The 144,179-nt window shown below is 48.6% G+C and overlaps 2 protein-coding genes and 1 long non-coding RNA gene across 3 annotated transcripts; 2 read left to right on the plus strand and 1 right to left on the minus strand.

The window, feature by feature from the left end:
- The first annotated feature begins 12,087 nt into the window (after positions 1-12,087).
- On the plus strand, positions 12,088-53,284 carry MICOS10 (mitochondrial contact site and cristae organizing system subunit 10). Its single transcript, XM_073656203.1, has 4 exons — positions 12,088-12,282; positions 49,815-49,862; positions 52,497-52,606; positions 53,119-53,284. The coding sequence occupies exons 1-4, from the start codon at positions 12,219-12,221 to the stop codon at positions 53,125-53,127; spliced, it is 231 nt and encodes a 76-aa protein (XP_073512304.1). The 5' UTR covers positions 12,088-12,218; the 3' UTR covers positions 53,128-53,284.
- LOC141172222 (uncharacterized) lies at positions 35,369-55,315 on the minus strand. The gene is made up of 2 exons (XR_012252440.1): positions 55,229-55,315; positions 35,369-35,575 (listed from the first exon to the last, which is right to left on the minus strand). It is a non-coding gene; the product is annotated as an uncharacterized lncRNA (long non-coding RNA).
- Positions 55,173-119,336, plus strand: NBL1 (NBL1, DAN family BMP antagonist). Its single transcript, XM_073656202.1, has 4 exons — positions 55,173-55,521; positions 116,222-116,403; positions 116,558-116,669; positions 118,272-119,336. Exons 2-4 carry the CDS (start codon positions 116,234-116,236, stop codon positions 118,512-118,514), a joined length of 525 nt encoding a protein of 174 aa, XP_073512303.1. The 5' UTR covers positions 55,173-55,521; positions 116,222-116,233; the 3' UTR covers positions 118,515-119,336.
- Positions 119,337-144,179: the final 24,843 nt, after the last annotated feature.

The following is a 144,179-nucleotide window of genomic DNA, read 5'->3' on the forward strand; positions in this document are numbered from 1 at the left end:
AAGCGCTCCCTCATATAACGAGACCCCTCATGTAAAGCGCTCCCTCATGTAACGAGTCCCCACATGTAAAGTGTTCCCTCATGTAACGAGTCCCATAATGTAAAGCGCTCCCTCATGTAACGAGTCCTCTCATGTAAAGCGCTCCCTCATGTAACGAGTCCCCACATGTAAAGTGTTCCCTCATGTAACGAGTCCCCTCATGTAAAGCGCTCCCTCATGTAACGAGTCCCCTCATGTAAAGCGCTCCCTCATGTAACGAGTCCCCACATGTAAAGTGTTCCCTCATGTAACGAGTCCCCTCATGTAAAGCGCTCCCTCATGTAACGAGTCCCCTCATGTAAAGCGCTCCCTCATGTAACGAGTCCCCACATGTAAAGTGTTCCCTCATGTAGCGAGTCCCCTCATGTAAAGCGCTCCCTCATGTAACGAGTCCTCACATGTAAAGCATTCCCTCATGTAACGAGACCCCTCATGTAAAGCGCTCCCTCATGTAACGAGACCCCTCATGTAAAGCGCTCCCTCATGTAAAGAGTCCCCACATGTAAAGCGTTCCCTCATGTAACGAGACCCCTCATGTAAAGCGCTCCCTCATGTAACGAGTCCTCACATGTAAAGCGCTCCCTCATGTAACGAGTCCCCTCATGGAAAGCGCTCCCTCATGTAACGAGACCCCTCATGTAAAGCGTTCCCTCATGTAACGAGACCCCTCATGTAAAGCGCTCCCTCATGTAACGAGTCCTCACATGTAAAGCGCTCCCTCATGTAACGAGTCCCCTCATGTAAAGCGCTCCCTCATGTAACGAGACCCCTCATGTAAAGCGCTCCCTCATGTAACGAGTCCCCACAAGTAAAGCGCTCCCTCATGTAACGAGTCCCCTCATGTAAAGCGCTCCCTCATGTAACGAGTCCCCTCATGTAAAGCGCTCCCTCATGTAACGAGTCCCCTCATGTAAAGCGCTCCCTCATGTAACGAGACCCCTCATGTAAAGCGCTCCCTCATGTAACGAGACCCCTCATGTAAAGCGCTCCCTCATGTAATGAGTCCCCACATGTAAAGCGCTCCCTCATGTAACGAGTCCTCACATGTAAAGCGCTCCCTCATGTAACGAGTCCCCACATGTAAAGCGCTCCCTCATGTAACGAGTCCTCACATGTAAAGCGCTCCCTCATGTAACGAGACCCCTCATGTAAAGCGCTCCCTCATATAACGAGACCCCTCATGTAAAGCGCTCCCTCATGTAACGAGTCCCCTCATGTAAAGCGCTCCCTCATGTAACGAGTCCCCACATGTAAAGTGTTCCCTCATGTAACGAGTCCCCTCATGTAAAGCGCTCCCTCATGTAACGAGACCCCTCATGTAAAGCGCTTCCTCATGTAACGAGTCCTCACATGTAAAGCGCTCCCTCATGTAACGAGTCCCCACATGTAAAGCGCTCCCTCATATAACGAGACCCCTCATGTAAAGCGCTCCCTCATGTAACGAGTCCTCACATGTAAAGCGCTCCCTCATATAACGAGTCCTCACATGTAAAGCGCTCCCTCATGTAACGAGACCCCTCATGTAAAGCGCTTCCTCATGTAACGAGTCCTCACATGTAAAGCGCTCCCTCATGTAACGAGTCCTCACATGTAAAGCGCTCCCTCATGTAACGAGTCCCCACATGTAAAGTGTTCCCTCATGTAACGAGTCCTCACATGTAAAGCGTTCCCTCATGTAACGAGACCCCTCATGTAAAGCGCTCCCTCATGTAACGAGACCCCTCATGTAAAGCGCTCCCTCATGTAAAGAGTCCCCACATGTAAAGCGTTCCCTCATGTAACGAGACCCCTCATGTAAAGCGCTCCCTCATGTAACGAGACCCCTCATGTAAAGCGCTCCCTCATGTAAAGAGTCCCCACATGTAAAGCATTCCCTCATGTAACGAGACCCCTCATGTAAAGCACTCCCTCATGTAACGAGTCCCCACATGTAAAGCGCTCCCTCATGTAACGAGTCCTCACATGTAAAGCGCTCCCTCATGTAACGAGTCCCCTCATGTAAAGCGCTCCCTCATGTAACGAGACCCCTCATGTAAAGCGTTCCCTCATGAAACGAGACCCCTCATGTAAAGCGCTCCCTCATGTAATGAGTCCTCACATGTAAAGCGCTCCCTCATGTAACGAGTCCCCTCATGTAAAGCGCTCCCTCATGTAACGAGACCCCTCATGTAAAGCGCTCCCTCATGTAACGAGTCCCCACAAGTAAAGCGCTCCCTCATGTAACGAGTCCCCTCATGTAAAGCGCTCCCTCATGTAACGAGTCCCCTCATGTAAAGCGCTCACTCATGTAACGAGTCCCCTCATGTAAAGCGCTCCCTCATGTAACGAGACCCCTCATGTAAAGCACTCCCTCATGTAACGAGACCCCTCATGTAAAGCGCTCCCTCATGTAACGAGTCCCCACATGTAAAGCGCTCCCTCATGTAACGAGTCCTCACATGTAAAGCGCTCCCTCATGTAACGAGACCCCTCACGTAAAGCGCTCCCTCATATAACGAGACCCCTCATGTAAAGCGCTCCCTCATGTAACGAGACCCCTCATGTAAAGCGCTCCCTCATATAACGAGACCCCTCATGTAAAGCGCTCTCTCATGTAACGAGTCCCCACACGTAAAGCGCTCCCTCATGTAACAAGACCCCTCATGTAAAGCGCTCCCTCATGTAACGAGACCCCTCATGTAAAGCGCTCCCTCATATAACGAGACCCCTCATGTAAAGCGCTCCCTCATGTAACGAGACCCCTCATGTAAAGCGCCCCCTCATATAACGAGACCCCTCATGTAAAGCGCTCCCTCATATAACGAGACCCCTCATGTAAAGCGCTCCCTCAAGTAACGAGTCCCCACATGTAAAGCGCTCCCTCATGTAACGAGACCCCTCATGTAAAGCGCTCCCTCATGTAACGAGTCCTCTCATGTAAAGCGCTCCCTCATGTAACGAGTCCCCACATGTAAAGCGCTCCCTCATATAACGAGACCCCTCATGTAAAGCGCTCCCTCATATAACGAGACCCCTCATATAAAGCGCTCCCTCATGTAACGAGTCCCCACATGTAAAGCGCTCCCTCATGTAACGAGACCCCTCATGAAAAGCGCTCCGTCATGTAACGAGTCGCCACATGTAAAGCGCTCCCTCATGTAACGAGACCCCTCATGTAAAGCTCTCCCTCGTGTAACGAGACCCCTCATGTAAAGCGCTCCCTCATGTAACGAGACCCCTGATATAAAGCGCTCCCTCATGTAACGAGACCCCTCATGTAAAGCGCTGCCTCATGTAACGAGTCCCCACATGTAAAGCGCTCCCTCATGTAACGAGTCCTCTCATGTAAAGAGACCCCTCATATAACGAGACCCCTCATGTAAAGCGCCCCCTCATATAACGAGACCCCTCATGTAAAGCGCTCCCTCATATAACGAGACCCCTCATGTAAAGCGCTCCCTCATGTAACGAGTCCCCACATGTAAAGCGCTCCCTCATATAACGAGACCCCTCATATAACGAGACCCCTCATGTAAAGCGCTCCCTCATATAACGAGACCCCTCATGTAAAGCGCTCCCTCATGTAACGAGTCCCCACATGTAAAGCGCTCCCTCATGTAACGAGTCCTCACATGTAAAGCGCTCCCTCATGTAACGAGTCCCCTCATATAAAGCGCTCCCTCATGTAACGAGACCCCTCATGTAAAGCGCTCCCTCATGTAACGAGACCCCTCATATAAAGCGCTCCCTCATGTAACGAGACCCCTCATGTAAAGCGCTGCCTCATGTAACGAGTCCCCACATGTAAAGCGCTCCCTCATGTAACGAGTCCCCACATGTAAAGCGCTCCCTCATATAACGAGACCCCTCATGTAAAGCGCCCCCTCATATAACGAGACCCCTCATGTAAAGCGCTCCCTCATATAACGAGACCCCTCATGTAAAGCGCTCCCTCATGTAACGAGTCCCCACATGTAAAGCGCTCCCTCATATAACGAGACCCCTCATGTAAAGCGCCCCCTCATATAACGAGACCCCTCATGTAAAGCGCTCCCTCATATAACGAGACCCCTCATGTAAAGCGCTCCCTCATGTAACGAGTCCCCACATGTAAAGCGCTCCCTCATGTAACGAGTCCTCACATGTAAAGCGCTCCCTCGTGTAACGAGTCCCCACATGTAAAGCGCTCCCTCATGTAACGAGACCCCTCATGTAAAGCGCTCCCTCATGTAACGAGTCCCCACATGTAAAGCGCTCCCTCATGTAACGAGTGCCCACATGTAAAGCGCTCCCTCATGTAACGAGTCCTCACATGTAAAGCGCTCCCTCATGTAACGAGACCCCTCATGTAAAGCGCTCCCTCATGTAACGAGTCCCCACATGTAAAGCGCTCCCTCATGTAACGAGACCCCTCATGTAAAGCGCTCCCTCATGTAACGAGTCCTCACATGTAAAGCGCTCCCTCATGTAACGAGACCCCTCATGTAAAGCGCTCCCTCATGTAACGAGTCCTCACATGTAAAGCGCTCCCTCATGTAACGAGTCCTCACATGTAAAGCGCTCCCTCATGTAACGAGTCCTCTCATGTAAAGCGCTCCCTCATGTAACGAGTCCTCTCATGTAAAGCGCTCCCTCATGTAACGAGTCCCCACATGTAAAGCGCTCCCTCATATAACGAGACCCCTCATGTAAAGCGCTCCCTCATGTAACGAGTCCCCACATGTAAAGCGCTCCCTCATGTAACGAGTCCCCACATGTAAAGCGCTCCCTCATGTAACGAGTCCTCACATGTAAAGCGCTCCCTCATGTAACGAGACCCCTCATGTAAAGCGCTCCCTCATGTAACGAGTCCCCACATGTAAAGCGCTCCCTCATGTAACGAGTCCTCACATGTAAAGCGCTCCCTCATGTAACGAGACCCCTCATGTAAAGAGTCCTCACATGTAAAGCGCTCCCTCATGTAACGAGACCCCTCATGTAAAGCGCTCCCTCATGTAACGAGACCCCTCATGTAAAGCGCTCCCTCATGTAACGAGACCCCTCATGTAAAGCCCTCCCTCATGTAACGAGTCCACTCATGTAAAGCGCTCCCTCATGTAACGAGTCCCCTCATGTAAAGCGCTCCCTCATGTAACGAGTCCTCACATGTAAAGCGCTCCCTCATGTAACAAGACCCCTCATGTAAAGCGCTCCCTCATGTAACGAGACCCCTCATGTAAAGCGCTCCCTCATGTAACGAGACCCCTCATGTAAAGCTCTCCCTCATGTAACGAGTCCCCTCATGTAAAGCGCTCCCTCATGTAACGAGACCCCTCATGTAAAGCGCTCCCTCATGTAACGAGACCCCTCATTTAAAGCTCTCCCTCATGTAACGAGTCCCCTCATGTAAAGCGCTCCCTCATGTAACGAGTCCTCTCATGTAAAGCGCTCCCTCATGTAACGAGTCCCCACATGTAAAGCGCTCCCTCATGTAACGAGACCCCTCATGTAAAGCGCTCCCTCATGTAACGAGTCCCCACATGTAAAGCGCTCCCTCATGTAACGAGTCCTCACATGTAAAGCGCTCCCTCATGTAACGAGTCCTCACATGTAAAGCGCTCCCTCATGTAACGAGTCCTCTCATGTAAAGCGCTCCCTCATGTAACGAGTCCTCTCATGTAAAGCGCTCCCTCATGTAACGAGTCCCCACATGTAAAGCGCTCCCTCATATAACGAGACCCCTCATGTAAAGCGCTCCCTCATGTAACGAGTCCCCACATGTAAAGCGCTCCCTCATGTAACGAGTCCTCACATGTAAAGCGCTCCCTCGTGTAACGAGTCCCCACATGTAAAGCGCTCCCTCATGTAACGAGACCCCTCATGTAAAGCGCTCCCTCATGTAACGAGTCCCCACATGTAAAGCACTCCCTCATGTAACGAGTCCCCACAAGTAAAGCGCTCCCTCATGTAACGAGTCCCCACATGTAAAGCACTCCCTCATGTAACGAGTCCCCACATGTAAAGCGCTCCCTCGTGTAACGAGTCCCCACATGTAAAGCGCTCCCTCATGTAACGAGACCCCTCATGTAAAGCGCTCCCTCATGTAACGAGACCCCTCATGTAAAGCGCTCCCTCATGTAACGAGTCCCCACATGTAAAGCGCTCCCTCATGTAACGAGTCCTCACATGTAAAGCGCTCCCTCATGTAACGAGACCCCTCATGTAAAGCGCTCCCTCATGTAACGAGTCCCCACATGTAAAGCGCTCCCTCATGTAACGAGTCCTCACATGTAAAGCGCTCCCTCATGTAACGAGTCCTCACATGTAAAGCGCTCCCTCATGTAACGAGTCCTCTCATGTAAAGCGCTCCCTCATGTAACGAGTCCTCACATGTAAAGCGCTCCCTCATGTAACGAGACCCCTCATGTAAAGCGCTCCCTCATGTAACGAGACCCCTCATGTAAAGCGCTCCCTCATGTAACGAGACCCCTCATTTAAAGCGCTCCCTCATGTAACAAGACCCCTCATGTAAAGCGCTCCCTCATATAACAAGACCCCTCATGTAAAGCGCTCCCTCATGTAACGAGTCCCCACATGTAAAGCGCTCCCTCATATAACGAGACCCCTCATGTAAAGCGCCCCCTCATATAACGAGACCCCTCATGTAAAGCGCTCCCTCATATAACGAGACCCCTCATGTAAAGCGCTCCCTCATGTAACGAGTCCCCACATGTAAAGCGCTCCCTCATGTAACGAGTCCTCACATGTAAAGCGCTCCCTCGTGTAACGAGTCCCCACATGTAAAGCGCTCCCTCATGTAACGAGACCCCTCATGTAAAGCGCTCCCTCATGTAACGAGTCCCCACATGTAAAGCGCTCCCTCATGTAACGAGTGCCCACATGTAAAGCGCTCCCTCATGTAACGAGTCCTCACATGTAAAGCGCTCCCTCATGTAACGAGACCCCTCATGTAAAGCGCTCCCTCATGTAACGAGTCCCCACATGTAAAGCGCTCCCTCATGTAACGAGTGCCCACATGTAAAGCGCTCCCTCATGTAACGAGTCCTCACATGTAAAGCGCTCCCTCATGTAACGAGACCCCTCATGTAAAGCGCTCCCTCATGTAACGAGTCCCCACATGTAAAGCGCTCCCTCATGTAACGAGTCCTCACATGTAAAGCGCTCCCTCATGTAACGAGTCCTCACATGTAAAGCGCTCCCTCATGTAACGAGTCCTCTCATGTAAAGCGCTCCCTCATGTAACGAGTCCTCTCATGTAAAGCGCTCCCTCATGTAACGAGTCCCCACATGTAAAGCGCTCCCTCATGTAACGAGTCCTCACATGTAAAGCGCTCCCTCATGTAACGAGTCCTCTCATGTAAAGCGCTCCCTCATGTAACGAGTCCTCACATGTAAAGCGCTCCCTCATGTAACGAGACCCCTCATGTAAAGCGCTCCCTCATGTAACGAGTCCCCACATGTAAAGCGCTCCCTCATGTAACGAGTCCCCACATGTAAAGCGCTCCCTCATGTAACGAGTCCCCACATGTAAAGCGCTCCCTCATGTAACGAGTCCTCTCATGTAAAGCGCTCCCTCATGTAACGAGTCCTCACATGTAAAGCGCTCCCTCATGTAACGAGACCCCTCATGTAAAGCGCTCCCTCATGTAACGAGACCCCTCATGTAAAGCGCTCCCTCATGTAACGAGACCCCTCATGTAAAGCGCTCCCTCATATAACGAGACCCCTCATGTAAAGCGCTCCCTCATGTAACGAGTCCCCACATGTAAAGCGCTCCCTCATATAACGAGACCCCTCATGTAAAGCGCCCCCTCATATAACGAGACCCCTCATGTAAAGCGCTCCCTCATATAACGAGACCCCTCATGTAAAGCGCTCCCTCATGTAACGAGTCCCCACATGTAAAGCGCTCCCTCATGTAACGAGTCCTCACATGTAAAGCGCTCCCTCGTGTAACGAGTCCCCTCATGTAAAGCGCTCCCTCATGTAACGAGACCCCTCATGTAAAGCGCTCCCTCATGTAACGAGTCCCCACATGTAAAGCGCTCCCTCATGTAACGAGTGCCCACATGTAAAGCGCTCCCTCATGTAACGAGTCCTCACATGTAAAGCGCTCCCTCATGTAACGAGACCCCTCATGTAAAGCGCTCCCTCATGTAACGAGTCCCCACATGTAAAGCGCTCCCTCATGTAACGAGTGCCCACATGTAAAGCGCTCCCTCATGTAACGAGTCCTCACATGTAAAGCGCTCCCTCATGTAACGAGACCCCTCATGTAAAGCGCTCCCTCATGTAACGAGTCCCCACATGTAAAGCGCTCCCTCATGTAACGAGTCCTCACATGTAAAGCGCTCCCTCATGTAACGAGTCCTCACATGTAAAGCGCTCCCTCATGTAACGAGTCCTCTCATGTAAAGCGCTCCCTCATGTAACGAGTCCTCTCATGTAAAGCGCTCCCTCATGTAACGAGTCCCCACATGTAAAGCGCTCCCTCATATAACGAGACCCCTCATGTAAAGCGCTCCCTTATGTAACGAGTCCCCACATGTAAAGCGCTCCCTCATGTAACGAGTCCTCACATGTAAAGCGCTCCCTCGTGTAACGAGTCCCCACATGTAAAGCGCTCCCTCATGTAACGAGACCCCTCATGTAAAGCGCTCCCTCATGTAACGAGTCCCCACATGTAAAGCGCTCCCTCATGTAACGAGTCCCCACATGTAAAGCGCTCCCTCATGTAACGAGTCCCCATATGTAAAGCGCTCCCTCATGTAACGAGTCCTCACATGTAAAGCGCTCCCTCATGTAACGAGACCCCTCATGTAAAGCGCTCCCTCATGTAACGAGTCCCCACATGTAAAGCGCTCCCTCATGTAACGAGTCCTCACATGTAAAGCGCTCCCTCATGTAACGAGACCCCTCATGTAAAGCGCTCCCTCATGTAACGAGTCCTCACATGTAAAGCGCTCCCTCATGTAACGAGACCCCTCATGTAAAGCGCTCCCTCATGTAACGAGACCCCTCATGTAAAGCGCTCCCTCATGTAACGAGACCCCTCATGTAAAGCCCTCCCTCATGTAACGAGTCCACTCATGTAAAGCGCTCCCTCATGTAACGAGTCCCCTCATGTAAAGCGCTCCCTCATGTAACGAGTCCTCACATGTAAAGCGCTCCCTCATGTAACAAGACCCCTCATGTAAAGCGCTCCCTCATGTAACGAGACCCCTCATGTAAAGCGCTCCCTCATGTAACGAGACCCCTCATGTAAAGCTCTCCCTCATGTAACGAGTCCCCATATGTAAAGCGCTCCCTCATGTAACGAGACCCCTCATGTAAAGCGCTCCCTCATGTAACGAGACCCCTCATTTAAAGCTCTCCCTCATGTAACGAGTCCCCTCATGTAAAGCGCTCCCTCATGTAACGAGTCCTCTCATGTAAAGCGCTCCCTCATGTAACGAGTCCTCTCATGTAAAGCGCTCCCTCATGTAACGAGTCCCCACATGTAAAGCGCTCCCTCATGTAACGAGTCCTCACATGTAAAGCGCTCCCTCATGTAACGAGACCCCTCATGTAAAGCGCTCCCTCATGTAACGAGTCCCCACATGTAAAGCGCTCCCTCATGTAACGAGTCCTCACATGTAAAGCGCTCCCTCATGTAACGAGTCCTCACATGTAAAGCGCTCCCTCATGTAACGAGACCCCTCATGTAAAGCGCTCCCTCATGTAACGAGACCCCTCATGTAAAGCCGTCCCTCATGTAACGAGTCCACTCATGTAAAGCGCTCCCTCATGTAACGAGTCCCCTCATGTAAAGCGCTCCCTCATGTAACGAGTCCTCACATGTAAAGCGCTCCCTCATGTAACAAGACCCCTCATGTAAAGCGCTCCCTCATGTAACGAGACCCCTCATGTAAAGCGCTCCCTCATGTAACGAGACCCCTCATGTAAAGCTCTCCCTCATGTAACGAGTCCCCTCATGTAAAGCGCTCCCTCATGTAACGAGACCCCTCATGTAAAGCGTTCCCTCATGTAACGAGACCCCTCATGTAAAGCTCTCCCTCATGTAACGAGTCCCCTCATGTAAAGCGCTCCCTCATGTAACGAGTCCTCTCATGTAAAGCGCTCCCTCATGTAACGAGTCCTCTCATGTAAAGCGCTCCCTCATGTAACGAGACCCCTCATGTAAAGCGCTCCCTCATGTAACGAGTCCCCACATGTAAAGCGCTCCCTCATGTAACGAGTCCCCTCATGTAAAGCGCTCCCTCATGTAACGAGTCCCCTCATGTAAAGCGCTCCCTCATGTAACGAGTCCTCACATGTAAAGCGCTCCCTCGTGAAACGAGTCCCCACATGTAAAGCGCTCCCTCATGTAACGAGTCCCCTCATGTAAAGCGCTCCCTCATGTAACGAGTCCCCACATGTAAAGCGCTCCCTCATGTAACGAGACCCCTCATGTAAAGCGCTCCCTCATGTAACGAGTCCCCACATGTAAAGCGCTCCCTCATATAACGAGACCCCTCATGTAAAGCGCTCCCTCATATAACGAGACCCCTCATGTAAAGCGCTCCCTCATGTAACGAGTCCTCACATGTAAAGCGCTCCCTCGTGTAACGAGTCCCCACATGTAAAGCGCTCCCTCATGTAACGAGTCCCCACATGTAAAGCGCTCCCTCATGTAACGAGTCCTCACATGTAAAGCGCTCCCTCATGTAACGAGACCCCTCATGTAAAGCGCTCCCTCATGTAACGAGTCCTCTCATGTAAAGCGCTCCCTCATGTAACGAGTCCTCACATGTAAAGCGCTCCCTCATGTAACGAGTCCTCTCATGTAAAGCGCTCCCTCATGTAACGAGACCCCTCATGTAAAGCGCTCCCTCATGTAACGAGACCCCTCATGTAAAGCGCTCCCTCATGTAACAAGAACCCTCATGTAAAGCGCTCCCTCATGTAACGAGTCCCCTCATGTAAAGCGCTCCCTCATGTAACAAGACCCCTCATGTAAAGCGCTCCCTCATGTAACGAGTCCCCTCATGTAAAGCGCTCCCTCATGTAACGAGTCCCCTCATGTAAAGCTCTCCCTCATGTAACGAGACCCCTCATGTAAAGCGCCCCCTCATGTAACGAGTCCACATGTAAAGCGCTCCCTCATGTAACGAGTCCCCACATGTAAAGCGCTCCCTCATGTAACGAGTCCCCTCATGTAAAGCGCTCCCTCATATAACGAGACCCCTCATGTAAAGCGCTCCCTCATGTAACGAGACCCCTCATGTAAAGCGCTCCCTCATGTAACGAGACCCCTCATGTAAAGCGCTCCCTCATGTAACGAGTCCCCACATGTAAAGCGCTCCCTCATGTAACGAGACCCCTCATGTAAAGCGTTCCCTCATGTAACGAGTCCCCACATGTAAAGCGCTCCCTCATGTAACGAGACCCCTCATGTAAAGTGCTCCCTCATGTAACGAGACCCCTCATGTAAAGCGCTCCCTCATGTAACGAGACCCCTCATGTAAAGTGCTCCCTCATGTAACGAGACCCCTCATGTAAAGCGCTCCCTCATGTAACGAGACCCCTCATGTAAAGCGCTCCCTCATGTAACGAGTCCCCACATGTAAAGCGCTCCCTCATGTAACGAGACCCCTCATGTAAAGCGCTCCCTCATGTAACGAGTCCTCTCATGTAAAGCGCTCCCTCATGTAACGAGTCCCCTCATGTAAAGCGCTCCCTCATGTAACGAGACCCCTTATGTAAAGCGCTCCCTCATGTAACGAGACCCCTCATGTAAAGCGCGCCCCCAGTTTCAGTTTTTCCCATTTCGCAGCACTTTGTGTGGTAAGATGATGTTCTATCCACATCAAAAAAACAGAAAAAAAACAAGGAAGCAGGAAAATACGGAGTAAGTTAAAACTGTACGTATGATAGAGGAATACGGGTCGTTAGGGGAGAGCGCAGAGCACCGAACAGGAGCAGCACGTGACAACAGGGCGCAGTGTCATTCTGTGTAACTCGCAATAAAGTTATTCAAACGTCCAAGGTCAGGAGCACGTGGTGAGTCAGATAGCGGGTAACCTTGACTACGGGGAGAAGCGACCGGCCGGGGCCTGTTCTCGCGAGAATCCCTGTCGTTTACTAGACCGGCAGGTCGGAGTTAACGCGAGACTTGTCTCCTCTCTGCTGTCTGGCTGCGCTCTCCGCTGTAGGTCAAGATGTCGGAGTCAGAGCTCGGGAGGAAGTGGGACCGGTGTCTGGCGGACGCGGCTGTCAAATTCGGTAACGTGAAGCTGGGGAGAGGTGCAGCCGGGCGGACATGACGGCCAGAGGCCCAGACCTGTGTACGAGCACTGCCCGGCCTGTCATATCTGCTCCGGTATATATATACACAGCGACTGCACCAGCAGAATAGTGAGTGCAGCTCTGGAGTATAATACAGGAGGTAACTCAGGATCAGTAATGTAATGTATGTGCACAGTGACTGCACCAGCAGAATAGTGAGTGCAGCTCTGGAGTATAATACAGGATGTAACTCAGGAGCAGTAATGTAATGCATGTACACAGTGACTGCACCAGCAGAATAGTGAGTGCAGCTCTGGATTATAATACAGGAGGTAACTCAGGATCAGTAATGTAATGTATGTACACAGTGACTGCACCAGCAGAATAGTGAGTGCAGCTCTGGAGTATAATACAGGATGTAACTCAGGATTAGTAATGTAATGTATGTACACAGTGACTGCACCAGCAGAATAGTGAGTGCAGCTCTGGAGTATAATACAGGATGTAACTCAGGATTAGTAATGTAATGTATGTACACAGTGACTGCACCAGCAGAATAGTGAGTGCAGCTCTGGAGTATAATACAGGATGTAACTCAGGATCAGTAATGTAATGTATGTACACAGTGACTCCACCAGCAGAATAGTGAGTGCAGCTCTGGAGTATAATACAGGATGTAACTCAGGATCAGTAATGTATGTACACAGTGACTGCACCAGCAGAATAGTGAGTGCAGCTCTGGAGTATAATACAGGATGTAACTCAGGATCAGTAATGTAATGTATGTACACAGTGACTGCACCAGCAGAATAGTGAGTGCAGCTCTGGAGTATAATACAGGATGTAACTCAGGATCAGTAATGTAATGTATGTACACAGTGACTGCACCAGCAGAATAGTGAGTGCAGCTCTGGAGTATAATACAGGTTGTAACTCAGGATTAGTAATGTAATGTATGTACACAGTGACTGCACCAGCAGAATAGTGAGTGCAGCTCTGGAGTATAATACAGGATGTAACTCAGGATCAGTAATGTAATGTATGTACACAGTGACTCCACCAGCAGAATAGTGAGTGCAGCTCTGGAGTATAATACAGGATGTAACTCAGGATCAGTAATGTATGTACACAGTGACTGCACCAGCAGAATAGTGAGTGCAGCTCTGGAGTATAATACAGGATGTAACTCAGGATCAGTAATGTAATGTATGTACACAGTGACTCTACCAGCAGAATAGTGAGTGCAGCTCTGGAGTATAATACAGGAGGTAACTCAGGATCAGCAATGTAATGTATGTACACAGTGACTGCACCAGCAGAATAGTGAGTGCAGCTCTGGAGTATAATACAGGATGTAACTCAGGATTAGTAATGTAATGTATGTACACAGTGACTGCACCAGCAGAATAGTGAGTGCAGCTCTGGAGTATAATACAGGATGTAACTCAGGATCAATAATGTAATGTATGTACACAGTGACTGCACCAGCAGAATAGTGAGTGCAGCTCTGGAGTATAATACAGGATGTAACTCAGGATCAGTAATGTATGTACACAGTGACTGCACCAGCAGAATAGTGAGTGCAGATCTGGAGTATAATACAGGAGGTAACTCAGGATCAGTAATGTAATGTATGTACACAGTGACTCCACCAGTAGAATAGTGAGTGCAGCTCTGGAGTATAATACAGGAGGTAACTCAGGATCAGTAATGAAATGTATGTACACAGTGACTGCACCAGCAGAATAGTGAGCGCAGCTCTGGAGTATAATACAGGATGTAACTCAGGATCAGTAATGTATGTTCACAGTGACTGCACCAGCAGAATAGTGAGTGCAGCTCTGGAGTATAATACAGGAGGTAACTCAGGATCAGTAATGTATGTTCACAGTGACTGCACCAGCAGAATAGTGAGTGCAGCTCTGGAGTATAATACAGGAGGTAACTCAGGATCAGTAATGTAATGTACACAGTGACTGCACCAGCAGAATAGTGAGTGCAGCTCTGGGGTATAATACAGGATGTAACTCAGGATCAATAATGTAATGTATGTACACAGTGACTGCACCAGCAGAATAGTGAGTGCAGCTCTGGAGTATAATACAGGATGTAACTCAGGATCAGTAATGTATGTACACAGTGACTGCACCAGCAGAATAGTGAGTGCAGCTCTGCAGTATAATACAGGAGGTAACTCAGGATCAGTAATGTAATGTATGTACACAGTGACTGCACCAGCAGAATACTGAGCGCTGCTCTGGAGTATAATACAGGATGTAACTCAGGATCAGTAATGTAATGTATGTACACAGTGACTGCACCAGCAGAATAGTGAGTGCAGCTCTGAAGTATAATACAGGAGGTAACTCAGGATCAGTAATGTATGTTCACAGTGACTGCACCAGCAGAATAGTGAGTGCAGTTCTGGAGTATAATACAGGAGGTAACTCAGGATCAGTAATGTAATGTACACAGTGACTGCACCAGCAGAATAGTGAGTGCAGCTCTGAAGTATAATACAGGAGGTAACTCAGGATCAGTAATGTATGTACACAGTGACTCCACCAGCAGAATATTGAGTGCAGCTCTGGAGTATAATTCAGGAGGTAACTCAGGATCAATAATGTAATGTATGTACACAGTGACTGCACCAGCAGAATAGTGAGTGCAGCTCTGGAGTATAATACAGGATGTAACTCAGGATCAGTAATGTATGTACACAGTGACTGCACCAGCAGAATAGTGAGTGCAGCTCTGCAGTATAATACAGGAGGTAACTCGGGATCAGTAATGTAATGTATGTGCACAGTGACTGCACCAGCAGAATACTGAGCGCTGCTCTGGAGTATAATACAGGATGTAACTCAGGATCAGTAATGTAATGTATGTACACAGTGACTGCACCAGCAGAATAGTGAGTGCAGCTCTGGAGGATAATGCAGGATGTAACTCAGGATCAGTAATGTATGTACACAGTGACTGCACCAGCAGAATAGTGAGTGCAGCTCTGAAGTATAATACAGGAGGTAACTCAGAATCAGTAATGTTATGTATGTACACAGTGACTGCACCAGCAGAATAGTGAGTGCAGCTCTGGAGTATAATACAGGATGTAACTCAGGATCAGTAATGTAATATATGTACACAGTGACTGCACCAGCAGAATAGTGAGTGCAGCTCTGGAGTATAATACAGGAGGTAACTCAGGATCAGTAATGTAATGTATGTACACAGTGACTGCACCAGCAGAATAGTGAGTGCAGCTCTGGAATATAATACAGGATGTAACTCAGGATCAGTAGTGTAATGTATGTACACAGTGACTGCACCAGCAGAATAGTGAGTGCAGCTCTGGAGTGTAATACAGGATGTAACTCCGGATCAGTAATGTAATGTATGTACACAGTGACTCCACCAGCAGAATAGTGAGTGCAGCTCTGGAGTATAATACAGGATGTAACTCGGGATCAGTAATGTAATGTATGTACAGAGTGACTGCACCAGCAGAATAGTGAGTGCAGCTCTGGAGTATAATACAGGATGTAACTCAGGATCAGTAATGTAATGTATGTACACAGTGACTGCACCAGCAGAATAGTGAGTGCAGCTCTGGGGTATATTACAGGAGGTAACTCAGGATCAGTAATGTATGTTTACAGTGACTGCACCAGCAGAATAGTGAGTGCAGCTCTGGAGTATAATACAAGAGGTAACTCAGGATCAGTAATGTAATGTATGTACACAGTGACTGCACCAGCAGAATAGTGAGTGCAGCTCTGGGGTATAATACAGGAGGTAACTCAGGATCAGTAATGTATGTTCACAGTGACTGCACCAGCAGAATAGTGAGAGCAGCTCTGGAGTATAATACAGGATGTAACTCAGGATCAGTAATGTAATGTATGTACACAGTGACTGCACAAGCAGAATAGTGAGTGCAGCTCTGGAGTATAATACAGGAGGTAACTCAGGATCAGTAATGTAATGTACACAGTGACTCCACCATCAGAATAGTGAGTGCAGCTCTGGAGAATAATACAGGATGTAACTCAGGATCAGTAATGTAATGTATGTACACAGTGACTGACCAGCAGAATAGTGAGTGCAGCTCTGGAGTATAATACAGGATGTAACTCAGGATCAGTAATGTAATATATGTACACAGTGACTGCACCAGCAGAATAGTGAGTGCAGCTCTGGAGTATAATACAGGATATAACTCAGGATCAGTAATGTAATGTATGTACACAGTGACTGCACCAGCAGAATAGTGAGTGCAGCTCTGGAGTATAATACAGGATGTAACTCAGGATCAGTAATGTAATGTATGTACACAGTGACTGCACCAGCAGAATAGTGAGTGCAGCTCTGGGGTATAATACAGGAGGTAACTCAGGATCAGTAATGTATGTTCACAGTGACTGCACAAGCAGAATAGTGAGTGCAGCTCTGGAGTATAATACAGGAGGTAACTCAGGATCAGTAATGTAATGTACACAGTGACTCCACCATCAGAATAGTGAGTGCAGCTCTGGAGAATAATACAGGAGGTAACTCAGGATCAGTAATGTAATGTATGTACACAGTGAGTGCACCAGCAGAATAGTGAGTGCAGCTCTGGAATATAATACAGGATGTAACTCCGGATCAGTAGTGTAATGTATGTACACAGTGACTGCACCAGCAGAATAGTGAGTGCAGCTCTGGAGTATAATACAGGAGGTAACTCAGGATCAGTAATGTAATGTATGTACACAGTGACTGCACCAGCAGAATAGTGAGTGCAGCTCTGGGGTATAATACAGGATGTAACTCCGGATCAGTAATGTAATGTATGTACACAGTGACTCCACCAGCAGAATAGTGAGTGCAGCTCTGGAGTATAATACAGGATGTAACTCAGGATCAGTAATGTAATGTATGTACACAGTGACTGCACCAGCAGAATAGTGAGTGCAGCTCTGGAGTATAATACAGGATTTAACTCGGGATCAGTAATGTAATGTATGTACAGAGTGACTGCACCAGCAGAAAAGTGAGTGCAGCTCTGGAGTTTAATAAAGGATGTAACTCAGGATCAGTAATGTAATGTATGTACACAGTGACTGCACCAGCAGAATAGTGAGTGCAGCTCTGGGGTATAATACAGGATGTAACTCCGGATCAGTAATGTAATGTATGTACACAGTGACTGCACCAGCAGAATAGTAAGTCCAGCTCTGGGGTATAATACAAGAGGTAACTCAGGATCAGTAATGTATGTTTACAGTGACTGCACCAGCAGAATAGTGAGTGCAGCTCTGGAGTATAATACAAGAGGTAACTCAGGATCAGTAATGTAATGTATGTACACAGTGACTGCACCAGCAGAATAGTGAGTGCAGCTCTGGGGTATAATACAGGAGGTAACTCAGGATCAGTAATGTATGTTCACAGTGACTGCACCAGCAGAATAGTGAGAGCAGCTCTGGAGTATAATACAGGATATAACTCAGGATCAGTAATGTATGTTCACAGTGACTGCACCAGCAGAATAGTGAGTGCAGCTCTGGGGTATAATACAGGAGGTAACTCAGGATCAGTAATGTATGTTCACAGTGACTGCACCAGCAGAATAGTGAGTGCAGCTCTGGAGTATAATATAGGAGGTAACTCAGGATCAGTAATGTAATGTACACAGTGACTCCACCAGCAGAATAGTGAGTGCAGCTCTGGAGTATAATACAGGAGGTAACTCAGGATCAGTAATGTAATGTACACAGTGACTCCACCAGCAGAATAGTGAGTGCAGCTCTGGATTATAATACAGGATGTAACTCTGGATCAGTAATGTAATGTATGTACACAGTGACTCCACCAGCAGAATAGTGAGTGCAGCTCTGGAGTATAATACAGGATGTAACTCCGGATCAGTAATGTAATGTATGTACACAGTGACTCCACCAGCAGAATAGTGAGTGCAGCTCTGGAATATAATACAGGATGTAACTCAGGATCAGTAATGTAATGTATGTACACAGTGACTGCCCCAGAAGAATAGTGAGTGCAGCTCTGGAGTATAATACAGGATGCAACTCATGATCAGTAATGTAATGTATGTACACAGTGACTGCACCAGCAGAATAGTGAGTGCAGCTCTGGAGTATAATACAGGATGTAACTCAGGATCAGTAATGTAATGTATGTACACAGTGACTGCTCCAGCAGAATAGTGAGTGCAGCTCTGGAGTATAATACAGGATGTAACTCAGGATCAGTAATGTAATGTATGTACACAGTGATTGCACCAGCAGAATAGTGAGTGCAGCTCTGGAGTATAATACAGGATGTAACTCAGGATCAGTAATGTAATGTATGTACACAGTGATTGCACCAGCAGAATAGTGAGTGCAGCTCTGGAGTATAATACAGGATGTAACTCAGGATCAGTAATGTAATGTATGTACACAGTGACTGCACCAGCAGAATAGTGAGTGCAGCTCTGGGGTATAATACAGGATGTAACTCCGGATCAGTAATGTAATGTATGTACACAGTGACTGCACCAGCAGAATAGTGAGTGCAGCTCTGGAGTATAATACAGGATGTAACTCAGGATCAGTAATGTAATGTATGTACACAGTGATTGCACCAGCAGAATAGTGAGTGCAGCTCTGGAGTATAATACAGGATGTAACTCAGGATCAGTAATGTAATGTATGTACACAGTGACTGCACCAGCAGAATAGTGAGTGCAGCTCTGGAGTATAATACAGGATGTAACTCCGGATCAGTAATGTAATGTATGTACACAGTGACTGAACCAGCAGAATAGTGAGTGCAGCTCTGGAGTATAATACAGGATGTAACTCAGGATCAGTAATGTAATGTATGTACACAGTGATTGCGCCAGCAGAATAGTGAGCGCAGCTCTGGGGTATAATACAGGATGTAACTCAGGATCAGTAATGTAATGTATGTACACAGTGACTGCACCAGCAGAACAGTGAGTGCAGCTCTGGAGTATAATACAGGATGTAACTCAGGATCAGTAATGTAATGTATGTACACAGTGACTCCACCAGCAGAATAGTGAGTGCAGCTCTGGAGTATAATACAGGAGGTAACTCAGGATCAGTAATGTAATGTACACAGTGACTCCACCAGCAGAATAGTGAGTGCAGCTCTGGATTATAATACAGGATGTAACTCAGGATCAGTAATGTAATGTATGTACACAGTGACTCCACCAGCAGAATAGTGAGTGCAGCTCTGGAGTATAATACAGGATGTAACTCCGGATCAGTAATGTAATGTATGTACACAGTGACTCCACCAGCAGAATAGTGAGTGCAGCTCTGGAATATAATACAGGATGTAACTCAGGATCAGTAATGTAATGTATGTACACAGTGACTGCCCCAGAAGAATAGTGAGTGCAGCTCTGGAGTATAATACAGGATGCAACTCAGGATCACTAATGTAATGTATGTACACAGTGACTGCACCAGCAGAATAGTGAGTGCAGCTCTGGAGTATAATACAGGATGTAACTCCGGATCAGTAGTGTAATGTATGTACACAGTGACTGCACCAGCAGAATAGTGAGTGCAGCTCTGGAGTATAATACAGGATATAACTCAGGATCAGTAATGTAATGTATGTACACAGTGACTGCACCAGCAGAATAGTGAGTGCAGCTCTGGAGTATAATACAGGATGTAACTCAGGATCAGTAATGTAATGTATGTACACAGTGACTGCACCAGCAGAATAGTGAGTGCAGCTCTGGAGTATAATATAGGATGTAACTCAGGATCAGTAATGTATGTACACAGTGACTGCACCAGCAAAATAGTGAGTGCAGCTCTGGAGTATAATACAGGATGTAACTCAGGATCAGTAATGCAATGTATGTACACAGTGACTGCACCTGCAGAATAGTGAGTGCAGCTCTGGAGTATAATACAGGATGTAACTCCGGATCAGTACAGGATCAGTAATGTATGTACACAGTGACTGCACCAGCAGAATAGTGAGTGCAGCTCTGGAGTATAATATAGGATGTAACTCAGGATCAGTAATGTATGTACACAGTGACTGCACCAGCAAAATAGTGAGTGCAGCTCTGGAGTATAATACAGGATGTAACTCAGGATCAGTAATGAAATGTATGTACACAGTGACTGCACCTGCAGAATAGTGAGTGCAGCTCTGGAGTATAATACAGGATGTAACTCAGGATCAGTACAGGATCAGTAATGTAATGTATGTACACAGTGACTGCACCAGCAGAATAGTGAGTGCAGCTCTGGAGTATAATACAGGATGTAACTCAGGATCAGTACAGGATCAGTAATGTATGTACACAGTGACTGCACCAGCAGAATAGTGAGTGCGGCTCTGGAGTATAATACAGGAGGTAACTCAGGATCAGTAATGTAATGTATGTACACAGTGACTGCACCAGCAGAATAGTGAGTGCAGCTCTGGAGTATAATACAGGAGGTAACTCAGGATCAGTAATGTATGTACACAGTGACTCCACCAGCAGAATATTGAGTGCAGCTCTGGAGTATAATACAGGAGGTAACTCAGGATCAATAATGTAATGTATGTACACAGTGACTGCACCAGCAGAATAGTGAGTGCAGCTCTGGAGTATAATACAGGATGTAACTCAGGATCAGTAATGTATGTACACAGTGACTGCACCAGCAGAATAGTGAGTGCAGCTCTGAAGTATAATACAGGAGGTAACTCAGGATCAGTAATGTATGTTCACAGTGACTGCACCAGCAGAATAGTGAGTGCAGTTCTGGAGTATAATACAGGAGGTAACTCAGGATCAGTAATGTATGTACACAGTGACTGCACCAGCAGAATAGTGAGTGCAGCTCTGAAGTATAATACAGGAGGTAACTCAGGATCAGTAATGTATGTACACAGTGACTCCACCAGCAGAATATTGAGTGCAGCTCTGGATTATAATACAGGATGTAACTCCGGATCAGTAATGTAATGTATGTACACAGTGACTCCACCAGCAGAATAGTGAGTGCAGCTCTGGGGTATAATACAGGAGGTAACTCAGGATAAGTAATGTATGTTCACAGTGACTGCACCAGCAGAATAGTGAGAGCAGCTCTGAAGTATAATACAGGAGGTAACTCAGGATCAGTAATGTTATGTATGTACACAGTGACTGCACCAGCAGAATAGTGAGTGCAGCTCTGGAGTATAATATAGGATGTAACTCAGGATCAGTAATGTATGTACACAGTGACTGCACCAGCAGAATAGTGAGTGCGGCTCTGGAGTATAATACAGGAGGTAACTCATGATCAGTAATGTAATGTATGTACACAGTGACTGCACCAGCAGAATAGTGAGTGCAGCTCTGGAGTATAATACAGGAGGTAACTCAGGATCAGTAATGTAATGTATGTACACAGTGACTGCACCAGCAGAATAGTGAGTGCGGCTCTGGAGTATAATACAGGAGGTAACTCATGATCAGTAATGTAATGTATGTACACAGTGACTGCACCAGCAGAATAGTGAGTGCAGCTCTGGAGTATAATACAGGAGGTAACTCAGGATCAGTAATGTAATGTATGTACACAGTGACTGCACCAGCAGAATAGTGAGTGCAGCTCTGGAGTATAATACAGGATGTAACTCAGGATCAGTAATGTAATGTATGTACACAGTGATTGCACCAGCAGAATAGTGAGTGCAGCTCTGGAGTATAATACAGGATGTAACTCAGGATCAGTAATGTAATGTATGTACACAGTGACTGCACCAGCAGATTAGTGAGTGCAGCTCTGGAGTATAATACAGGATGTAACTCAGGATCAGTAATGTAATGTATGTACACAGTGACTGCACCAGCAGAATAGTGAGTGCGGCTCTGGAGTATAATACAGGAGGTAACTCAGGATCAGTAATGTAATGTATGTACACAGTGACTGCACCAGCAGAATAGTGAGTGCAGCTCTGGAGTATAATACAGGAGGTAACTCAGGATCAGTAATGTAATGTATGTACACAGTGACTGCCCCAGAAGAATAGTGAGTGCAGCTCTGGAGTATAATACAGGATGCAACTCAGGATCACTAATGTAATGTATGTACACAGTGACTGCACCAGCAGAATAGTGAGTGCAGCTCTGGAGTATAATACAGGATGTAACTCAGGATCAGTAATGTAATGTATGTACACAGTGACTGCACCAGCAGAATAGTGAGTGCAGCTCTGGAGTATAATACAGGATGTAACTCAGGATCAGTAATGTAATGTATGTACACAGTGACTGCACCAGCAGAATAGTGAGTGCAGCTCTGGAGTATAATATAGGATGTAACTCAGGATCAGTAATGTATGTACACAGTGACTGCACCAGCAAAATAGTGAGTGCAGCTCTGGAGTATAATACAGGATGTAACTCAGGATCAGTAATGAAATGTATGTACACAGTGACTGCACCTGCAGAATAGTGAGTGCAGCTCTGGAGTATAATACAGGATGTAACTCAGGATCAGTAATGTAATGTATGTACACAGTGACTCCACCAGCAGAATAGTGAGTGCAGCTCTGGAGTATAATACAGGAGGTAACTCAGGATCAGTAATGTAATGTACACAGTGACTCCACCAGCAGAATAGTGAGTGCAGCTCTGGATTATAATACAGGATGTAACTCCGGATCAGTAATGTAATGTATGTACACAGTGACTCCACCAGCAGAATAGTGAGTGCCGCTCTGGAGTATAATACAGGATGTAACTCCGGATCAGTAATGTAATGTATGTACACAGTGACTCCACCAGCAGAATAGTGAGTGCAGCTCTGGAATATAATACAGGATGTAACTCAGGATCAGTAATGTAATGTATGTACACAGTGACTGCCCCAGAAGAATAGTGAGTGCAGCTCTGGAGTATAATACAGGATGCAACTCAGGATCACTAATGTAATGTATGTACACAGTGACTGCACCAGCAGAATAGTGAGTGCAGCTCTGGAGTATAATACAGGATGTAACTCCGGATCAGTAATGTAATGTATGTACACAGTGACTGCACCAGCAGAATAGTGAGTGCAGCTCTGGAGTATAATACAGGATGTAACTCCGGATCAGTAATGTAATGTATGTACACAGTGACTGCACCAGCAGAATAGTGAGTGCAGCTCTGGAGTATAATACAGGATGTAACTCAGGATCAGTAATGTAATGTATGTACACAGTGACTGCACCAGCAGAATAGTGAGTGCAGCTCTGGAGTATAATATAGGATGTAACTCAGGATCAGTAATGTAATGTATGTACACAGTGACTGCACCTGCAAAATAGTTAGTGCAGCTCTGGAGTATAATACAGGATGTAACTCAGGATCAGTAATGAAATGTATGTACACAGTGACTGCACCTGCAGAATAGTGAGTGCAGCTCTGGAGTATAATACAGGATGTAACTCAGGATCAGTACAGGATCAGTAATGTATGTACACAGTGACTGCACCAGCAGAATAGTGAGTGCAGCTCTGGAGTATAATATAGGATGTAACTCAGGATCAGTAATGTATGTACACAGTGACTGCACCAGCAAAATAGTGAGTGCAGCTCTGGAGTATAATACAGGATGTAACTCAGGATCAGTAATGAAATGTATGTACACAGTGACTGCACCAGCAAAATAGTGAGTGCAGCTCTGGAGTATAATACAGGATGTAACTCAGGATCAGTAATGAAATGTATGTACACAGTGACTGCACCTGCAGAATAGTGAGTGCAGCTCTGGAGTATAATACAGGATGTAACTCAGGATCAGTACAGGATCAGTAATGTAATGTATGTACACAGTGACTGCACCAGCAGAATAGTGAGTGCAGCTCTGGAGTATAATACAGGAGGTAACTCAGGATCAGTAATGTAATGTATGTACACAGTGACTGCACCAGCAGAATAGTGAGTGCAGCTCTGGAGTATAATACAGGAGGTAACTCAGGATCAGTAATGTATGTACACAGTGACTCCACCAGCAGAATATTGAGTGCAGCTCTGGAGTATAATACAGGAGGTAACTCAGGATCAATAATGTAATGTATGTACACAGTGACTGCACCAGCAGAATAGTGAGTGCAGCTCTGGAGTATAATACAGGATGTAACTCAGGATCAGTAATGTATGTACACAGTGACTGCACCAGCAGAATAGTGAGTGCAGCTCTGAAGTATAATACAGGAGGTAACTCAGGATCAGTAATGTATGTTCACAGTGACTGCACCAGCAGAATAGTGAGTGCAGTTCTGGAGTATAATACAGGAGGTAACTCAGGATCAGTAATGTATGTACACAGTGACTGCACCAGCAGAATAGTGAGTGCAGCTCTGAAGTATAATACAGGAGGTAACTCAGGATCAGTAATGTATGTACACAGTGACTCCACCAGCAGAATATTGAGTGCAGCTCTGGATTATAATACAGGATGTAACTCCGGATCAGTAATGTAATGTATGTACACAGTGACTCCACCAGCAGAATACTGAGCGCTGCTCTGGAGTATAATACAGGATGTAACTCCGGATCAGTAATGTAATGTATGTACACAGTGACTGCACCAGCAGAATAGTGAGTGCAGCTCTGGAATATAATACAGGATGTAACTCAGGATCAGTAGTGTAATGTATGTACACAGTGACTGCACCAGCAGAATAGTGAGTGCAGCTCTGGAGTGTAATACAGGATGTAACTCCGGATCAGTAATGTAATGTATGTACACAGTGACTCCACCAGCAGAATAGTGAGTGCAGCTCTGGAGTATAATACAGGATGTAACTCGGGATCAGTAATGTAATGTATGTACAGAGTGACTGCACCAGCAGAATAGTGAGTGCAGCTCTGGAGTATAATACAGGATGTAACTCAGGATCAGTAATGTAATGTATGTACACAGTGACTGCACCAGCAGAATAGTGAGTGCAGCTCTGGGATATATTACAGGAGGTAACTCAGGATCAGTAATGTATGTTTACAGTGACTGCACCAGCAGAATAGTGAGTGCAGCTCTGGAGTATAATACAAGAGGTAACTCAGGATCAGTAATGTATGTTTACAGTGACTGCACCAGCAGAATAGTGAGTGCAGCTCTGGAGTATAATACAAGAGGTAACTCAGGATCAGTAATGTAATGTATGTACACAGTGACCGCACCAGCAGAATAGTGAGTGCAGCTCTGGGGTATAATACAGGAGGTAACTCAGGATAAGTAATGTATGTTCACAGTGACTGCACCAGCAGAATAGTGAGAGCAGCTCTGAAGTATAATACAGGAGGTAACTCAGGATCAGTAATGTTATGTATGTACACAGTGACTGCACCAGCAGAATAGTGAGTGCAGCTCTGGAGTATAATATAGGATGTAACTCAGGATCAGTAATGTATGTACACAGTGACTGCACCAGCAGAATAGTGAGTGCGGCTCTGGAGTATAATACAGGAGGTAACTCATGATCAGTAATGTAATGTATGTACACAGTGACTGCACCAGCAGAATAGTGAGTGCAGCTCTGGAGTATAATACAGGAGGTAACTCAGGATCAGTAATGTAATGTATGTACACAGTGACTGCACCAGCAGAATAGTGAGTGCGGCTCTGGAGTATAATACAGGAGGTAACTCATGATCAGTAATGTAATGTATGTACACAGTGACTGCACCAGCAGAATAGTGAGTGCAGCTCTGGAGTATAATACAGGAGGTAACTCAGGATCAGTAATGTAATGTATGTACACAGTGACTGCACCAGCAGAATAGTGAGTGCAGCTCTGGAGTATAATACAGGATGTAACTCAGGATCAGTAATGTAATGTATGTACACAGTGATTGCACCAGCAGAATAGTGAGTGCAGCTCTGGAGTATAATACAGGATGTAACTCAGGATCAGTAATGTAATGTATGTACACAGTGACTGCACCAGCAGATTAGTGAGTGCGGCTCTGGAGTATAATACAGGATGTAACTCAGGATCAGTAATGTAATGTATGTACACAGTGACTGCACCAGCAGAATAGTGAGTGCGGCTCTGGAGTATAATACAGGAGGTAACTCAGGATCAGTAATGTAATGTATGTACACAGTGACTGCACCAGCAGAATAGTGAGTGCAGCTCTGGAGTATAATACAGGATGTAACTCAGGATCAGTAATGTAATGTATGTACACAGTGACTGCCCCAGAAGAATAGTGAGTGCAGCTCTGGAGCATAATACAGGATGTAACTCAGGATCAGTAATGTAATGTATGTACACAGTGACTGCACCAGCAGAATAGTGAGTGCAGCTCTGGAGTATAATACAGGATGTAACTCAGGATCAGTAATGTAATGTATGTACACAGTGACTGCACCAGCAGAATAGTGAGTGCAGCTCTGGAGTATAATACAGGATGTAACTCAGGATCAGTAATGTAATGTATGTACACAGTGACTGCACCAGCAGAATAGTGAGTGCAGCTCTGGAGTATAATATAGGATGTAACTCAGGATCAGTAATGTATGTACACAGTGACTGCACCAGCAAAATAGTGAGTGCAGCTCTGGAGTATAATACAGGATGTAACTCAGGATCAGTAATGAAATGTATGTACACAGTGACTGCACCTGCAGAATAGTGAGTGCAGCTCTGGAGTATAATACAGGATGTAACTCAGGATCAGTAATGTAATGTATGTACACAGTGACTCCACCAGCAGAATAGTGAGTGCAGCTCTGGAGTATAATACAGGAGGTAACTCAGGATCAGTAATGTAATGTACACAGTGACTCCACCAGCAGAATAGTGAGTGCAGCTCTGGATTATAATACAGGATGTAACTCCGGATCAGTAATGTAATGTATGTACACAGTGACTCCACCAGCAGAATAGTGAGTGCCGCTCTGGAGTATAATACAGGATGTAACTCCGGATCAGTAATGTAATGTATGTACACAGTGACTCCACCAGCAGAATAGTGAGTGCAGCTCTGGAATATAATACAGGATGTAACTCAGGATCAGTAATGTAATGTATGTACACAGTGACTGCCCCAGAAGAATAGTGAGTGCAGCTCTGGAGTATAATACAGGATGCAACTCAGGATCACTAATGTAATGTATGTACACAGTGACTGCACCAGCAGAATAGTGAGTGCAGCTCTGGAGTATAATACAGGATGTAACTCCGGATCAGTAATGTAATGTATGTACACAGTGACTGCACCAGCAGAATAGTGAGTGCAGCTCTGGAGTATAATACAGGATGTAACTCAGGATCAGTAATGTAATGTATGTACACAGTGACTGCACCAGCAGAATAGTGAGTGCAGCTCTGGAGTATAATATAGGATGTAACTCAGGATCAGTAATGTAATGTATGTACACAGTGACTGCACCAGCAAAATAGTTAGTGCAGCTCTGGAGTATAATACAGGATGTAACTCAGGATCAGTAATGTAATGTATGTACACAGTGACTGCACCAGCAGAATAGTGAGTGCAGCTCTGGAGTATAATATAGGATGTAACTCAGGATCAGTAATGTAATGTATGTACACAGTGACTGCACCAGCAAAATAGTTAGTGCAGCTCTGGGGTATAATACAGGATGTAACTCAGGATCAGTAATGAAATGTATGTACACAGTGACTGCACCTGCAGAATAGTGAGTGCAGCTCTGGAGTATAATACAGGATGTAACTCAGGATCAGTACAGGATCAGTAATGTATGTACACAGTGACTGCACCAGCAGAATAGTGAGTGCAGCTCTGGAGTATAATATAGGATGTAACTCAGGATCAGTAATGTATGTACACAGTGACTGCACCAGCAAAATAGTGAGTGCAGCTCTGGAGTATAATACAGGATGTAACTCAGGATCAGTAATGAAATGTATGTACACAGTGACTGCACCTGCAGAATAGTGAGTGCAGCTCTGGAGTATAATACAGGATGTAACTCAGGATCAGTACAGGATCAGTAATGTAATGTATGTACACAGTGACTGCACCAGCAGAATAGTGAGTGCAGCTCTGGAGTATAATACAGGATGTAACTCAGGATCAGTAATGAAATGTATGTACACAGTGACTGCACCTGCAGAATAGTGAGTGCAGCTCTGGAGTATAATACAGGATGTAACGCAGGATCAGTACAGGATCAGTAATGTATGTACACAGTGACTGCACCAGCAGAATAGTGAGTGCAGCTCTGGAGTATAATATAGGATGTAACTCAGGATCAGTAATGTATGTACACAGTGATTGCACCAGCAGAATAGTGAGTGCAGCTCTGGAGTATAATACAGGATGTAACTCAGGATCAGTAATGTAATGTATGTACACAGTGACTACACCAGCAGAATAGTGAGTGCAGCTCTGGAGTATAATACAGGAGGTAACTCAGGATCAGTAATGTAATGTCTGTACACAGTGACTGCACCAGCAGAATAGTGAGCGCAGCTCTGGGGTATAATATATGAGGTAACTCCGGATCAGTAATGTAATGTATGTACACAGTGACTGCACCAGCAGAATAGTGAGTGCAGCTCTGGAGTGTAATATAGGAGGTAACTCAGGGTCAGTAATGTAATGTATGTACACAGTGACTGCACCAGCAGAATAGTGAGTGCAGCTCTGGAGTATAATACAGGAGGTAACTCAGGATCAGTAATGTAATGTATGTACACAGTGACTGCACCAGCAGAATAGTGAGTGCAGCTCTGGAGTATAATACAGGAGGTAACTCAGGATCAGTAATGTAATGTATGTACACAGTGACTGCACCAGCGGAATAGTGAGTGCAGCTCTGGAGTATAATACAGGAGGTAACTCAGGATCAGTAATGTAATGTATGTACACAGTGACTGCACCAGCAGAATAGTGAGTGCAGCTCTGGAGTATAATACAGGAGGTAACTCAGGATCAGTAATGTAATGTATGTACACAGTGACTGCACCAGCAGAATAGTGAGTGCAGCTCTGGAGTATAATACAGGAGGTAACTCAGGATGAGTAAATTATTATTTTAGCCTTCCGTTAACCTGTTGTTATTTTGTCTTTCTGTGTAATTTTAGTTGCTGGACTCTTTCTTCTGTATATAAAATACTTTGTAAACTGAATAGAGGGAATGAATACTTATTAATATTGGCTTTTATTGGATAGAGATAAGCAGGAGCTGCTGATGGTGTTGCTGTGTGGACTGGAATTCACTTTCTCATTGTAGGGTTTTGCGATTCAGGACAGGTCTGTCATTACCTTACTCTAAAGATGTCCAGCGATGGAGAAATCCCGGTTAAATCCGGGACGCCATGTGCTTTCGGGATTTACAGATTGACCGTTCAGAACCGTAGAGAAGCTTCGTGTCGTCCATATAGGTTGTCGCCCCACTTTCCCAGTGACCCTTATATCTACTAATAAAAGACTTGTATAACTATTATAATCTGATCAGATCTTTATAATAATGCACTTTCCCTTTAAGTATTGCAACCTCAAATAGGAAACAGAGGGCGCGTATGTTCTAGGTGAGGCAGCAGGCGTTGCGAAACCCCCGGGACTGTAAACCCTGTAGGTGATTGCGTGCCGGCTGTAATTGCTGGAGCGCTGATGTCTCCTGATCCCGCCACATTCTTACGGAGATAAGTCGTCAGCGTTTCCATACTTCCGAAGCACAGGACCCCTATGACAAGCGAGACCTATAACCAGAGGAGGGAGCTGATCTGTGTACAGGAGCGCAGTACAAAACACGTTATCAGGGCAGATTTCAGAGATTCCCATTTCTGGGGTCCATATTGCACAATGTGAGTTTTGCCGCTGATTTCAGATGGTGATAAAGTTTTAGTCCCATGTTATTAATACAGTAGAGCAGAGGAGCTGACTCCTGCAGATTGCGGACTCCTGCAGATTGCGGACTCCTGCAGATTGCGGACTCCTGCAGATTGCTGACTCCTGCAGATTGCTGACTCCTGCAGATTGCGGACTCCTGCAGCAGTCCGTCCTCCGTGAGCACAAATCTCTCCTATGCTGACCTGATGCTATGGTAGCAAACTCTCAGCTGTGATACGTATTCGGTCTTTTACGCATTACGGCCAGAATGGTTCTACTCCGTGACAAAAATAAGACTATGGCGATTTCCCCATAGCTTCGTTGTGACACATTTCTGACATTAAGTTCCCTTCCTCATCACGACCTGGAGGAAGTAGGGATTCAACTTTTTCTGATTTTACCCAAGTTTTTTCAACTTTTTAAAAACTTTGGAAACTTTTGTGAAAGTTTTAGTAGTAGAGCAGATGGCGGTCACAGTGCCTCGGAGTACTGTCCTGACAGGTCAGCGGCCTCTTTCCTTTCTCTGCAGAGTGACATTTTTTTCCTAGTCGAGTTGCCCCTCCATGCGGCAGCCATAGTTCTTGTGGCCCCTTTGTGCTCATCTGCCGCTTCTCCAGATGTTTTAGCCTTTTTTTTTTCATGCACAGCTTTTGTTTAACCCTTTTGGACGTGGTCTGCGCTATGCAGCTGATTTACCCGTATCTGGTTTTCTCCATGCAGGCCATGAAAGGGTAAATGAGCGCTCTCATTCCTCAGCTATTTTTGTGTAGAATAATCCAAATATAACCGCTCTTCCGTGCGCTGCCAAACAGCTGCACATTGCTGACAAGTGAATAACAATTACTGCTTCATTATAACCCTGATTTACTAACAACCGACTGGAGGGACGAAGCCGGGAACAGCGAATCCTGCAGAGATCGCACCGACCGGTCACCTGGATGTCAGCTGTCGTTATACGAAGGAAGCCGGGCAGTATTATAGTAGTTATATTCTTGTACATAGGAGCAGTATTATAGTAGTTATATTCTTGTACATAGGGGGCAGTATTATAGTAGTTATATTCTTGTACATAGGGGCAGTATTATAGTAGTTATATTCTTGTACATAGGGGGCAGTATTATAGTAGTTATATTCTTGTACATAGGGGCAGTATTATAGTAGTTATATTCTTGTACATAGGGGGCAGTATTATAGTAGTTATATTCTTGTACATAGGAGCAGTATTATAGTAGTTATATTCTTGTACATAGGGGGCAGTATTATAGTAGTTATATTCTTGTACATAGGGGCAGTATTATAGTAGTTATATTCTTGTACATAGGAGCAGTATTATAGTAGTTATATTCTTGTACATAGGGGCAGTATTATAGTAGTTATATTCTTGTACATAGGGGCAGTATTATAGTAGTTATATTCTTGTACATAGGGAGCAGTATTATAGTAGTTATATTCTTGTACATAGGGGGCAGTATTATAGTAGTTATATTCTTGTACATAGGAGCAGTATTATAGTAGTTATATTCTTGTACATAGGGGCAGTATTATAGTAGTTATATTCTTGTACATAGGAGGCAGTATTATAGTAGTTATATTCTTGTACATAGGGGGCAGTATTATAGTAGTTATATTCTTGTACATAGGGGGCAGTATTATAGTAGTTATATTCTTGTACATAGGGGGCAGTATTATAGTAGTTATATTCTTGTACATAGGGGGCAGTATTATAGTAGTTATATTCTTGTACATAGGGGGTAGTATTATAGTAGTTATATTCTTGTACATAGGGGGCAGTATTATAGTAGCTATATTCTTGTACATAGGGGGTAGTATTATAGTAGTTATATTCTTGTACATAGGGGGCAGTATTATAGTAGTTATATTCTTGTACATAGGGGGTAGTATTATAGTAGTTATATTCTTGTACATAGGGGGCAGTATTATAGTAGCTATATTCTTGTACATAGGGGGTAGTATTATAGTAGTTATATTTTTGTATAGTACAGACCAAAAGTTTGGACACACCTTCTCATTTAAAGATTTTTCTGTATTTTCATGACTATGAAAATTGTACATTCACACTGAAGGCATCAAAACTATGAATTAACACATGTGGAATTATATACTTAACAAAAAAGTGTGAAACAACTGAAAATATGTCTTATATTCTAGGTTCTTCAAAGTAGCCACCTTTTGCTTTGATGACTGCTTTGCACACTCTTGGCATTCTCTTGATGAGCTTCAAGAGGTAGTCACCGGAAATGGTCTTCCAACAATCTTGAAGGAGTTCCCAGAGATGCTTAGCACTTGTTGGCCCTTTTGCCTTCACTCTGCGGTCCAGCTCACCCCAAACCATCTCAATTGGGTTCAGGTCTGGTGACTGTGGAGGCCAGGTCATCTGGCGTAGCCCCCCATCACTCTCCTTCTTGGTCAAATAGCCCTTACACAGCCTGGAGGTGTTTGGGGTCATTGTCCTGTTGAAAAATAAATGATGGTCCAACTAAACGCAAACTGGATGGAATAGCATGCTGCTGCAAGATGCTGTGGTAGCCATGCTGGGTCAGTATGCCTTAAATTTTGAATAAATCCTCAACAGTGTCACCAGCAAAGCCCCCCACACCATCACACCTCCTCCTCCATGCTTCACGGTGGGAACCAGGCATGTAGAGTCCATCTGTTCACCTTTTCTGCGTCGCACAAAGACACGGTGGTTGGAACCAAAGATCTCAAATTTGGACTCATCAGACCAAAGCACAGATTTCCACTGGTCTAATGTCCATTCCTTGTGTTCTTTAGCCCAAACAAGTCTCTTCTTCTTGTTGCCTGTCCTTAGCAGTGGTTACCTAGAAGCTATTTTACCATGAAGGCCTGCTGCACAAAGTCTCCTCTTAACAGTTGTTGTAGAGATGTGTCTGCTGCTAGAACTCTGAGTGGCATTGACCTGGTCTCTAATCTGAGCTGCTGTTAACCTGCGATTTCTGAGGCTGGTGACTCGGATAAACTTATCCTCAGAAGCAGAGGTGACTCTTGGTCTTCCTTTCCTGGGGCGGTCCTCATGTGAGACAGTTTCTTTGTAGCGCTTGATGGTTTTTGCATCTGCACTTGGGGACACTTTCAAAGTTTACGCAATTTTTCGCACTGACCGACCTTCATTTCTTAAAGTAATGATGGCCACTCGTTTTTCTTTACTTAGCTGCTTTTTTCTTGCCATAATACAAATTCTAACAGTCTATTCAGTAGGACTATCAGCTGTGTATCCACCTGACTTCTGTACAACACAACTGATGGTCCCAACCCCATTTATAAGGCAAGAAATCCCACTTATTAAACCTGACAGGGCCCACCTGTGAAGTGAAAACCATTTCCAGTGACTACTTCTTGAAGCTCATCCAGAGAATGCCAAGAGTGTGCAAAGCAGTCATCAAAGCAAAAGGGGGCTACTGTGAAGAACCTAGAATATAAGACATATTTTCAGCTGTTTCACACTTTTTTGTTAAGTATATAATTCCACATGTGTTAATTCATAGTTTTGATGCCTTCAGTGTGAATGTACAATTTTCATAGTCATGAAAATACAGGAAAATCTTTAAATGAGAAGGTGTGTCCAAACTTTTGGTCTGTACTGTCTATATTTTCAGCATGTTCCAGGCCACATTATGTTGTTCAGTCTGGGGTCCTGCTGGGACTGCTGTGGATTATACAATGGTTTTTTTTTTTTTTTCATTTGTTTGGATGAATCACTGAGAGGGAAACAAGAAAAGTTTGTTTTTAATCTATCCGTCCCCCTCCGCCCCTCGTCCTTGCTTTGTTCTTACGTTGGAGTATTTGCAGCAGAGAGTACATTTACCATGCGAGGAATTAAAGGGCAAATTCAATTAATTTGGGAGAAGTGGCCGAGTCGTCCCCTTCCCTCCGCTGATTGAGATGTGGGATGAGTCACTGGGTTTCTGCTGTGAATACAGGATGAACGGCGGTTCTACGTTATGCTTGGTCCCGGGCGGACCTCCTACTCTGTATAACGCCACTTGTGGACATTAGATTTTTAGGGGTGGGGGGTGGTTTCCACATGCGACTCTGGTGCCCAACCAAATGAAGGAAAGGTCAGTGGTTATTCTGATCCGTCCTGGGATAAGCCGCTCCTGTGTACGTGCTGAGTACAGTGCTGTATACTCTGCTTGGTAAGTGACTGTCAACGGCTGCCTGCAGAATTGTGAATGCAGCTCTAGATGCTTTTGAAGTAAATTACAGATTCGCGGGTTAATTCAGCATGGCTTGTGAAGGCAATGTGTTTTAGTGGAGCCAGGCTGTAAAATAAATGTCAGCGGGGTTGGTGGATATGTGCAGGTACTGGACGGAGTACAAAGTCGAGTTCTGGAGCCAGCGCTTTAATAAATGGAGTGAGTCATGTCCGGATGATTTAGGTCATATACCTAAAAATGTAGCCTCCCCTCTAAATGTGGAGGAGGGAGTGAGGTCATCGGACTGTCCACTCGCTGCCGTGCAAATAGAGGCCGCAGCAAGGTCCAGCCGAGGCCTCGTCGGCGAGGTCCAGCCGAGGCCTCGTCGGCGAGGTCCAGCCGAGGCCTCGTCGGCGAGGTCCAGCCGAGGCGGCGTCGGCGAGATCCAGCCGAGGCGGCGTCGGCGAGGTCCAGCCGAGGCGGCGTCGGCGAGGTCCAGCCGAGGCGGCGTCGGCGAGGTCCAGCCGAAGCCTCGGCGGCGAGGTCCAGCCGAGGCCTCGGCGGCGAGGTCCAGCCGAGGCCTCGGCGGCGAGGTCCAGCCTCACTGTCTCCACATCCATTGATTAATGGCTGCATCTGATACACAGCGGCCCAATGACAAATGAGTCGCGGTGCTCGCGGTTTAGATTCACCGCTTCTTGGAGCGAGCGCTCAGTTGACGAACAATTTACCGGAATTTGTAGTCCGGTCTTGGTTTTGTAGAATTATACTCCATTCACATCCAGAGCTGCATTCATGATTCTCCTTGTTTTATTAGTTTATATCTCCCAGTTTATCCCAGATTCTTCATCGTCCATCCATTGCATGCTCCTGCTGTGGTGTGTCTGTGAGATCCTTTCCAGTACATCAGCAGCACTGAGAATGCAGCTCTGGAAGTGACTGGAGCATTAGACGAGGCTCAACCTGCTCTGGATGCACAGTACTGAGTTGGCCCCGCGCACGTGGCGTCCGGTACGATCCCCTTTATAGTCAGGAGACTGCGGATATCTGCTAAGCACAAGACGGACAGAGAAGATTCTGTGTCTTTAATACTCGTCAGAAAGCGCTTCCTCCGGATTCTGCAGGGGTTAGAGAAATTACACGAGTGGATTTACTAGGAAGTCTCTTATGTATTTTCCTCCAGGCTGACAATGATATAACCCGGGCGTCCAGATCCTCGTACTCTCCGATGCTGAGGAGGAATCCAGCTCTGCAGCCGAGGTGTCGTCTATATTGGTCTGGAAGGAAAGAAACACCTTCCATGAGATGATTCAGTGTTGGGAAGGATTGAGACCACCTGACAAACCCCACTGATTATAGTATACCGCCACTGTGTCACCCACCTATTATAATAGTTATATTCGTGTATATAGGGGGCAGTATTATAGTAGTTATATTCTTGTATATAGGGGGCAGTATTATAGTAGTTATATTCTTGTACATAGGAGTAGTATTATAGTAGTTATATTCTTGTACATAGGGGGCAGTATTATAGTAGTTATATTCTTGTATATAGGAGCAGTATTATAGTAGTTATATTCTTGTACATAGGGGTCAGTATTACAGTAGTTATATTCTTGTATATAGGAGCAGTATTATAGTAGTTATATTCTTGTATATAGGAGCAGTATTATAGTAGTTATATTCTTGTATATAGGAGCAGTATTATAGTAGTTATATTCTTGTATATAGGAGCAGTATTATAGTAGTTATATTCTTGTACACAGGGGTCAGTATTATAGTAGTTATATTCTTGTATATAGGAGCAGTATTATAGTAGTTATATTCTTGTATATAGGGGCAGTATTATAGTAGTTATATTCTTGTATATAGGAGCAGTATTATAGTAGTTGTATTCTTGTATATAGGAGCAGTATTATAGTAGTTATATTCTTGTACATAGGGGCAGTATTATAGTAGTTATATTCTTGTACATAGGGGTCAGTATTACAGTAGTTATATTCTTGTATATAGGAGCAGTATTATAGTAGTTATATTCTTGTACATAGGAGCAGTATTATAGTAGTTATATTCTTGTACATAGGGAGCAGTATTATAGTAGTTATATTCTTGTACATAGGGAGCAGTATTATAGTAGTTATATTCTTGTATATAGGAGCAGTATTATAGTAGTTATATTCTTGTACATAGGAGCAGTATTATAGTAGTTATATTCTAGTACATAGGAGCAGTATTATAGTAGTTATATTCTTGTACATAGGAGCAGTATTATAGTAGTTATATTCTTGTACATAGGAGCAGTATTATAGTAGTTATATTCTTGTACATAGGGGGCAGTATTATAGTAGTTATATTCCTGTACATAGGGAGCAGTATTATAGTAGTTATATTCTTGTATATAGGAGCAGTATTATAGTAGTTATATTCTTGTATATAGGAGCAGTATTATAGTAGTTATATTCTTGTACATAGGGAGCAGTATTATAGTAGTTATATTCTTGTACATAGGGAGCAGTATTATAGTAGTTATATTCTTGTACATAGGGAGCAGTATTATAGTAGTTATATTCTTGTACATAGGGAGCAGTATTATAGTAGTTATATTCTTGTACATAGGGAGCAGTATTATAGTAGTTATATTCTTGTATATAGGAGCAGTATTATAGTAGTTATATTCTTGTACATAGGGAGCAGTATTACAGTAGTTATATTCTTGTACATAGGGGCAGTATTATAGTAGTTATATTCTTGTACATAGGGAGCAGTATTATAGTAGTTATATTCTTGTACATAGGGGGCAGTATTATAGTAGTTATATTCTTGTACATAGGGGCAGTATTATAGTAGTTATATTCGTGTACATAGGGAGCAGTATTATAGTAGTTATATTCTTGTACATAGGAGCAGTATTATAGTAGTTATATTCTTGTACATAGGAGTAGTATTATAGTAGTTATATTCTTCTACATAGGAGCAGTATTATAGTAGTTATATTCTTGTACATAGGAGTAGTATTATAGTAGTTATATTCTTGTACATAGGAGCAGTATTATAGTAGTTATATTCTTGTACATAGGGAGCAGTATTATAGTAGTTATATTCTTGTACATAGGGAGCAGTATTATAGTAGTTATATTCCTGTACATAGGAGGCAGTATTATAGTAGTTATATTCTTGTACATAGGAGCAGTATTATAGTAGTTATATTCTTGTACATAGGAGCAGTATTATAGTAGTTATATTCTTGTACATAGGGGCAGTATTATAGTAGTTATATTCTTGTACATAGGAGCAGTATTATAGTAGTTATATTCTTGTACATAGGGGCAGTATTATAGTAGTTATATTCTTGTACATAGGGGGCAGTATTATAGTAGTTATATTCTTGTACATAGGAGCAGTATTATAGTAGTTATATTCTTGTACATAGGGGCAGTATTATAGTAGTTATATTCTTGTACTTAGGGGGCAGTATTATAGTAGTTATATTCTTGTACTTAGGGGGCAGTATTATAGTAGTTGTATTCCTGTACATTGGGGGCAGTATTATGAGAGCTCTGCTTTTCCTCTGGTCAGTGCTGCTGACTTTGTGCCATTATCTTATTATTATATATGATTTCTGGACGTGATCTGTGTTATTTTGTGCTTTCTTTCTTTTTTCCCCCCTGTGTTCTGTAACTTGTAACAGGGAAGAGCTCAGATCCGGATGAGTCCGGGAGACTTTGTAGTGTTTCCAGGTCTCATTTATTTTCCGAAGTTTCATTAAATCTGCTTCCCTATTTTTGGAAATAAATGGTCATGAAGAGCGTTGAGTTTTGCCAGAATTAAGACCTTTCTTTGTGCGTTGATTCCGGAAAAACAGCTGCATGGAATTTGACAGAATTGGCAGCTTTAATTCTCTGAAGCCTTTTCGACCCGTGTACCCGCAGCTTATTGCGGCTTTCAAAGGTGACACCTTATAAAAGGCAAGAGATGAACTTCCCGGCACCCGGAGGGATCTCGTGCGCCTCCATCGGTCGGTCGTTGCCCCGCTCCTCACTGTTTACTGGAAGGATATAATAAAATCTCTGTATATACAAGTCCTGGCGTCACCTTGTTAGAGGGTTATTCCCATAAATGTCCGATGATGCCGGTTCCTTGGCCAGGAATGGCTTCTGTCTAGAAAGCTGTCGCCTTGTGTACTCGGAACTTTCAGGATATTGCGGCGCGCGTCGGGGGTTTCGCAGATATCGGAGCACCCACATTAGTGAATGCAGAGCGTGTCGCTTTCTGGATGCAATGCACAGGGTTAAATCTCCTGCAGCATCCACACCTGTGCACGTGCCCTACAGGCTCCGTGCCGATAAGCCCAATCCTCCCCTGTAGGGGGCAGCGCCACATGCCGTTCCCAGGGCTCCTCGCTACGTCCCGGCCGCCCCCCACCCACCATATTATGATTGTGTTTGCAGATTCCCACAAACCGCAAGGAGACGTTTTGTTTACTGTGATCTATTGCTGTCTTATTCGTGACATCCTCCCTTTTATTGCTTCTCGTGACTCACAATTATTTTCCCCCCCTCAATTTTCCAGCGTTTCAGGACGTAAACCGCAGTGCAGCTGCCGCTCGGTCGCCAGAGCCCCCCTGCTGGATTTGCAGGGGATGTGAGGGTCCGCTCCGGATGCCCCCATCACTGCCGCTGCCTGGTCTTACAGTCACATTTACCCCTTTATGTAATTTGCATTTTGCACTAGGGGTAGGTATCTGGGTGGAGGACGCAGGAGTCGTTGTGTGCCCCGCACATGGCGCCCACACACGTACCCGATCCCCTCCCCATATGGAGAAAATCGGCTCCCGAGCAGCCGTCCCCCCCCCCCGAGCGTTAGAAAGCCAGAGCCCCTCCAGCCGCCCCGGCACACGGCCCCTCCACAGGAAGCCCCTGGAGGCGAGATGAACCTTATTAAATGGAAAAATAGCGCTTGGCACAGAGTGGGCAGCCTTGTGCCGGCATGCCAATGTGCTGGAGTATTGTACTCCGAGGCAAAAGAATATTTTTTCCATTTCTTAGAACATTAAAAGCCTTTTTTTTTTCTCCTTTTTTTTTTATTCCGGTCCTATGAATTGGCTCGGAGTAAGCTGACACGAGAGCGGCTGGCTGCGGGCCTCCTACTCCAGTCACCTCCGAAGCTGCATTCAAAACTGCTTCACTCTACTTGTGTGAAATCTGTGCGCTACAGAAAAGCAGATTTTGTACAGATGGCACATCCAGGGTAAAATGTATTCCGGACCGATGAGAACCATGCAGCTCTCAGTGCGAATGGAGACATTACTCTGGATCAGTCCATATAAAACAAGATGGTTTAAAGGGGTATCCAAGAGAAGAGAACCCCCTCCTCAGGCCCCACCAACTACCTCCAGCTCTGTTCTGATGGTCCCTTCCAGATTCTGCCTGTCTGCAGTCACCACTAGGGGGAGCTCCCTGTATACAGAGATACATAAGACCCTGTCTGCAGCCACCACTAGGGGGAGCTCCCTGTATGCAGAGATACATAAGATCCTGTCTGTAGCCACCACTAGGGGGAGCTCCCTGTATACAGAGATCCTGGATAAGATTCTGTCTGCAGCCACCACTAGGGGGAGCTCCCTGTATACAGAGATACATGACGAGATCCTGTCTGCAGCCACCACTAGGAGGAGCTCCCTGTATACAGAGATACATGATAAGATCCTGTCTGCAGCCACCACTAGGAGGAGCTCCCTGTGTATATATATATAGAGATACATGATAAGATTCTGTCTGCAGTCACCACTAGGAGGAGCTCCCTGTATATAGAGATACATGATAAGATTCTGTCTGCAGTCACCACTAGGGGGAGCTCCCTGTATACAGAGATACATGATAAGATTCTGTCTGCAGTCACCACTAGCGGGAGCTCCCTGTATATAGAGATACATGATAAGATCCTGTCTGCTGCCACCACTAGGGGGAGCTCCCTGTATACAGAGATGCATGATAAGATCCTGTCTGCAGCCATCACTAGGGGGAGCTCCCTGTATACAGAGATACATGATAAGATTCTGTCTGCAGCCACCACTAGGAGGAGCTCCCTGTACACAGAGATACATAAGATTCTGTCTGCAGCCACCACTAGGGGGAGCTCCCTGTATACAGAGATACATGATAAGATCCTGTCTGCAGTCACCACTAGGGGGAGCTCCCTGTATACAGAGATACATGATAAGATCCTGTCTGCAGTCACCACTAGGGGGAGCTCCCTGTATACAGAGATACATGATAAGATCCTGTCTGCAGTCACCACTAGGGGGAACTCCCTGTATACAGAGATACATGATAAGATCCTGTCTGCAGTCACCACTAGGGGGAGCTCCCTGTATACAGAGATACATGATAAGATCCTGTCTGCAGTCACCACTAGGGGGAGCTCCCTGTATACAGAGATACATGATAAGATTCTGTCTGCAGCCACCACTAGGAGGAGCTCCCTGTACACAGAGATACATGATAAGATTCTGTTTGCAGCCACCACTAGGAGGAGCTCTCTGTATATAGAGATACATGATAAGATCCTGTCTGCAGCCACCACTAGGGGGAGCTCCCTGTATACAGAGATATATGATAAGATCCTGTCTGCAGCCACCACTAGGAGGAGCTCCCTGTACACAGAGATACATGATAAGATTCTGTCTGCACCCACCACTAGGGGGAGCTCCCTGTATACAGAGATACATGATAAGATTCTGTCTGCAGTCACCACTAGGAGGAGCTCCCTGTATATAGAGATACATGATAAGAGCCTGTCTGCAGCCACCACTAGGGGGAGCTCCCTGTACACAGAGATACATGATAAGATTCTGTCTGCACCCACCACTAGGGGGAGCTCACTGTATACAGAGATACATGATAAGATCCTGTCTGCAGTCACCACTAGGGGGAGCTCCCTGTATACAGAGATACATGATAAGATTCTGTCTGCAGCCACCTCTAGGGGGAGCTCCCTGTATACAGAGATACATGATAAGATTCTGTCTGCAGCCACCACTAGGGGGAGCTCCCTGTATACAGAGATACATGATAAAATCCTGTCTGCAGCCACCACTAGGGGGAGCTCCCTGTGTACATGGGGTCTGCTGGTATAAGGTACTTTTCTTCCATGTCCGGGCAGTGATCAGCGGATGGGGCTGCTCCTCTGTGATGATTGTCAGGACCCCTCAGTATAATGGGTCCCCCCCCCCCTTCCCAGCATTCATCATAAGATACTTCTAATAACTATCATGTCCGGGCAGAGCGATCCGTGGACGGCTTCCAGGAGAATGTTTTCCTGATAGTGTGGGATAAATCCTTCCTCGCCTCGCCCGGGCGTTTTCCTGGCAGGCTGCGCTCGCTGATAGTGAGGTGTTAGAGCCTGATTCCTGCACTTTCCCCGCTCCGCGCCCGGCTGCGGGGGACTCCACTGACCACTAAACAACCATCTCCGGTGTCCTGGACGCTCCAGAGATCCCGTCAGGGCGGCTTCACACGCTCTCTGCTCTTTGGAAAACTCCACTGTAACTTTTGTTGCCGGTTTTTGAACCAAAGTCAGGAATGGGAAAGAAAAAGGATGGATTTAAAGGGATATTTCCCAACATAACAAGGGCCCCTGCGTTCGGACCCCCAGGGATCCTAAGAATGGAATATGTGCCACACTCCATTCATTCGTATCCGTTTCCTGCACCGTTCTGAGGGGGCGTTTCCTGGACTTTCCTGCAAGATTGAGTGCTAGTGCGCCCCCCTATTAAACCTCTGGACTCGGGGAGCGAACAAACTAATAATTTAAAAAAAAAAAAAAAAAAAAAATCTGCGCCCCCTATACTCAGTGCAGTCCCCTCCAATTAACCTGGCTCTGAATCCGGACAACTCAGTTTTTTTCTGATTCATTTATTTTTTTTGGTCCTTAATTTGTGTTCTGCCAAAGTGTCTGCACCGCTCTGTAACGCAACGCCTGATAAGGGTCCGGGGCTGTCATGATCTCTTAAAGGGGCCGTGTACGCAGTATATTCTCTGGCAGTGAAGGGGTGTAGCGGAGAGCGCTGTCGCCTGGCGGTCATAACCGCTGCTGTCACTCTCCCGGGGTAATGAAGAAAGTGTGCGCAGCCTTCGCTGTGTAATAGTTTTTTGACTCGGATTAAACCCTTTTCCCGACAGGCGCTGGGCGTCTCCGGAGCGGGGCTGTGGGAGCTTGGCACCGCCGGTGTTTTCCTTCACTCACCCCGCACCTCGCTCCTGCTGCACTCACAAAAAAAATCCTTTAAAGAAGAGTTTTTGTTTTTCTTAAATGTTTCCTATTTGTGCAGATCACATCAGAACATGGGGCCACCGGCTCCTCCGCCCTCTACCTGTTTACGGCCGGCGGCGGCTCCTCCGCTCTCTACCTGTTTACGGCCAACGGCGGCTCCTCCGCCCTCTACCTGTTTACGGCCAACGGCTTCTCCTCCGCCCTCTACCTGTTTACGGCCGCTGGCGGCTCCTCCGCCCTCTACCTGTCTACGGCCGGCGGCGGCTCCTCCGACCTCCTACCTGTTTTTGGCTGGCGGCGGCTCCTCCGACTTCTACCTGTTTACGGCCGCTGGCGGCTCCTCCGCCCTCTACCTGTTTTACGGCCGCTGGCTGCTCCTCCGCCCTCTACCTGTTTTACGGCCGCTGGCGGCTCCTCCGCCCTCTACCTGTTTTACGGCCGCTGGCGGCTCCTCCGCCCTCTACCTGTTTTACGGCCGCTGGCGGCTCCTCCGCCCTCTACCTGTTTTACGGCCGCTGGCGGCAGCTTCTCCGACCTCTACCTGTTTACTTCCGGCGGCGGCTCCTCCGCTCTCTACCTGTTTACGGCCAACGGCGGCTCCTCCGCCCTCTACCTGTTTGCGGCCGGCGGCGGCTCCTCCGCCCTCTACCTGTTTGCGGCCGGCGGCGGCTCCTCCGCCCTCTACCTGTTTGCGGCCGGCGGCGGCTCCTCCGCCCTCTACCTGTTTGCGGCCGGCGGTGGCTCCTCCGCCCTCTACCTGTTTGCGGCCGGCGGCGGCTCCTCCGCCCTCTACCTGTTTGCGGCCGGCGGCGGCTCCTCCCCCCTCTACCTGTTTACTTCCGGCGGCGGCTCCTTCGCCCTCTACCTGTTTACTTCCGGCGGCGGCTCCTTCGCCCTCTACCTGTTTACTTCCGGCGGCGGCTCCTCCGCTCTCTACCTGTTTTACTTCCAGCGGCAGCTCCTCCGCCCTCTACCTGTTTTACGGCCGCTGGCGGCTCCTCCGCCCTCTACCTGTTTTACGGCCGCTGGCGGCAGCTTCTCTGACCTCTACCTGTTTACGGCCAACGGCGGCTCCTCCGCCCTCTACCTGTTTGCGGCCGGCGGCGGCTCCTCCGCCCTCTACCTGTTTACTGCCGGCGGCGGCTCCTCCGCCCTCTACCTGTTTACGGCCGGCGGCGGCGGCTCCTCCGCCCTCTACCTGTTTACGGCCGGCGGCGGCTCCTCCGCCCTCTACCTGTTTACGGCCGGCGGCGGCGGCTCCTCCGACCTCTACTTGTTTACTGCCGGCGGCTCCTCCGACCTCTACCTGTTTACGGCCGGCGGCGGCTCCTCCGACCTCTACCTGTTTACGGCCGGCGGCGGCTCCTCCGACCTCTACCTGTTTACGGCCGGCGGCGGCTCCTCCGACCTCTACCTGTTTACGGCCGGCGGCGGCTCCTCCGACCTCTACCCGTTTAGGCCGGCGGCTCCAGGTTTGCGCTGCCTGCACCGAGACCTCGCATACGTGATGGCGTATTCTGATGATGCTGTGGGATTCCTGTAATCTGGAGCTTCTGATAATCCGGCACATGTAACTAAACCCAGCAAAGCTTTTCATGGTTGGGATGCTGATAGTAATCTGGCGCCCTTCTCTTCCCATTGATGCCAGATTAAAGGAATTGTCCACGTTCTCTGGCACGCGGCAGTGCTGTACGAGAAGGGGTGACATTTGTGGCCAGCACTTAAGACGTTCAGCGTTGAGGTTGGACCTGTCGTTTGCACGAGGCCGAATGTCTCTAGTTACCTCCTATTTGTAGTCCTCATTGCCGTGTTCATTCGAAAGAGGTGCTGCAGCAGGAAAGGCGGGATTTTAACCCCTTTTTAGGTCTGCTCAGCTCTTGCGGGGGGCCGCAGGGTACACAGCGATGTCTGCTGTTTGCACAACACATGTGGCCGCGATGCTTCGAATTCTCCTCTCGTGCCATAAAATCCAGATGCTGCAGCCGGAGGGCGCGGACGACCACGTAGGACCACGTATGCTCCATCAGTGGGATCTGCACTCTCTCAGCAGAGCCCATCGCAGGTTCAGCCCGGTGACCTCCATGTGTTTGGCCCAGAAAGTCCTTTTACGACGCCATTGTCACGGCACACAGCATGGATCCGCTCCAGGTGCGGCAGCTGCAGCCGCCCGGCCTCTGTTTACCATTGTTTCCCCGGACTGGCTCCAGATCTGTATATATCAGAGCGAAAATGGGATTAGCGGATTGTCCTAATCGTTATTAAATCTCTGCCCCGCGACTTAATCGCCAGCGGCTTGGATTCATTGTCAGGGAATGTGGACAGAAAAGTCCTTTATGGAGTCATCGATCATAGAAAGCTCCACATTCACCCCTGCAGTTAACTATTCACACCTCTGTAAGACGTCTATTGAGTTTGCAAAACTGATCAACCCCCTGACAAGTGGTGATAAGTGAATCTCTCCAAGTGGTCGGCTGCAGGTCCGGACCGGGACGTTCCTCGGTGACGACATGTCCGTGCTCTTGTTTGCTGCATTTTCTTTGCCCTCTGCCTCTCCTCCCACCTCATCTGGTAAGAGGCCACCACCATGCTTCATGCACGGCATGGTGTGGCGGAGCGCTTCCTATCTTTTTTTTCTTTTTCCTTGCTCTTTTTGAGCCTTCACAACCTCCACAGATTTCTTGGATCTGCTTTTTTACGATTTCACCCTCATCATTTTATTATGGTGAATATTAATCTCTTCCAGGAGGCCTTGGAGATTACGAATGGGAGACACAGACTGAGCTGATCATCCAGGTCCTCCTGGTTCATGAGATGGAGACCTGTGTATTTATATTAGCCAAAGATGCCCAGTGATGGCCAATAAAGGGTTATCCGCAGCATTGAAGGGTAGCCCCTTCCCACAGAATAGGGAATGTTTCTGAATGGTGGGGGTCTGACTACTGAGACCCTCCTCTGTTCCCAAGTAGGGGGCTCTGTAATACCCTTAAGGAAGGAGCGATGCCTGCGCATGCCGGAGATAGCGAAGGACTGTGATTGGCTACCTCCACATTTACAATGAAGTCTAACAACCCCATCATTAGGGGTCTCAGCAGTCGGACCCTCACTAATAAGAAAAATGGATGGAGAATATCACTACATTTTGGGAATGACCCATTAGGGACCATCTTGTTGTCACTTACTCTCCCACCCAACCATAAATTGGTGTATAGAAATGCCATTATTGACAGGGGTCCTACCTCTGGGACCCCTCAAACAGCCTGTGAATGCAGCAGTATTCCCGCCCGTCGATGTTTTGGGACACGAATGAGCTTTTGCTCCATTTTTTTTTTTTTTTTTTTTGCTGCGCCGCTTTTGCAGGGAGCGCAGCTCTGAATCAGTACTGCAGCCTTCAGATTGTGGCGATCCCAAAAGTCGGCCCCCTAACCAACGGCGCGACGTCCCGACCTAGTGACCGCTGACGTTACGCGTTTGCTGTGACTGTGTCGGGCTCGTCTCTGCAGCGCTGTCGCGCGTGGCCGTAGGATCGGGGGCTGGTGGCGTTTGAAGTTTGGCAAAAGACTGATGGGGACAAGGGCGCGTGTTTAATCCTCTCCACGCAGGGGGGTGATGGAGACCCTCAGCGTAGACCCTGGCCACGGACATCGCGGCTCCACACGGGGCGGCATTTCTTTCTTTTAACCTTTGCAAGACCCCCCTAAATCCTGGTCAGAAAGAAATGGAAGGTGGTCCGTCACCTATAGGACTCCCCAATGTGCAGGCAGTCATTGCTACAGAAGATGGATATAAGCGCGGGATTACCTGTCAGGACTCTAGTAAAGCTGGATATTGACCCTTGCACTGTCTAATGGACTTGATGGTTAAACGGTTGTGTTTCGCCGCAGCCCCTGCTGAAGCCGTCCCGTACCTCGGCGAGGAGCTGGCAATCTCTCTCGCCCTTGGAACCGCACAAGGATTTCTGAAGTGTTCGCTGCAAAGTCAAATAAACATGGCTGGTGGTACTGGCAGGTCCGGCGGAGCAGAACGTCCTGCACGGCACGGCGGCCAGCTCCATCTGTTCCTGCCGCCGCTCTAGTGCTTTTTTCATAAATCAGGTGGTGGGTTGTAATGCGCGGACCGGACGGCGAGAGGTCGTACCCGCTATGTCCTAGTTGTGCATCTCAAGAGACAGCAGGCGCCGTCTGAACGAGCGCCATGACTGCAAACTGTGCCTCGCAAACGGAGGGACATTGCGGTGACTCCATGCACTGGATCTAATCCCCAGCATGCAGCTGAGACTTGTGGTCCCACCACGCCTGTGACCTATCAGACCCGTGCGGGTCCTGGATTTCTGCATCCCCGGACCCCCGTTCTCCTCGCCTGCAGCCCTCACTCCCCGGTGTGGAATGCACCGCTGGCTATTAGGACGTCCCGGGGGGGCTTTTTTTTCTTCTTTTTCGGATGGGACCGTGCTTGTTGCTAGAAACCAAGCGGCGATACATGATAGGACGGGCAGATAGCAGCAGCAGCAGCAGCAGCAGCAGCAACACCCTAGGAACAGGAAAATATGAGACACCATTACTCTTTATTTGGCAAATGGGGCCGCAGCGAACGCCAGATCACTCGCTGCGAGGAGCAGAACTCCTATACAAATGTGTTTTTATGGCTCTGGTGCCGGGGTGCACGTGATCGGTGCAGCAGGTGACCCCCACCAGAGACAAGTCGGGGTATGGTGGTGTATAGGGTCGCTCGGGGGGCGTCCTGTCCTATCAGCACAAAGCGTCTTCTCTGCAGGGTTTTTTTGCATAGGTTTTCACTTCTTCTCTTCTGCAGGTAGATGACGTAACGCAGCCCCCATCTTCCATCGCCCTATGGTTCAGTTCTGATGCGCTCATGCCCATTGTAGGCGCTTTCCAGGGTGGACGGGGGGTCATCGTGGCCACTGATGGTCTGTGGTTGTGCAGCAAGTTTTGACAACGTTCCCCAGAGTCGCCAATAACCTTGTCAGTAATTTGTGGGAACATCCTCTGCTGTGCGGCACCGGACCAGACGGGCCCCGTCACTCCCGACGCGCGTCTATGATTTTCCTCTGCCAGTGTCCCTGTCCCCACTCATGTCTATGATTTTTCACCGCCTGTGTCCATGTCCCTGTCCCCACACACATCTTATGATTTTTCTCCCTGTCCCCATACACGTCTATGATTTTTCGCCTCCCTTGTCCGTCCCCATACACGTCTGTGATTTTTCGCCTCCCGCGTCCGTCCCCACACACGTCTACGATTTTTCGCCTCCCGTGTCCGTCCCCATACACGTCTACGATTTTTCGCCTCCCTCGTCCGTCCCCATACACGTCTATGATTTTTCGCCTCCCGTGTCCGTCCCCACACACGTCTACGATTTTTCGCCTCCCTCGTCCGTCCCCATACACGTCTATGATTTTTCTCCTCCCGCGTCCGTCCCCACACACGTCTGATTTTTCGCCTCCCGCGTCCGTCCCCACACACGTCTACGATTTTTCGCCTCCCGTGTCCGTCCCCACACACGTCTACGATTTTTCGCCTCCCTCGTCCTTCCCCATACACGTCTATGATTTTTCGCCTCCCGTGTCCCCGTCCGCACCCTACTGTTTAGAGTGATATCTGGCTGACAACCCTCTGCGGTTGCTGCTGTGGCAAATGTCAGCGGCTGTCTCGCCGGGTTGCCAGTGGCCGCCGGGTTGCCAGTGGCCGCCTCTTCTTGCGCACATCAGTCTCGGAGATTGATGGGCTGCGGGATTGATCTGGCGGACTTCTCGTGCGAGGGGTTTAGACTTTAACAGCCTGAAATGAGGCGTCGCCCCCTCCCCCCCCACCCGCGTCCACCATATGCGAGCGCTGAAATTCCATCCTGCCCCCATCACGTCCAGCATTAATCTCATTGGCATGGCGGCTCCTGGCATGTGGCTGGTTAATGGCGAGAAGTAAATGAGGCAGCGCCGGCCTGTTTTTTCAATTAAGCGTTTGAAGCGGTCACAGAGAAGGTGTAAATGGCGCTGGTTGTGGTGCCCCCCGCCCCTGGCTGCCTGCGGCCCCCTCTGGAAAGCCTCTCTCCTGTTAGGCCTCTCGCTCCACTTTTATTATAAGATAAGCCTTTCATGTTTTATTGTTATGAGCGCGGCGTTCCTGGAGGTGCCACTTCTTAGTGGAAACAGCTGCGGCGGGATCAGGTGCCAGCGGCCCCCGCGTCACGGCTGCTGCTTAACCCTTGTGCCACCATAGACACCCCTCTCCCCGAATGTCCGCTGCATGGTTCAGTGTGATGTAGCCAGCATTGTACTCCACTGCCCTCCAGAGCTGCATGCACAATTCTGCTGTTCAGTATCGAAATCCTCACCTTGTGCTCCTTTCTAGTATATCTGGTCTCCTACCCCAGAGCTGCAGTCAAAATTCTGCCAACCAGTATCTAAATCCTCACCTTGTGCTCGTTTTTAGCATAGTTGCCTCTACAGCTGCATGCACAATTCTGCTGTCCAGTATCTAAATACTTACCTTGTGCTCATTTCTAGTATACCTAGTCAAATCCAGAGCTGAATTCACAATTCTGCTGTCCAGTATCTAAATCCTCATCTTGCGCTTGTTTCTAGTATAGCTAGTCTCCTACTCCAGAGCTGCATTCCTAATTCTACTGTACACGAAATCCTCATCTTGGGCTCTTTTCTAGTAAATCCTAATTGTCTCCAGAGCTGCATGCACAATTCTGCTGTCCAGTGTCTAAATCCTCACCTTGTGCTTGTATCTGGTTTCCTCCTCCAGAGCTGTAGTCACAATTCTGCCAACCAGGATCTTAAACTTGTCTTGTGCTTTTTTGTAGTATATCTAGTGGCCTACTCCAGAGCTGCACTCACAATTCGGCTGTGTCTGTATGTAATCTAATCGCTAGTGCTGGGATCAGCAACCTGCAACACTTCACCTTTTGTGTAACTACAACTCCCAACATGCCCTCCTAGGCTGTGTCTGTCAGGGAATGCTGAAAGTTGTAGTTTCCCCACAGCTGGAAGTCAGCAGGATCCTGAGTGCAGCTCTGGATGTGACTAGAGCATATTAGGATGGTTGTATTCCTGTTATCAGACGCATGGTCCGCTCTCTGGTCCTCGGCTGCCTGAGCCTGGATCCCCCTGATTGTGGGGTCGGTGCCCCCTCCTGCCCGTTGTGTGGACCTGGATGGATCATTCTTCTGTCGTCATTTCTGATTGTGTTTTTATTCTGACCTCTGCCATTTTCTCCTCCGCAGGTGCCGGCCTGGGACTGGGGATTGTGTTTTCCGTCGTCTTCTTTAAGAGTAAGTTTCAGCTCTGGTTACAGCATTGGATCCACTGCTTGGACGTGAAGTGTCATATCTGCCGTCACCACTGGGGGGAGCTGAGGAGCAGCTGCATACAGTGCAGTGTTCGCCAAGTATACAGGCTGCGCTGGAGCTCCACCTGGTGGTGACACAACATTATCACTTCTCTGGAACTTGCAACACAGACCTGATCAGGATGTTGGGTGTAGGATGGTGGTGGTAGTAGTAGTGACCTTATCTGATGCCTGCTGTCTATATTATAACATGGGACTCCAGAAAATGCACCCGCTTCACTTCCAAACCCATCCTGTCACCACAGCTGCTGGCACAGACCCCCATTGTCACGATCAGCCCAAAACCGATCACTTGTACGGCGTTACGCCAACACTTTGACTGATTGAGGTCCCCCATGAATTTTGAGAGGAGTAGCACAAGCCTTGTATATCTAGCACCTTTCACTTAATTGGGGTCCTGCTGTGGCCCCTTCATTCCTAGGATATGTAGGGGCCCCAAAGGTTGGATCCTGGTACTCACAAGCTGATGGCGTGTACACGAGGCGGCCATCAGGCGGGAGTGTCGGCAGGACACAGAGAGGGATCAGGACAGCGGCAGTGAGGGAGCGCAGGAGAATTCCATAGGGCAGCGTATAGAGAAGTCGGCGGCAGTGAGGGAGCGCAGGAGAATTCCATAGGGCAGCGTATAGAGAAGTTAGCGGCAGTGAGGGAGCGCAGGAGAATTCCATAGGGCAGCATATAGAGAAGTTAGCGGCAGTGAGGGAGCGCAGGAGAATTCCATAGGGCAGCGTATAGAGAAGTTAGCTGCAGTGAGGGAGCGCAGGAGAATTCCATAGGGCAGCGTATAGAGAAGTTAGCGGCAGTGAGGGAGAGCATGAGAATTCCATAGGGCAGCGTATAGAGAAGTCAGCGGCAGTGAGGGAGAGCATGAGAATTCCATAGGGCAGCGTATAGAGAAGTTAGCGGCAGTGAGGGAGCGCAGGAGAATTCCATAGGGCAGCGTATAGAGAAGTCAGCGGCAGTGAGGGAGAGCATGAGAATTCCATAGGGCAGCGTATAGAGAAGTTAGCGGCAGTGAGGGAGCGCAGGAGAATTCCATAGGGCAGCGTATAGAGAAGTTAGCGGCAGTGAGGGAGCGCAGGAGAATTCCATAGGGCAGCGTATAGAGAAGTTAGCGGCAGTGAGGGAGCGCAGGAGAATTCCATAGGGCAGCGTATAGAGAAGTCAGCGGCAGTGAGGGAGAGCAGGAGAATTCCATAGGGCAGCGTATAGAGAAGTTAGCGGCAGTGAGGGAGCGCAGGAGAATTCCATAGGGCAGCGTATAGAGAAGTTAGTGGCAGTGAGGGAGCGCAGGAGAATTCCATAGGGCAGCGTATAGAGAAGTCAGCGGCAGTGAGGGAGAGCAGGAGAATTCCATAGGGCAGCGTATAGAGAAGTCAGCGGCAGTGAGGGAGCGCAGGAGAATTCCATAGGGCAGCGTATAGAGAAGTCAGCGGCAGTGAGGGAGAGCATGAGAATTCCATAGGGCAGCATATAGAGAAGTTAGCGGCAGTGAGGGAGCGCAGGAGAATTCCATAGGGCAGCGTATAGAGAAGTCAGCGGCAGTGAGGGAGAGCAGGAGAATTCCATAGGGCAGCGTATAGAGAAGTTAGCGGCAGTGAGGGAGCGCAGGAGAATTCCATAGGGCAGCGTATAGAGAAGTTAGCGGCAGTGAGGGAGCGCAGGAGAATTCCATAGGGCAGCGTATAGAGAAGTCAGCGGCAGTGAGGGAGCGCAGGAGAATTCCATAGGGCAGCGTATAGAGAAGTCAGCGGCAGTGAGGGAGAGCATGAGAATTCCATAGGGCAGCGTATAGAGAAGTCAGCGGCAGTGAGGGAGCGCAGGAGAATTCCATAGGGCAGCGTATAGAGAAGTCAGCGGCAGTGAGGGAGCGCAGGAGAATTCCATAGGGCAGCGTATAGAGAAGTTAGCGGCAGTGAGGGAGAGCATGAGAATTCCATAGGGCAGCGTATAGAGAAGTTAGCGGCAGTGAGGGAGCGCAGGAGAATTCCATAGGGCAGCGTATAGAGAAGTCAGCGGCAGTGAGGGAGCGCAGGAGAATTCCATAGGGCAGCGTATAGAGAAGTCAGCGGCAGTGAGGGAGCCCAGGAGAATTCCATAGGGCAGCGTATAGAGAAGTCAGCGGCAGTGAGGGAGCGCAGGAGAATTCCATAGGGCAGCGTATAGAGAAGTCAGCGGCAGTGAGGGAGCGCAGGAGAATTCCATAGGGCAGCGTATAGAGAAGTTTTTTTTTTTTTTTTTCCCTTTTTGTAGCCAGAACTTTCTTCTTCTTTTCTCTTTCTTTTATTTGTCTGACGTTACCTGTGATTCGGGGATCAGATTCATCGGGGGGGGAAGGAAACGCTCTTTGATCGGCCGCAGCGAGGCGACTTCTGGCCGCGGATCAGCGATTCGCCGTCGTACACCGAACATTAAAGCGAATGTCGCCTCCACCTCTGTTGTTGTGTTTTTATGATCGTAGCTTTCCATTAAAAGTTCTCATTAAAACCCTGTACCTCGAGGGTTAATTGTCTACACGTGACCACCCAAGTAACCCGCAGACCCCCTCTGTTTCCAGGAAAGACGTGGCCCATCGTGTTCTCCTCCGGGATGGGCTTAGGAATGGCGTACTCCAACTGCCAGAACGACTTCCAGTCTCCGTACCTTCTCCACGGCAAGTTCGTCAAAGTGAGTGCGCCAAAACCCCCTCCCCTCCCCCTGACCCCGGGGGGCTCGGTCACGTCATACAGGGCATTAAATATTATAAGAAAGTGGCAAAAAAAAAGTTTTTCTTTTCTATAGTTTAACTTTTAGGAGTGAGCCCAGGTTTTCTTGGGGGGGGGGGGGGGGATTTTTTTATTGCACATTTCAGAACAATTGAGAGCGGGACCCCCATCCGAACACGCGGGGTCCCGGAACAGTTAAATCCCTAATTACCTCCAAATGTGTTGTGGTGGTTAATGGCGCAAGGACCGCTAACTGCCTAATTATTTAATAGCTGCCGGGAACAGTGTGGAAACTATTAGAGCCGCTCTTCAGAGCAAAGGAGCCTGGGAAGCTGGACCCCATCCCACCCGGGCCGCTTAAAGGGGCCTCTGAGACCCCCACAGAACGGTCATTCCTGCGCTCGCTGTCAGGATGGTCCCGTGTGCGATGATGATGATGATGTGCCGCTGACCCCACATGTGCTCTCATTGCAGGATCAGTGACCCCGTGCGGTCAGTCGGACGTCCGGACCCCGCTCTCGAGCCTCCGGACCCCTCACAGGAGCCCCCCGGACCGGTCGTTATTTCCATCTTCGCCGTTCTCGTCTGTTTTTATATTTTCTGTCTCCACATTTTTGGGGGGAATAAAAATCTGAAATGACGTCATGTCCGAGTCTGAATATCGCCGACATCACTAATGAGGCCGCCTTAAAGGGAAAGTCCATCCAAAGAGACCCAGGACCTGGAGGGGGCGCGACATTCTGCCCCCCGATGCCACTGACCAAAGCACCGGCACTTAGGGGGGATCCTTCTCCCGCGCCTCCCATGATGTGGCAGCCATGACCCCAAAGATGGAGTCAGTCCCACAGAGCGAATGGGAAGAGACCCTCTAAATGCTGCCACATCTAGCCGACCCTGCAGATTTACACCTCTGACCTTCCTGCAGATCATCGCTCCTCCACCTCCTGACCGTTATAGTGATATACCATGCAGATTATTACACCATTGACCAACAGATCTGCAGAGCATCACTCCTCCACCTCCTGACAGATACATAGTGATACAGCCTGCAGATTATTACACCAGTGGCCTCTCTGCAGAACATCACTCCACCTCCAGTCAGATGGTTATATATCCTGCAGATTATTACACCACTTCCCTCTACAGATCTGCAGAACATCGCTTCTCCATCTCCTGACAGATATTTAGTGATATATCCTACAGACTATTACACCGCTGGCATCTGCAGAACATCGCTGCTCCAGATTCTGATATATAGTGATGTATCCTGCAGATTATTACACCACTGACCTCTCTGCAGAACATCGCTTCTCCACCTCCTGACAGATATTTAGTGATATATCCTACAGACTATTACACCTCTGGCATCTGCAGAACATCGCTGCTCCACCTTCTGATATATAGTGATGTATCCTGCAGATTATTACACCACTGACCTCTCTGCAGAACATCGCTCCTCCACCTCCTGCCAGTTATAGATCTTGCAGATGATTACTCCTTTGATCTCTACAGAGCATTGCTCCTCCACCGTCTGACAGTTATATATCTTGCAGATTATTACACCACTGACTTCTGCAGAACATTGCTCCTCCTGACAGTTATGTAGTGATATAGTCTACAGATTATTACGCAAGTGCCTTCTCAGATCTGCAGAACATCGCTCCTCCACCACCTGATATACCTAGTGATATATCCTGCAGATTATTACACCACTGCCTTCTCAGATCTGCAGAACATCGCGCCTCCACTGAACTCCACAGCCTCATAGACATATATGAAGAGACCCTCAGCCTGCCCGGAGATGGGGGGGGGGGGGGGGGCTGTACACTGTCCAGCATCGCACGTCACGGTCCGACTCCTGGACACCTGTGACCCTTTATATAAGGAGATTATCGATGAGAGACTACAACTCCCATCATGGCTTCCCCGGACGGACCCATCTAGCCAATAACTGGCGATTCTTCCCTAATGGGAGCACTGGCGCCATCTATTGGTGAGGGATGCCAAGCACACGATCCTCAATCCTGCTGTACTTCCTGCGATGCAGCCGCTGCAGGCTGAGACTTGTAGTTCTACAAAAACAAACTCGCTCCTATATGCCGGAAAAGTTCAGGACAGACGTCTGTACAGTTCTGCGCTTTCTCCAAAACCTCCGCTTGTTGTCAGACCACAATCAAGAGCCTGACCTCTGACTTCTCACAGCTGAGTGTCCGCTTCAGTGTGCGCAATCGTCTTGACACATTGTAACAAACAAGACAGGGAGACTTGCGCTGCTCTGTGTAATGCGCGACTGATACATTGTGACAAAGTGAAAAAGAAATTGGCGCAAATCATAAAACGTTAAAAGTCAGGCGCAAATGAGATAATCGGATCCAAAGTTTTAGAAAGTTATCAAACTTTTTTTCAAAGAAGCTGAATAAGTAAGAGTGACCCCCCCCCCTGTATGGGCGCTGGTGCCAGGGTGTCCGTCCCCCCTATTCTTAGCTTATTACTGGGACTTTTTGGCTGGAGTGATGATGAAATTCCTGGAGACAGGAGACCACAAGCAGATGGCACCCTCCCCTCCCCCAGTGTCAGTCAGTACCTGCACCCTCGGATGCTGGGACTGAGCCGCTGGTCCCAGGGACTGTGCGCACAGCTGCTGTCCCCCCTTCTCCTCCAGCAGTGGGCAGAGGAGGATTTTGGATGTCTTTTTCCCTATTAGGAGAGGCGGGTTCAGTGCTGACTTGTGTTGTGCAGAGGACACAGCTCTCTGCTCGCTCTCTAATTACTGGGGTCCTCGTTTTTTTTTTTTTTTTGCAGCCCCGATACCCCAGCCCTGGATGGATTGCAAGCCTTAGGGATCACTGTATGGAATTCCCTCTGACTCTCCTCCTGGTAAGTCCAGATTCCTCTCTGTAGATGGGGGCAGCCCTGGGTTAATGGGGTCTTCTACAGGCTCTTTGTATCTGTTAGATGTTAAGTTCTTGGTGTAAGCGGCTATTGTTCTCCAGTTCCTAGTGTTAACCCTCCAATGACTAGTATGGGGGTCCGACACAATTGGATTGTTTAGGAGCAACAAACTACTGACTGATCTTCAGTCCCGGTTAAATATGGCCTGGCCCTTTAAGAAGATCCTTTCGCCCAAGGAATTTTATCGTCCTAAAAAAAAAAAAAAAAATAATAATAATTTTCCTAAAAATTCAGGTACCGAAGTGACCGGAACGAGCGATAGAAATGGTCACACGACCCGGAGCTGTAATCCATATCTGATAGTCGCATCTACGGCTGTGACCTTCCGTGACCTGCTGCCCCCCCCCCCTGTGTAACCCGAAATCTTGTATATGGTGAGATCTGTCTTCTCCCCCCCCACAACATATACAGCGATCAGTGATCCCACCCAATAACATTGTTATTTTTTTAACTCCGGTCCATTTTTATCGGACCTCCATCTACACAATGCGCTGTCCGCCCCCCCCCCCCCCCCAATGAAGAAGTCTAAAAATCCCCCCCGTAACAAAAAAAAAATCCTTCAAATACTTTAAGTGGCTCCTTTCTTTCCAAAAAAAGCTGTGTACGGCCACCGGGCGTAAAAGTATACATGATGCCCCCATACAGTGCGGCCCCCCGGGAACAGCCGCATCCGGATATTTGTCCGTTCTCCTTTTTTTTTCAAACTTAGATGGATTTAAGAGAAACATTGTTTGTTTTTTTATCGCAGATATATATATATATTATTATATATATATATATATATATATATATATATATATTTTTATATATATATTTATATATATATATATATTTATATATATTTTATTATTATATATTTATATATATATATATATATATATATATATATATATATATTTATTTATTTTTATTTTTTTGAGGGGTCTTAAAACAAGAAAAATCTCAATTTTGAATGACCACTACTGCGTCTTATTCATCATTTTCTTGCCCCGATTTCCTTATTATTGACCCTTTAGTAAAACGTGGACGTGGTGAGATATCGGCGATATGTTCCGTGTGACGTCTGGTACAATGTGGCCCCTGTAGAGACCCTGTAAATATGAGACCACTGATCACTGTGGTCATATACAAGGTCGTCCACGTGCAGTAGATACCGATGTAGCAGAGCTGACTGTGTCATAGTTAGTTGCTCGCTTCCTTCTCCCTTATACCTATAAGGGTCCGGGTTTATCCCACCCCTCTCATGGATGACCCTGGTCACTTCTATGTATCGCTGGGTCCATATCTCCAAACACGAGTCGTTGTCGGAGGGTGGATTCCCCTCCAGGACAGATCCCGGATCGTGGGGGGGCCCAACCAACCAGCCTTGCTGTTGGACCATGGCAGAGAATTGACCTTTACCCCTGGAAATAAACGTGTCGGATGCAATATAAAATATGAGCGACCGCCCGTCATAAGTCTTCGGGTGACTGCCCGCACCCTACTATATAGCTGCTCCCATAGATAAAGACCACGTTCCCACTGAAACTTTCAAAACTGTCAAAGTTTTGAAAAAGTTTATTTTTTTTCTTTTTATCCTGAAACCGTTTTTTAGGCTCCATTCACACTGCATTTTTTTTTTCTAAATGGATCCACTTCAAAATACATGTAAAAAAAAAAAAAGTTTGTGAACAGGACCTTGAAGAGTTTTGGAATAGTTTTTATTTATTTTTTTTTAGTTCGGAGCAGATTCTATCAAGAAGTGAAGAAACTTGAACTCTGTAACTTTTTTCTTTGTTTGTTTTTACTCCCGGAATTTTTCAAAAATCTTATGGAGAATTTAAAAAAAAAAAAAACCTCAAAAGAAAACCAAAGTGGATTTCCCATAAAATAGTAAAATAAAAAAAAAAATTCCAAGCCTTTTTCAGGAGTGTCTTTGGAGCCGATCTGATCTATAGGATTTATCTCTGTAGACGGCAAAGCACAACATAGTACACGACATACTGAAAACGTGTCGCTCCAGCCCACGCTGACAACCTAAGACTTATCTTATACTTTATAAGACTTACATTTATATAATATCCCACAATGGGCAACTTCTTCATATCATCATCATAACACCGCTATCATACACAACGTCGTTACAGCAAAGTCTCCCCATGATTAATAATGTATCACCCAGATCTCCCAAATATCTCACCCCGTCCAACACAAAACGTAACTCACAGAAATATCTGATGTCTCAACTGACCGAGTACAAATATTACCCCGAAATACTCGCCTGAACAGGAGTATAACTACTATAATACTGCCCCCTATGTACAAGAATATAACTACTATAATACTGCTCCCTATGTACAAGAATATAACTACTATAATACTGCCCCCTATGTACAAGAATATAACTACTATAATACTGCCCCTATGTACAAGAATATAACTACTATAATACTGCTCCTATGTACAAGAATATAACTACTATAATACTGCCCCTATGTACAAGAATATAACTACTATAATACTGCTCCTATGTACAAGAATATAACTATTATAATACTGCCCCCTATGTACAAGAATATAACTACTATAATACTGCTCCTATGTACAAGAATATAACTACTATAATACTGCCCCTATGTACAAGAATATAACTACTATAATACTGCCCCCTATGTACAAGAATATAACTACTATAATACTGCTCCTATGTACAAGAATATAACTACTATAATACTGCCCCTATGTACAAGAATATAACTACTATAATACTGCCCCCTATGTACAAGAATATAACTACTATAATACTGCTCCTATGTACAAGAATATAACTACTATAATACTGCTCCTATGTACAAGAATATAACTATAATACTGCCCCCTATGTACAAGAATATAACTACTATAATACTGCCCCCTATGTACAAGAATATAACTACTATAATACTGCCCCCTATATACAAGAATATAACTACTATAATACTGCCCCCTATGTACAAGAATATAACTACTATAATACTGCCCCCTATGTACAAGAATATAACTACTATAATACTGCTCCTATGTACAAGAATATAACTACTATAATACTGCTCCTATGTACAAGAATATAACTACTATAATACTGCCCCTATGTACAAGAATATAACTACTATAATACTGCTCCTATGTACAAAAATATAACTACTATAATACTGCCCCCTATGTGCAAGAATATAACTACTATAATACTGCCCCCTATGTACAAGAATATAACTACTATAATACTGCCCCCTATGTACAAGAATATAACTACTATAATACTGCCCCCTATGTACAAGAATATAACTACTATAATACTGCCCCCTATGTACAAGAATATAACTACTATAATACTGCCCCCTATGTACAAGAATATAACTACTATAATACTGCCCCCTATGTACAAGTATATAACTACTATAATACTGCTCCTATGTACAAGAATATAACTACTATAATACTGCCCCCTATGTACAAGAATATAACTACTATAATACTGCCCCTATGTACAAGAATATAACTACTATAATACTGCCCCCTATGTACAAGAATATAACTACTATAATACTGCCCCTATGTACAAGAATATAACTACTATAATACTGCCCCCTATGTACAAGAATATAACTACTATAATACTGCCCCCTATGTACAAGAATATAACTACTATAATACTGCCCCTATGTACAAGAATATAACTACTATAATACTGCCCCCTATGTACAAGAATATAACTACTATAATACTGCTCCTATGTACAGGAATATAACTACTATAATACTGCCCCCTATGTACAAGAACATAACTACTATAATACTGCCCCTATGTACAAGAATATAACTACTATAATACTGCCCCCTATGTACAAGAATATAACTACTATAATACTGCCCCCTATGTACAAGAATATAACTACTATAATACTGCCCCCTATGTACAAGAATATAACTACTATAATACTGCTCCCTATTTACAAGAATATAACTACTATAATACTGCCCCCTATGTACAAGAATATAACTACTATAATACTGCCCCTATGTACAAGAATATAACTACTATAATACTGCCCCCTATGTACAAGAATATAACTATAATACTGTCCCCTATGTACAAGAATATAACTATTATAATACTGCTCCTATGTACAAGAATATAACTACTATAATACTGCTCCCTATGCACAAGAATATAACTACTATAATACTGCCCCCTATGCACAAGAATATAACTACTATAATACTGCCCCCTATGTACAAGAATATAACTACTATAATACTGCCCCCTATGTACAAGAATATAACTACTATAATACTGCCCCTATGTACAAGAATATAACTACTATAATACTGCTCCTATGCACAAGAATATAACTACTATAATACTGCCCCCTATGTACAAGAATATAACTACTATAATACTGCTCCTATGTACAGGAATATAAGTACTATAATACTGCTCCTATGTACAAGAATATAACTACTATAATACTGCTCCCTATGTACAAGAATATAACTACTATAATACTGCTCCTATGTACAAGAATATAACTACTATAATACTGCTCCTATGCACAAGAATATAACTACTATAATACTGCCCCCTATGTACAAGAATATAACTACTATAATACTGCTCCCTATGTACAAGAATATAACTACTATAATACTGCTCCCTATGTACAAGAATATAACTACTATAATACTGCTCCTATGTACAAGAATATAACTACTATAATACTGCTCCTATGTACAAGAATATAACTACTATAATACTGCTCCTATGCACAAGAATATAACTACTATAATACTGCCCCCTATGTACAAGAATATAACTACTATAATACTGCTCCCTATGTACAAGAATATAACTACTATAATACTGCTCCCTATGTACAAGAATATAACTACTATAATACTGCTCCTATGTACAAGAATATAACTACTATAATACTGCTCCCTATGTACAAGAATATAACTACTATAATACTGCCCCTATGTACAAGAATATAACTACTATAATACTGCTCCTATGTACAAGAATATAACTACTATAATACTGCTCCTATGTACAAGAATATAACTAGTATAATACTGCTCCTATGTACAAGAATATAACTACTATAATACTGCTCCCTATGTACAAGAATATAACTACTATAATACTGCCCCTATGTACAAGAATATAACTACTATAATACTGCTCCTATGTACAAGAATATAACTACTATAATACTGCTCCCTATGTACAAGAATATAACTACTATAATACTGCCCCTGTGTACAAGAATATAACTACTATAATACTGCTCCTATGCACAAGAATATAACTACTATAATACTGCCCCTATGTACAAGAATATAATTACTATAATACTGCCCTCTATGTACAAGAATATAACTACTATAATACTGCTCCTATGTACAAGAATATACCTACTATAATACTGCCCCTATGTACAAGAATATAACTAGTATAATACTGCTCCTATGTACAAGAATATAACTACTATAATACTGCTCCTATGTACAAGAATATAACTACTATAATACTGCCCCTATGTACAAGAATATAACTACTATAATACTGCCCCCTATGTACAAGAATATAACTACTATAATACTGCCCCTATGTACAAGAATATAATTACTATAATACTGCCCTCTATGTACAAGAATATAACTACTATAATACTGCTCCTATGTACAAGAATATACCTACTATAATACTGCCCCTATGTACAAGAATATAACTACTATAATACCGCCCCTATGTACAAGAATATAACTACTATAATACTGCCCCTATGTACAAGAATATAACTACTATAATACTGCCCCCTATGTACAAGAATATAACTACTATAATACTGCCCCTATGTACAAGAATATAATTACTATAATACTGCCCTCTATGTACAAGAATATAACTACTATAATACTGCTCCTATGTACAAGAATATACCTACTATAATACTGCCCCTATGTACAAGAATATAACTAGTATAATACTGCTCCTATGTACAAGAATATAACTACTATAATACTGCCCCCTATATACAAGAATATAACTACTATAATACTGCTCCTATGTACAAGAATATAACTACTATAATACTGCCCCCTATGTACAAGAATATAACTACTATAATACTGCCCCTATGTACAAGAATATAACTACTATAATACTGCCCCCTATGTACAAGAATATAACTACTATAATACTGCTCCTATGTACAAGAATATAACTACTATAATACTGCCCCTATGTACAAGAATATAACTACTATAATACTGCCCCTATGTACAAGAATATAACTACTATAATACTGCCCCTATGTACAAGAATATAACTACTATAATACTGCCCCTATGTACAAGAATATAACTACTATAATACTGCCCCTATGTACAAGAATATAACTACTATAATACTGCCCCTATGTACAAGAATATAACTACTATAATACTGCCCCTATGTACAAGAATATAACTACTATAATACTGCCCCCTATATACAAGAATATAACTACTATAATACTGATCCTATGTACAAGAATATAACTTCTATAATACTGCTCCTATGTACAAGAATATAACTACTATAATACTGCCCCCTATGTACAAGAATATATCTACTATAATACTGCCCCTATGTACAAGAATATAACTACTATAATACTGCCCCCCATGTACAAGAATATAACTACTATAATACTGCCCCCTATGTACAAGAATATAACTACTATAATACTGCTCCTATGTACAAGAATATAACTACTATAATACTGCCCTCTATGTACAAGAATATAACTACTATAATACTGCCCCTATGTACAAGAATATAACTACTATAATACTGCTCCTATGTACAAGAATATAACTACTATAATACTGACCCCTATGTACAAGAATATAACTACTATAATACTGCCCCCTATATACAAGAATATAACTACTATAATACTGCTCCTACGTACAAGAATATAACTACTATAATACTGCTCCTATGTACAAGAATATAACTACTATAATACTGCTCCTATGTACAAGAATATAACTACTATAATACTGCCCCCTATGTACAAGAATATAACTACTATAATACTGCCCCTATGTACAAGAATATAACTACTATAATACTGCCCCCATGTACAGGAATATAACTACTATAATACTGCCCCTATGTACAAGAATATAACTACTATAATACTGCTCCTATGTACAAGAATATAACTACTATAATACTGCCCCTATGTACAAGAATATAACTAGTATAATACTGCTCCTATGTACAAGAATATAACTACTATAATACTGCTCCTATGTACAAGAATATAACTACTATAATACTGCCGCTATGTACAAGAATATAACTACTATAATACTGCCCCCTATGTACAAGAATATAACTACTATAATACTGCTCCTATGTACAAGAATATAACTACTATAATACTGCCCCCTATGTACAAGAATATAACTATTATAATACTGTCCCCTATGTACAAGAATATAACTACTATAATACTGCCCCCTATGTACAAGAATATAACTACTATAATACTGCCCCTATGTACAAGAATATAACTACTATAATACTGCCCCCTATGTACAAGAATATAACTACTATAATACTGCCCCCTATATACAAGAATATAACTACTATAATACTGCTCCTATGTACAAGAATATAACTACTATAATACTGCCCCCTATGTACAAGAATATAACTACTATAATACTGCTCCTATGTACAAGAATATAACTACTATAATACTGCCCCCTATGTACAAGAATATAACTACTATAATACTGCTCCTATGTACAAGAATATAACTACTATAATACTGCCCCTATGTACAAGAATATAACTACTATAATACTGCTCCTATGTACAAGAATATAACTACTATAATACTGCTCGATATGTACAAGAATATAACTACTATAATACTGCCCCCTATGTACAAGAATATAACTACTATAATACTGCTCCTATGTACAAGAATATAACTACTATAATACTGCCCCTATGTACAAGAATATAACTACTATAATACTGATCCTATGTACAAGAATATAACTTCTATAATACTGCTCCTATGTACAAGAATATAACTACTATAATACTGCCCCCTATGTACAAGAATATAACTACTATAATACTGCTCCTATGTACAAGAATATAACTACTATAATACTGACCCCTATGTACAAGAATATAACTACTATAATACTGCCCCTATGTACAAGAATATAACTACTATAATACTGACCCCTATGTACAAGAATATAACTACTATAATACTGCCCCTATGTACAAGAATATAACTACTATAATACTGACCCCTATGTACAAGAATATAACTACTATAATACTGACCCCTATGTACAAGAATATAACTACTATAATACTGACCCCTATGTACAAGAATATAACTACTATAATACTGCCCCCTATGTACAAGAATATAACTACTATAATACTGCCCCTATTTACAAGAATATAACTACTATAATACTGCCCCCTATGTACAAGAATATAACTACTATAATACTGCCCCTATTTACAAGAATATAACTACTATAATACTGCCCCTATGTACAAGAATATAACTACTATAATACTGCTTTTTGAAAACATCAATCTGATAATTTCCATATTTTATTTTGGGGAAATGGCTGCAGGGAATTTCGGTCATGGGAAACAGGTTGAGGGTGGCGTTTGAGATGTGATGGGTGGGCCGGGGGATGTAGCTGTGCTGCACATCTGTGCTGAGCGCGGCGATTCCGGTGCCTTCTGGGAGTATGGAGCGTAATGGGGGACATCCTGTCCGGTCCCAGCGCAGCAGACGGGATTAATACACTTTATAAATGGGAAGGACTTGAACAGATGCTCCGGACATCTTGGATACTTCTCCTTTTCTTTGTGCATCCTCCGTCGCCCAGCACACAGCTTCCATCTGCTTCTTGGGCCATCCTCTCCGCTGTTCACTGACGGGGCCTTGTTCAAAGTCATGATAGAAGATTTTTCAGCAAAGCGCATAAAAAGAAAAAAATCTTTACTTTGACTTCTTTAAAATAATAGTAAAAGCAAAAAAAAATAGTTGACGCATTTTGAGTCTGTCTGACACTTAATCATAGATATATGGCTCCCAGTCTGGTGTCTCCAGTGGTGTGTACGGCTCCCAGTCTGGTGTCCCCAGTGGTGTGTACGGCTCCCAGTCTGGTGTCCCCAGTGGTGTGTACGGCTCCCAGTCTGGTGTTCCCAGTGGTGTGTACGGCTCCCAGTCTGGTGTTCCCAGTGGTGTGTACGGCTCCCAGTCTGGTGTTCCCAGTGGTGTGTACGGCTCCCAGTCTGGTGTTCCCAGTGGTGTGTACGGCTCCCAGTCTGGTGTCCCCAGTGGTGTGTACGGCTCCCAGTCTGGTGTCTCCAGTGGTGTGTACGGCTCCCAGTCTGGTGTTCCCAGTGGTGTGTACGGCTCCCAGTCTGGTGTTCCCAGTGGTGTGTACGGCTCCCAGTCTGGTGTTCCCAGTGGTGTGTACGGCTCCCAGTCTGGTGTCCCCAGTGGTGTGTACGGCTCCCAGTCTGGTGTCTCCAGTGGTGTGTACGGCTCCCAGTCTGGTGTCCCCAGTGGTGTGTACGGCGCCCGGTCTGGTGTTCCCAGTGGTGTGTACGGCTCCCAGTCTGGTGTTCCCAGTGGTGTGTACGGCTCCCAGTCTGGTGTCTCCAGTGGTGTGTACGGCTCCCAGTCTGGTGTCCCCAGTGGTGTGTACGGCTCCCAGTCTGGTGTCCCCAGTGGTGTGTACGGCTCCCAGTCTGGTGTCTCCAGTGGTGTGTACGGCTCCCAGTCTGGTGTCCCCAGTGGTGTGTACGGCTCCCAGTCTGGTGTTCCCAGTGGTGTGTACGGCTCCCAGTCTGGTGTCTCCAGTGGTGTGTACGGCTCCCAGTCTGGTGTCCCCAGTGGTGTGTACGGCTCCCAGTCTGGTGTCCCCAGTGGTGTGTACGGCTCCCAGTCTGGTGTTCCCAGTGGTGTGTACGGCTCCCAGTCTGGTGTCCCCAGTGGTGTGTACGGCTCCCAGTCTGGTGTCTCCAGTGGTGTGTACGGCTCCCAGTCTGGTGTTCCCAGTGGTGTGTCCGGCACCCAGTCTCGTGTCCCCAGTGGTGTGTACGGCTCCCAGTCTGGTGTTCCCAGTGGTGTGTACGGCTCCCAGTATGGTGTCCCCAGTGGTGTGTATGGCTCCCAGTGTGGTGTTCCCAGTGGTGTGTACGGCTCCCAGTGTGGTGTTCCCAGTGGTGTGTACGGCTCCCAGTCTGGTGTTCCCAGTGGTGTGTACGGCTCCCAGTCTGGTGTCCCCAGTGGTGTGTACGGCTCCCAGTCTGGTGTCCCCAGTGGTGTGTACGGCTCCCAGTCTGGTGTCCCCAGTGGTGTGTACGGCTCCCAGTCTGGTGTTCCCAGTGGTGTGTGTGGCTCCCAGTCTGGTGTTCCCAGTGGTGTGTGTGGCTCCCAGTCTGGTGTCCCCAGTGGTGTGTACGGCTCCCAGTCTGGTGTTCCCAGTGGTGTGTACGGCTCCCAGTCTGGTGTTCCCAGTGGTGTGTACGGCTCCCAGTCTGGTGTTCCCAGTGGTGTGTACGGCTCCCAGTCTGGTGTTCCCAGTGGTGTGTACGGCTCCCAGTCTGGTGTTCCCAGTGGTGTGTGTGGCTCCCAGTCTGGTGTTCCCAGTGGTGTGTGTGGCTCCCAGTCTGGTGTTCTCAGTGGTGTGTACGGCTCCCAGTCTCGTGTCCCCAGTGGTGTGTACGGCTCCCAGTCTGGTGTCCCCAGTGGTATGTACGGCTCCCAGTCTGGTGTCCCCAGTGGTATGTACGGCTCCCAGTCTGGTTTTCCCAGTGGTGTGTACGGCTCCCAGTCTGGTGTCCCCAGTGGTGTGTACGGCTCCCAGTCTGGTGTCCCCAGTGGTGTGTACGGCTCCCAGTCTGGTGTCCCCAGTGGTGTGTACGGCTCCCAGTCTGGTGTCCCCAGGGGTGTGTACGGCTCCCAGTCTGGTGTCCCCAGGGGTGTGTACGGCTCCCAGTCTGGTGTCCCCAGGGGTGTGTACGGCTCCCAGTCTGGTGTCCCCAGTGGTGTGTACGGCTCCCAGTCTCGTGTCCCCAGTGGTGTGTACGGCTCCCAGTCTCGTGTCCCCAGTGGTGTGTACGGCTCCCAGTCTCGTGTCCCCAGTGGTGTGTACGGCTCCCAGTCTCGTGTCCCCAGTGGTGTGTACGGCTCCCAGTCTGGTGTTCCCAGTGGTGTTTACGGCTCCCAGTCTGGTGTTCCCAGTGGTGTGTACGGCTCCCAGTTTCGTGTTCCCAGTGGTGTGTACGGCTCTCAGTCTCATGTCCCCAATGGTGTCTACGGCTCCCAGTCTGGTGTCTCCAGTGGTGTGTACGGCTCCCAGTCTCGTGTTTTCCAGTGGTGTGTAGGGCTCCCAGTCTGGTGTTCCCAGTGGTGTGTACGGCTCCCAGTCTCGTGTCCCCAGTGGTGTGTACGGCTCCCAGTCTCGTGTCCCCAGTGGTGTGTACGGCTCCCAGTCTGGTGTTCCCAGTGGTGTGTACTGCTCCCAGTCTGGTGTCCCCAGTGGTTTGTACTGCTCCCAGTCTGGTGTTCCCAGTGGTGTGTACGGCTCCCAGTCTGGTGTTCTCAGTGGTGTGTACGGCTCCCAGTCTCGTGTTCCCAGTGGTGTGTAGGGCTCCCAGTCTGGTGTTCCCAGTGGTGTGTACGGCTCCCAGTCTGGTGTCCCCAGTGGTGTGTACGGCTCCCAGTCTGGTGTTCTCAGTGGTGTGTGTGGCTCCCAGTCTGGTGTTCCCAGTGGTGTGTACGGCTCCCAGTCTGGTGTTCCCAGTGGTGTGTGTGGCTCCCAGTCTGGTGTTCTCAGTGGTGTGTACGGCTCCCAGTCTCGTGTCCCCAGTGGTGTGTACGGCTCCCAGTCTCGTGTCCCCAGTGGTGTGTACGGCTCCCAGTCTCGTGTCCCCAGTGGTGTGTACGGCTCCCAGTCTGGTGTCCCCAGTGGTGTGTACGGCTCTCAGTATGGTGTTCTCAGTGGTGTGTACGGCTCCCAGTCTGGTGTCCCCAGTGGTGTGTACGGCTCCCAGTCTGGTGTCCCCAGTGGTGTGTACGGCTCCCAGTCTGGTGTCCCCAGTGGTGTGTACGGCTCCCAGTTTGGTGTTCCCAGTGGTGTGTACGGCTCCCAGTCTGGTGTTCCAAGTGGTGTGTACGGCTCCCAGTCTGGTGTCCCCAGTGGTGTGTACGGCTCCCAGTCTCGTGTCCCCAGTGGTGTGTACGACTCCCAGTCTCGTGTCCCCAGTGGTGTGTACGGCTCCCAGTCTCGTGGCCCCAGTGGTGTGTACGGTCCCAGTCTGGTGTCCCCAGTGGTGTGTACGGTCCCAGTCTGGTGTCCCCAGTGGTGTGTACGGCTCCCAGTCTGGTGTCCCCAGTGGTGTGTACGGCTCCCAGTCTCGTGTTCCCAGTGGTGTGTACGGCTCCCAGTCTGGTGTTCCCAGTGGTGTGTACGGCTCTCAGTCTGGTGTCCCCAGTGGTATGTACGGCTCCCAGTCTGATGTTCCCAGTGGTGTGTACGGCTCCCAGTCTGGTGTCCCCAGTGGTGTGTACGGCTCCCAGTCTGGTGTTCCCAGTGGTGTGTACGGCTCCCAGTCTGGTGTTTCCAGTGGTATGTACGGCTCCCAGTCTGGTGTTCCCAGTGGTGTGTACGGCTCCCAGTCTGATGCTCCCAGTGGTGTGTACGGCTCCCAGTCTGATGCTCCCAGTGGTGTGTACGGCTCCCAGTTTTGTGTTCCCAGTGGTGTGTACGGCTCCAAGTCTCGTGTCCCCAGTGGTGTGTACGGCTCCCAGTCTGGTGTTCCCAGTGGTGTGTACGGCTCCCAGTCTGGTGTTCCCAGTGGTGTGTACGGCTCCCAGTCTCGTGTCCCCAGTGGTGTGTACGGCTCCCAGTCTGGTGTTCCCAGTGGTGTGTACGGCTCCCAGTCTCGTGTCCCCAGTGGTGTGTACGGCTTCCAGTCTGTTGTTCCCAGTGGTGTGTACGGCTCCCAGTCTGGTGTCCCCAGTGGTGTGTACGGCTCCCAGTCTTGTGTCCCCAGTGGTGTGTACGGCTCCCAGTCTGATGCTCCCAGTGGTGTGTACGGCTCCCAGTCTGATGCTCCCAGTGGTGTGTACGGCTCCCAGTCTGGTGTTCCCAGTGGTGTGTACGGCTCCCAGTCTGGTGTTCCCAGTGGTGTGTACGGCTCCCAGTCTGGTGTTCCCAGTGGTGTGTACGGCTCCCAGTCTGGTGTTCCCAGTGGTGTGTACGGCTCCCAGTCTGGTGTTCCCAGTGGTGTGTACGGCTCCCAGTCTGGTGTCCCCAGTGGTGTGTACGGCTCCCAGTCTTGTGTCCCCAGTGGTGTGTACGGCTCCCAGTCTGATGCTCCCAGTGGTGTGTACGGCTCCCAGTCTGATGCTCCCAGTGGTGTGTACGGCTCCCAGTCTGGTGTTCCCAGTGGTGTGTACGGCTCCCAGTCTGGTGTTCCCAGTGGTGTGTACGGCTCCCAGTCTGGTGTCCCCAGTGGTGTGTACGGTTCCCAGTCTGGTGTCCCCAGTGGTGTGTACGGCTCCCAGTCTGGTGTCCCCAGTGGTGTGTACGGCTCCCAGTCTGGTGTCCCCAGTGGTGTGTACGGCTCCCAGTCTCGTGTTCCCAGTGGTGTGTACGGCTCCCAGTCTGGTGTTCCCAGTGGTGTGTACGGCTCTCAGTCTGGTGTCCCCAGTGGTATGTACGGCTCCCAGTCTGGTGTCCCCAGTGGTGTGTACGGCTCCCAGTCTGGTGTCCCCAGTGGTGTGTACGGCTCCCAGTCTGGTGTTCCCAGTGGTGTGTACGGCTCCCAGTCTGGTGTTTCCAGTGGTATGTACGGCTCCCAGTCTGGTGTTCCCAGTGGTGTGTACGGCTCCCAGTCTGATGCTCCCAGTGGTGTGTACGGCTCCCAGTCTGATGCTCCCAGTGGTGTGTACGGCTCCCAGTTTTGTGTTCCCAGTGGTGTGTACGGCTCCAAGTCTCGTGTCCCCAGTGGTGTGTACGGCACCCAGTCTGGTGTTCCCAGTGGTGTGTACGGCTCCCAGTCTGGTGTTCCCAGTGGTGTGTACGGCGCCCAGTCTGGTGTTCCCAGTGGTGTGTACGGCTCCCAGTCTCGTGTCCCCAGTGGTGTGTACGGCTCCCAGTCTGGTGTTCCCAGTGGTGTGTACGGCTCCCAGTCTCGTGTCCCCAGTGGTGTGTACGGCTCCCAGTCTTGTGTCCCCAGTGGTGTGTACGGCTCCCAGTCTGATGCTCCCAGTGGTGTGTACGGCTCCCAGTCTGATGCTCCCAGTGGTGTGTACGGCTCCCAGTCTGGTGTTCCCAGTGGTGTGTACGGCTCCCAGTGTGGTGTTCCCAGTGGTGTGTACGGCTCCCAGTCTGGTGTTCCCAGTGGTGTGTACGGCTCCCAGTCTGGTGTTCCCAGTGGTGTGTACGGCTCCCAGTCTGGTGTCCCCAGTGGTGTGTACGGCTCCCAGTCTTGTGTCCCCAGTGGTGTGTACGGCTCCCAGTCTGATGCTCCCAGTGGTGTGTACGGCTCCCAGTCTGATGCTCCCAGTGGTGTGTACGGCTCCCAGTCTGGTGTTCCCAGTGGTGTGTACGGCTCCCAGTCTGGTGTTCCCAGTGGTGTGTACGGCTCCCAGTCTGGTGTTCCCAGTGGTGTGTACGGCTCCCAGTCTGGTGTTCCCAGTGGTGTGTACGGCTCCCAGTCTCGTGTCCCCAGTGGTGTGTACGGCTCCCAGTCTGGTGTTCCCAGTGGTGTGTACGGCTCCCAGTCTCGTGTCCCCAGTGGTGTGTACGGCTTCCAGTCTGTTGTTCCCAGTGGTGTGTACGGCTCCCAGTCTGTTGTCCCCAGTGGTGTGTACGGCTCCCAGTCTGGTGTTCCCAGTGGTGTGTACGGCTCCCAGTCTGATGCTCCCAGTGGTGTGTACGGCTCCCAGTCTGATGCTCCCAGTGGTGTGTACGGCTCCCAGTCTGGTGTTCCCAGTGGTGTGTACGGCTCCCAGTCTGGTGTTCCCAGTGGTGTGTACGGCTCCCAGTCTGGTGTTCCCAGTGGTGTGTACGGCTCCCAGTCTCGTGTCCCCAGTGGTGTGTACGGCTCCCAGTCTGGTGTCCCCAGTGGTGTGTACGGCTCCCAGTCTGGTGTCCCCAGTGGTGTGTACGGCTCCCAGTCTCGTGTCCCCAGTGGTGTGTACGGCTCCCAGTCTCGTGTCCCCAGTGGTGTGTACGGCTCCCAGTCTCGTGTCCCCAGTGGTGTGTACGGCTCCCAGTCTGGTGTCCCCAGTGGTGTGTACGGCTCTCAGTCTGGTGTTCTCAGTGGTGTGTACGGCTCCCAGTCTGGTGTTCCCAGTGGTGTGTACGGCTCCCAGTCTGGTGTCCCCAGTGGTGTGTACGGCTCCCAGTCTGGTGTCTCCAGTGGTGTGTACGGCTCCCAGTCTGGTGTCCCCAGTGGTGTGTACGGCTCCCAGTCTGGTGTTCCCAGTGGTGTGTACGGCTCCCAGTCTCGTGTTCCCAGTGGTGTGTACGGCTCCTAGTCTGGTGTTCCCAGTGGTGTGTACGGCTCCCAGTCTGGTGTCCCCAGTGGTATGTACGGCTCCCAGTCTGGTGTTCCCAGTGGTGTGTACGGCTCCCAGTCTGGTGTTCCCAGTGGTGTGTACGGCTCCCAGTCTGGTGTCCCCAGTGGTGTGTACGGCTCCCAGTCTGGTGTCCCCAGTGGTGTGTACGGCTCCCAGTCTGGTGTCCCCAGTGGTGTGTACGGCTCCCAGTCTGGTGTCCCCAGTGGTGTGTACGGCTCCCAGTCTGGTGTCCCCAGTGGTGTGTACGGCTCCCAGTCTGGTGTCCCCAGTGGTGTGTACGGCTCCCAGTCTGGTGTCCCCAGTGGTGTGTACGGCTCCCAGTCTGGTGTCCCCAGTGGTGTGTACGGCTCCCAGTCTGGTGTTCCCAGTGGTGTGTACGGCTCCCAGTCTGGTGTCCCCAGTGGTGTGTACGGCTCCCAGTCTGGTGTCCCCAGTGGTGTGTACGGCTCCCAGTCTCGTGTCCCCAGTGGTGTGTACGGCTCCCAGTCTCGTGTCCCCAGTGGTGTGTACGGCTCCCAGTCTCGTGTCCCCAGTGGTGTGTACGGCTCCCAGTCTCGTGTCCCCAGTGGTGTGTACGGCTCCCAGTCTGGTGTTCCCAGTGGTGTTTACGGCTCCCAGTCTCTTGTCCCCAGTGGTGTGTATTGCTCCCAGTCTGTTGTTTTCAGTAGTGTGTACAGAGCCCAGTGTCGTGTTCCCAGTCTGGTGTTCCCAGTGGTGTGTACGGCTCCCAGTTTCGTGTTCCCAGTGGTGTGTACGGCTCTCAGTCTCATGTCCCCAATGGTGTCTACGGCTCCCAGTCTCGTGTTCCCAGTGGTGTGTACGGCTCCCAGTCTCGTGTCTCCAGTGGTGTGTACGGCTCCCTGTCTGGTGTTTCCAGTGGTGTTTACGGCTCCCAGTCTGGTGTTCCCAGTGGTGTGTAGGGCTCCCAGTCTGGTGTCCCCGGCGGTGTGTACGGCTCCCAGTCTGGTGTTCCCAGTGGTGTCTACGGCTCCCAGTCTCTTGTCCCCAGTGGTGTGAATGGCTCCCAGTGTGTTGTTTTCAGTAGTGTGTACAGAGCCCAGTCTCGTGTTCCCAGTCTGGTGTTCCCAGTGGTGTGTACGGCTCCCAGTTTCGTGTTCCCAGTGGTGTGTACGGCTCTCAGTCTCATGTCCCCAGTGGTGTCTACGGCTCCCAGTCTCGTGTCCCCAGTGGTGTGTACGGCTCCCAGTCTGGTGTTCTCATTGGTGTGTACGGCTCTGTCTCATGTCCCCAGTGGTGTGTACGGCTCCCAGTCTGGTGTCCCCAGTGGTGTGTACGGCTCCCAGTCTGGTGTTCCCAGTGGTGTGTACGGCTCCCAGTCTCGTGTTCCCAGTGGTGTGTACGGCTCCTAGTCTGGTGTTCCCAGTGGTGTGTACGGCTCCCAGTCTGGTGTCCCCAGTGGTGTGTACGGCTCCCAGTCTGGTGTTCCCAGTGGTGTGTACGGCTCCCAGTCTGGTGTTCCCAGTGGTGTGTACGGCTCCCAGTCTGGTGTCCCCAGTGGTGTGTACGGCTCCCAGTCTCGTGTCCTCAGTGGTGTGTACGGCTCCCAGTCTGGTGTCCCCAGTGGTGTGTACGGCTCCCAGTCTGGTGTCCCCAGTGGTGTGTACGGCTCCCAGTCTGGTGTCTACAGTGGTGTGTACGGCTCCCAGTCTGGTGTCCCCAGTGGTATGTACGGCTCCCAGTCTGGTTTTCCCAGTGGTGTGTACGGCTCCCAGTCTGGTGTTCCCAGTGGTGTGTACGGCTCCCAGTCTGGTGTCCCCAGTGGTGTGTACGGCTCCCAGTCTGGTGTCCCCAGTGGTGTGTACGGCTCCCAGTCTGGTGTCCCCAGGGGTGTGTACGGCTCCCAGTCTGGTGTCCCCAGTGGTGTGTACGGCTCCCAGTCTGGTGTCCCCAGTGGTGTGTACGGCTCCCAGTCTGGTGTTCCCAGTGGTGTGTACGGCTCCCAGTCTGGTGTCCCCAGTGGTGTGTACGGCTCCCAGTCTGGTGTTCCCAGTGGTGTGTACGGCTCCCAGTCTCGTGTCCCCAGTGGTGTGTACGGCTCCCAGTCTCGTGTCCCCAGTGGTGTGTACGGCTCCCAGTCTGGTGTTCCCAGTGGTGTTTACGGCTCCCAGTCTGGTGTTCCCAGTGGTGTGTACGGCTCCCAGTTTCGTGTTCCCAGTGGTGTGTACGGCTCTCAGTCTCATTTCCCCAATGGTGTCTACGGCTCCCAGTCTGGTGTCTCCAGTGGTGTGTACGGCTCCCAGTCTCGTGTTTTCCAGTGGTGTGTAGGGCTCCCAGTCTGGTGTTCCCAGTGGTGTGTACGGCTCCCAGTCTCGTGTCCCCAGTGGTGTGTACGGCTCCCAGTCTCGTGTCCCCAGTGGTGTGTACGGCTCCCAGTCTGGTGTTCCCAGTGGTGTGTACTGCTCCCAGTCTGGTGTCCCCAGTGGTTTGTACTGCTCCCAGTCTGGTGTTCCCAGTGGTGTGTACGGCTCCTAGTCTGGTGTTCTCAGTGGTGTGTACGGCTCCCAGTCTCGTGTTCCCAGTGGTGTGTAGGGCTCCCAGTCTGGTGTTCCCAGTGGTGTGTACGGCTCCCAGTCTCGTGTCCCCAGTGGTGTGTACGGCTCTCAGTCTCGTGTCCCCAGTGGTGTGTACGGCTCCCAGTCTGGTGTTCCCAGTGGTGTGTACTGCTCCCAGTCTGGTGTCCCCAGTGGTGTGTACTGCTCCCAGTCTGGTGTTCCCAGTGGTGTGTACGGCTCCCAGTCTGGTGTTCTCAGTGGTGTGTGTGGCTCCCAGTCTGGTGTTCCCAGTGGTGTGTACGGCTCCCAGTCTGGTGTTCCCAGTGGTGTGTGTGGCTCCCAGTCTGGTGTTCTCAGTGGTGTGTACGGCTCCCAGTCTCGTGTCCCCAGTGGTGTGTACGGCTCCCAGTCTCGTGTCCCCAGTGGTGTGTACGGCTCCCAGTCTGGTGTCCCCAGTGGTGTGTACGGCTCCCAGTCTGGTGTCCCCAGTGGTGTGTACGGCTCTCAGTCTGGTGTTCTCAGTGGTGTGTACGGCTCCCAGTCTGGTGTTCCCAGTGGTGTCTGGTGTTCCCAGTGGTGTGTACGGCTCCCAGTCTGGTGTCCCCAGTGGTGTGTACGGTTCCCAGTCTGGTGTCCCCAGTGGTGTGTACGGCTCCCAGTCTGGTGTCCCCAGTGGTGTGTACGGCTCCCAGTCTGGTGTCCCCAGTGGTGTGTACGGCTCCCAGTCTCGTGTTCCCAGTGGTGTGTACGGCTCCCAGTCTGGTGTCCCCAGTGGTGTGTACGGCTCCCAGTCTGGTGTCCCCAGTGGTGTGTACGGCTCCCAGTCTGGTGTCCCCAGTGGTGTGTACGGCTCCCAGTCTCATGTCCCCAGTGGTGTGTACGGCTCTCAGTCTGGTGTCCCCAGTGGTATGTACGGCTCCCAGTCTGATGTTCCCAGTGGTGTGTACGGCTCCCAGTCTGGTGTCCCCAGTGGTGTGTACGGCTCCCAGTCTGGTGTTCCCAGTGGTGTGTACGGCTCCCAGTCTGGTGTTTCCAGTGGTATGTACGGCTCCCAGTCTGGTGTTCCCAGTGGTGTGTACGGCTCCCAGTCTGATGCTCCCAGTGGTGTGTACGGCTCCCAGTCTGATGCTCCCAGTGGTGTGTACGGCTCCCAGTTTTGTGTTCCCAGTGGTGTGTACGGCTCCAAGTCTCGTGTCCCCAGTGGTGTGTACGGCTCCCAGTCTGATGCTCCCAGTGGTGTGTACGGCTCCCAGTCTGGTGTTCCCAGTGGTGTGTACGGCTCCCAGTCTGGTGTTCCCAGTGGTGTGTACGGCTCTCAGTCTGGTGTCCCCAGTGGTATGTACGGCTCCCAGTCTGATGTTCCCAGTGGTGTGTACGGCTCCCAGTCTGGTGTCCCCAGTGGTGTGTACGGCTCCCAGTCTGGTGTTCCCAGTGGTGTGTACGGCTCCCAGTCTGGTGTTTCCAGTGGTATGTACGGCTCCCAGTCTGGTGTTCCCAGTGGTGTGTACGGCTCCCAGTCTGATGCTCCCAGTGGTGTGTACGGCTCCCAGTCTGATGCTCCCAGTGGTGTGTACGGCTCCCAGTTTTGTGTTCCCAGTGGTGTGTACGGCTCCAAGTCTCGTGTCCCCAGTGGTGTGTACGGCTCCCAGTCTGATGCTCCCAGTGGTGTGTACGGCTCCCAGTCTGGTGTTCCCAGTGGTGTGTACGGCTCCCAGTCTGGTGTTCCCAGTGGTGTGTACGGCTCCCAGTCTGGTGTTCCCAGTGGTGTGTACGGCTCCCAGTCTGGTGTCCCCAGTGGTGTGTACGGCTCCCAGTCTTGTGTCCCCAGTGGTGTGTACGGCTCCCAGTCTGATGCTCCCAGTGGTGTGTACGGCTCCCAGTCTGATGCTCCCAGTGGTGTGTACGGCTCCCAGTCTGGTGTTCCCAGTGGTGTGTACGGCTCCCAGTCTGGTGTTCCCAGTGGTGTGTACGGCTCCCAGTCTCGTGTCCCCAGTGGTGTGTACGGCTCCCAGTCTGGTGTTCCCAGTGGTGTGTACGGCTCCCAGTCTCGTGTCCCCAGTGGTGTGTACGGCTTCCAGTCTGTTGTTCCCAGTGGTGTGTACGGCTCCCAGTCTGTTGTCCCCAGTGGTGTGTACGGCTCCCAGTCTGGTGTTCCCAGTGGTGTGTACGGCTCCCAGTCTGATGCTCCCAGTGGTGTGTACGGCTCCCAGTCTGATGCTCCCAGTGGTGTGTACGGCTCCCAGTCTGGTGTTCCCAGTGGTGTGTACGGCTCCCAGTCTGGTGTTCCCAGTGGTGTGTACGGCTCCCAGTCTGGTGTTCCCAGTGGTGTGTACGGCTCCCAGTCTGGTGTCCCCAGTGGTGTGTACGGCTCCCAGTCTGGTGTCCCCAGTGGTGTGTACGGCTCCCAGTCTGGTGTCCCCAGTGGTGTGTACGGCTCCCAGTCTCGTGTCCCCAGTGGTGTGTACGGCTCTCAGTCTGGTGTTCTCAGTGGTGTGTACGGCTCCCAGTCTGGTGTACCCAGTGGTGTGTACGGCTCCCAGTCTGGTGTCCCCAGTGGTCTGTACGGCTCCCAGTCTGGTGTCTCCAGTGGTGTGTACGGCTCCCAGTCTGGTGTCCCCAGTGGTGTGTACGGCTCCCAGTCTGGTGTTCCCAGTGGTGTGTACGGCTCCCAGTCTCGTGTTCCCAGTGGTGTGTACGGCTCCTAGTCTGGTGTTCCCAGTGGTGTGTACGGCTCCCAGTCTGGTGTCCCCAGTGGTATGTACGGCTCCCAGTCTGGTGTTCCCAGTGGTGTGTACGGCTCCCAGTCTGGTGTTCCCAGTGGTGTGTACGGCTCCCAGTCTGGTGTCCCCAGTGGTGTGTACGGCTCCCAGTCTGGTGTCCCCAGTGGTGTGTACGGCTCCCAGTCTGGTGTCCCCAGTGGTGTGTACGGCTCCCAGTCTGGTGTCCCCAGTGGTGTGTACGGCTCCCAGTCTGGTGTCCCCAGTGGTGTGTACGGCTCCCAGTCTGGTGTCCCCAGTGGTGTGTACGGCTCCCAGTCTGGTGTCCCCAGTGGTGTGTACGGCTCCCAGTCTGGTGTCCCCAGTGGTGTGTACGGCTCCCAGCCTCGTGTTCCCAGTGGTGTGTACGGCTCCCAGTCTGGTGTTCCCAGTGGTGTGTACGGCTCTCAGTCTGGTGTCCCCAGTGGTATGTACGGCTCCCAGTCTGATGTTCCCAGTGGTGTGTATTGCTCCCAGTCTGTTGTTTTCAGTAGTGTGTACAGAGCCCAGTGTCGTGTTCCCAGTCTGGTGTTCCCAGTGGTGTGTACGGCTCCCAGTTTCGTGTTCCCAGTGGTGTGTACGGCTCTCAGTCTCATGTCCCCAATGGTGTCTACGGCTCCCAGTCTGGTGTCCCCAGTGGTGTGTACGGCTCCCAGTCTGGTGTCCACGGCTCCCAGTCTGGTGTCCCCGGTGGTGTGTACGGCTCCCAGTCTGGTGTTCCCAGTGGTGTTTACGGCTCCCAGTCTGGTGTTCCCAGTGGTGTGTAGGGCTCCCAGTCTGGTGTCCCCGGCGGTGTGTACGGCTCCCAGTCTGGTGTTCCCAGTGGTGTCTACGGCTCCCAGTCTCTTGTCCCCAGTGGTGTGAATGGCTCCCAGTCTGTTGTTTTCAGTAGTGTGTACAGAGCCCAGTCTCGTGTTCCCAGTCTGGTGTTCCCAGTTTCGTGTTCCCAGTGGTGTGTACGGCTCTCAGTCTCATGTCCCCAGTGGTGTCTACGGCTCCCAGTCTCGTGTCCTCAGTGGTGTGTACGGCTCTGTCTCATGTCCCCAGTGGTGTGTACGGCTCCCAGTCTGGTGTCCCCAGTGGTGTGTACGGCTCCCAGTCTGGTGTTCCCAGTGGTGTGTACGGCTCCCAGTCTCGTGTTCCCAGTGGTGTGTACGGCTCCCAGTCTCGTGTTCCCAGTGGTGTGTACGGCTCCTAGTCTGGTGTTCCCAGTGGTGTGTACGGCTCCCAGTCTGGTGTCCCCAGTGGTATGTACGGCTCCCAGTCTGGTGTTCCCAGTGGTGTGTACGGCTCCCAGTCTGGTGTTCCCAGTGGTGTGTACGGCTCCCAGTTTGGTGTTCCCAGTGGTGGGTACGGCTCCCAGTTTGGTGTCCCCAGTGGTGTGTACGGCTCCCAGTTTAGTGTCCCCAGTGGTGTGTACGGCTCCCAGTCTGGTGTTCCCAGTGGTGTCTACGGCTCCCAGTCTCCTGTCCCCAGTGGTGTGTACGGCTCTGTCTCATGTCCCCAGTGGTGTGTACGGCTCCCAGTCTGGTGTTCCCAGTGGTGTGTACGGCTCCCAGTCTGGTGTCCCCGGTGGTGTGTACTGCTCCCAGTCTTGTGTCCCCAGTGGTACGTACGGCTCTCGTGTCCCCAGTGGTGTATATGGCGCCCGGTCTCATGTTCCCAGTGGTGTGTATGGCTCCCAGTCTGCTGTCCCCAGTGGTGTGTACGGCTCCCAGTCTGGTGTTCCCAGTGGTGTGTACGGCTCCCAGTTTGGTGTTCCCAGTGGTGTTTACGGCTCCCAGTCTCTTGTCCCCAGTGGTGTGTATGGCTCCCAGTCTGTTGTTTTCAGTAGTGTGTACAGAGCCCAGTCTCGTGTTCCCTGTCTGGTGTTCCCAGTGGTGTGTACGGCTCCCAGTCTGGTGTCCCCGGTGGTGTGTACTGCTCCCAGTCTTGTGTCCCCAGTGGTACGTACGGCTCTCGTGTCCCCAGTGGTGTATATGGCGCCCGGTCTCATGTTCCCAGTGGTGTGTATGGCTCCCAGTCTGGTGTCCCCAGTGGTGTGTACGGCTCCCAGTCTGGTGTTCCCAGTGGTGTGTACGGCTCCCAGTCTGGTGTTCCCAGTGGTGGGTACGGCTCCCAGTTTGGTGTCCCCAGTGGTGTGTACGGCTCCCAGTTTAGTGTCCCCAGTGGTGTGTACGGCTCCCAGTCTGGTGTTCCCAGTGGTGTGTACGGCTCCCAGTCTCGTGTCCCCAGTGGTGTGTACGGCTCCCAGTCTGGTGTTCCCAGTGGTGTGTACGGCTCCCAGTCTGGTGTTCCCAGTGGTGTGTACAGCTCCCAGTCTGGTGTTCCCAGTGGTGTGTACGGCTCCCAGTCTGGTGTCCCCAGTGGTGTGTACGGCTCCCAGTCTGGTGTCCCCAGTGGTGTGTACGGCTCCCAGTCTGGTGTTCCCAATGGTGTGTACGGCTCCCAGTCTGGTGTTCCCAGTGGTGTGTACGGCTCCCAGTCTGGTGTTCCCAGTTGTATGTACGGCTCCCAGTCTGGTGTTCCCAGTGGTGTGTACGGCTCCCAGTCTGATGCTCCCAGTGGTGTGTACGGCTCCCAGTCTGATGCTCCCAGTGGTGTGTACGGCTCCCAGTTTTGTGTTCACAGTGGTGTGTACGGCTCCAAGTCTTGTGTCCCCAGTGGTACGTACGGCTCTCGTGTCCCCAGTGGTGTATATGGCGCCCGGTCTCATGTTCCCAGTGGTGTGTATGGCTCCCAGTCTGCTGTCCCCAGTGGTGTGTACGGCTCCCAGTCTGGTGTTCCCAGTGGTGTGTACGGCTCCCAGTTTGGTGTTCCCAGTGGTGGGGACGGCTCCCAGTTTGGTGTCCCCAGTGGTGTGTACGGCTCCCAGTTTAGTGTCCCCAGTGGTGTGTACGGCTCCCAGTCTGGTGTTCCCAGTGGTGTCTACGGCTCCCAGTCTCCTGTCCCCAGTGGTGTGTACGGCTCTGTCTCATGTCCCCAGTGGTGTGTACGGCTCCCAGTCTGGTGTTCCCAGTGGTGTGTCCTGCTCCCAGTCTGGTGTCCCCGGTGGTGTGTACTGCTCCCAGTCTTGTGTCCCCAGTGGTACGTACGGCTCTCGTGTCCCCAGTGGTGTATATGGCGCCCGGTCTCATGTTCCCAGTGGTGTGTATGGCTCCCAGTCTGCTGTCCCCAGTGGTGTGTACGGCTCCCAGTCTGGTGTTCCCAGTGGTGTGTACGGCTCCCAGTTTGGTGTTCCCAGTGGTGGGTACGGCTCCCAGTTTGGTGTCCCCAGTGGTGTGTACGGCTCCCAGTTTAGTGTCCCCAGTGGTGTGTACGGCTCCCAGTCTGGTGTTCCCAGTGGTGTGTACGGCTCCCAGTCTCGTGTCCCCAGTGGTGTGTACGGCTCCCAGTCTGGTGTTCCCAGTGGTGTGTACGGCTCCCAGTCTGGTGTCCCCAGTGGTGTGTACGGCTCCCAGTCTGGTGTCCCCAGTGGTGTGTACGTCTCCCAGTCTGGTGTCCCCAGTGGTGTGTACGGCTCCCAGTCTGGTGTCCCCAGTGGTGTGTACGGCTCCCAGTCTGGTGTCCCCAATGGTGTGTACGGCTCCCAGTCTGGTGTTCCCAGTGGTGTGTACGGCTCCCAGTCTGGTGTTCCCAGTTGTATGTACGGCTCCCAGTCTGGTGTTCCCAGTGGTGTGTACGGCTCCCAGTCTGATGCTCCCAGTGGTGTGTACGGCTCCCAGTCTGATGCTCCCAGTGGTGTGTACGGCTCCCAGTTTTGTGTTCCCAGTGGTGTGTACGGCTCCAAGTCTCGTGTCCCCAGTGGTGTGTACGGCTCCCAGTCTGTTGTTCCCAGTGGTGTGTACGGCTCCCAGTCTGGTGTTCCCAGTGGTGTGTACGGCTCCCAGTCTGGTGTTCCCAGTGGTGTGTACGGCTCCCAGTCTCGTGTCCCCAGTGGTGTGTACGGCTCCCAGTCTGGTGTTCCCAGTGGTGTGTACGGCTCCCAGTCTCGTGTCCCCAGTGTTGTGTACGGCTCCCAGTCTGTTGTTCCCAGTGGTGTGTACGGCTCCCAGTCTGGTGTTCCCAGTGGTGTGTACGGCTCCCAGTCTCGTGTCCCCAGTGGTGTGTACGGCTCCCAGTCTGGTGTTCCCAGTGGTGTGTACGGCTCCCAGTCTGGTGTCCCCAGTGGTGTGTACGGCTCCCAGTCTGGTGTCCCCAGTGGTGTGTACGGCTCCCAGTCTTGTGTTCCCAGTGGTGTGTACGGCTCCCAGTCTGGTGTTCCCAGTGGTGTGTACGGCTCCCAGTCTGATGCTCCCAGTGGTGTGTACGGCTCCCAGTCTGATGCTCCCAGTGGTGTGTACGGCTCCCAGTCTCGTGTTCCCAGTGGTGTGTACGGCTCCCAGTCTCGTGTTCCCAGTGGTGTGTACGACTCCCAGTTTTGTGTTCCCAGTGGTGTGTACGGCTCCCAGTCTGGTGTTCCCAGTGGTGTGTACGGCTCCGAGTCTCGTGTCCCCAGTGGTGTGTATGGCTCCCAGTCTGTTGTTTTCAGTAGTGTGTACAGAGCCCAGTCTCGTGTTCCCAGTCTGGTGTCCCCAGTGGTGTCTACGGCTCCCAGTTTCGTGTTCCCAGTGGTGTGTACGGCTCTGTCTCATGTCCCCAGTGGTGTCTACGGCTCCCAGTCTGGTGTTCCCAGTGGTGTGTACGGCTCCCAGTCTGTTGTTCTCAGTGGTGTGTACGGCTCCCAGTCTGTTGTTCCCAGTGGTGTGTACGGCTCCCAGTCTGGTGTTCCCAGTGGTGTGTACGGCTCCCAGTCTCGTGTCCCCAGTGGTGTGTACGGCTCCCAGTCTGGTGTTCCCAGTGGTGTGTACGGCTCCCAGTCTGGTGTTCCCAGTGGTGTGTACGGCTCCCAGTCTCGTGTTCCCAGTGGTGTGTACGGCTCCTAGTCTGGTGTTCCCAGTGGTGTGTACGGCTCCCAGTCTGGTGTCCCCAGTGGTGTGTACGGCTCCCAGTCTGGTGTCCCCAGTGGTGTGTACAGCTCCCAGTCTGCTGTTCCCAGTGGTGTGTACGGCTCCCAGTCTGGTGTCCCCAGTGGTGTGTACGGCTCCCAGTCTTGTGTCCCCAGTGGTGTGTACGGCTCCCAGTCTCGTGTTCCCAGTGGTGTGTACGGCTCCCAGTCTCGTGTTCCCAGTGGTGTGTACGACTCCCAGTTTTGTGTTCCCAGTGGTGTGTACGGCTCCCAGTCTGGTGTTCCCAGTGGTGTGTACGGCTCCCAGTCTCGTGTCCCCAGTGGTGTGTATGGCTCCCAGTCTGTTGTTTTCAGTAGTGTGTACAGAGCCCAGTCTCGTGTTCCCAGTCTGGTGTCCCCAGTGGTGTCTACGGCTCCCAGTTTCGTGTTCCCAGTGGTGTGTACGGCTCTCAGTCTCATGTCCCCAGTGGTGTGTACGGCTCTGTCTCATGTCCCCAGTGGTGTCTACGGCTCCCAGTCTCGTGTCCCCAGTGGTGTGTACGGCTCTGTCTCATGTCCCCAGTTTTGTGTACGGCTCCCAGTCTGGTGTTCCCAGTGGTGTGTACGGCTCCCAGTCTGGTGTTCCCAGTGGTGTGTACGGCTCCCAGTCTGGTGTCCCCAGTGGTGTGTACGGCTCCCAGTCTGGTGTCCCCAGTGGTGTGTACGGCTCCAAGTCTTGTGTTCCCAGTGGTGTGTACGGCTCCAAGTCTCTTGTCCCCAGTGGTGTGTACGGCTCCCAGTCTCGTGTCCCCAGTGGTGTGTACGGCTCCCAGTCTCGTGTCCCCAGTGGTATGTACGGCTCCCAGTCTGGTGTTACCAGTGGTGTGTACGGCTCCCAGTCTGGTGTTCTCAGTGGTGTGTACGGCTCCCAGTCTGGTGTTCTCAGTGGTGTGTACGGCTCCCAGTCTCATGTCCCCAGTGGTGTGTACGGCTCCCAGTCTGGTGTTCTCAGTGGTGTGTACGGCTCCAAGTCTCATGTCCCCAGTGGTGTGTACGGCTCCCAGTCTGGTGTTCCCAGTGGTGTGTACGGCTCCCAGTCTGGTGTTCTCAGTGGTGTGTACGGCTCCCAGTCTCGTGTCCCCAGTGGTGTGTACGGCTCCCAGTCTGGTGTCCCCAGTGGTGTGTACGGCTTCCAGTCTGTTGTCCCCAGTGGTGTGTACGGCTCCCAGTCTCGTGTCCCCAGTGGTGTGTACGGCTCCCAGTCTGGTGTCCCCAGTGGTGTGTACGGCTCCAAGTCTTGTGTTCCCAGTGGTGTGTACGGCTCCCAGTCTCTTGTCCCCAGTGGTGTGTACTGCTCCCAGTCTGTTGTTTTCAGTAGTGTGTACAGAGTCCAGTCTCGTGTTCCCAGTGGTGTGTACGGCTCCCAGTTTCGTGTTCCCAGTGGTGTGTACGGCTCACAGTCTCATGTCCCCAGTGGTGTGTACGGCTCCAAGTCTTGTGTTCCCAGTGGTGTGTACGGCTCCCAGTCTCCTGTCCCCAGTGGTGTGTATGGCTCCCAGTCTGTTGTTTTCAGTAGTGTGTACAGAGCCCAGTCTCGTGTCCCCAGTGGTGTCTACGGCTCCCAGTCTCGTGTCCCCAGTGGTGTGTACTGCTCTGTCTCATGTCCCCAGTGGTGTGTACGGCTCCCAGTCTGGTGTCCCCAGTGGTGTGTACGGCTCCCAGTCTCGTGTCCCCAGTGGTGTGTACGGCTCCCAGTCTCGTGTCCCCAGTGGTGTGTACGGCTCCCAGTCTCGTGTCCCCAGTGGTGTGTACGGCTCCCAGTCTCGTGTCCCCAGTGGTGTGTACGGCTCCAAGTCTTGTGTTCCCAGTGGTGTGTACGGCTCCAAGTCTCGTGTCCCTAGTGGTGTCTACGGCTCCCAGTCTCGTGTCTCCAGTGGTGTGTACGGCTCCCAGTCTGGTGTCCCCAGTGGTGTGTACGGCTCCCAGTCTGGTGTCCCCAGTGGTGTGTACGGCTCCCAGTCTGGTGTCCCCAGTGGTGTGTACGGCTCCCAGTCTCGTGTCCCCAGTGGTGTGTACGGCTCCAAGTCTCGTGTCCCCAGTGGTGTGTACGGCTCCCAGTCTGGTGTCCCCAGTGGTGTGTACGGCTCCCAGTCTGGTGTCCCCAGTGGTGTGTACAGCTTCCAGTCTGTTGTTCCCAGTGGTGTATATGGCTCCCAGTCTCGTGTCCCCAGTGGTGTGTACGGCTCCCAGTCTCGTGTTCCCAGTGGTGTGTACTGCTCCCAGTTTGGTGTCCCCAGTGGTGTGTACGGCTCCCAGTCTCGTGTTCCCAGTGGTGTGTACTGCTCCCAGTCTGGTGTCCCCAGTGGTGTGTACAGCTCCCAGTCTGGTGTTCCCAGTGGTGTATATGGCTCCCAGTCTCATGTTCCCAGTGGTGTGTACCTCTCCCAGTCTCGTGTTCCCAGTGGTGTGTACTCCTCCCAGTTTGGTGTCCCCAGTGGTGTGTACGGCTCCCAGTCTCGTGTTCCCAGTGGCGTGTACGGCTACCAGTTTGGTTTCCCCAGTGGTGTGTACGGCTCCCAGTCTCGTGTTCCCAGTGGTGTGTACGGCTCACAGTCTGGTGTCCCCAGTGGTGTGTACGGCTCCCAGTTTCGTGTTCCCATTGGTGTATATGGCTCCCAGTCTGGTGTTCCCAGTGGTACGTACGGCTCTCGTGTCCCCAGTGGTGTATATGGCGCCCGGTCTCATGTTCCCAGTGGTGTGTATGGCTCCCAGTCTGGTGTCCCCAGTGGTGTGTACGGCTCCCAGTCAGTGTTCCCAGTGGTGTGTACGGCTCCCAGTCTGGTGTTCCCAGTGGTGTGTACGGATCCCAGTCTGATGTTCCCAGTGTTGTCTACGGCTCCCAGTCTGGTGTCCCCAGTGGTGTGTACGGCTCCCAGTCTGGTGTCCCCAGTGGTGTGTACGGCTCCCAGTCTGGTGTCCCCAGTGGTGTGTACGGCTCCCAGTCTGGTGTCCCCAGTGGTGTGTACGGCACCCAGTCTGGTGTTCCCAGTGGTGTGTACGGCTCCCAGTCTGGTGTTCCCAGTGGTGTGTACGGCTCCCAGTCTGGTGTTCCCAGTGGTGTCTACGGCTCCCAGTCTGGTGTCCCCAGTGGTGTGTACGGCTCCCAGTCTGGTGTTCCCAGTGGTATGTACGGCTCCCAGTCTGGTGTCCCCAGTGGTGTGTACGGCTCCCAGTCTGGTGTCCCCAGTGGTGTGTACGGCTCCCAATCTGGTGTTCCCAGTGGTGTGTACGGCTCCCAGTCTGGTGTTCCCAGTGGTGTGTACTTCTCCCAGTCTGGTGTTCCCAGTGGTGTGTACTTCTCCCAGTCTGGTGTTCCCAGTGGTGTCTACTTCTCCCAGTCTGGTGTCCCCAGTGGTGTGTACGTCTCCCAGTCTCGTGTCTCCAGTGGTGTGTACGGCTCCCTGTCTGGTGTCTCCAGTGGTGTGTACGGCTCCCAGTCTGGTGTTCCCAGTGGTGTGTACGGCTCCCAGTCTGGTGTTCCCAGTGGTGTGTACGGCTCCCAGTCTGGTGTCCCCAGTGGTGTGTACGGCTCCCAGTCTGGTGTCCCCAGTGGTGTGTACGGCTCCCAGTCTGGTGTCCCCAGTGGTGTGTACGGCTCCCAGTCTGGTGTCCCCAGTGGTGTGTACGGCTCCCAGTCTGGTGTCCCCAGTGGTGTGTACGGCTCCCAGTCTGGTGTCCCCAGTGGTGTGTACGGCTCCCAGTCTGGTGTCCCCAGTGGTGTGTACGGCTCCCAGTCTGGTGTCCCCAGTGGTGTGTACGGCTCCCAGTCTGGTGTCTCCAGTGGTGTGTATGGCTCCCAGTCTGGTGCCCCCAGTGGTGTGTACGGCTCCCAGTCTGGTGTCTCCAGTGGTGTGTACGGCTCCCAGTCTGGTGTTTCCAGTGGTGTGTACGGCTCCCAGTCTGTTGTCTCCAGTGGTGTATACGGCTCCCAGTCTGGTGTCTCCAGTGGTGTGTACGGCTCCCAGTCTGGTGTTCCCAGTGGTGTGTACGGCTCCCAGTCTGGTGTTCCCAGTGGTGTGTACGGCTCCCAGTCTGGTGTTCCCAGTGGTGTGTACGGCTCCCAGTCTGGTGTTCCCAGTGGTGTGTACGGCTCCCAGTCTGGTGTTCCCAGTGGTGTGTACGGCTCCCAGTCTGGTGTTCCCAGTGGTGTGTACGGCTCCCAGTCTGGTGTTCCCAGTGGTGTGTACGGCTCCCAGTCTGGTGTTCCCAGTGGTGTGTACGGCTCCCAGTCTGGTGTTCCCAGTGGTGTGTACGGCTCCCAGTCTGGTGTCCCCAGTGGTGTGTACGGCTCCCAGTCTTGTGTCCCCAGTGGTGTGTGTGGCTCCCAGTCTGGTGTTCCCAGTGGTGTGTACGGCTCTCAGTCTGGTGTCCCCAGTGGTGTGTACGGCTCCCAGTCTGGTGTCCCCAGTGGTGTGTACGGCTCCCAGTCTGGTGTCCCCAGTGGTGTGTACGGATCCCAGTCTGGTGTTCCCAGTGGTGTGTACGGCTCCCAGTCTGGTGTTCCCAGTGGTGTGTACGGCTCCCAGTCTGGTGTTCCCAGTGGTGTGTACGGCTCCCAGTCTGGTGTTCCCTGTTACGTACGGCTCTCGTGTCCCCAGTGGTGTGTACGGCTCCCAGTCTTGTGTTCCCAGTGGTGTGTACGACTCCCAGTCTGGTGTCCCCAGTGGTGTGTACGGCTCCCAGTCTCGTGTTCCCAGTGGTGTGTACAGCTCCCAGTCTGGTGTTCCCAATGGTACGTACGGCTCTCGTGTCCCCAGTGGTGTGTATGGCGCCCGGTCTCATGCTCCCAGTGGTGTGTACGGCTCCCAGTCTGGTGTTTGCAGTGGTGTGTACTGCTCCCAGTTTGGTGTCCCCTGTGGTGTGTACGGCTCCCAGTCTCATGTCCCCACTGGTGTGTACGGCTCCCAGTCTCGTGTTCCCAGTGGTGTGTACTGCTCCCAGTTTGGTGTCCCCAGTGGTGTGTACGGCTCCCAGTCTCGTGTTCCCAGTGGTGTGTACGGCTCCCAGTTTGGTGTCCCCAGTGGTGTGTACGGCTCCCAGTCTGGTGTTCCCAGTGGTGTGTACGGCTCCCAATCTCGTGTCCCCAGTGGTGTGTACGGCTCCTAGTCTCTTATTCCCAGTGGTGTGTACGGCTCCCAGTCTGGTGTCCCCAGTGGTGTGTACGGCTCCCAGTATGGTTTCCCCAGTGGTGTGTACTGCTCCCAGTCTCGTGTCCCCAGTGGTGTGTACGGCTCCCAGTCTCGTGTCCCCAGTGGTGTGTACGGCTTACAGTCTGGTTTCCCCAGTGGTGTGTACGGCTCCCAGTTTCGTGTTCCCATTGGTGTATATGGCTCCCAGTCTGGTGTTCCCACTGGTACGTACGGCTCTCGTGTCCCCAGTGGTATATATGGCGCCCGGTCTCATGTTCCCAGTGGTGTGTATGGCTCCCAGTCTGGTGTCCCCAGTGGTGTGTACGGCTCCCAGTCAGTGTTCCCAGTGGTGTGTGCGGCTCCTAGTCTGGTGTTCCCAGTGGTGTGTACGGTTCCCAGTCGTGTGTACGGCTCCCAGTCTGGTGTCCGCAGTGGTGTGTACGGCTCCCAGTCTGGTGTTCCCAGTGGTGTGTACGGCTCTGTCTCATGTCCCCAGTGGTGTGTACGGCTCCCAGTTTGGTGTCCCCAGTGGTGTGTACGGCTCCCAGTCTGGTGTTCCCAGTGGTGTGTACGGCTCCCAGTCTGGTGTTTCCAGTGGTATGTACGGCTCCCAGTCTGGTGTTCCCAGTGGTGTGTACGGCTCCCATTCTGATGCTCCCAGTGGTGTGTACGGCTCCCAGTCTGATGCTCCCAGTGGTGTGTACGGCTCCCAGTTTTGTGTTCCCAGTGGTGTGTACGGCTCCAAGTCTCGTGTCCCCAGTGGTGTGTACGGCTCCCAGTCTGGTGTTCCCAGTGGTGTGTACGGCTCCCAGTCTGGTGTTCCCAGTGGTGTGTACTGCTCCCAGTCTCGTATCCCCAGTGGTGTGTACGGCTCCCAGTCTGGTGTTCCCAGTGGTGTGTACGGCTCCCAGTCTCGTGTCCCCAGTGGTGTGTACGGCTTCCAGTCTGTTGTTCCCAGTGGTGTGTACGGCTCCCAGTCTGGTGTTCCCAGTGGTGTATATGGCTCCCAGTCTCGTGTCCCCAGTGGTGTGTACGGCTCCCATTTTGGTGTTTGCAATGGTGTGTACTGCTCCCAGTTTGGTGTCCCCAGTGGTGCGTACGTCTCTCGTGTCCCCAGTGTTGTGTACGGCTCCCAGTCTGGTGTTCCCAGTGGTGTGTACGGCTCCCAGTCTGGTGTCCCCAGTGGTGTGTACGGCTCCCAGTCTGGTGTTCCCAGTGGTGTGTACGGCTCCCAGTCTGGTGTCCCCAGTGGTGTGTACGGCTCCCAGTCTCGTGTTCCCAGTGGTGTGTACAGCTCCCAGTCTGGTGTTCCCAGTGGTACGTACGGCTCTCGTGTCCCCAGTGGTGTGTATGGCGCCCGGTTTCATGCTCCCAGTGGTGTGTACGGCTCCCAGTCTGGTGTTTGCAGTGGTGTGTACTGCTCCCAGTTTGGTGTCCCCAGTGGTGTGTACGGCTCCCAGTCTCATGTCCCCACTGGTTTGTACGGCTCCCAGTCTCGTGTTCCCAGTGGTGTGTACTGCTCCCAGTTTGGTGTCCCCAGTGGTGTGTACGGCTCCCAGTTTGGTGTCCCCAGTGGTGTGTACGGCTCCCAGTCTGGTGTTCCCAGTGGTGTGTACGGCTCCCAGTCTGGTGTTCCCAGTGGTGTGTACGGCTCTCAATCTCGTGTCCCCAGTGGTGTGTACGGCTCCCAGTCTGGTGTTCCCAGTGGTGTGTACGGCTCCCAGTCTCTTATTCCCAGTGGTGTGTACGGCTCCCAGTCTGGTGTCCCCAGTGGTGTGTACGGCTCCCAGTATGGTGTCCCCAGTGGCGTGTACTGCTCCCAGTCTCGTGTCCCCAGTGGTGTGTACGGCTCCCAGTCTCGTGTCCCCAGTGGTGTGTTCGGCTCCCAGTCTGGTGTCCCCAGTGGTGTGTACGGCTCCCAGTTTCGTGTTCCCATTGGTGTACATGGCTCCCAGTCTGGTGTTCCCACTGGTACGTATGGCTCTCGTGTCCCCAGTGGTGTATATGGCGCCCGGTCTCATGTTCCCAGTGGTATGTATGGCTCCCAGTCTGGTGTCCCCAGTGGTGTGTACGGCTCCCAGTGGTGTGTACGGCTCCTAGTCTAGTGTTCCCAGTGGTGTGTACGGCTCCCAGTCTGGTGTTCCCAGTCGTGTGTACGGCTCCCAGTCTGGTGTCCGCAGTCGTGTGTACGGCTCCCAGTCTGGTGTTCCCAGTGGTGTGTACGGCTCCCAGTTTGGTGTCCCCAGTGGTGTGTACGTCTCCCAGTCTCGTGTCCCCAGTGGTGTGTACGGCTCCCAGTCTGGTGTTCCCAGTGGTGTCTACGGCTCCCAGTCTGGTGTTCCCAGTGATGTGTACGGCTCCCAGTCTGGTGTCCCCAGTGGTGTGTACGGCTCCCAGTCTAGTGTTCCCAGTGGTGTGTACGGCTCCCAGTCTGGTGTCCCCAGTGGTGTGTTCGGCTCCCAGTCTGGTGTCCCCAGTGGTGTGTACGGCTCCCAGTCTGGTGTACCCAGTGGTGGGTACGGCTCCCAGTCTGGTGTCCCCAGTGGTGTGTACGGCTCCCAGTCTGGTGTCCCCAGTGGTGTGTACGGCTCCCAGTCTGGTGTTCCCAGTGGTGTTTACGGCTCCCAGTCTCTTGTCCCCAGTGGTGTGTACGGCTCCCAGTCTGTTGTTTTCAGTAGTGTGTATAGAGCCCAGTCTCGTGTTCCCAGTGGTGTGTACGGCTCCCAGTTTCGTGTTCCCAGTGGTGTGTACGGCTCTAAGTCTCATGTCCCCAGTGGTGTCTACGGTTCCCAGTCTCGTGTCCCCAGTGGTGTGTACGGCTCCCAGTCTGGTGTCCCCAGTGGTGTGTACGGCTCCCAGTCTGGTGTCCCCAGTGGTGTGTACGGCTCCCAGTCTGGTGTTCCCAGTGGTGTGTACGGCTCCCAGTCTGGTGTTCCCAGTGGTGTGTACGGCTCTCAGTCTCGTGTCCCCAGTGGTGTGTACGGCTCCCAGTCTGATGTCCCCAGTGGTGTGTACGGCTCCCAGTCTGGTGTCCCCAGTGGTGTGTACGGCTCCCAGTCTGGTGTTCCCAGTGGTGTGTACGGCTCCCAGTCTAGTGTTCCCAGTGGTGTGTACGGCTCCCAGTCTAGTGTCCCCAGTGGTGTGTACGGCTCCCAGTCTGGTGTCCCCAGTGGTGTGTTCGGCTCCCAGTCTGGTGTCCCCAGTGGTGTGTACGGCTCCCAGTCTGGTGTTCCCAGTGGTGTTTACGGCTCCCAGTCTCTTGTCCCCAGTGGTGTGTACGGCTCCCAGTCTGTTGTTTTTAGCAGTGTGTACAGAGGCCAGTCTCATGTCCCCAGTGGTGTCTACGGCTCCCAGTCTCGTGTCCCCAGTGGTGTGTACGGCTCTGTCTCATGTCCCCAGTGGTGTGTACGGCTCCCAGTCTGGTGTCCCCAGTGGTGTGTACGGCTCCCAGTCTGGTGTTCCCAGTGGTACGTACGGCTCTCGTGTCCCCAGTGGTGTATATGGCGCCCGGTCTCATGTTCCCAGTGGTGTGTATGGCTCCCAGTCTGGTGTCCCCAGTGGTGTGTACGGCTCCTAGTCAGTGTTCCCAGTGGTGTGTACGGCTCCCAGTCTGTTGTTCCCAGTGGTGTGTACGGCTCCCACTCTGGTGTCCCCAGTGGTGTGTACGGCTCCCAGTTTGGTGTCCCCGGTGGTGTGTACGGCTCCCAGTCTGGTGTTCCCAGTGGTGTGAACGGCTCCCAGTTTGGTGTCCCCAGTGGTGTGTACGGCTCCCAGTCTGGTGTTCCCAGTGGTGTGTACGGCTCTCAGTCTCATGTCCCCAGTGGTGTGTACGGCTCCCAGTTTCGTGTTCCCAGTGGTGTGTACGGCTCTGTCTCATGTCCCCAGTGGTGTGTACAGCTCCCAGTCTGGTGTTCCCAGTGGTGTGTACGGCTCCCAGTCTGGTGTTCTCAGTGGTGTGTACAGCTCCCAGTCTGGTGTCCCCAGTGGTGTGTACGGCTCCCACTCTGGTGTCCCCAGTGGTGTGTACGGCTCCAAGTCTCGTGTCCCCAGTGGTGTCTACGGCTCCCAGTCTCGTGTCTCCAGTGGTGTGTACGGCTCCCAGTCTGGTGTCCCCAGTGGTGTGTACGGATCCAAGTCTCGTGTCCCCAGTGGTGTGTACAGCTCCCAGTCTGGTGTTCCCAGTGGTGTATATGGCTCCCAGTCTCGTGTCCCCAGTGGTGTGTACGGCGCCCGGTCTCATGCTCCCAGTGGTGTGTACGGCTCCCAGTCTGGTGTTTGCAATGGTGTGTACTGCTCCCAGTTTGGTGTTCCCAGTGGTGTGTACGGCTCCCAGTCTCGTGTTCCCAGTGGTGTGTACTGCTCCCAGTTTGGTGTCCCCAGTCCTGTGTACGGCTCCCAGTCTCGTGTTCCCAGTGGTGTGTACGGCTCCCAGTTTGGTGTCCCCAGTGGTGTGTACGGCTCCCAGTCTGGTGTTCCCAGTGGTGTGTACGGCTCCCAATCTCGTGTCCCCAGTGGTGTGTACGGCTCCTAGTCTCTTATTCCCAGTGGTGTGTACGGCTCCCAGTCTGGTGTCCCCAGTGGTGTGTACGGCTCCCAGTATGGTGTCCCCAGTGGTGTGTACGGCTCCCAGTCTCGTGTTCCCAGGGTTGTGTACTGCTCCCAGTTTGGTATCCCCAGTGGTGTGTACGGCTCCCAGTCTCGTGTTCCCAGTGGTGTGTGCGGCTTCCAGTCTCGTGTCCCCAGTGGTGTGTACGGCTCCCAGTCTCGTGTTGCCAGTGGTGTATATGGCTCCCAGTCTCGTGTTGCCAGTGGTGTGTACGGCTCACAGTCTGGTGTCCCCAGTGGTGTGTACGGCTCCCAGTTTCGTGTTCCCATTGGTGTATATGGCTCCCAGTCTGGTGTTCCCAGTGGTACGTACGCCTCTCGTGTCCCCAGTGGTGTATATGGCGCCCGGTCTCATGTTCTCAGTGGTGTGTTTGGCTCCCAGTTTGGTGTCCCCAGTGGTGTGTACGGCTCCCAGTCTGGTGTTCCCAGTGGTGTGTACGGCTCTCAGTCTCATGTCCCCAGTGGTGTGTACGGCTCCCAGTTTCGTGTTCCCAGTGGTGTGTACGGCTCTGTCTCATGTTCCCAGTGGTGTGTACGGTTCCCAGTGGTGTGTACGGCTCCCAGTCTGGTGTTCCCAGTGGTGTCTACGGCTCCCAGTCTGGTGTCCCCAGTGGTGTGTACGGCTCCCAGTCTGGTGTCCCCAGTGGTGTGTACGGCTCCCAGTCTGGTGTTCCCAGTGGTACGTACGGCTCTTGTGTCCCCAGTGGTGTATATGGCGCCCGGTCTCATGTTCCCAGTGGTGTGTATGGCTCCCAGTCTGGTGTCCCCAGTGGTGTGTACGGCTCCTAGTCAGTGTTCCCAGTGGTGTGTACGGCTCCCAGTTTGGTGTCCCCGGTGGTGTGTACGGCTCCCAGTCTGGTGTTCCCAGTGGTGTGAACGGCTCCCAGTTTGGTGTCCCCAGTGGTGTGTACGGCTCCCAGTCTGGTGTTTCCAGTGGTGTGTACGGCTCTCAGTCTCATGTCCCCAGTGGTGTGTACGGCTCCCAGTTTCCTGTTCCCAGTGGTGTGTACGGCTCTGTCTCATGTCCCCAGTGGTGTGTACGGCTCCCAGTCTGGTGTTCTCAGTGGTGTGTATGGCTCCCAGTCTGGTGTCCCCAGTGGTGTGTACGGCTCCCAGTCTGGTGTCCCCAGTGGTGTGTACGGCTCCAAGTCTTGTGTTCCCAGTGGTGTGTACGGCTCCAAGTCTCATGTCCCCAGTGGTGTCTACGGCTCCCAGTCTCGTGTCTCCAGTGGTGTGTACGGCTCCCAGTCTGGTGTCCCCAGTGGTGTGTACGGCTCCCAGTCTGGTGTCCCCAGTGGTGTGTACGGATCCAAGTCTCGTGTCCCCAGTGGTGTGTACAGCTCCCAGTCTGGTGTTCCCAGTAGTGTATATGGCTCCCAGTCTCGTGTCCCCAGTGGTGTGTACGGCGCCCGGTCTCATGCTCCCAGTGGTGTGTACGGCTCCCAGTCTGGTGTTTGCAATGGTGTGTACTGCTCCCAGTTTGGTGTCCCCAGTGGTGTGTACGGCTCCCAGTCTCGTGTTCCCAGTGGTGTGTACGGCTCCCAGTTTGGTGTCCCCAGTGGTGTGTACGGCTCCCAGTCTGGTGTTCCCAGTGGTGTGTACGGCTCCCAATCTCGTGTCCCCAGTGGTGTGTACGGCTCCTAGTCTCTTATTCCCAGTGGTGTGTACGGCTCCCAGTCTGGTGTCCCCAGTGGTGTGTACGGCTCCCAGTATGGTGTCCCCAGTGGTGTGTACGGCTCCCAGTCTCGTGTTCCCAGGGTTGTGTACTGCTCCCAGTTTGGTGTCCCCAGTGGTGTGTACGGCTCCCAGTCTCGTGTTCCCAGTGGTGTGTGCGGCTCCCAGTCTCGTGTCCCCAGTGGTGTGTACGGCTCCCAGTCTCGTGTTGCCAGTGGTGTGTACGGCTCACAGTCTGGTGTCCCCAGTGGTGTGTACGGCTCCCAGTTTCGTGTTCCCATTGGTGTATATGGCTCCCAGTCTGGTGTTCCCAGTGGTACGTACGCCTCTCGTGTCCCCAGTGGTGTATATGGCGCCCGGTCTCATGTTCCCAGTGGTGTGTATGGCTCCCAGTCTGGTGTCCCCAGTGGTGTGTACGGCTCCCAGTCAGTGTTCCCAGTGGTGTGTACGGCTCCCAGTCTGGTGTTCCCAGTGGTGTCTACGGCTCCCAGTCTGGTGTCCCCAGTGGTGTGTACGGCTCCCAGTCTGGTGTCCCCAGTGGTGTGTACGGCTCCCAGTCTGGTGTCCCCAGTGGTGTGTACGGCTCCCAGTCTGGTGTCCCCAGTGGTGTGTACGGCACCCAGTCTGGTGTTCCCAGTGGTGTGTACGGCACCCAGTCTGGTGTTCCCAGTGGTGTGTACGGCTCCCAGTCTGGTGTTCCCAGTGGTGTGTACGGCTCCCAGTCTGGTGTTCCCAGTGGTGTCTACGGCTCCCAGTCTGGTGTCCCCAGTGGTGTGTACGGCTCCCAGTCTGGTGTTCCCAGTGGTATGTACGGCTCCCAGTCTGGTGTTCCCAGTGGTGTGTACGGCTCCCAGTCTGGTGTCCCCAGTGGTGTGTACGGCTCCCAGTCTGGTGTCCCCAGTGGTGTGTACGGCTCCCAGTCTGGTGTCCCCAGTGGTATTTACGGCTCCCAGTCTGGTGTCCCCAGTTGTGTGTACGGCTCCCAGCCTCTTGTTCCCAGTGGTGTGTACGGCTCCCAGTCTGGTGTTCCCAGTGGTGTGTACTGCTCCCTGTCTGGTATTCCCAGTGGTGTCTACGTCTCCCAGTCTGGTGTCCCCAGTGGTGTGTACGGCTCCCAGTCTGGCGTTCCCAGTGGTGTGTACGGCTCCCAGTCTGGCGTTCCCAGTGGTGTGTTCGGCTCCCAGTCTGGCGTCTCCAGTGGTGTGTACGGCTCCCAGTCTGGTGTCTCCAGTGGTGTGTACGGCTCCCAGTCTGGTGTTCCCAGTGGTGTGTACGGCTCCCAGTCTGGTGTTCCCAGTGGTGTGTACGGCTCCCAGTCTGGTGTTCCCAGTGGTGTGTACGGCTCCCAGTCTGGTGTCTCCAGTGGTGTGTACGGCTCCCAGTCTGGTGTTCCCAGTGGTGTGTACGGCTCCCAGTCTGGTGTTCCCAGTGGTGTGTACGGCTCCCAGTCTGGTGTTCCCAGTGGTGTGTACGGCTCCCAGTCTGGTGTCTCCAGTGGTGTGTACGGCTCCCAGTCTGGTGTTCCCAGTGGTGTGTACGGCTCCCAGTCTGGTGTCCCCAGTGGTGTGTACGGCTCCCAGTCTGGTGTCCCCAGTTGTGTGTACGGCTCCCAGTCTCTTGTTCCCAGTGGTGTGTACGGCTCCCAGTCTGGTGTTCCCAGTGGTGTGTACTGCTCCCTGTCTGGTGTTCCCAGTGGTGTCTACGTCTCCCAGTCTGGTGTTCCCAGTGGTGTGTACGGCTCCCAGTCTGGTGTTCCCAGTGGTGTGTACGGCTCCCAGTCTGGTGTTCCCAGTGGTGTGTACTGCTCCCAGTCTGGTGTCTCCAGTGGTGTGTACGGCTCCCAGTCTGGTGTTCCCAGTGGTGTGTACGGCTCCCAGTCTGGTGTTCCCAGTGGTGTGTACGGCTCCCAGTCTGGTGTCTCCAGTGGTGTGTACGGCTCCCAGTCTGGTGTTCCCAGTGGTGTGTACGGCTCCCAGTCTGGTGTTCCCAGTGGTGTGTACGGCTCCCAGTCTGGTGTTCCCAGTGGTGTGTACTGCTCCCAGTCTGGTGTCCCCAGTGGTGTGTACGGCACCCAGTCTGGTGTTCCCAGTGGTGTGTACGGCTCCCAGTCTGGTGTTCCCAGTGGTGTGTACGGCTCCCAGTCTGGTGTTCCCAGTGGTGTGTATGGCTCCCAGTCTGGTGTTCCCAGTGGTGTGTACGGCTCCCAGTCTGGTGTTCCCAGTGGTGTGTACGGCTCCCAGTCTGTTGTTCCCAGTGGTGTGTACGGCTCCTAGTCTGTTGTTCCCAGTGGTGTGTATGGCTCCCAGTCTGGTTTTCCCAGTGGTGTGTACGGCTCCCAGTCTGTTGTTCCCAGTGGTGTGTATGGCTCCCAGTCTGGTGTTCCCAGTGGTGTGTACGGCTCCCAGTCTGGTGTCCCCAGTGGTGTGTACGGCTCCCAGTCTGGTGTCTCCAGTGGTGTGTATGGCTCCCAGTCTGGTGTTCCCAGTGGTGTGTACGGCTCCCAGTCTGGTGTTCCCAGTGGTGTGTACGGCTCCCAGTCTGGTGTTCCCAGTGGTGTGTACTGCTCCCAGTCTGGTGTCTCCAGTGGTGTGTACGGCTCCCAGTCTGGTGTTCCCAGTTGTGTGTACGGCTCCCAGTCTGGTGTTCCCAGTGGTGTGTACGGCTCCCAGTCTGGTGTTCCCAGTGGTGTGTACGGCTCCCAGTCTGGTGTTCCCAGTGGTGTGTACGGCTCCCAGTCTGGTGTTCCCAGTGGTGTGTACGGCTCCCAGTCTGGTGTTCCCAGTGGTGTGTACGGCTCCCAGTCTGGTGTTCCCAGTGGTGTGTACGGCTCCCAGTCTGGTGTTCCCAGTGGTGTGTACGGCTCCCAGTCTGGTGTTCCCAGTGGTGTGTACGGCTCCCAGTCTGGTGTCCCCAGTGGTGTGTACGGCTCCAAGTCTGGTTTTCCCAGTGTTGTGTACTGCTCCCAGTCTGGTGTCCCCAGTGGTGTGTACGGCTCTCAGTCTGGTGTTCCCAGTGGTGTGTACGGCACCCAGTCTGGTGTTCCCAGTGGTGTGTACGGCTCCCAGTCTGGTGTTCCCAGTGGTGTGTACGGCTCCCAGTCTGGTGTTACCAGTGGTGTGTATGGCTCCCAGTCTGGTGTTACCAGTGGTGTGTACGGCTCCCAGTCTGGTGTTCCCAGTGGTGTTTACGGCTCCCAGTCTGGTGTTCCCAGTGGTGTGTATGGCTCCCAGTCTGGTGTTCCCAGTGGTGTGTACGGCTCCCAGTCTGGTGTTCCCAGTGGTGTGTACGGCTCCCAGTCTGGTGTTCCCAGTGGTGTGTACGGCTCCCAGTCTGGTGTCCCCAGTGGTGTGTACGGCTCCCAGTCTGGTGTCTCCAGTGGTGTGTACGGCTCCCAGTCTGGTGTTCCCAGTGGTGTGTACGGCTCTCAGTCTGATGTTCCCAGTGGTGTGTATGGCTCCCAGTCTGGTGTTCCCAGTGGTGTGTACGGCTCCCAGTCTGGTGTTCCCAGTGGTGTGTACGGCTCCCAGTCTCGTGTTTCCAGTCTCCATTTCCAAGATTAATAACTGAGGATCAGGACAATGCAGAATTATGGGCAAAGGTATTCCAGAATAGTTATGTCATGGAAAATGCCATTATTTATTAGGTGAAGACAGCAGACAGATCCTACACTCTGCTGCACGGCATTGTGGTAGTTGTAGTTCTTTTTCTTGTCTCATCACTATACACTGTGTGGGTGGTGGGTGTAAGAGTTGTAATGCATCAAAATGTGACTATTCTCTGTGTAGATGAGGACCAGCACAGTGATGCAACACCAGCGAGCTATCAGAAAGCCAGTAGAGCTGTGATTATAAAGGCAGAATTATGAACACAGCTCTGGAGGTGACTGGAGAAAAAAATAAAAGAAACCTTAGAAAACAGGATAATGTGGCGCCTGAGAGCTAACAGGAAACCATCAGAACTGATCTGTAGGCAGAATTGTGAATGCAGCTCTGGATGTGATTAGTGCAGGTGTCGTAACTCAGGATGAGGCCTGTGCTGTGCAGTGTACAGGAGCTATTGTCCTTTGTTATCAGCCATTCTTTCTGTGCACTACCACATTATAGGCAGATTCACCATCCAGGAATCCCAATGGCGATTGGCATTAAGGAAACTTATGGCCGCTCATAGATGCTTGGCTATTAAAGGGTCCATATTGGGGCTGATCCCTTTAAATCCAGACAGTGCAGTGTGGAACTCGGGGCCTCCTTAGTCCTAATGACCCCCATTGTGCTGGGATTTGTAGTTCCCGGGCTGGTGGCGATCTACGCCTGGTTCTGCGGCAGACACTGAGGGGTTAAGCGCTCTCTGCTCTTGGGGAGACATCAGTCTTGTAGATGGAGAGATACTGAGCTGCTTCATCTGCAGCCAAAGTGAATTCCTCCCTGAGGCTGCGGGACATTCCTGCTCAGGGTGAGAGGAGCCTGCGCCAAGGTGAAGGCGAAGGGAATGTGCAGAATGACTGCAGGGGCCCGGGGCCCATCATCTGTCCTACTGTGCGGTATCTAATCCTATCCCGTGTGATACCGTCTGCTGAGCCGTGTATCTAATCCTCTCCTGTGTGATACTGACTGCTGAGCCGTGTATCTAATCCTGTCCTGTGTGATACTGACTGCTGAGCCGTGTATCTAATCCCATCCTGTGTGATACTGTCTGCTGAGCCGTGTATCTAATCCTGTCCTGTGTGATACTGACTGCTGAGCCGTGTATCTAATCCCATCCTGTGTGATACTGTCTGCTGAGCCGTGTATCTAATCCTCTCCTGTGTGATACTGTCTGCTGAGCCGTGTATCTAATCCTCTCCTGTGTGATACTGACTGCTGAGCCGTGTATCTAATCCCATCCTGTGTGATACTGTCTGCTGAGCTGTGTATCTAATCCTCTCCTGTGTGATACTGTCTGCTGAGCCGTGTATCTAATCCTATCCTGTGTGATACTGACTGCTGAGCCGTGTATCTAATCCTCTCCTGTGTGATACTGACTGCTGAGCTGTGTATCTAATCCCATCCTGTGTGATACTGTCTGCTGAGCTGTGTATCTAATCCTCTCCTGTGTGATACTGTCTGCTGAGCCGTGTATCTAATCCTCTCCTGTGTGATACTGTCTGCTGAGCCGTGTATCTAATCCTATCCTGTGTGATACTGACTGCTGAGCCGTGTATCTAATCCCATCCTGTGTGATACTGTCTGCTGAGCTGTGTATCTAATCCTCTCCTGTGTGATACTGTCTGCTGAGCTGTGTATCTAATCCTCTCCTGTGTGATACTGTCTGCTGAGCCGTGTATCTAATCCTCTCCTGTGTGATACTGTCTGCTGAGCCTTGTATCTAATCCTCTCCTGTGTGATACTGTCTGCTGAGCCGTGTATCTAATCCTATCCTGTGTGATACTGACTGCTGAGCCGTGTATCTAATCCCATCCTGTGTGATACTGACTGCTGAGCCGTGTATCTAATCCTATCCTGTGTGATACTGACTGCTGAGCCGTGTATCTAATCCCATCCTGTGTGATACTGTCTGCTGAGCCGTGTATCTAATCCTCTCCTGTGCGATACTGTCTGCTGAGCTGTGTATCTAATCCTCTCCTGTGTGATACTGTCTGCTGAGCTGTGTATCTAATCCTCTCCTGTGCGATACTGTCTGCTGAGCCGTGTATCTAATCCTCTCCTGTGTGATACCATCTGCTGAGCCTTGTATCTAATCCTATCCTGTGTGATACTGTCTGCTGAGCCGTGTATCTAATCCTATCCTGTGTGATACTGTCTGCTGAGCCGTGTATCTAATCCTCTCCTGTGCGATACTGTCTGCTGAGCCGTGTATCTAATCCTATCCTGTGTGATACTGTCTGCTGAGCTCTGTATCTAATCCTCTCATGTGTGATACTATCTGCTGAGCCGTGTATCTAATCCTCTCCTGTGTGATACCGTCTGCTGAGCTGTGTATCTAATCCTATCCTGTGTGATACTGTCTGCTGAGCCGTGTATCTAATCCTCTCCTGTGTGATACTGTCTGCTGAGCCGTGTATCTAATCCTATCCTGTGTGATACTCTCTGCCGTGTATCTAATCCTCTCCTGTGTGATACTGTCTGCTGAGCCGTGTATCTAATCCCATCCTGTGTGATACTATCTGCTGAGCCGTGTATCTAATCCTATGCTGTGTGATACTGTCTGCTGAGCCGTGTATCTAATCCTCTCCTGTGTGATACTGTCTGCTGAGCCGTGTATCTAATCCTATCCTGTGTGATACTGTCTGCTGAGCCGTGTATCTAATCTTATCCTGTGTGATACTGTCTGCTGAGACGTGTATCTAATCCTCTCCTGTGTGATACTGTCTGCTGAGCCGTGTATCTAATCCTCTCCTGTGTGATACTGTCTGCTGAGCCGTGTATCTAATCTTATCCTGTGTGATACTGTCTGCTGAGACGTGTATCTAATCCTCTCCTGTGTGATACTGTCTGCTGAGCCGTGTATCTAATCCTCTCCTGTGTGATACTGTCTGCTGAGCCGTGTATCTAATCCTATCCGGGATTTCATGGTCGATCATTGAGCCTGGAAACTATCACCGCAATGGCGCGGAGAGCGACAGAGTGTAAGCTCCTCTGCTGACCGACGGCAGCTCTGCTATAAGATAAGCAGCATCTTATACACTGAGAATAAATCCCGCTATAACCTGGGCATCTCCCTGTATATACATTATCAAGGGCGTAACTATACTAAGTGCAGGTGCTGTATTCGCACTCGGGCCCTGGAGCCTAGGGGGGCCCAAAACTGCTTCGGTCCTATATGACAAGATCAATGTTATTAAAGGCTTGCAATAATTGGGGGCCCCGTTCGAAGTTCTGTACTGGGGCCCACGAGCTTCAAGTTCATGCCACTGTACATTACATATGGCACAATGGCGTCTATTCACAGATTAGTGCTGATATTGTGCACTCAGATCCGCCTGTCCAGTCCTGTTACCTACAGGAGCGCAGAGGAACCCAATCAGGTCACCCGGGGTCAGCAGAATTACCCAACAGAGGAAGCAGGAAACAATGTACAGGGCCCTCTGCTGGACATGGCTGGGATTACCATCAGTGCTGAAAGAGTAAAAGTAACATTATACTCACCAACTACTATAACTACCGCCCCTATGTACAAGAATATAACTACTATAATACTGCCCCCTATGTACAAGAATATAACTGCTATAATACTTCTCCTATGTACAAGAATATAACTACTATAATACTGCTCCCTATGTACAAGAATATAACTACTATAATACTGCTCCTATGTACAAGAATATAACTACTATAATACTGCCCCCTATGTACAAGAATATAACTACTATAATACTGCTCCTATGTACAAGAATATAACTACTATAATACTGCCCCTATGTACAAGAATATAACTACTATAATACTGCCCCCTATGTACAAGAATATAACTACTATAATACTGCCCCTATGTACAAGAATATAACTACTATAATACTGCTCCTATGTACAAGAATATAACTACTATAATACTGCTCCTATGTACAAGAATATAACTACTATAATACTGCTCATATGTACAAGAATATAACTACTATAATACTGCTCCTATATACAAGAATATAACTACTATAATACTGCTCCCTATGTACAAGAATATAACTACTATAATACTGCTCCTATGTACAAGAATATAACTACTATAATACTGCCCCTATGTACAAGAATATAACTACTATAATACTGCCCCTATGTACAAGAATATAACTACTATAATACTGCCCCCTATGTACAAGAATATAACTACTATAATACTGCCCCCTATGTACAAGAATATAACTACTATAATAGTGCTCCTATGTACAAGAATATAACTACTATAATAGTGCTCCTATGTACAAGAATATAACTACTATAATACTGCTCCTATGTACAAGAATATAACTACTATAATACTGCTCCCTATGTACAAGAATATAACTACTATAATACTGCCCCCTATGTACAAGAATATAACTACTATAATACGGCCCCTATGTACAAGAATATAACTACTATAATACTGCTCCTATGTACAAGAATATAACTACTATAATACTGCTCCTATGTACAAGAATATAACTACTATAATACTGCCCCCTATGTACAAGAATATAACTACTATAATACTGCTCCTATGTACAAGAATATAACTACTATAATACTGCTCCCTATGTACAAGAATATAACTACTATAATACTGCTCCTATGTACAAGAATATAACTACTATAATACTGCTCCTATGTACAAGAATATAACTACTATAATACTGCCCATATGTACAAGAATATAACTACTATAATACTGCCCATATGTACAAGAATATAACTACTATAATACTGCCCCCTATGTACAAGAATATAACTACTATAATACTGCCCCCTATGTACAAGAATATAACTACTATAATACTGCTCCTATGTACAAGAATATAACTACTATAATACTGCTCCTATGTACAAGAATATAACTACTATAATACTGCTCCTATGTACAAGAATATAACTACTATAATACTGCTCCTATGTACAAGAATATAACTACTATAATACTGCTCCTATGTACAAGAATATAACTACTATAATACTGTCCCCTATGTACAAGAATATAACTACTATAATACTGCTCCTATGTACAAGAATATAACTACTATAATACTGCCCCTATGTACAAGAATATAACTACTATAATACTGCCCCTATGTACAAGAATATAACTACTATAATACTGCCCCTATGTACAAGAATATAACTACTATAATACTGCCCCCTATGTACAAGAATATAACTACTATAATACTGCCCCCTATGTACAAGAATATAACTACTATAATACTGCCCCTATGTACTAGAATATAACTACTATAATACTGCCCCTATGTACAAGAATATAACTACTATAATACTGCCCCCTATGTACAAGAATATAACTACTATAATACTGCCCCCTATGTACAAGAATATAACTGCTATAATACTTCTCCTATGTACAAGAATATAACTACTATAATACTGCTCCCTATGTACAAGAATATAACTACTATAATACTGCTCCTATGTACAAGAATATAACTACTATAATACTGCCCCCTATGTACAAGAATATAACTACTATAATACTGCCCCCTATGTACAAGAATATGACTACTATAATACTGCTCCTATGTACAAGAATATAACTACTATAATACTGCCCCTATGTACAAGAATATAACTACTATAATACTGCCCCCTATGTACAAGAATATAACTACTATAATACTGCCCCTATGTACAAGAATATAACTACTATAATACTGCTCCTATGTACAAGAATATAACTACTATAATACTGCTCCTATGTACAAGAATATAACTACTATAATACTGCTCATATGTACAAGAATATAACTACTATAATACTGCCCCTATGTACAAGAATATAACTACTATAATACTGCCCCTATGTACAAGAATATAACTACTATAATACTGCCCCTATGTACAAGAATATAACTACTATAATACTGCCCCCTATGTACAAGAATATAACTACTATAATACTGCTCCCTATGTACAAGAATATAACTACTATAATACTGCTCCTATGTACAAGAATATAATTACTATAATACTGCCCCTATGTACAAGAATATAACTACTATAATACTGCCCCTATGTACAAGAATATAACTACTATAATACTGCCCCCTATGTACAAGAATATAACTACTATAATACTGCCCCCTATGTACAAGAATATAACTACTATAATAGTGCTCCTATGTACAAGAATATAACTACTATAATACTGCTCCCTATGTACAAGAATATAACTACTATAATACTGCTCCTATGTACAAGAATATAACTACTATAATACTGCCCCCTATGTACAAGAATATAACTACTATAATACTGCTCCTATGTACAAGAATATAACTACTATAATACTGCTCCCTATGTACAAGAATATAACTACTATAATACTGCCCCCTATGTACAAGAATATAACTACTATAATACTGCCCCTATGTACAAGAATATAACTACTATAATACTGCTCCTATGTACAAGAATATAACTACTATAATACTGCTCCTATGTACAAGAATATAACTACTATAATACTGCTCCCTATGTACAAGAATATAACTACTATAATACTGCTCCCTATGTACAAGAATATAACTACTATAATACTGCTCCTATGTACAAGAATATAACTACTATAATACTGCTCCTATGTACAAGAATATAACTACTATAATACTGCCCCCTATGTACAAGAATATAACTACTATAATACTGCTCCTATGTACAAGAATATAACTACTATAATACTGCCCCTATGTACAAGAATATAACTACTATAATACTGCCCCCTATGTACAAGAATATAACTACTATAATACTGCCCCCTATGTACAAGAATATAACTACTATAATACTGCCCCCTATGTACAAGAATATAACTACTATAATACTGCCCCTATGTACAAGAATATAACTACTATAATACTGCCCCTATGTACAAGAATATAACTACTATAATACTGCCCCTATGTACAAGAATATAACTACTATAATACTGCCCCCTATGTACAAGAATATAACTACTATAATACTGCCCCCTATGTACAAGAATATAACTACTATAATACTGCTCCTATGTACAAGAATATAACTACTATAATACTGCCCCTATGTACAAGAATATAACTACTATAATACTGCCCCTATGTACAAGAATATAACTACTATAATACTGCCCCTATGTACAAGAATATAACTACTATAATACTGCCCCCTATGTACAAGAATATAACTACTATAATACTGCCCCTATGTACAAGAATATAACTACTATAATACTGCCCCTATGTACAAGAATATAACTACTATAATACTGCCCCTATGTACAAGAATATAACTACTATAATACTGCCCCCTATGTACAAGAATATAACTACTATAATACTGCCCCCTATGTACAAGAATATAACTACTATAATACTGCTCCTATGTACAAGAATATAACTACTATAATACTGCCCCTATGTACAAGAATATAACTACTATACTACTGCCCCCTATGTACAAGAATATAACTACTATAATACTGCCCCTATGTACAAGAATATAACTACTATAATACTGCCCCCTATGTACAAGAATATAACTACTATAATACTGCTCCTATGTACAAGAATATAACTACTATAATACTGCTCCTATGTACAAGAATATAACTACTATAATACTGCTCATATGTACAAGAATATAACTACTATAATACTGCTCCCTATGTACAAGAATATAACTACTATAATACTGCTCCTATGTACAAGAATATAACTACTATAATACTGCTCCTATGTACAACAATATAACTACTATAATACTGCCCCCTATGTACAAGAATATAACTACTATAATACTGCCCCCTATGTACAAGAATATAACTACTATAATACTGCCCCCTATGTACAGGAATATAACTACTATAATACTGCCCCCTATGTACAAGAATATAACTACTATAATACTGCTCCCTATGTACAAGAATATAACTACTATAATACTGCCCCCTATGTACAAGAATATAACTACTATAATACTGCCCCCTATGTACAGGAATATAACTACTATAATACTGCCCCCTATGTACAAGAATATAACTACTATAATACTGCCCCCTATGTACAGGAATATAACTACTATAATACTGCCCCTATGTACAAGAATATAACTACTATAATACTGCCCCCTATGTACAAGAATATAACTACTATAATACTGCCCCCTATGTACAAGAATATGACTACTATAATACTGCCCCCTATGTACAAGAATATAACTACTATAATACTGCTCCTATGTACAAGAATATAACTACTATAATACTGCCCCCTATGTACAGGAATATAACTACTATAATACTGCCCCCTATGTACAAGAATATAACTACTATAATACTGCTCCTATGTACAAGAATATAACTACTATAATACTGCTCCTATGTACAAGAATATAACTACTATAATACTGCTCCTGTGTACAAGAATATAACTACTATAATACTGCTCCTATGTACAAGAATATAACTACTATAATACTGCTCCTATGTACAAGAATATAACTACTATAATACTGCCCCTATGTACAAGAATATAACTACTATAATACTGCCCCTATGTACAAGAATATAACTACTATAATACTGCTCCTATGTACAAGAATATAACTACTATAATACTGCTCCTATGTACAGGAATATAACTACTATAATACTGCCCCTATGTACAAGAATATAACTACTATAATACTGCTCCTATGTACAAGAATATAACTACTATAATACTGCTCCTATGTACAAGAATATAACTACTATAATACTGCTCCTATGTACAAGAATATAACTACTATAATACTGCTCATATGTACAAGAATATAACTACTATAATACTGCTCCTATATACAAGAATATAACTACTATAATACTGCTCCCTATGTACAAGAATATAACTACTATAATACTGCTCCTATGTACAAGAATATAACTACTATAATACTGCCCCCTATGTACAAGAATATAACTACTATAATACTGCCCCCTATGTACAAGAATATAACTACTATAATACTGCTCCTATATATAAGAATATAACTACTATAATACTGCTCCTATGTACAAGAATATAACTACTATAATACTGCCCCCTATGTACAAGAATATAACTACTATAATACTGCCCCCTATGTACAAGAATATAACTACTATAATACTGCCCCTATGTACAAGAATATAACTATTATAATACTGCCCCCTATGTACAAGAATATAACTACTATAATACTACTCATATGTACAAGAATATAACTACTATAATACTGCTCCTATATACAAGAATATAACTACTATAATACTGCTCCCTATGTACAAGAATATAACTACTATAATACTGCTCCTATGTACAAGAATATAACTACTATAATACTGCCCCCTATGTACAAGAATATAACTACTATAATACTGCTCCTATGTACAAGAATATAACTACTATAATACTGCCCCCTATGTACAGGAATATAACTACTATAATACTGCCCCCTATGTACAAGAATATAACTACTATAATACTGCTCCTATGTACAAGAATATAACTACTATAATACTGCTCCTATGTACAAGAATATAACTACTATAATACTGCTCCTATGTACAAGAATATAACTACTATAATACTGCTCCTATGTACAAGAATATAACTACTATAATACTGCTCCTATGTACAAGAATATAACTACTATAATACTGCTCCCTATGTACAAGAATATAACTACTATAATACTGCTCCTATGTACAAGAATATAACTACTATAATACTGCTCCTATGTACAAGAATATAACTACTATAATACTGCTCCTATGTACAAGAATATAACTACTATAATACTGCTCCTATGTACAAGAATATAACCACTATAATACTGCCCCCTATGTACAAGAATATGACTACTATAATACTGCTCCTATGTACAAGAATATAACTACTATAATACTGCCCCTATGTACAAGAATATAACTACTATAATACTGCCCCCTATGTACAAGAATATAACTACTATAATACTGCCCCCTATGTACAAGAATATAACTACTATAATACTGCCCCTATGTACAAGAATATAACTACTATAATACTGCCCCCTATGTACAAGAATATAACTACTATAATACTGCCCCTATGTACAAGAATATAACTACTATAATACTGCCCCTATGTACAAGAATATAACTACTATAATACTGCCCCCTATGTACAAGAATATAACTACTATAATACTGCCCCCTATGTACAAGAATATAACTACTATAATACTGCTCCTATGTACAAGAATATAACTACTATAATACTGCTCCCTATGTACAAGAATATAACTACTATAATACTGCTCCTATGTACAAGAATATAACTACTATAATACTGCCCCCTATGTACAAGAATATAACTACTATAATACTGCTGCTATGTACAAGAATATAACTACTATAATACTGCCCCTATGTACAAGAATATAACTACTATAATACTGCCCCCTATGTACAAGAATATAACTACTATAATACTGCCCCTATGTACAAGAATATAACTACTATAATACTGCCCGCTATGTACAAGAATATAACTACTATAATACTGCTCCTATGTACAAGAATATAACTACTATAATACTGCTCCTATGTACAAGAATATAACTACTATAATACTGCTCATATGTACAAGAATATAACTACTATAATACTGCTCCCTATGTACAAGAATATAACTACTATAATACTGCTCCTATGTACAAGAATATAACTACTATAATACTGCTCCTATGTACAAGAATATAACTACTATAATACTGCCCCCTATGTACAGGAATATAACTACTATAATACTGCTCCTATGTACAAGAATATAACTACTATAATACTGCCCCCTATGTACAGGAATATAACTACTATAATACTGCCCCCTATGTACAAGAATATAACTACTATAATACTGCTCCTATGTACAAGAATATAACTACTATAATACTGCTCCTATGTACAAGAATATAACTACTATAATACTGCCCCTATGTACAAGAATATAACTACTATAATACTGCTCCTATGTACAAGAATATAACTACTATAATACTGCTCCTATGTACAGGAATATAACTACTATAATACTGCCCCTATGTACAAGAATATAACTACTATAATACTGCTCCTATGTACAAGAATATAACTACTATAATACTGCTCCTATGTACAAGAATATAACTACTATAATACTGCTCTTATGTACAAGAATATAACTACTATAATACTGCTCATATGTACAAGAATATAACTACTATAATACTGCTCCTATATACAAGAATATAACTACTATAATACTGCTCCCTATGTACAAGAATATAACTACTATAATACTGCTCCTATGTACAAGAATATAACTACTATAATACTGCCCCCTATGTACAAGAATATAACTACTATAATACTGCCCCCTATGTACAAGAATATAACTACTATAATACTGCTCCTATATATAAGAATATAACTACTATAATACTGCTCCTATGTACAAGAATATAACTACTATAATACTGCCCCCTATGTACAAGAATATAACTACTATAATACTGCCCCCTATGTACAAGAATATAACTACTATAATACTACTCATATGTACAAGAATATAACTACTATAATACTGCTCCTATATACAAGAATATAACTACTATAATACTGCTCCCTATGTACAAGAATATAACTACTATAATACTGCTCCTATGTACAAGAATATAACTACTATAATACTGCCCCCTATGTACAAGAATATAACTACTATAATACTGCCCCCTATGTACAAGAATATAACTACTATAATACTGCTCCTATGTACAAGAATATAACTACTGTAATACTGCCCCCTATGTACAAGAATATAACTACTATAATACTGCCCCCTATGTACAAGAATATAACTACTATAATACTGCCCCTATGTACAAGAATATAACTACTATAATACTGCCCCTATGTACAAGAATATAACTACTATAATACTGCCCCTATGTACAAGAATATAACTACTATAATACTGCCCCCTATGTACAAGAATATAACTACTATAATACTGCCCCCTATGTACAAGAATATAACTACTATAATACTGCTCCTATGTACAAGAATATAACTACTATAATACTGCCCCTATGTACAAGAATATAACTACTATAATACTGCCCCCTATGTACAAGAATATAACTACTATAATACTGCCCCTATGTACAAGAATATAACTACTATAATACTGCCCCCTATGTACAAGAATATAACTACTATAATACTGCTCCTATGTACAAGAATATAACTACTATAATACTGCTCCTATGTACAAGAATATAACTACTATAATACTGCTCATATGTACAAGAATATAACTACTATAATACTGCTCCCTATGTACAAGAATATAACTACTATAATACTGCCCCCTATGTACAAGAATATAACTACTATAATACTGCCCCCTATGTACAGGAATATAACTACTATAATACTGCCCCCTATGTACAAGAATATAACTACTATAATACTGCCCCCTATGTACAGGAATATAACTACTATAATACTGCCCCTATGTACAAGAATATAACTACTATAATACTGCCCCCTATGTACAAGAATATAACTACTATAATACTGCCCCCTATGTACAAGAATATGACTACTATAATACTGCCCCCTATGTACAAGAATATAACTACTATAATACTGCTCCTATGTACAAGAATATAACTACTATAATACTGCCCCCTATGTACAGGAATATAACTACTATAATACTGCCCCCTATGTACAAGAATATAACTACTATAATACTGCTCCTATGTACAAGAATATAACTACTATAATACTGCTCCTATGTACAAGAATATAACTACTATAATACTGCTCCTATGTACAAGAATATAACTACTATAATACTGCTCCTATGTACAAGAATATAACTACTATAATACTGCTCCTATGTACAAGAATATAACTACTATAATACTGCCCCTATGTACAAGAATATAACTACTATAATACTGCCCCTATGTACAAGAATATAACTACTATAATACTGCTCCTATGTACAAGAATATAACTACTATAATACTGCTCCTATGTACAGGAATATAACTACTATAATACTGCCCCTATGTACAAGAATATAACTACTATAATACTGCTCCTATGTACAAGAATATAACTACTATAATACTGCTCCTATGTACAAGAATATAACTACTATAATACTGCTCCTATGTACAAGAATATAACTACTATAATACTGCTCATATGTACAAGAATATAACTACTATAATACTGCTCCTATATACAAGAATATAACTACTATAATACTGCTCCCTATGTACAAGAATATAACTACTATAATACTGCTCCTATGTACAAGAATATAACTACTATAATACTGCCCCCTATGTACAAGAATATAACTACTATAATACTGCCCCCTATGTACAAGAATATAACTACTATAATACTGCTCCTATATATAAGAATATAACTACTATAATACTGCTCCTATGTACAAGAATATAACTACTATAATACTGCCCCCTATGTACAAGAATATAACTACTATAATACTGCCCCCTATGTACAAGAATATAACTACTATAATACTGCCCCTATGTACAAGAATATAACTATTATAATACTGCCCCCTATGTACAAGAATATAACTACTATAATACTACTCATATGTACAAGAATATAACTACTATAATACTGCTCCTATATACAAGAATATAACTACTATAATACTGCTCCCTATGTACAAGAATATAACTACTATAATACTGCTCCTATGTACAAGAATATAACTACTATAATACTGCCCCCTATGTACAAGAATATAACTACTATAATACTGCTCCTATGTACAAGAATATAACTACTATAATACTGCCCCCTATGTACAGGAATATAACTACTATAATACTGCCCCCTATGTACAAGAATATAACTACTATAATACTGCTCCTATGTACAAGAATATAACTACTATAATACTGCTCCTATGTACAAGAATATAACTACTATAATACTGCTCCTATGTACAAGAATATAACTACTATAATACTGCTCCTATGTACAAGAATATAACTACTATAATACTGCTCCTATGTACAAGAATATAACTACTATAATACTGCTCCCTATGTACAAGAATATAACTACTATAATACTGCTCCTATGTACAAGAATATAACTACTATAATACTGCTCCTATGTACAAGAATATAACTACTATAATACTGCTCCTATGTACAAGAATATAACTACTATAATACTGCTCCTATGTACAAGAATATAACCACTATAATACTGCCCCCTATGTACAAGAATATGACTACTATAATACTGCTCCTATGTACAAGAATATAACTACTATAATACTGCCCCTATGTACAAGAATATAACTACTATAATACTGCCCCCTATGTACAAGAATATAACTACTATAATACTGCCCCCTATGTACAAGAATATAACTACTATAATACTGCCCCTATGTACAAGAATATAACTACTATAATACTGCCCCCTATGTACAAGAATATAACTACTATAATACTGCCCCTATGTACAAGAATATAACTACTATAATACTGCCCCTATGTACAAGAATATAACTACTATAATACTGCCCCCTATGTACAAGAATATAACTACTATAATACTGCCCCCTATGTACAAGAATATAACTACTATAATACTGCTCCTATGTACAAGAATATAACTACTATAATACTGCTCCCTATGTACAAGAATATAACTACTATAATACTGCTCCTATGTACAAGAATATAACTACTATAATACTGCCCCCTATGTACAAGAATATAACTACTATAATACTGCTGCTATGTACAAGAATATAACTACTATAATACTGCCCCTATGTACAAGAATATAACTACTATAATACTGCCCCCTATGTACAAGAATATAACTACTATAATACTGCCCCTATGTACAAGAATATAACTACTATAATACTGCCCCCTATGTACAAGAATATAACTACTATAATACTGCTCCTATGTACAAGAATATAACTACTATAATACTGCTCCTATGTACAAGAATATAACTACTATAATACTGCTCATATGTACAAGAATATAACTACTATAATACTGCTCCCTATGTACAAGAATATAACTACTATAATACTGCTCCTATGTACAAGAATATAACTACTATAATACTGCTCCTATGTACAAGAATATAACTACTATAATACTGCCCCCTATGTACAGGAATATAACTACTATAATACTGCTCCTATGTACAAGAATATAACTACTATAATACTGCCCCCTATGTACAGGAATATAACTACTATAATACTGCCCCCTATGTACAAGAATATAACTACTATAATACTGCTCCTATGTACAAGAATATAACTACTATAATACTGCTCCTATGTACAAGAATATAACTACTATAATACTGCCCCTATGTACAAGAATATAACTACTATAATACTGCTCCTATGTACAAGAATATAACTACTATAATACTGCTCCTATGTACAGGAATATAACTACTATAATACTGCCCCTATGTACAAGAATATAACTACTATAATACTGCTCCTATGTACAAGAATATAACTACTATAATACTGCTCCTATGTACAAGAATATAACTACTATAATACTGCTCTTATGTACAAGAATATAACTACTATAATACTGCTCATATGTACAAGAATATAACTACTATAATACTGCTCCTATATACAAGAATATAACTACTATAATACTGCTCCCTATGTACAAGAATATAACTACTATAATACTGCTCCTATGTACAAGAATATAACTACTATAATACTGCCCCCTATGTACAAGAATATAACTACTATAATACTGCCCCCTATGTACAAGAATATAACTACTATAATACTGCTCCTATATATAAGAATATAACTACTATAATACTGCTCCTATGTACAAGAATATAACTACTATAATACTGCCCCCTATGTACAAGAATATAACTACTATAATACTGCCCCCTATGTACAAGAATATAACTACTATAATACTACTCATATGTACAAGAATATAACTACTATAATACTGCTCCTATATACAAGAATATAACTACTATAATACTGCTCCCTATGTACAAGAATATAACTACTATAATACTGCTCCTATGTACAAGAATATAACTACTATAATACTGCCCCCTATGTACAAGAATATAACTACTATAATACTGCCCCCTATGTACAAGAATATAACTACTATAATACTGCTCCTATGTACAAGAATATAACTACTATAATACTGCCCCCTATGTACAAGAATATAACTACTATAATACTGCACCCTATGTACAAGAATATAACTACTATAATACTGCTCCTATATACAAGAATATAACTACTATAATACTGCTCCCTATGTACAAGAATATAACTACTATAATACTGCTCCTATGTACAAGAATATAACTACTATAATACTGCCCCCTATGTACAAGAATATAACTACTATAATACTGCTCCTATATACAAGAATATAACTACTATAATACTGCTCCCTATGTACAAGAATATAACTACTATAATACTGCTCCTATATACAAGAATATAACTACTATAATACTGCCCCCTATGTACAAGAATATAACTACTATAATACTGCTCCTATGTACAAGAATATAACTACTATAATACTGCTCCTATGTACAAGAATATAACTACTATAATACTGCCCCCTATGTACAAGAATATAACTACTATAATACTGCTCCTATATACAAGAATATAACTACTATAATACTGCCCCCTATGTACAAGAATATAACTACTATAATACTGCTCCTATGTACAAGAATATAACTACTATAATACTGCCCCCTATGTACAAGAATATAACTACTATAATACTGCTCCTATATACAAGAATATAACTACTATAATACTGCTCCCTATGTACAAGAATATAACTACTATAATACTGCCCCCTATGTACAAGAATATAACTACTATAATACTGCTCCTATATACAAGAATATAACTACTATAATACTGCCCCCTATGTACAAGAATATAACTACTATAATACTGCTCCTATATACAAGAATATAACTACTATAATACTGCTCCCTATGTACAAGAATATAACTACTATAATACTGCTCCTATATACAAGAATATAACTACTATAATACTGCTCCTATGTACAAGAATATAACTACTATAATACTGCTCCTATGTACAAGAATATAACTACTATAATACTGCCCCCTATGTACAAGAATATAACTACTATAATACTGCTCCTATATACAAGAATATAACTACTATAATACTGCCCCCTATGTACAAGAATATAACTACTATAATACTGTTCCCTATGTACAAGAATATAACTACTATAATACTGCCCCCTATGTACAAGAATATAACTACTATAATACTGCTCCTATATACAAGAATATAACTACTATAATACTGCCCCCTATGTACAAGAATATAACTACTATAATACTGCTCCTATGTACAAGAATATAACTACTATAATACTGCTCCTATGTACAAGAATATAACTACTATAATACTGCTCCCTATGTACAAGAATATAACTACTATAATACTGCTCCTATGTACAAGAATATAACTACTATAATACTGCCCCCTATGTACAAGAATATAACTACTATAATACTGCCCCCTATGTACAAGAATATAACTACTATAATACTGCCCCCTATGTACAAGAATATAACTACTATAATACTGCTCCTATGTACAAGAATATAACTACTATAATACTGCCCCTATGTACAAGAATATAACTACTATAATACTGCTCCTATGTACAAGAATATAACTACTATAATACTGCTCCCTATGTACAAGAATATAACTACTATAATACTGCTCCTATATACAAGAATATAACTACTATAATACTGCTCCCTATGTACAAGAATATAACTACTATAATACTGCTCCTATGTACAAGAATATAACTACTATAATACTGCCCCCTATGTACAAGAATATAACTACTATAATACTGCCCCCTATGTACAAGAATATAACTACTATAATACTGCCCCCTATGTACAAGAATATAACTACTATAATACTGCTCCTATGTACAAGAATATAACTACTATAATACTGCTCCTATGTACAAGAATATAACTACTATAATACTGCTCCCTATGTACAAGAATATAACTACTATAATACTGCCCCCTATGTACAAGAATATAACTACTATAATACTGCTCCTATGTACAAGAATATAACTACTATAATACTGCCCCCTATATACAAGAATATAACTACTATAATACTGCCCCTATGTACAAGAATATAACTACTATAATACTGCTCCCTATGTACAAGAATATAACTACTATAATACTGCTCCTATATACAAGAATATAACTACTATAATACTGCTCCCTATGTACAAGAATATAACTACTATAATACTGCCCCCTATGTACAAGAATATAACTACTATAATACTGCTCCTATGTACAAGAATATAACTACTATAATACTGCCCCCTATATACAAGAATATAACTACTATAATACTGCTCCTATATACAAGAATATAACTACTATAATACTGCCCCCTATGTACAAGAATATAACTACTATAATACTGTTCCTATATACAAGAATATAACTACTATAATACTGCTCCCTATGTACAAGAATATAACTACTATAATACTGCCCCTATGTACAAGAATATAACTACTATAATACTGCCCCCTATGTACAAGAATATAACTACTATAATACTGTTCCTATATACAAGAATATAACTACTATAATACTGCTCCCTATGTACAAGAATATAACTACTATAATACTGCTCCCTATGTACAAGAATATAACTACTATAATACTGCTCCCTATGTACAAGAATATAACTGCTATAATACTGCCCCCTATGTACAAGAATATAACTACTATAATACTGCCCCCTATGTACAAAAATATAACTACTATAATATTGCCCCTATGTACAAGAATATAACTACTATAATACTGCCGCTATGTACAAGAATATAACTACTATAATACTGCTCCTATGTACAAGAATATAACTACTATAATACTGCTCCTATGTACAAGAATATAACTACTATAATACTGCCCCTATGTACAAGAATATAACTACTATAATACTGCCCCCTATGTACAAGAGTATAACTACTATAATACTGCTCCCTATGTACAAGAATATAACTACTATAATACTGCTCCCTATGTACAAGAATATAACTGCTATAATACTGCCCCCTATGTACAAGAATATAACTACTATAATACTGCCCCCTATGTACAAGAATATAACTACTATAATACTGCTCCTATGTACAAAAATATAACTACTATAATATTGCCCCTATGTACAAGAATATAACTACTATAATACTGCCGCTATGTACAAGAATATAACTACTATAATACTGCTCCTATGTACAAGAATATAACTACTATAATACTGCCCCCTATGTACAAGAATATAACTACTATAATACTGCCCCCTATGTACAAGAGTATAACTACTATAATACTGCCCCTATGTACAGGACTGTGATTTGTACAGTGACTTTCTCTTCTTTTCTCTGCAGTTCTAGGTGTCGATGATGATCCGGTTCCTGATTGGCTTCCTGCTTCCGGCCGGGGTCTTCGCCGCTCCCCCCCCCATTAATCGGTTGGCCCTGTTCCCTGATAAGAGCGCCTGGTGTGAGGCTAAGAACATCACGCAGATTGTGGGGCACAGCGGCTGCGAGTCCAAGTCTATCCAGAATAGGTAATTGAGCGGTGTGAGCTCCTGTACTCCAGTCACATCCAGAGCTGCAGACACCTGCGCAGTGTTCTGCCTGCAGGGGGCGCTCTCGTGCATGCTCCGGATGGCGTTGCCTTGTCTGTGGATGCTGTCACCACATTTGCCCCTTTGCTTTCAGGGCCTGCCTGGGTCAGTGCTTCAGTTACAGCGTCCCCAACACGTTCCCGCAGTCTACGGAGTCCCTGGTGCACTGCGACTCCTGTATGCCGGCCAAGTCCATGTGGGATGTGGTGAGTGTCACATATCGTGGGGGTGTCACCCACTACCAGAACCCCCCACAATCAGTCTATGCTGACGCACCCAAAATCTACAAACGAAAAATAAATATATGGACATCCCCTTTAAGGGAACCTGTCCCCAGGTGTAGACCCTATAAACCACCCCCCCCGCCTTGTGTAAGATGGTTCTGAACTGATAGTCATTACCCCCAGTAGTGCTGCATACCTTACATGGCGCCTCTTTGGAGCCTGCTGGGAGTTATAAGAGCCTCCAAGTGTCCTACTGAGGGTCGGGTAATGCCCAGAGGACACTTTGAGGGTCGGGTAATGCCCAGAGGACACTTGGAGGGTCGGGTAATGCCCAGCGGACACTTGGAGGGTCGGGTAATGCCCAGAGGACACTTTGAGGGTCGGGTAATGCCCAGAGGACACTTTGAGGGTCGGGTAATGCCCAGCGGACACTTGGAGGGTCGGGTAATGCCCAGCGGACACTTGGAGGGTCGGGTAATGCCCAGAGGACACTTTGAGGGTCGGGTAATGCCCAGAGGACACTTGGAGGGTCGGGTAATGCCCAGAGGACACTTGGAGGGTCGGGTAATGCCCAGCGGACACTTGGAGGGTCGGGTAATGCCCAGAGGACACTTGGAGGGTCGGGTAATGCCCAGCGGACACTTGGAGGGTCGGGTAATGCCCAGCGGACACTTGGAGGGTCGGGTAATGCCCAGAGGACACTTGGAGGGTCGGGTAATGCCCAGCGGACACTTGGAGGGTCGGGTAATGCCCAGAGGACACTTGGAGGGTCGGGTAATGCCCAGCGGACACTTGGAGGGTCGGGTAATGCCCAGCGGACACTTGGAGGGTCGGGTAATGCCCAGAGGACACTTTGAGGGTCGGGTAATGCCCAGAGGACACTTGGAGGGTCGGGTAATGCCCAGCGGACACTTGGAGGGTCGGGTAATGCCCAGCGGACACTTGGAGGGTCGGGTAATGCCCAGAGGACACTTGGAGGGTCGGGTAATGCCCAGAGGACACTTTGAGGGTCGGGTAATGCCCAGAGGACACTTTGAGGGTCGGGTAATGCCCAGAGGACACTTGGAGGGTCGGGTAATGCCCAGAGGACACTTGGAGGGTCGGGTAATGCCCAGCGGACACTTGGAGGGTCGGGTAATGCCCAGAGGACACTTGGAGGGTCGGGTAATGCCCAGCGGACACTTGGAGGGTCGGGTAATGCCCAGAGGACACTTGGAGGGTCGGGTAATGCCCAGCGGACACTTGGAGGGTCGGGTAATGCCCAGCGGACACTTGGAGGGTCGGGTAATGCCCAGAGGACACTTGGAGGGTCGGGTAATGCCCAGCGGACACTTGGAGGGTGTTATATTACCCAGCGGACGATGTTAGGGGGAGATCTGATCTTTTGGGGGCGGTGCAGAGCCCCCCATACTCGGGGTCCGTGAAGGCTGCCTTCCTCCTTGGACATCTATGTGTCACACTGCTCCCTCAGGTCTTGTGCGGTATTACAGGGGGGGTCCCACCTGCTCTTTGGGGTCCTCCGCCATTCTCCCTCCCCTCTACCCCTGATTGATGACTCCTTCTGTTTCCTGTGTGCCGGGGCAGGTCACGTTGGAGTGTCCCGGGAACGAGGAGGTCCCCCGGGTGGACAAGCTGGTGGAGAAGATCCTGCGCTGCAGCTGTCAGGCCTGTGGCAAGGAGCTGAGCCAGGAGGGCGCCATGTTTAACGTCTACCTGAACACGGCGGAGGAGGCGCTATCCCCGGCCGAGAACATCGGACGACACCAGCATCGACAGGAAGAGGAGTCTCCACCGGCCGCTCAGCGGGACGGCGAGAGCGAGGAGTGACGGCGGGCGCACCGCCCAAAGACTGGTCTGCCTGCAGCCGACATGACAGACTCAGCCAAAGACTGGTCTGCCTGCAGCCGACATGACAGACTCGGCCCCGGGGCCTCCGCACGGACTACAGGTCTCCTCCGACCGTCCGCTGCCGCTTCTCTGCCAGGGTCACCCCTGAACCCTGACACCTCCAGATATAACCTGCACACCCGCCACATACGCATCCTGTGCTCCAGTCACATCCAGAGCTGCACTCAATAACCTCTACCACGATGCACCGCAGCAGAGTGCGACCATACAGGCTCCTGGCTGCAGCTCTGGGTGTGACTGGAGTATAGAACATGTTACTGGACATTATAAGCCGCGGAGCTGCACCCCAGGACGTATAATCACTCACCACCGACGGTGCCTTCACTGCGCAGACATTAACCCGTGACCCTCCGGGGTACAATGATGGGGGTCGTCATCCAGCTGTGTTCTTACCTACTGCTCTCTGCCTGTGACATGTCAGTCTTCACTGCCATTTATTTGCATTGTCTTCATGAAATGGATAAGCAAGTGCTATCGATGCTGCCCTCTAGTGGACAGTGCTGGACCTGCAATGTAAATGGCGGTAAGTTTAGGTGACTGTGCAGGAAACCATTGCCATCTTTTCTATGGCGCCTCCTACTGGCCGGGATTGGGAACTGCAGGCACCTGCACCGTCGTCCTCCATGACAGGTGTCACTCAGTCACCGACGCAGGATCCACATCGACCAATGGAGACGCCTGTAAATGCTGAACGCTTTGTATATAGGAGCCAAGAGTTTATAATAAAGATTTACAAGAGGATTGTCGTCCGCAGGGGGAAAGTCTGTGATTGCGTCTGGTTCATAAAGTCCTCCACTCACAGCCAGAGCTGCATGCAAACTTCTGCTGCTCACAGTCCGTGCTTTATGAGCATTTTTGCAACGTTTTCACTGGTGGTTTTTTTGTTTCCCTTTCATTTGAAAAGGGGAAAAATGCTGCAAAAATGCTGAAAGAATAAACGGGCTGTGTCTGGCCGGTGTCCTGGGAAAGCAGACTGCACGAGTGCATGCAACAGCATATAAAGCCCTGTTCACACTGCGGTTCTGTCACTGCAGTCTATGGCTCCACGCCCTGCAGAAACACAGTGTGAACAGGCGCTGATGTAAAACGCAGACATGAGACATAAACTGACAGTATTATATATATGTATCCACGGTAAATGCACAGACGGAGGGTCCGACATGATGATGAGGGGGGCACAGCACAGACAGGACTGCAGGCTGCCGGGACAGAGAGCCGGGCTGACGCGGGACTGCGGAGCATGGACGGCATCATACACTGTGAACAATGCGAGAAGCAACGAGTACGGATACAAAAATAATCACAAAGTAACAAGAAATCAATGTAAGAAATATAAAAGCGACAGATAAATGATGAGTATTACACTCCGGGGGGTGCCGGGACCCCGACGCGCGCTACGGCTGCATGACTTCATGTGGGGAATGATGGGTGGAGTTGTCCTTTGAACATGGAGGTTATTTTGCGCTGCACGTCCTGCAGACGCTGATACATTTCGGGCCAGGGGTCGGGGGGCCGCGGTCGCCTCATTTGTAACAGATGGGGAAACTTCGTCTCCATCCGCAGATCATCTCCAATCAGTTACCAAGAAAGTTTGGTGAAAGTCAATGACTTCGGTGTAATCATCTCCCCGCGTCTTCACCGCAGCCACAAATCCTCCATGGACCGCACCCGGGACTTCAACCCAGCAGCACAGAGTATTTCAGGACAGGAGGGAGCTGATCTTATAGAGCAGGGTCCTCAGCAGCACAGAGTATTTCAGGACTGGAGGGAGCTGATCTTATAGAGCAGGGTCCTCACCAGCACAGAGTATTTCAGGACAGGAGGGAGCTGATCTTATAGAGCAGGGTCCTCACCAGCACAGAGTATTTCAGGACTGGAGGGAGCTGATCTTATAGAGCAGGGTCCTCAGCAGCACAGAGTATTTCAGGACAGGAGGGAGCTGATCTTATAGAGCAGGGTCCCCAGCAGCACAGAGTATTTCAGGACAGGGGGGAGCTGATCTTATAGAGCAGGGTCCTCAGCAGCACAGAGTATTTCAGGACTGGAGGGAGCTGATCTTATAGAGCAGGGTCCTCACCAGCACAGAGTATTTCAGGACAGGAGGGAGCTGATCTTATAGAGCAGGGTCCTCACCAGCACAGAGTATTTCAGGACTGGAGGGAGCTGATCTTATAGAGCAGGGTCCTCAGCAGCACAGAGTATTTCAGGACAGGAGGGAGCTGATCTTATAGAGCAGGGTCCCCAGCAGCACAGAGTATTTCAGGACAGGGGGGAGCTGATCTTATAGAGCAGGGTCCTCAGCAGCACAGAGTATTTCAGGACTGGAGGGAGCTGATCTTATAGAGCAGGGTCCTCACCAGCACAGAGTATTTCAGGACAGGAGGGGGCTGATCTTATAGAGCAGGGTCCTCAGCAGCACAGAGTATTTCAGGATAGGAGGGAGCTGATCTTATAGAGCAGGGTCCCCAGCAGCACAGAGTATTTCAGGACAGGAGGGGGCTGATCTTATAGAGCAGGGTCCTCAGCAGCACAGAGTATTTCAGGATAGGAGGGAGCTGATCTTATAGAGCAGGGTCCCCAGCAGCACAGAGTATTTCAGGACAGGAGGGCGCTGATCTTATAGAGCAGGGTCCCCAGCAGCACAGAGTATTTCAGGACAGGAGGGAGCTGATCTTATAGAGCAGGGTCCTCAGCAGCACAGAGTATTTCAGGACTGGAGGGAGCTGATCTTATAGAGCAGGGTCCTCACCAGCACAGAGTATTTCAGGACAGGAGGGGGCTGATCTTATAGAGCAGGGTCCTCACCAGCACAGAGTATTTCAGGACTGGAGGGAGCTGATCTTATAGAGCAGGGTCCCCAGCAGCACAGAGTATTTCAGGACTGGAGGGGGCTGATCTTATAGAGCAGGGTCCCCAGCAGCACAGAGTATTTCAGGACAGGGGGGAGCTGATCTTATAGAGCAGGGTCCCCAGCAGCACAGAGTATTTCAGGACAGGAGGGAGCTGATCTTATGGAGCAGGGTCCTCAGGAGCACAGAGTATTTCAGGACTGGAGGGAGCTGATCTTATAGAGCAGGGTCCTCAGGAGCACAGAGTATTTCAGGACTGGAGGGAGCTGATCTTATAGAGCAGGATCCTCAGCAGCACAGAGTATTTCAGGACAGGGGGGAGCTGATCTTATAGAGCAGGGTCCCCAGCAGCACAGAGTATTTCAGGACAGGGGGGAGCTGATCTTATAGAGCAGGGTCTCCAGCAGCACAGAGTATTTCAGGATAGGAGGGAGCTGATCTTATAGAGCAGGGTCCTCAGCAGCACAGAGTATTTCAGGACTGGAGGGAGCTGATCTTATAGAGCAGGGTCCTCAGGAGCACAGAGTATTTCAGGACTGGAGGGAGCTGATCTTATAGAGCAGGGTCCCCAGCAGCACAGAGTATTTCAGGACAGGAGGGAGCTGATCTTATGGAGCAGGGTCTCCAGCAGCACAGAGTATTTCAGGATAGGAGGGGGCTGATCTTATAGAGCAGGGTCCCCAGCAGCACAGAGTATTTCAGGACAGGAGGGAGCTGATCTTATAGAGCAGGGTCCTCAGGAGCACAGAGTATTTCAGGACTGGAGGGAGCTGATCTTATAGAGCAGGGTCCTCAGCAGCACAGAGTATTTCAGGACAGGAGGGAGCTGATCTTATAGAGCAGGGTCCTCACCAGCACAGAGTATTTCTGGACAGGAGGGAGCTGATCTTATAGAGCAGGGTCCCCAGCAGCACAGATTATTTCAGGATAGGAGGGAGCTGATCTTATAGAGCAGGGTCCCCAGCAGCACAGAGTATTTCAGGACAGGAGGGGGCTGATCTTATAGAGCACAGTCCTCAGCAGCACAGAGTATTTCAGGACTGGAGGGAGCTGATCTTATAGAGCAGGGTCCTCAGCAGCACAGAGTATTTCAGGACAGGAGGGAGCTGATCTTATAGAGCAGGGTCCCCAGCAGCACAGAGTATTTCAGGACAGGAGGGAGCTGATCTTATAGAGCAGGGTCCTCAGCAGCACAGAGTATTTCAGGACTGGAGGGAGCTGATCTTATAGAGCAGGGTCCTCAGCAGCACAGAGTATTTCAGGATAGGAGGGAGCTGATCTTATAGAGCAGGGTCCCCAGCAGCACAGAGTATTTCAGGACAGGAGGGAGCTGATCTTATAGAGCAGGGTCCCCAGCAGCACAGAGTATTTCAGGACAGGAGGGAGCTGATCTTATAGAGCAGGGTCCTCACCAGCACAGAGTATTTCAGGACAGGAGGGGGCTGATCTTATAGAGCAGGGTCCTCAGCAGCACAGAGTATTTCAGGATAGGAGGGAGCTGATCTTATAGAGCAGGGTCCCCAGCAGCACAGAGTATTTCAGGACTGGAGGGAGCTGATCTTATAGAGCAGGGTCCTCACCAGCACAGAGTATTTCAGGACAGGAGGGGGCTGATCTTATAGAGCAGGGTCCTCAGCAGCACAGAGTATTTCAGGATAGGAGGGAGCTGATCTTATAGAGCAGGGTCCCCAGCAGCACAGAGTATTTCAGGACAGGAGGGAGCTGATCTTATAGAGCAGGGTCCTCACCAGCACAGAGTATTTCAGGATAGGAGGGAGCTGATCTTATAGAGCAGGGTCCCCAGCAGCACAGAGTATTTCAGGACAGGAGGGAGCTGATCTTATAGAGCAGGGTCCTCACCAGCACAGAGTATTTCAGGACAGGAGGGAGCTGATCTTATAGAGCAGGGTCCTCACCAGCACAGAGTATTTCAGGACAGGAGGGCGCTGATCTTATAGAGCAGGGTCCTCACCAGCACAGAGTATTTCAGGATAGGAGGGAGCTGATCTTATAGAGCAGGGTCCCCAGCAGCACAGAGTATTTCAGGACAGGAGGGGACTGATCTTATAGAGCAGGGTCCTCACCAGCACAGAGTATTTCAGGATAGGAGGGGGCTGATCTTATAGAGCAGGGTCCTCAGCAGCACAGAGTATTTCAGGACAGGAGGGAGCTGATCTTATAGAGCAGGGTCCTCAGCAGCACAGAGTATTTCAGGACAGGAGGGAGCTGATCTTATAGAGCAGGGTCCTCAGCAGCACAGAGTATTTCAGGACAGGAGGGAGCTGATCTTATAGAGCAGGGTCCTCAGCAGCACAGAGTATTTCAGGACAGGAAGATGCTGATCTTATAGAGCAGGGTCCCCAGCAGCACAGAGTATTTCAGGACAGGAAGATGCTGATCTTATAGAGCAGGGTCCCCAGCAGCACAGAGTATTTCAGGACTGGAGGGAGCTGATCTTATAGAGCAGGGTCCCCAGCAGCACAGAGTATTTCAGGACAGGAGGGAGCTGATCTTATAGAGCAGGGTCCTCACCAGCACAGAGTATTTCAGGACAGGAGGGAGCTGATCTTATAGAGCAGGGTCCTCAGCAGCACAGAGTATTTCAGGACAGGAGGGAGCTGATCTTATAGAGCAGGGTCCTCAGCAGCACAGAGTATTTCAGGATAGGAGGGGGCTGATCTTATAGAGCAGGGTCCTCACCAGCACAGAGTATTTCAGGATAGGAGGGAGCTGATCTTATAGAGCAGGGTCCTCAGCAGCACAGAGTATTTCAGGACAGGAGGGAGCTGATCTTATAGAGCAGGGTCCTCAGCAGCACAGAGTATTTCAGGACAGGAGGGAGCTGATCTTATAGAGCAGGGTCCCCAGCAGCACAGAGTATTTCAGGACAGCAGGGGACTGATCTTATAGAGCAGGGTCCTCAGCAGCACAGAGTATTTCAGGATAGGAGGGGGCTGATCTTATAGAGCAGGGTCCTCACCAGCACAGAGTATTTCAGGATAGGAGGGAGCTGATCTTATAGAGCAGGGTCCTCAGCAGCACAGAGTATTTCAGGACAGGAGGGAGCTGATCTTATAGAGCAGGGTCCTCAGCAGCACAGAGTATTTCAGGATAGGAGGGAGCTGATCTTATAGAGCAGGGTCCTCACCAGCACAGAGTATTTCAGGACAGGAGGGAGCTGATCTTATAGAGCAGGGTCCTCAGCAGCACAGAGTATTTCAGGACTGGAGGGAGCTGATCTTATAGAGCAGGGTCCCCAGCAGCACAGAGTATTTCAGGACAGGAGGGAGCTGATCTTATAGAGCAGGGTCCCCAGCAGCACAGAGTATTTCAGGACTGGAGGGAGCTGATCTTATAGAGCAGGGTCCCCAGCAGCACAGAGTATTTCAGGACAGGAGGGAGCTGATCTTATAGAGCAGGGTCCCCAGCAGCACAGAGTATTTCAGGACAGGAGGGAGCTGATCATATAGAGCAGGGTCCCCAGCAGCACAGAGTATTTCAGGACAGGAGGGAGCTGATCTTATAGAGCAGGGTCCTCAGCAGCACAGAGTATTTCAGGACAGGAGGGGGCTGATCTTATAGAGCAGGGTCCTCAGCAGCACAGAGTATTTCAGGACAGGAGGGAGCTTATCTTATAGAGCAGGGTCCCCAGCAGCACAGAGTATTTCAGGACTGGAGGGAGCTGATCTTATAGAGCAGAGTCCCCAGCAGCACAGAGTATTTCAGGACAGGAGGTGGATGATCTTATAGAGCAGGGTCCTCAGCAGCACAGAGTATTTCAGGACAGGAGGGAGCTGATCTTATAGAGCAGGGTCCTCAGCAGCACAGAGTATTCCAGGACAGGAGGGGGCTGATCTTATAGAGCAGGATCCCAGCAGCACAGAGTACTTCAGGACTGGGGGGGGGGGGGGGGGGGGGGGGCTGATCTTATACAGCAGGGTCCCCAGCAGCACAGAGTATTTCAGGACAGTAGGGGGCTGATCTTATAGAGCAGGGTCCTCAGCAGCACAGAGTATTTCAGGACAGGAGGGAGCTGATCTTATAGAGCAGGGTCTCCAGCAGCACAGAGTATTTCAGGACAGGAGGGAGCTGATCTTATAGAGTAGGGTCCCCAGCAGCACAGAGTATTTCAGGATAGGAGGGAGCTGATCTTATAGAGCAGGGTCCCCAGCAGCACAGAGTATTTCAGGACAGGAGGGAGCTGATCTTATAGAGCAGGGTCTCCAGCAGCACAGAGTATTTCAGGACAGGAGGGAGCTGATCTTATAGAGCAGGGTCCTCAGAAGCACAGAGTATTTCAGGACAGGAGGGGGCTGATCTTATAGAGCAGGGTCCTCAGCAGCACAGAGTATTTCAGGACAGGAGGGGACTTATCTTATAGAGCAGGGTCCCCAGCAGCACAGAGTATTTCAGGATAGGAGGGAGCTGATCTTATAGAGCAGGGTCCCCAGCAGCACAGAGTATTTCAGGACAGGAGGGAGCTGATCTTATAGAGCAGGGTCCCCAGCAGCACAGAGTATTTCAGGACAGGAGGGGGCTGATCTTATAGAGCAGGGTCCTCAGCAGCACAGAGTATTTCAGGATAGGAGGGAGCTGATCTTATAGAGCAGGGTCCTCACCAGCACAGAGTATTTCAGGACAGGAGGGAGCTGATCTTATAGAGCAGGCTCCTCAGCAGCACAGAGTATTTCAGGATAGGAGGGAGCTGATCTTATAGAGCAGGCTCCTCAGCAGCACAGAGTATTTCAGGACAGGAGGGAGCTGATCTTATAGAGCAGGGTCCCCAGCAGCACAGAGTATTTCAGGACAGGAGGGAGCTGATCTTATAGAGCAGGGTGCTCACCAGCACAGAGTATTTCAGGACAGGAGGGAGCTGATCATATAGAGCAGGGTCCTCAGCAGCACAGAGTATTTCAGGACAGGAGGGAGCTGATCTTATAGAGCAGGGTCCTCACCAGCACAGAGTATTTCAGGACAGGAGGGAGCTGATCTTATAGAGCAGTGCCCCCAGCAGCACAGAGTATTTCAGTACAGGAGGGAGCTGATCTTATAGAGCAGGGTCCACAGCAGCACAGAGTATTTCAGGATAGGAGGGAGCTGATCTTATAGAGCAGGGTCCTCACCAGCACAGAGTATTTCAGGACAGGAAGGAGCAGATCTTATAGAGCAGGGTCCCCAGCAGCACAGAGTATTTCAGGACAGGAGGGAGCTGATCTTATAGAGCAGGGTCCCCAGCAGCACAGAGTATTTCAGGACTGGAGGGGGCTGATCTTATAGAGCAGGGTCCTCAGCAGCACAGAGTATTTCAGGATAGGAGGGAGCTGATCTTATAGAGCAGGGTCCTCACCAGCACAGAGTATTTCAGGACAGGAGGGAGCTGATCTTATAGAGCAGGGTCCCCAGCAGCACAGAGTATTTCAGGACAGGAGGGGGCTGATCTTATAGAGCAGGGTCCTCAGCAGCACAGAGTATTTCAGGATAGGAGGGAGCTGATCTTATAGAGCAGGGTCCTCACCAGCACAGAGTATTTCAGGACAGGAGGGAGCTGATCTTATAGAGCAGGCTCCTCAGCAGCACAGAGTATTTCAGGATAGGAGGGAGCTGATCTTATAGAGCAGGGTCCTCAGCAGCACAGAGTATTTCAGGACAGGAGGGAGCTGATCTTATAGAGCAGGGTCCCCAGCAGCACAGAGTATTTCAGGACAGGAGGGAGCTGATCTTATAGAGCAGGGTGCTCACCAGCACAGAGTATTTCAGGACAGGAGGGAGCTGATCATATAGAGCAGGGTCCTCAGCAGCACAGAGTATTTCAGGACAGGAGGGAGCTGATCTTATAGAGCAGTGCCCCCAGCAGCACAGAGTATTTCAGTACAGGAGGGCGCTGATCTTAAAGAGCAGGGTCCTTAGCAGCACAGAGTATTTCAGGACAGGAGGGAGCTGATCTTATAGAGCAGGGTCCCCAGCAGCACAGATTATTTCAGGACAGGAGGGAGCTGATCTTATAGAGCAGGGTCCTCAGCAGCACAGAGTATTTCAGGACAGGAGGGAGCTGATCTTATAGAGCAGGGTCCTCAGCAGCACAGAGTATTTCAGGACAGGAGGGCGCTGATCTTATAGAGCAGGGTCCCCAGCAGCACAGATTATTTCAGGACAGGAGGGAGCTGATCTTATAGAGCAGGGTCCACAGCAGCACAGAGTATTTCAGGATAGGAGGGAGCTGATCTTATAGAGCAGGGTCCTCACCAGCACAGAGTATTTCAGGACAGGAAGGAGCAGATCTTATAGAGCAGGGTCCCCAGCAGCACAGAGTATTTCAGGACAGGAGGGCGCTGATCTTAAAGAGCAGGGTCCTTAGCAGCACAGAGTATTTCAGGACAGGAGGGAGCTGATCTTATAGAGCAGGGTCCCCAGCAGCACAGATTATTTCAGGACAGGAGGGAGCTGATCTTATAGAGCAGGGTCCTCAGCAGCACAGAGTATTTCAGGACAGGAGGGAGCTGATCTTATAGAGCAGGGTCCTCAGCAGCACAGAGTATTTCAGGACAGGAGGGCGCTGATCTTATAGAGCAGGGTCCTCACCAGCACAGAGTATTTCAGGACAGGAGGGGACTGATCTTATAGAGCAGGGTCCTCACCAGCACAGAGTATTTCAGGACTGGAGGGAGCTGATCTTATAGAGCAGGGTCCCCAGCAGCACAGATTATTTCAGGACAGGAGGGAGCTGATCTTATAGAGCAGGATCCTCAGCAGCACAGAGTATTTCAGGACAGGAGGGAGCTGATCTTATAGAGCAGGGTCCTCACCAGCACAGAGTATTTCAGGATAGGAGGGAGCTGATCTTATAGAGCAGGGTCCTCAGCAGCACAGAGTATTTCAGGACAGGAGGGCGCTGATCTTATAGAGCAGGGTCCTCACCAGCACAGAGTATTTCAGGACAGGAGGGCGCTGATCTTATAGAGCAGGGTCCTCACCAGCACAGAGTATTTCAGGACAGGAGGGAGCTGATCTTATAGAGCAGGGTCCTCAGCAGCACAGAGTATTTCAGGACTGGAGGGAGCTGATCTTATAGAGCAGGGTCCCCAGCAGCACAGAGTATTTCAGGACAGGAGGGCGCTGATCTTATAGAGCAGGGTCCTCACCAGCACAGAGTATTTCAGGACTGGAGGGAGCTGATCTTATAGAGCAGGGTCCCCAGCAGCACAGAGTATTTCAGGACAGGAGGGAGCTGATCTTATAGAGCAGGATCCTCAGCAGCACAGAGTATTTCAGGACAGGAGGGAGCTGATCTTATAGAGCAGGGTCCTCACCAGCACAGAGTATTTCAGGACTGGAGGGAGCTGATCTTATAGAGCAGGGTCCCCAGCAGCACAGAGTATTTCAGGACAGGAGGGAGCTGATCTTATAGAGCAGGATCCTCAGCAGCACAGAGTATTTCAGGACAGGAGGGAGCTGATCTTATAGAGCAGGGTCCTCACCAGCACAGAGTATTTCAGGACAGGAGGGAGCTGATCTTATAGAGCAGGGTCCTCAGCAGCACAGAGTATTTCAGGACAGGAGGGCGCTGATCTTATAGAGCAGGGTCCCCAGCAGCACAGAGTATTTCAGGACAGGAGGGAGCTGATCTTATAGAGCAGGGTCCTCAGCAGCACAGAGTATTTCAGGATAGGAGGGAGCTGATCTTATAGAGCAGGGTCCCCAGGAGCACAGAGTATTTCAGGACAGGAGGGGGCTGATCTTATAGAGCAGGGTCCTCACCAGCACAGAGTATTTCAGGACTGGAGGGAGCTGATCTTATAGAGCAGGGTCCTCACCAGCACAGAGTATTTCAGGACAGGAGGGGACTGATCTTATAGAGCAGGGTCCTCACCAGCACAGAGTATTTCAGGACTGGAGGGAGCTGATCTTATAGAGCAGGGTCCCCAGCAGCACAGAGTATTTCAGGACAGGAGGGAGCTGATCTTATAGAGCAGGGTCCTCACCAGCACAGAGTATTTCAGGACAGGAGGGAGCTGGTCTTATAGAGCAGGGTCCTCAGCAGCACAGAGTATTTCAGGACAGGAGGGCGCTGATCTTATAGAGCAGGGTCCCCAGCAGCACAGAGTATTTCAGGACAGGAGGGAGCTGATCTTATAGAGCAGGGTCCCCAGCAGCACAGAGTATTTCAGGACAGGAGGGAGATGATCTTATAGAGCAGGGTCCTCAGCAGCACAGAGTATTTCAGGATAGGAGGGAGCTGATCTTATAGAGCAGGGTCCTCAGCAGCACAGAGTATTTCAGGATAGGAGGGGGCTGATCTTATAGAGCAGGGTCCCCAGGAGCACAGAGTATTTCAGGACAGGAGGGGGCTGATCTTATAGAGCAGGGTCCTCACCAGCACAGAGTATTTCAGGACAGGAGGGCGCTGATCTTATAGAGCAGGGTCCCCAGCAGCACAGAGTATTTCAGGACAGGAGGGAGCTGATCTTATAGAGCAGGGTCCCCAGCAGCACAGAGTATTTCAGGATAGGAGGGAGCTGATCTTATAGAGCAGGGTCCTCAGCAGCACAGAGTATTTCAGGATAGGAGGGAGCTGATCTTATAGAGCAGGGTCCTCAGCAGCACAGAGTATTTCAGGACAGGAGGGAGCTGATCTTATAGAGCAGGGTCCCCAGCAGCACAGAGTATTTCAGGATAGGAGGGAGCTGATCTTATAGAGCAGGGTCCTCAGCAGCACAGAGTATTTCAGGATAGGAGGGAGCTGATCTTATAGAGCAGGGTCCTCACCAGCACAGAGTATTTCAGGATAGGAGGGAGCTGATCTTATAGAGCAGGGTCCTCAGCAGCACAGAGTATTTCAGGATAGGAGGGAGCTGATCTTATAGAGCAGGGTCCTCAGCAGCACAGAGTATTTCAGGATAGGAGGGGGCTGATCTTATAGAGTAGGGTCCCCAGCAGCACAGAGTATTTCAGGATAGGAGGGAGCTGATCTTATAGAGCAGGGTCCTCACCAGCACAGAGTATTTCAGGATAGGAGGGAGCTGATCTTATAGAGCAGGGTCCTCACCAGCACAGAGTATTTCAGGATAGGAGGGGGCTGATCTTATAGAGCAGGGTCCCCAGCAGCACAGAGTATTTCAGGACAGGAGGGCGCTGATCTTATAGAGCAGGGTCCCCAGCAGCACAGAGTATTTCAGGACAGGAGGGCGCTGATCTTATAGAGCAGGGTCCCCAGCAGCACAGAGTATTTCAGGACAGGAGGGCGCTGATCTTATAGAGCAGGGTCCTCACCAGCACAGAGTATTTCAGGATAGGAGGGAGCTGATCTTATAGAGCAGGGTCCTCACCAGCACAGAGTATTTCAGGATAGGAGGGGGCTGATCTTATAGAGCAGGGTCCTCAGCAGCACAGAGTATTTCAGGACAGGAGGGGGCTGATCTTATAGAGCAGGGTTCCCAGCAGCACAGAGTATTTCAGGACAGGAGGGCGCTGATCTTATAGAGCAGGGTCCTCACCAGCACAGAGTATTTCAGGATAGGAGGGGGCTGATCTTATAGAGCAGGGTCCTCACCAGCACAGAGTATTTCAGGATAGGAGGGAGCTGATCTTATAGAGCAGGGTCCTCACCAGCACAGAGTATTTCAGGATAGGAGGGGGCTGATCTTATAGAGCAGGGTCCCCAGCAGCACAGAGTATTTCAGGACAGGAGGGAGCTGATCTTATAGAGCAGGGTCCCCAGCAGCACAGAGTATTTCAGGATAGGAGGGAGCTGATCTTATAGAGCAGGGTCCCCAGCAGCACAGAGTATTTCAGGACAGGAGGGAGCTGATCTTATAGAGCAGGGTCCCCAGCAGCACAGAGTATTTCAGGATAGGAGGGAGCTGATCTTATAGAGCAGGGTCCTCAGCAGCACAGAGTATTTCAGGACAGGAGGGAGCTGATCTTATAGAGCCGGGTCCTCACCAGCACAGAGTATTTCAGGACAGGAGGGCGCTGATCTTATAGAGCAGGGTCCTCAGCAGCACAGAGTATTTCAGGACAGGAGGGGGCTGATCTTATAGAGCAGGGTCCTCACCAGCACAGAGTATTTCAGGACAGGAGGGCGCTGATCTTATAGAGCAGGGTCCTCACCAGCACAGAGTATTTCAGGATAGGAGGGAGCTGATCTTATAGAGCAGGGTCCTCAGCAGCACAGAGTATTTCAGGACAGGAGGGGGCTGATCTTATAGAGCAGGGTCCTCACCAGCACAGAGTATTTCAGGACAGGAGGGCGCTGATCTTATAGAGCAGGGTCCTCACCAGCACAGAGTATTTCAGGATAGGAGGGAGCTGATCTTATAGAGCAGGGTCCCCAGCAGCACAGAGTATTTCAGGATAGGAGGGAGCTGATCTTATAGAGCAGGGTCCTCAGCAGCACAGAGTATTTCAGGACTGGAGGGAGCTGATCTTATAGAGCAGGGTCCTCAGCAGCACAGAGTATTTCAGGACAGGAGGGAGCTGATCTTATAGAGCAGGGTCCCCAGCAGCACAGAGTATTTCAGGACAGGAGGGCGCTGATCTTATAGAGCAGGGTCCTCACCAGCACAGAGTATTTCAGGATAGGAGGGAGCTGATCTTATAGAGCAGGGTCCTCAGCAGCACAGAGTATTTCAGGACAGGAGGGGGCTGATCTTATAGAGCAGGGTCCTCACCAGCACAGAGTATTTCAGGACAGGAGGGCGCTGATCTTATAGAGCAGGGTCCTCACCAGCACAGAGTATTTCAGGATAGGAGGGAGCTGATCTTATAGAGCAGGGTCCCCAGCAGCACAGAGTATTTCAGGATAGGAGGGAGCTGATCTTATAGAGCAGGGTTCCCAGCAGCACAGAGTATTTCAGGACTGGAGGGAGCTGATCTTATAGAGCAGGGTCCTCAGCAGCACAGAGTATTTCAGGACAGGAGGGAGCTGATCTTATAGAGCAGGGTCCCCAGCAGCACAGAGTATTTCAGGACTGGAGGGAGCTGATCTTATAGAGCAGGGTCCGCAGCAGCACAGAGTATTTCAGTACAGGAGGGAGCTGATCTCATAGAGCAGGGTCCGCAGCAGCACAGAGTATTTCAGGACAGGAGGGAGCTGATCTTATAGAGCAGGGTCCCCAGCAGCACAGAGTATTTCAGGACTGGAGGGAGCTGATCTTATAGAGCAGGGTCCCCAGCAGCACAGAGTATTTCAGTACAGGAGGGAGCTGATCTCATAGAGCAGGGTCCGCAGCAGCACAGAGTATTTCAGGACAGAAGGGAGCTGATCTTATAGAGCAGGGTCCCCAGCAGCACAGAGTATTTCAGGACAGGAGGGAGCTGATTTTATAGAGCAGGGTCCCCAGCAGCACAGAGTATTTCAGGACAGGAGGGAGCTGACCTTATAGAGCAGGGTCCCCAGCAGCACAGAGTATTTCAGGACTGGAGGGAGCTGATCTTATATAGCAGGGTCCCCAGCAGCACAGAGTATTTCAGGACAGGAGGGAGCTGATCTTATAGAGCAGGGCCCCCAACAGCACAGAGTATTTCAGGACAGGAGGGAGCTGATCTTATAGAACAGGGTCCCCAGCAGCACAGAGTATTTCAGGATAGGAGGGAGCTGATCTTATAGAGCAGGGTCCCCAGCAGCACAGAGTATTTCAGGACAGGAGGGAGCTGATCTTATAGAGCAGGGTCCCCAGCAGCACAGAGTATTTCAGGACAGGAGGGGGCTGATCTTATAGAGCAGGGTCCTCAACAGCACAGAGTATTTCAGGATAGGAGGGAGCTGATCTTATAGAGCAGGGTCCCCAGCAGCACAGAGTATTTCAGGACAGGAGGGAGCTGATCTTATAGAGCAGGGTCCCCAGCAGCACAGAGTATTTCAGGACAGGAGGGGGCTGATCTTATAGAGCAGGGTCCTCAACAGCACAGAGTATTTCAGGATAGGAGGGAGCTGATCTTATAGAGCAGGGTCCTCAGCAGCACAGAGTATTTCAGGACAGGAGGGAGCTGATCTTATAGAGCCGGGTCCTCACCAGCACAGAGTATTTCAGGACAGGAGGGCGCTGATCTTATAGAGCAGGGTCCTCAGCAGCACAGAGTATTTCAGGACAGGAGGGGGCTGATCTTATAGAGCAGGGTCCTCACCAGCACAGAGTATTTCAGGACAGGAGGGAGCTGATCTTATAGAGCAGGGTCCCCAGCAGCACAGAGTATTTCAGGACAGGAGGGCGCTGATCTTATAGAGCAAGGTCCTCAGCAGCACAGAGTATTTCAGGACAGGAGGGCGCTGATCTTATAGAGCAGGGTCCTCAGCAGCACAGAGTATTTCAGGACAGGAGGGAGCTGATCTTATAGAGCCGGGTCCTCACCAGCACAGAGTATTTCAGGACAGGAGGGCGCTGATCTTATAGAGCAGGGTCCTCAGCAGCACAGAGTATTTCAGGACAGGAGGGGGCTGATCTTATAGAGCAGGGTCCTCACCAGCACAGAGTATTTCAGGACAGGAGGGCGCTGATCTTATAGAGCAGGGTCCTCACCAGCACAGAGTATTTCAGGATAGGAGGGAGCTGATCTTATAGAGCAGGGTCCCCAGCAGCACAGAGTATTTCAGGATAGGAGGGAGCTGATCTTATAGAGCAGGGTCCCCAGCAGCACAGAGTATTTCAGGACTGGAGGGAGCTGATCTTATAGAGCAGGGTCCTCAGCAGCACAGAGTATTTCAGGACAGGAGGGAGCTGATCTTATAGAGCAGGGTCCCCAGCAGCACAGAGTATTTCAGGACTGGAGGGAGCTGATCTTATAGAGCAGGGTCCGCAGCAGCACAGAGTATTTCAGTACAGGAGGGAGCTGATCTCATAGAGCAGGGTCCGCAGCAGCACAGAGTATTTCAGGACAGGAGGGAGCTGATTTTATAGAGCAGGGTCCCCAGCAGCACAGAGTATTTCAGGACAGGAGGGAGCTGACCTTATAGAGCAGGGTCCCCAGCAGCACAGAGTATTTCAGGACTGGAGGGAGCTGATCTTATATAGCAGGGTCCTCAGCAGCACAGAGTATTTCAGGACAGGAGGTGGATGATCTTATAGAGCAGGGTCCCCAGCAGCACAGAGTATTTCAGGACAGGAGGGAGCTGATCTTATAGAGCAGGGTCCCCAGCAGCACAGAGTATTTCAGGACAGGAGGGGGCTGATCTTATAGAGCAGGGTCCTCAACAGCACAGAGTATTTCAGGATAGGAGGGAGCTGATCTTATAGAGCAGGGTCCCCAGCAGCACAGAGTATTTCAGGATAGGAGGGAGCTGATCTTATAGAGCAGGGTCCTCAGCAGCACAGAGTATTTCAGGACAGGAGGGAGCTGATCTTATAGAGCCGGGTCCTCACCAGCACAGAGTATTTCAGGACAGGAGGGCGCTGATCTTATAGAGCAGGGTCCTCAGCAGCACAGAGTATTTCAGGACAGGAGGGGGCTGATCTTATAGAGCAGGGTCCTCACCAGCACAGAGTATTTCAGGACAGGAGGGAGCTGATCTTATAGAGCAGGGTCCCCAGCAGCACAGAGTATTTCAGGACAGGAGGGCGCTGATCTTATAGAGCAAGGTCCTCAGCAGCACAGAGTATTTCAGGACAGGAGGGCGCTGATCTTATAGAGCAGGGTCCTCAGCAGCACAGAGTATTTCAGGACAGGAGGGAGCTGATCTTATAGAGCCGGGTCCTCACCAGCACAGAGTATTTCAGGACAGGAGGGCGCTGATCTTATAGAGCAGGGTCCTCAGCAGCACAGAGTATTTCAGGACAGGAGGGAGCTGATCTTATAGAGCAGGGTTCTCACCAGCACAGAGTATTTCAGGACAGGAGGGGGCTGATCTTATAGAGCAGGGTCCTCACCAGCACAGAGTATTTCAGGACAGGAGGGAGCTGATCTTATAGAGCAGGGTCCCCAGCAGCACAGAGTATTTCAGGACAGGAGGGCGCTGATCTTATAGAGCAAGGTCCTCAGCAGCACAGAGTATTTCAGGACAGGAGGGCGCTGATCTTATAGAGCAGGGTCCTCAGCAGCACAGAGTATTTCAGGACAGGAGGGAGCTGATCTTATAGAGCCGGGTCCTCACCAGCACAGAGTATTTCAGGACAGGAGGGCGCTGATCTTATAGAGCAGGGTCCTCAGCAGCACAGAGTATTTCAGGACAGGAGGGAGCTGATCTTATAGAGCAGGGTCCCCAGCAGCACAGAGTATTTCAGGACTGGAGGGAGCTGATCTTATAGAGCAGGGTCCGCAGCAGCACAGAGTATTTCAGTACAGGAGGGAGCTGATCTCATAGAGCAGGGTCCGCAGCAGCACAGAGTATTTCAGGACAGGAGGGAGCTGATCTTATAGAGCAGGGTCCCCAGCAGCACAGAGTATTTCAGGACTGGAGGGAGCTGATCTTATAGAGCAGGGTCCCCAGCAGCACAGAGTATTTCAGTACAGGAGGGAGCTGATCTCATAGAGCAGGGTCCGCAGCAGCACAGAGTATTTCAGGACAGAAGGGAGCTGATCTTATAGAGCAGGGTCCCCAGCAGCACAGAGTATTTCAGGACAGGAGGGAGCTGATTTTATAGAGCAGGGTCCCCAGCAGCACAGAGTATTTCAGGACAGGAGGGAGCTGACCTTATAGAGCAGGGTCCCCAGCAGCACAGAGTATTTCAGGACTGGAGGGAGCTGATCTTATATAGCAGGGTCCTCAGCAGCACAGAGTATTTCAGGACAGGAGGTGGATGATCTTATAGAGCAGGGTCCCCAGCAGCACAGAGTATTTCAGGACAGGAGGGAGCTGATCTTATAGAGCAGGGTCCCCAGCAGCACAGAGTATTTCAGGACAGGAGGGAGCTGATCTTATAGAGCAGGGCCCCCAACAGCACAGAGTATTTCAGGACAGGAGGGAGCTGATCTTATAGAACAGGGTCCCCAGCAGCACAGAGTATTTCAGGATGAGAGGGAGCTGATCTTATAGAGCAGGGTCCCCAGCAGCACAGAGTATTTCATGACAGGAGGGAGCTGATCTTATAGAGCAGGGTCCCCAGCAGCACAGAGTATTTCAGGACAGGAGGGAGCTGATCTTATAGAGCAGGGTCCTTAGCAGCACAGAGTATTTCAGGACAGGAGGGCGCTGATCTTATAGAGCAGGGTCCGCAGCAGCACAGAGTATTTCAGGATAGGAGGTAGCTGATCTTATAGAGCAGGGTCCCCAGCAGCACAGAGTATTTCAGGACAGGAGGTAGCTGATCTTATAGAGCAGGGTCCCCAGCAGCACAGAGTATTTCAGGACAGGAGGGAGCTGATCTTATAGAGCAGGGTCCCCAGCAGCACAGAGTATTTCAGGACAGGAGGGAGCTGATCTTATAGAGCAGGGCCCCCAACAGCACAGAGTATTTCAGGATAGGAGGGAGCTGATCTTATAGAGCAGGGTCCCAGCAGCACAGAGTATTTCAGGACAGGAGGGCGCTGATCTTATAGAGCAGGGTCCCCAGCAGCACAGAGTATTTCAGGACAGGAGGGAGCTGATCTTATAGAGCAGGGTCCTCAGCAGCACAGAGTATTTCAGGATAGGAGGGAGCTAATCTTATAGAGCAGGGTCCTCACCAGCACAGAGTATTTCAGGACAGGAGGGAGCTGATCTTATAGAGCAGGGTCCTTAGCAGCACAGAGTATTTCAGGACAGGAGGGAGCTGATCTTATAGAGCAGGGTCCGCAGCAGCACAGAGTATTTCAGGATAGGAGGGAGCTGATCTTATAGAGCAGGGTCCCCAGCAGCACAGAGTATTTCAGGACAGGAGGGGACTGATCTTATAGAGCAGGGTCCTCACCAGCACAGAGTATTTCAGGATAGGAGGGAGCTGATCTTATAGAGCAGGGTACCCAGCAGCACAGAGTATTTCAGTACAGGAGGGAGCTGATCTTATAGAGCAGGGTCCGCAGCAGCACAGAGTATTTCAGGATAGGAGGGAGCTGATCTTATAGAGCAGGGTCCCCAGCAGCACAGAGTATTTCAGGACAGGAGGGAGCTGATCTTATAGAGCTGGGTCCCCAACAGCACAGAGTATTTCAGGACAGGAGGGAGCTGATCTTATAGAGCAGGGTCCCCAACAGCACAGAGTATTTCAGGACAGGAGGGTGCTGATCTTATAGAGCAGGGTCCCCAGCAGCACAGAGTATTTCTGGACAGGAGGGCGCTGATCTTATAGAGCAGTGTCCTCACCAGCACAGAGTATTTCAGGATAGGAGGGAGCTGATCTTATAGAGCAGGGTCCCCAGCAGCACAGAGTATTTCAGGACAGGAGGGAGCTGATCTTATAGAGCAGGGTCCTCACCAGCACAGAGTATTTCAGGACAGTAGGGAGCTGATCTTATAGAGCAGGGTCCTCACCAGCACAGAGTATTTCAGGTCAGGAGGGAGCTGATCTTATAGAGCAGGGTCCTCACCAGCACACAGTATTTCAGGATAGGAGGGGGCTGATCTTATAGAGCAGGGTCCTTAGCAGCACAGAGTATTTCAGGACAGGAGGGAGCTGATCTTATAGAGCAGGGTCCCCAGCAGCACAGAGTATTTCAGGACAGGCGGTGGCTGATCTTATAGAGCAGGGTCCTCACCAGCACAGAGTATTTCAGGATAGGAGGGAGCTGATCTTATAGAGCAGGGTCCTCACCAGCACAGAGTATTTCAGGACAGGAGGGAGCTGATCTTATAGAGCAGGGTACCCAGCAGCACAGAGTATTTCAGTACAGGAGGGAGCTGATCTTATAGAGCAGGGTCCGTAGCAGCACAGAGTATTTCAGGATAGGAGGGAGCTGATCTTATAGAGCAGGGTCCCCAGCAGCACAGAGTATTTCAGGACAGGAGGGAGCTGATCTTATAGAGCAGGGTCCCCAGCAGCACAGAGTATTTCAGGATTGGAGGGAGCTGATCTTATAGAGCAGGGTCCTCAGCAGCACAGAGTATTTCAGGACAGGAGGGAGCTGATTTTATAGAGCAGGGTCCTCAGCAGCACAGAGTATTTCAGGATAGGAGGGAGCTGATCTTATAGAGCAGGGTCCCCAGAAGCACAGAGTATTTCAGGACAGGAGGGAGCTGATCTTATAGAGCAGGGTCCCCAGCAGCACAGAGTATTTCAGGACAGGAGGGCGCTGATCTTATAGAGCAGGGTCCTCACCAGCACAGAGTATTTCAGTACAGGAGGGAGCTGATCTTATAGAGCAGGGTCCCCAGCAGCACAGAGTATTTCAGGACAGGAGGGAGCTGATCTTATAGAGCAGGGTCCCCAGCAGCACAGAGTATTTCAGTACAGGAGGGAGCTGATCTTATAGAGCAGGGTCCCCAGCAGCACAGAGTATTTCAGTATAGGAGGGAGCTGATCTTATAGAGCAGGGTCCCCAGCAGCACAGAGTATTTCAGGACAGGAGGGAGCTGATCTTATAGAGCAGGGTCCCCAGCAGCACAGAGTATTTCAGTATAGGAGGGAGCTGATCTTATAGAGCAGGGTCCCCAGCAGCACAGAGTATTTCAGTACAGGAGGGAGCTGATCTTATAGAGCAGGGTCCCCAGCAGCACAGAGTATTTCAGGATAGGAGGGAGCTGATCTTATAGAGCAGGGTACCCAGCAGCACAGAGTATTTCAGTACAGGAGGGAGCTGATCTTATAGAGCAGAGTCCTCAGCAGCACAGAGTATTTCAGGACAGGAGGGAGCTGATCTTATAGAGCAGGGTCCTCACCAGCACAGAGTATTTCAGGACTGGAGGGAGCTGATCTTATAGAGCAGGGTCCCCAGCAGCACAGAGTATTTCAGGACAGGAGGGAGCTGATCTTATAGAGCAGGATCCTCAGCAGCACAGAGTATTTCAGGACAGGAGGGAGCTGATCTTATAGAGCAGGGTCCTCACCAGCACAGAGTATTTCAGGACAGGAGGGAGCTGATCTTATAGAGCAGGGTCCTCAGCAGCACAGAGTATTTCAGGACAGGAGGGCGCTGATCTTATAGAGCAGGGTCCCCAGCAGCACAGAGTATTTCAGGACAGGAGGGAGCTGATCTTATAGAGCAGGGTCCTCAGCAGCACAGAGTATTTCAGGATAGGAGGGAGCTGATCTTATAGAGCAGGGTCCTCAGCAGCACAGAGTATTTCAGGATAGGAGGGGGCTGATCTTATAGAGCAGGGTCCCCAGGAGCACAGAGTATTTCAGGACAGGAGGGGGCTGATCTTATAGAGCAGGGTCCTCACCAGCACAGAGTATTTCAGGACTGGAGGGAGCTGATCTTATAGAGCAGGGTCCTCACCAGCACAGAGTATTTCAGGACAGGAGGGGACTGATCTTATAGAGCAGGGTCCTCACCAGCACAGAGTATTTCAGGACTGGAGGGAGCTGATCTTATAGAGCAGGGTCCCCAGCAGCACAGAGTATTTCAGGACAGGAGGGAGCTGATCTTATAGAGCAGGGTCCTCACCAGCACAGAGTATTTCAGGACAGGAGGGAGCTGATCTTATAGAGCAGGGTCCTCAGCAGCACAGAGTATTTCAGGACAGGAGGGCGCTGATCTTATAGAGCAGGGTCCCCAGCAGCACAGAGTATTTCAGGACAGGAGGGAGCTGATCTTATAGAGCAGGGTCCCCAGCAGCACAGAGTATTTCAGGACAGGAGGGAGATGATCTTATAGAGCAGGGTCCTCAGCAGCACAGAGTATTTCAGGATAGGAGGGAGCTGATCTTATAGAGCAGGGTCCTCAGCAGCACAGAGTATTTCAGGATAGGAGGGGGCTGATCTTATAGAGCAGGGTCCCCAGGAGCACAGAGTATTTCAGGACAGGAGGGGGCTGATCTTATAGAGCAGGGTCCTCACCAGCACAGAGTATTTCAGGACAGGAGGGCGCTGATCTTATAGAGCAGGGTCCCCAGCAGCACAGAGTATTTCAGGACAGGAGGGAGCTGATCTTATAGAGCAGGGTCCCCAGCAGCACAGAGTATTTCAGGATAGGAGGGAGCTGATCTTATAGAGCAGGGTCCTCAGCAGCACAGAGTATTTCAGGATAGGAGGGAGCTGATCTTATAGAGCAGGGTCCTCAGCAGCACAGAGTATTTCAGAACAGGAGGGAGCTGATCTTATAGAGCAGGGTCCTCAGCAGCACAGAGTATTTCAGGATAGGAGGGAGCTGATCTTATAGAGCAGGGTCCTCAGCAGCACAGAGTATTTCAGGATAGGAGGGGGCTGATCTTATAGAGTAGGGTCCCCAGCAGCACAGAGTATTTCAGGATAGGAGGGAGCTGATCTTATAGAGCAGGGTCCTCACCAGCACAGAGTATTTCAGGATAGGAGGGAGCTGATCTTATAGAGCAGGGTCCCCAGCAGCACAGAGTATTTCAGGACAGGAGGGCGCTGATCTTATAGAGCAGGGTCCCCAGCAGCACAGAGTATTTCAGGACAGGAGGGCGCTGATCTTATAGAGCAGGGTCCCCAGCAGCACAGAGTATTTCAGGACAGGAGGGCGCTGATCTTATAGAGCAGGGTCCTCACCAGCACAGAGTATTTCAGGATAGGAGGGAGCTGATCTTATAGAGCAGGGTCCTCACCAGCACAGAGTATTTCAGGATAGGAGGGGGCTGATCTTATAGAGCAGGGTCCTCAGCAGCACAGAGTATTTCAGGACAGGAGGGGGCTGATCTTATAGAGCAGGGTTCCCAGCAGCACAGAGTATTTCAGGACAGGAGGGCGCTGATCTTATAGAGCAGGGTCCTCACCAGCACAGAGTATTTCAGGATAGGAGGGGGCTGATCTTATAGAGCAGGGTCCTCACCAGCACAGAGTATTTCAGGATAGGAGGGAGCTGATCTTATAGAGCAGGGTCCTCACCAGCACAGAGTATTTCAGGATAGGAGGGGGCTGATCTTATAGAGCAGGGTCCCCAGCAGCACAGAGTATTTCAGGACAGGAGGGAGCTGATCTTATAGAGCAGGGTCCCCAGCAGCACAGAGTATTTCAGGATAGGAGGGAGCTGATCTTATAGAGCAGGGTCCCCAGCAGCACAGAGTATTTCAGGACAGGAGGGAGCTGATCTTATAGAGCAGGGTCCCCAGCAGCACAGAGTATTTCAGGATAGGAGGGAGCTGATCTTATAGAGCAGGGTCCTCAGCAGCACAGAGTATTTCAGGACAGGAGGGAGCTGATCTTATAGAGCCGGGTCCTCACCAGCACAGAGTATTTCAGGACAGGAGGGCGCTGATCTTATAGAGCAGGGTCCTCAGCAGCACAGAGTATTTCAGGACAGGAGGGGGCTGATCTTATAGAGCAGGGTCCTCACCAGCACAGAGTATTTCAGGACAGGAGGGCGCTGATCTTATAGAGCAGGGTCCTCACCAGCACAGAGTATTTCAGGATAGGAGGGAGCTGATCTTATAGAGCAGGGTCCTCACCAGCACAGAGTATTTCAGGACAGGAGGGAGCTGATCTTATAGAGCAGGGTCCTCAGCAGCACAGAGTATTTCAGGACAGGAGGGCGCTGATCTTATAGAGCAGGGTCCCCAGCAGCACAGAGTATTTCAGGACAGGAGGGAGCTGATCTTATAGAGCAGGGTCCCCAGCAGCACAGAGTATTTCAGGACAGGAGGGAGATGATCTTATAGAGCAGGGTCCTCAGCAGCACAGAGTATTTCAGGATAGGAGGGAGCTGATCTTATAGAGCAGGGTCCTCAGCAGCACAGAGTATTTCAGGATAGGAGGGGGCTGATCTTATAGAGCAGGGTCCCCAGGAGCACAGAGTATTTCAGGACAGGAGGGGGCTGATCTTATAGAGCAGGGTCCTCACCAGCACAGAGTATTTCAGGACAGGAGGGCGCTGATCTTATAGAGCAGGGTCCCCAGCAGCACAGAGTATTTCAGGACAGGAGGGAGCTGATCTTATAGAGCAGGGTCCCCAGCAGCACAGAGTATTTCAGGATAGGAGGGAGCTGATCTTATAGAGCAGGGTCCTCAGCAGCACAGAGTATTTCAGGATAGGAGGGAGCTGATCTTATAGAGCAGGGTCCTCAGCAGCACAGAGTATTTCAGAACAGGAGGGAGCTGATCTTATAGAGCAGGGTCCTCAGCAGCACAGAGTATTTCAGGATAGGAGGGAGCTGATCTTATAGAGCAGGGTCCTCAGCAGCACAGAGTATTTCAGGATAGGAGGGGGCTGATCTTATAGAGTAGGGTCCCCAGCAGCACAGAGTATTTCAGGATAGGAGGGAGCTGATCTTATAGAGCAGGGTCCTCACCAGCACAGAGTATTTCAGGATAGGAGGGAGCTGATCTTATAGAGCAGGGTCCCCAGCAGCACAGAGTATTTCAGGACAGGAGGGCGCTGATCTTATAGAGCAGGGTCCCCAGCAGCACAGAGTATTTCAGGACAGGAGGGCGCTGATCTTATAGAGCAGGGTCCCCAGCAGCACAGAGTATTTCAGGACAGGAGGGCGCTGATCTTATAGAGCAGGGTCCTCACCAGCACAGAGTATTTCAGGATAGGAGGGAGCTGATCTTATAGAGCAGGGTCCTCACCAGCACAGAGTATTTCAGGATAGGAGGGGGCTGATCTTATAGAGCAGGGTCCTCAGCAGCACAGAGTATTTCAGGACAGGAGGGGGCTGATCTTATAGAGCAGGGTTCCCAGCAGCACAGAGTATTTCAGGACAGGAGGGCGCTGATCTTATAGAGCAGGGTCCTCACCAGCACAGAGTATTTCAGGATAGGAGGGGGCTGATCTTATAGAGCAGGGTCCTCACCAGCACAGAGTATTTCAGGATAGGAGGGAGCTGATCTTATAGAGCAGGGTCCTCACCAGCACAGAGTATTTCAGGATAGGAGGGGGCTGATCTTATAGAGCAGGGTCCCCAGCAGCACAGAGTATTTCAGGACAGGAGGGAGCTGATCTTATAGAGCAGGGTCCCCAGCAGCACAGAGTATTTCAGGATAGGAGGGAGCTGATCTTATAGAGCAGGGTCCCCAGCAGCACAGAGTATTTCAGGACAGGAGGGAGCTGATCTTATAGAGCAGGGTCCCCAGCAGCACAGAGTATTTCAGGATAGGAGGGAGCTGATCTTATAGAGCAGGGTCCTCAGCAGCACAGAGTATTTCAGGACAGGAGGGAGCTGATCTTATAGAGCCGGGTCCTCACCAGCACAGAGTATTTCAGGACAGGAGGGCGCTGATCTTATAGAGCAGGGTCCTCAGCAGCACAGAGTATTTCAGGACAGGAGGGGGCTGATCTTATAGAGCAGGGTCCTCACCAGCACAGAGTATTTCAGGACAGGAGGGCGCTGATCTTATAGAGCAGGGTCCTCACCAGCACAGAGTATTTCAGGATAGGAGGGAGCTGATCTTATAGAGCAGGGTCCTCAGCAGCACAGAGTATTTCAGGACAGGAGGGGGCTGATCTTATAGAGCAGGGTCCTCACCAGCACAGAGTATTTCAGGACAGGAGGGCGCTGATCTTATAGAGCAGGGTCCTCACCAGCACAGAGTATTTCAGGATAGGAGGGAGCTGATCTTATAGAGCAGGGTCCCCAGCAGCACAGAGTATTTCAGGATAGGAGGGAGCTGATCTTATAGAGCAGGGTCCTCAGCAGCACAGAGTATTTCAGGACTGGAGGGAGCTGATCTTATAGAGCAGGGTCCTCAGCAGCACAGAGTATTTCAGGACAGGAGGGAGCTGATCTTATAGAGCAGGGTCCCCAGCAGCACAGAGTATTTCAGGACAGGAGGGC

This window comes from Phyllobates terribilis, unplaced genomic scaffold, assembly GCF_046119375.1.
Source record: "Phyllobates terribilis strain yellow unplaced genomic scaffold, ASM4611937v1 Scaffold_12__6_contigs__length_324123572, whole genome shotgun sequence".
NCBI classification, from domain to species: domain Eukaryota; kingdom Metazoa; phylum Chordata; class Amphibia; order Anura; family Dendrobatidae; genus Phyllobates; species Phyllobates terribilis.

Coding starts and splice junctions, on each gene's coding strand:
- MICOS10 (XM_073656203.1), top strand. CDS start 12,219: ATGTCGGAGTCAGAGCTCGGGAGGAAGTGGGACCGGTGTCTGGCGGAC. Junction 12,283..49,814: donor GGACGCGGCTGTCAAATTCG/GTAACGTGAAGC, acceptor TCTCCTCCGCAG/GTGCCGGCCTGGGACTGGGG. Junction 49,863..52,496: donor TTCCGTCGTCTTCTTTAAGA/GTAAGTTTCAGC, acceptor CTCTGTTTCCAG/GAAAGACGTGGCCCATCGTG.
- NBL1 (XM_073656202.1), top strand. CDS start 116,234: ATGATGATCCGGTTCCTGATTGGCTTCCTGCTTCCGGCCGGGGTCTTC. Junction 116,404..116,557: donor TCCAAGTCTATCCAGAATAG/GTAATTGAGCGG, acceptor CTTTGCTTTCAG/GGCCTGCCTGGGTCAGTGCT. Junction 116,670..118,271: donor CCAAGTCCATGTGGGATGTG/GTGAGTGTCACA, acceptor GTGCCGGGGCAG/GTCACGTTGGAGTGTCCCGG.